The following is a 141,601-nucleotide window of genomic DNA, read 5'->3' as shown; positions in this document are numbered from 1 at the left end:
TCAAGTAATCCACACCCTGAGCAAAAGATTAATTTAGTAAACAAACCCAGCTATAAACATCCCAAAAAGTTAAGAAGTAACATTCTTAACACACTTTAGCAAACAGGCAACAGCCCAGCCCACCTTGGGGGCAGAGCAGGAGATCTTAATTGATATGATCCCAGAGGGAAACTGCTCTCCTTAGAAAAATCAGAACAGCAAATTTCTTCTACTCATCAAAAATGGGCATTCTACAAATCTGCACCCCTAGCCCTTTACCCCCATTCCTGAAAATCCTCAACTGACTATACAATCCCTAGACAACGAGCCAACCAAGGACTCTCTTGTCCCCTCCTGGCATGAGCCAGGAGTTCTGTCCTCTCACTTTATCCCTAAATAAAAGCCTCTACCTTGCTCTCCTACCTTGAGTGTTTGTGAAGTTCATTCTTCGGCTCTGTGAACAGGAATCCCGATATCAGCATCAGAATAGAATTGAGTTCTCCAACACTCTGCTGGTGGTCAAGAATTGTTTGGTGTGTGTGTGTGTGGAAAGACCCCCCCCCACACACACACACTGGAATTTGATCTGGGAGCCTGAAAGGAGTTATACTATTGTATACTGTTACTGCAGTGCAATCTACTATTGTTGTTGCATATATATGAAAGAACAAATCATAAATGTGCATTCTTTTCTTATTTATGACCATTTTTTCTTTCATTTATATTTTCATAATATTTTAATGGCTACATACAATTCTTCTGTATAATTTACTATATGTTATTCATTATTGGAATATATCACCATTATTGACAATGCTGTAATGAGAATCTTCATGTCATGCACAGAGCTTATTATTTTCCTTTTGAATCTCCAGGAAGCATCCTCAAGAGTGCAGCTGCTGCCCCATTGTGGGTAAAATTGTAATATTTCCAGAATATCTCACCTGGCTTTAGTACATCTGCATATCAATAGGCATTCAGAGGTGGAAAGAAGTATGACTTTAATGCATTTGCATATCCTCAGAGGTGGAGAGAAGTTCATCTCCATATCAGTGGAGCAATCTAGGGCTTATCTGAACCTGAGAGGTTAGAGGGAGTTCCTTGCTTGCTTCTGCTGGAGCAGGAGAGAGAGAAGGCCCCAGACTGCAGATTGTAAGCAATAAACAGATTTTAAACTTTATTTCTCCCTTTGACTGATTTCAGTTTTAGAGGTCTTTTGCCCTGGGATTTCCTCTCCCCAGACTTACACCCATATAAGTAAGGGCCTCTGGCGTCCATAAAGCAGGAGCTCTTCTAACAGTGTGAATGGCTGCACTTCAGTTTGCTAGTGCCTGAGACTTGGCCAGCAATAAAGATCCCAGCACATTTGTGGTCTTGAAGGTTCTAGGAAGACCACAGCAGTTCTGGCAACTCTCTCCTGGGAGTCAGCTGCAACATTGCAACCAGTCCTTGTGACAATTAAAAGTGCCACAGACTGTGAAAAATTCTACCTAGTTAGCCACTGTAATCGTCATTCTTTCTATGACTATTGCAGCTGTCCCCTCCTACATTCCCTATTACTGATCTAGTCCAGGCTTTCCTTTCCTTATCCCAAGATTTTTTATGTTTCCTAGTTGGCCTTTTTGGTTTGTTTTGCCTTTCTTCCAATTATCTTACACAGGGCTGTCAGACCTGTTTCTTAGGGAACGATCTTATAGCAGTGCTAACTGTCTGTTTTCACAGCATGGGACACATAGAAAATATTAAAAATAATTTGTTCAGCACCCTGGGATAAACAGTTTAGGCTGCTCCCTGCTGGAGATGCCTGGACCATCCCAGGCCCCACCCACCTGTCCTCTGAGGTTAGGGTAGTGGGGCTCAACCCTGGCTGGACCTTAAAATTACTCAGGAGTTAAAAAAAAACTCTTTTGCTTGGGATGCCCCTAGGGGTAATTACTATTGTATACTATTAAGGTTGAGAACCTTTGATAAAGGCATATTTCAGTTTATCCTCAGTTACCTCTATGGCTTAACTTTCTTTCACTACAGTGTCTTTCTTCTGAGAAATGGCTCTAGGATATTAGTTAACTGAGGTCAAGGCCCTGAACCAGGTGTGTGTGAGACTCAATGTCACATGATAAAATGTAACCTCACCATACCATCTAAGCCTAAATGAGTGTCTCTGGGCTGGGGATATCCAGGCTTTGTCACAGTGGGGAAGTGAAAAGTTCTGAGAAAGCTGGACAGGACGGCAGGTGGGTTTACACCTGTGTGAGTATGCTGGGGTGGTTAAAGGCAGAATCTAGTAGAGGCCTTGGGAATAGTTGTAGGAGGCCCAAATTCTAAGGCCAAGAGTGGTGTGGAGCAGCAAGTGGTGCTTGAGGGAACAGCTGGGAGATGAGCAAGCCAATGGAATAACTAGACTTCAGAAGAGAACGGAGGGTGCAAAACTGAAAAAGGCAGTGAAGATGCTTGCCCCACTGTAAGTCCGGGTATGACAGACTGTGGGCTTAGATAGAGTAGGGTGAGGGCCTCCAGAAAAAGACTCCTACCAAAACTCCATGTTAAACAATTAAGCAAAGTCAGAATCACATTACTTCTCTAAAGTAAAAATGCAAACTAGATTTTGAAGAGAGCGGTTCAAAATGGCAGTGTGAGAGGTTAGACAGAGAACTCCTCCCCAAACCAAATACATTATGAAAACATAGTTAATACAACTAATCCTAAAAGAGCAACAGGAAAGAAGGCTGCCCCAGACTGCATACACCTGGAGAACAGAGCAGACCTCATGAAATAGGGTAACATACCAAAGCCTTGATTAGATGGGACCCAAGCCCTTCCCCCACCCCAGTTCACTGGTAGGAGGAAGAGAAATGGAGCAGGAACTGGGTGGAAGCCTAGGACCACTGAACACCCACCCTGGAGATCTGCTATGGGAGCACAAACCTACATTGCATGGTGCTCTGGAGATTAGTGGGGTTGGAAAACTAAGACAGGTGGAATAGTTGGAGAGACTGGGATTCCAGCTGTTTGTGGAGGACAGGGATCCACATCCGGCTGCTCTGGGACAAAGTAAAGGCAGGTGATCTGAGAGGCTTCCTAGCAGCAAGAGGGCTACTGAAGGGGCAGGGTATGCATGGAGCTTGCTGTGTGCAGGAGAAGGGATAGGTGGACAAGGTTTTCTGGGTGCTCTCTGCCCAGCAAGTTGGGAACTTTCAGGAGCTTCAGGTGCTCCATCCCCCTGGCTGGTTACTCAGCTCTGAGACCCGCCCTCCGAGTGACACTCAGCCTGCTGCACCTTCTTCCTGGCCTGCCAGCACCAGCTTGCAAACTGGCAGTCAATGCCTTGGCATCAGGCTAGCCAGAAGGAGGCCCCACTTATGACAGCTACAGATGCAAAGCACAGAGGCTTATACCTGTGTGCTTGGCCCACTGGGTCTGACAGTGGAGACAGGCACTGCAGCCAGGAAGCAGGAAACAGCCCTTTCCACCACCCAGGCACCAGTGCCGCTACCCTGCGAACCCTGATCTCACTCCAGGGGGTAAGCAGTTCCAGAGACTAGAGCTTCTGGGCACTAGAGGGAACAACACAGAAATACGAAATGTCAAAGGAACCTAGCTTAGACAAAAATCTCACAAACCCCAGAAAATGGGCCAAATGAAACTGAACTCACCAGTCTTCCTAAAAGAAAGTTCAAAATAAAAATCTAAAACATGCACATGGAGGTACAGAAAAATATTCAAGAACTCAGGGATGAATTTAGGATGGTGATTAATCATTAAGAAATTCCATATCTGAAATGAAACATACAATGGAGGGATTTGAAAGCAGATTAGATGTAGTAGAGGAGATGGTAAATGGAGTAAAATTAGAGAAGAGGAATCAAAGAAGCTGAGGCACAGAGAAAAAAGGATCTCTAAGAATGAAAGAATATTGAGAGAACTGTGTGACCAATCCAAACAGAACAATATTTGGATTATGGGGGTACCAGAAGAAGAAGAGACAGAAAAAGGGATAGAAAGTGTCTTTGAGGAGGTAATTGCTGAAAACTTCCCCAATCTGGGGACGGAGATAGTCTCTCAGGCCAGATCTCCCAAAACAAGGGACTCGAGGAAGACAACATCAAGACATATACTAATTAAAATGGCAAAGATCAAGGATAAGGAAAGACTTTAAAAAGATTACTTACAAAGGAAAATCCATCAGGCTATCATCAGACTTCTCAACAGAAACCTTGCAGGCCAGAAGGGAGTGGCATGATATATTTAATGCAATGAAACAAAAGGGCCTAGAACCAAGAATACTTTACCTGGAAAGATTATCATTTGAATTTGAAAGAGGGATTAAACAGTTTTCAGATAAGCAAAAGCTGAGAGAATTTATCTTCCACAAACCACCTCTACAGTGCATTCTGGAGTGATTGCTCTAGCTGGAAGTGTTCCTAAGGCTAAATAGCTGTCACCAGGGGAAATAAAATGACAGCAAAGTAAAACAATTAATTACTAAGCAGATGCAAAATCAAATCAGCCACCCCCAAAGTCAATCAAGGGACAGACAAAGATTACAGAATATGATACCTAATATATAAAGAATGGAGGAGGAAGACAAAGGAGATGAAAAAAAAAAGACCCTTTAGGTTGTGTTTGTAAAAGCATACTAAGTGAGTTAAATTAGACTGCTATATAGTAAGGGAATTACCCTTGAACATTTGGTGACCACGAATCTAAAGCCTGCAATGGCAATAAGTACATATCTATTGAAAATCACCCTAAATGAAAATAGTCTGAATGCACCAATTAAAAGATATTTTTATCACTGAATGGATAGAAAAGCAAGACCTGTCTATACACTGCCTACAAGAGACTCACTTCAAACACAAAGACATGCACAGACTGAAAGTAAAGGGATGGAAAAAGATATTTCATGCAGCTAATAGGGAGAAAAAAGCAGGAGTTGCAGTACTTGTGTCAGACAAAATAGACTTCAAAACAAAGAAAGTAACAAGAGACAAAGAAGGACATTACATAATGATAAAGGGGTCAGTCCAACAAGAGGATATGACTATAATAAATATCTATGCACCCAACACAGGAGCACCTACATATGTGAAACAGTACTAACAGAATTAAAGGGGGAAATAGAATGTAATGCATTCATTTTAGGAGACTTCAACACATCACTCACTCCAAAGGACCGATCAACCAGACAGAAAATAAACAAGGAGACAGAGGCACTGAACAAGTATTAGAACAGATGGACCCAATGGATGTCTACAGAACACTCCATCCAAAAGCAACAGGATACACATTCTTCTCAAGGGCATACAAAACATTTTCAAGAATAGACCATATAGTAGGCCACAAAAAGATCCTCAGTGAGTTAAAAAAGATTGAAATTGTACTAACCAGCTTCTCAGACCACAAAGATATAAAACTAGAAATGAGTTATTCAAAGAAAATGAAAAAGCCCACAAACACCTGGAGGCTTAATAACATGTTCCTAAATAATCAATGGATCAATGACCAAATAAAAACAGAAATCAAGCAGTATATGGAGACAAATGACAACAAAAATTCAACACCACAAAAACCTGTGGTACACAGCAAAGGCCATGCTAAGAGGGAAGTATATTGCAACACAGGCCTATCTCAGGAAAGAAGAACAATACCATATGAACAGTCTAAACTCACAATTAACAAAGCTAGAAAAAGAACAAATGAGGCCCGAAGTCAATAAAAGGAGGGACATAATAAAGATTAAATGAAAAATAAATAAAATTGAGAAGAATAAAACAGTAGAAAGAATCAATACAAGCAGGAGCTAGTTCTTCAAGAAAATAAACAAAAATAGATAACCCCCTAGCCGGCCTTATCAAGAAAAAAAGAGTCTACACACATAAACAATCAGAAATGAGAAAGGAAAAATCACTACAGACACCACAGAAATACAAAGAATTATTAGAGAATATTATGAAAAATTATATGCTAACAAACTGGATAACCTAGAAGAAATGGACACCTTTCTAGAAAAATACAACCTTCCAAGGCTGACCCAGGAAGAAACAGAAAATCTGAATAGACCAATTACCAGCAAGGAAATTGAATTGGTAATAAAAAAACTACCTAAGAACAAAATGCCTGGACCAGATGGTTTCACTGCTGAATTTTATCATACATTTAGTGAAGACCTAATACCCATCCTCCTTAAAGTCGTCCAAAACGTAGAAGAGGAGGGAATACTCCCAAACTCATTCTACAAGACTAGCATCACTCTAATACCAAAACCAGGCAAAGACACCACAAAAAAAGGAAATTGCAGAGCAATATCCATGACCATAGATGCAAAAATACCCAACAAAATATTAGGAAACTGAATTAAAAAATATGTCAAAAAGATCATCCATCATGATAAATTAGGATTTATACCAGTGAATGAAGGATGCTACAACACTCAAAAACCCATCAACATCATCCACCACATCAACAAAAAGAAGGATAAAACCCACACAATCATCTCCATAGATGCTGAAAAGCATTCGGCAAAATTCAACATCCATTCATGACAAAAACTCTCAACAAAATGGGTATAGAGGGCAAGTACCTCCACATAATAAAGGCCATTTATGACAAACCCACAGCCAACATTTTACTTAACAGCAAGAAGCTGAAAGCTTTTCCTTTAAGATTGGAAACAAAACAAGGATGGCCACTAACCCCACTTTTAATCAACATAGTTCTGGAGGCCCTAGCCACAGCAATCAGACAACACAAAGAAATAAAAGGTATCCAGATTGGCAAGGAAGAAGTTAAACTTTCCCTGTTTGCAGGTGACATGATATTGTACATAAAAAACCTGAAAGAGGAGGGAGGAGCCAAGATGGCAGCATGAGTAGAGCAGTGGAAATCTCCTCCCAAAACCATATATAATTTTGAAAGTACAACAAATACAACTATTCCTAAAAAGAGACCAGAAGACACAGGACAACTGCCAGACTACATCTACACCTGCGAAAACCCAGCACCTCACAAAGGGGGTAAGATACAAGCCATGGCCTGGGTCACGTACCTTACCCCAGCTCCCAGCGGGAGGAGAGGAGTTGGAGCAGGCAGGGAGAGGGAGCCCAGGATTACTAAACACCCAGCCCTAACCATCCACACTGGGAGCACAGACACACAGTATGTGGTGTGCTGGATACCAGGGAAAAGGGACAGTAAAACCTGTGAGAGGGTCCCCGCAGCCAGCGCCTCTGGGACAAAGAAAAGTGAGTGCCCTTTGAAAGTCTTAAAGGGACAGGGACGCCACAGCTGGATGGAAGTGCCCCAGCACACTCAGCCCAGAAGATGGGAATCCCAGGGAACTGCGGCAGTGCAGCTCGGAGGCCCCTCAAGGTGATAAACAACCTCCAGCCCGTTCCCCCTCTGGTGCAGCTCTGCCATAGTGGAACAGCAGCCTGAGGCCAGCCATGCCCACAGCAGCAGGGCAGAACTTCTTTCACAGCAGCCGGGCAAGAATTAGAGATCCTGTCTGCACACACCTGCCCAGCACAAGCTGCTAGGGGTTGCTGTTCTCCAAGGAGAGGAAGGCCACATACTAGCAAGAAGGGACGTTCTCCCAGCTGACACAAATGCCAACTCCCTACAACTACCTCCTTTGCCATGAAAAGGCAGAAGAATTTGATCCAGACCAAAATCATGTAGACAACCTCTGAGAAAGAGCTTGGAGAGATAGACCTAACCAATCTTCCTCAATCACCATGCTGATGGAGCTGCACAGAAAAAAATAGGAGCTAACGGACAAAGTAGGGAGGGAGACTACAGAAATAAAACAATCTCTGGAAGGACTTAAAAGCAGAATGGATGAGATGCCAGAGGCCATTGATGGAATAGAAACCAGAGAACAGAAATGCATAGAAGCTGATTCAGAGAGAGATAAAAGGATCTCCAGGAATTAAACAATATTAAAAGAACTGTGTGACCAACCCAAAAGGAACAATATCCACATTATAGGGGTACCAGAGGAAAAAGACAGAGAAAAAAAGGGAGAGAAACTATATTTGAAGAAATAATTGCTGAAAGGTTCCCCAAATTGGGGGAGGAAATAGTCGATCAGACCATGGAAGCCCACAGAAGTCCCAACAGAAGGGATCCAATGAGGACAACACCAAGACATATAATAATTAAAATGGCAAAGATCAAGGATAAGGACAGAGTTTTAAAGGCAGCTAGAGAGAGGAAAAAGGTCACCTACAAAGGAAAACCGATCAGGCTATCATTAGACTTCTCAACAGAAACCTTACAGGGCAGAAGAGAATGGCATAATGTATTCAATGCAATGAAACAGAAGGGCCTTGAACAAAGAATACTGTAACCAGCATGATTATCATTTAAATATGAAGAAGGGATTAAACAATTCCCAGACAAGCAAAAGTTGAGGTAATATGCCTCCCACAAACCACCTCTACAGGGTATTTTAGAGGGACTGCTCTAGATGGGAGCACTCCTAAGGCTAAACAGATGTCACCAGAGAAAATAAAATAACAGCAAAGAAAGCAGACCAACCAAATACTAACTAAAGGTGAAAAATAAAATCAACTACCCACAAAAGCAGTCAAGGAAACACAAAAGAGCACAGAATAAAACACCCAACATATAAAGAATGGAGGAGGAGGAATGAGAGGGAGAGAAATAAAGAATCACCAGACAGTGTTTATAATAGCTCAATAAGAGAGGTACGTTGGACTGTAAGACAGTAAAAAAGCTAAGCTTGAACTTTGGTAACCATGAATCTAAAGCCTGCAATGACAATAAGTACATATCTTTCAATAATCACCCTAAATGTAAATGGACTGAATGCACCAATCAAAAGACACACAGTAACAGAATGGATAGAAAAGCAAGACCCATCTACATGCTGCTTACAAGAGACCCACCTCAAACCCAAAGACATGCACAGACTAAAAGTCAAGGGATGTAAAAAGATATTTATGCAAACAATAGGGACAAAAAAGAAGGTGTTGCAGTACTAGTATTAGACAAAATAGACTTCAAAACAAAGAAAGTAATGAGATAAAGAAGGACATTACATAATGATAAAGGGGTCAGTCCAACAAGAGGATATAACCATTATATATATGCACCCAACACAGGAGCACCAGTATATGTGAAACAAATACTAACAGAACTAAAGGGGGAAATAGAATGCAATGCATTCATTTAAGGAGACTTCAACACACCACTCACTTCAAAGAATAGATCTACCAGACAGAAAATAAGTAAGGACACAGAGGCACTGAACAACACACTAGAACAGATGGACCTAATAGACATCTATAGAACTCTACACCCAAAAACAACAGCATACACATTCTTCTCAAGTGCACATGGAACATGTTCCAGAATAGACCACATACTAGGCCACAAAAAGAGCCTCAGTAAATTTAAAAAGATTGAAGTTCTACCAACCAACTTCTCAGACCACAAAGGTATAAAACTAGAACTAAATTGTACAAAGAAAGCAAAAAGGCCCACAAACACATGGAGGCTTAACAACATGCTCCTACATAATCAATAGATCAATGACCAAATTAAAATAGAGATCAAACAGTATATGGAAACAAATGACAGCAACAACACAAAGCTCCAACTTCTGTGGGATGCAGCAAAAGCAATCTTAAGAGGAAAGCATATAGCAATCCAGGATATTTAAAGAAGGAAGAACAATCCCAAATGAATAGTCTAAAGTCACAATTATAGATACTGGAAAAAGAAGAACAAATGAGGCCTAGGGTCAGCAGAAGGAGGGACATAATAAAGATCAGAGAAGAAATAAATAAAATTGAGAAGAATAAAAGAATAGAAAAAGTCAATAAAACCAAGAGCTGGTTCCTTGAGAAAATAAACAAAATAGATAAGCCTCTAGCCAGACTTATTAAGAGAAAAAGAGAATCAGCACACATCAACAGAATCAGAAGCGAGAAATGAAAAATCATGATGGACCCCACAGAAATACAAAGAATCATTAGAGAATACTAGGAAAATCTATATGCTAAGAAGCTGGAAAACCTAGAAGAAATGGACAACTTCCTAGAAAAATACAACCTTCCAAAACTGACCCAGAAAGAAACAGAAAATCTAAACAGACTAATTACCAGCAACAAAATGGAATCAGTAATCAAAAAACTACCCAAGAACAAGACCCCTGGGCCAGATGGATTTGGAATTTTATCAGACATACAGAGAAGACATAACACCCATTCCCCTTAAAGTTTTCCAAAAAATAAAAGAGGAGGGAATACTCCCAAACTCATTCGATGAAGCCAACATCACCCTAATACCAAAACCAGGCAAAGACCCCACCAAAAAAGAAAACTACAGACCAATATTCCTGATGAACATAGATGCAAAAATACTCAACAAAATATTAGCAAACCGAATTCAAAAATACACCAAGAGGATCATACACTATGACCAAGTGGGATTCATCCCAGGGATTCAAGGATGGTACAACATTAGAAAATCCATCAACATCATCCACCACATCAACAAAAAGAAAGACAAAAACCACATGACCATCTCCAAAGATGCAGAAAAAGCATTCGACAAAATTCAACATCCATTCATGATAAAAATTCTCAACAAAATGGGTATAGAGGGCAAGTACCTCAACATAATAAAGACCATATATGATAAACCCAAAGCCAACATCATATTGAACAGCGAGAAGCTGAAAGCTTTTTCTCTAAGATTGGGTACAAGACAGGGATACCCACTCTCCCACTGTTATTTAACATAGTACTGGAGGTCCTAGCCATGGCAATTAGACAAAACAAAGAAATACAAGAAATCCACATTGGTAAAGAAGAAGTTAAAATGTCACTATTTGCAGATGACATGATATTGTACATAAAAAACCCTAAAGACTCCACTCCAAAACTACTAGAACTGATATCGGAATACAGCAAAATTGCAGGATACAAAATTAACACACAGAAATCTGTGACTTTCCTATACACTAACAATGAACTAATAGAAAGAGAAATCAGGAAAACAATTCCATTCACAATTGCATCAAAAAGAATAAAATACCTAGGCATAAACCTAACTAAGGAAGTGAAAGACCTATACTATGAAAACTATAAGACACTCTTAAGAGAAATTAAAGAGGACAGTAATAAATGGAAACTCATCGCATGCTCTTGGCTGGGAAGAATTAATATAATCAAAATGCCATCTTGCCCAAAGCAATATACAGATTTGATGCAATCCCTATCAAATTACCAACAACATGCTTCAAAAATTCACATGGAAACACCAAAGACCCCGAACAGACAAAGCAATGCTGAAAAGGAAGAATAAGCGGGGTGGGGGGGGGCGGGAATCTCACTCCCCAACTTCAAGCTCTGCTACAAAGCCACAGTAATCAAGACAATTTGGCACTGGCACAAGAACAGAGCCACAGAGCAGTAGAACAGAATAGAGACTCTAGACATTAACCCAAACATATAAGGTGAATTAATATATGATAAAGGAGCCATGGACATACAATGGGGAAATGACAGTCTCTTCAACAGATGGTGCTGGGAAAACTGGACAGCTACATGTAAGAGAATGAAACTGGATCACTGTCTAACCCCATACACAAAAATAAATTTGAAATGGATCAAAGACTTGAATGTAAGTTATGAAACCATAACACTCTTGGAAAAAAACATAGGCAAAAATCTCATGGACATAAACATGAGTGACTTCTTCATGAACATATCTCCCTGGGCAAGGGAAACAAAAGCAAAAATGAACAAGTGGGAGTATATCAAGCTGAGAAGCTTCTGTACAGCAAAGGACACCATCAATAGAACAAAAAAGTACCCTACAGTATGGGAGAATATATTCATTAGTGACAGATCCGATAAAGGGTTGAAATCCAAAATATATAAAGAACTCACGCACTTTAACAAACAAAAAGCCAACAACCCAATTAAAAAAAGGGCAGAGGAGCTGAACAGGCACTTATCCAAAGAAAAAATTCAGATGGCCAACAGACACATGAAAAGATACTCCACATCGCTAGTCATCAGAGAAATGCAAATTAAAACCACAATGAGATATCACTTCACACCAGTAAGGATTGTCACCATCCAAAAGACAAACAATAACAAATGTTGACAAGGTTATGGAGAAAGGGGAACCCTCCTACACTGCTGGTGAGAATGTAGATTAGTTCAACCATTGTGGAAAGCAGTACGGAGGTTCCTCAAGAAAGTCAAAATAAAAATACCATTTGAGCCAGGAATTCCACTCCTAGGAATTTACCCTAAGAATGCAGTAGCCCAGTTTGAAAAAGACAGATGCACCCCTATGTAGATCTAATATCTGAATTCAGCAACGTTGCAGGATACAAAATTAATACACAGAAATCTGTTGCATTCCTATACACTAATGATGAACTAGCAGAAAGATAAATCAGGAGAACAATGCCAGTCACAATTACATCAAAAAGAATAAAATACCTAGGAAAAAACCTAATAAAGGAAGCAAAAGACCTATACCCTGAAAACTATAAGACACTCATGAGAGAAATTAAAGAAGACACCAATAAATGGAAACACATCCTGTGCTCATGGATAGGAAGAATTAATATTGTCAAAATAGCCATCCTGTTTAAAGCAATCTACAGATTAAATGCAATCCCTATCAAAATACCAACAGCGTTGTTCAATGAACTAGAGCAAATAGTTCTAAAATTCATATGGAACCACAAAAGACCCCGAATAGTGAAAGCAATCCTGAGAAGGAAGAATAAAGCAGGAGGGATTACTTCCCAACTTCAAGCTCTACTACAAAGCCACAGTACTCAATGAAGACAATTTGGTAGTGGCACAAGAACAGACTTATAGACCAGTGGAACAGACTAGAGAGCCCAGATATTAACCCAACATATATGGTCAATTAATATACGATATTTGGATATACAATGGGGAAATGACAGTCTCTTCAACAACTGGTGTTGGCAAAACTGGACAGCTACATGTAAGAGAATGAAACTGAATTATTGTCTATCCCCATACACAAAAGTAAACTCAAAATGGATAAAAAACCTGAATGTAAGTCATGAAACCATAAAACTCTTAGAAAAAAACATAGGAGAAATCTCTTAAATATAAACCTGAGCAACTTTTTTGTGAACGCATCTCCTCAGGCAAGGGAAACAAAATAAAAAATGAACAAATGGACTACATCATGCTAAAAAGCCTCTGTACAGCAAAGGACACCATCAGCAGAACAAAAAGCCATCCTACAGTATGGGAAAACATATTTGTAAATGACATATCCAACAAGGGGTTAACATCCAAAATATATAAAGAACTCACATGCCTCAACACCCAAAAAGCAAACAACCTGATTAAGAAATGGCCACAGGGGGGGCGGAGCCAGGATGGCGGCATGAGTAGAGCAGTGGAAATCCCCTCTCAAAAACACATAGATCTATGAAAATATAACAAAGAAAACTCTTCTTAAAATAGAGACCAAAGGACACAGGACAACATCCAGACCACATCCACACCTGCAAGAACCCATTGCCTTGCAAAGGGGGTAAGATACAAGCCCCGGCTGGGCATGACCCGAGTGCCCCACCCCCCGGCTCCCGGCGGGTGGAAAGAAACCAGAGTGGGTTTTTTTTGGCGAGTGCTTTTAGGAAGCCTTAAAGGGACAGGGACCCCGGTGCTAGGGAGGCAGGGCAGCAGGACTGGTGAGCAGGTGCTTGGGACTGGCGCCTGAGGACAAAGAATATCACGTGTTTTTCCCTGCAGGACTGGTGGGTGGGTGCCTGAGACCGGCGCCTGAGGACAGAGGAAATCACGTGTTTCCCTCCCCTTTTTTTTTCTCTTTTTGGCAAGTGCTTTTTGGAAGCCTTAAAGGGATAGGGACCCCAATACCAGCGAAACAGGGCAGCAAGACTGGTGAGCGGGTGCCTGAGACCGGCGCCTGGGGACAAAGAAAATCGTGCATTTTTCCCAATACTAGGGAGGCAGGGTGGCAGGACTGGTGGGCGGGGGCCTGGGGCCAGTGCCTGAGGACAAAGAAAATCACGTGTTTCTCCCATTTTTTTCTCTTTGGCAAGTGCTTTTTGGAGGCCTTAGGGGGACAGGGACCCCAGTGCCAGGGAGACAGGGCGGCAGGGCGGCAGGGCCAGTGAGCAGGTGCCTGGGACCAGCGCCTGGGGATGGAGAGGGTCACGCGTTTTTCCATTTTTTTTTGGCGAGTGTGTTTTGGAGGCCTGGGAGGGATGGGGACCCCAGTGCTAGGGAAGCAGGGCGGCAGGACTAGTGAACGGGTGCCTGGGACCAGCACCTGAGGACAAACAATATGGCGTGTTTTTCCCTTTTTTTTTTTTTTGGCGGGTGCTTTTTGGAAGCCTTGAAGGGACAGAGACCCCGGTGCTAGGGAGGCAGGGCAGCAGGACCGGTGAGCGGGTGCCTGGGACCAGCGCATGAGGACAAAAAAATCGCGTGTTTTTTCCTTTTTTTTGTGTGTGTGTGTTTCCTCTTTCATTGTTGCTGTTGTTGTTTCAGTTTGGAGAGTGCTTTTTGGAAGTCTTAAAGGGGCAGGACAGGACACTTACACCACAGAGGCAGGGAATCTGGGGATCTCTGGGCACTCTGACCGCTGGGCAACAGGGAGCACAGAGGCCCCTTACTGAGATAAATAGCCTCCCGGCCGCTCCCCCTCCAACGGGGATCCACCATTTTGGAGGAGCAGCCCCAGCCAGGCCACGCCCACAGCAACAGTGGAGATAAACTCCATAGAAAATGGGCAGGTAGCAGAAGCCCTGTCTGTGCACAGCTGCCAAGCATAAGCCACTAGAGGTCGCTATTCTCCCAGGAGAGGAAGGCCACAAACCAAAAAGAAGAGAAGCTCTTCCAGCGGTCACTCATACCAGCTCTGCAAACTATCTCTATCACCATGAAAAGGCAAAACTACAGGCAGACAAAGATCACAGAGACAACACCTGAGAGGGAGACAGACCTAACCAGTCCTCCTGAAAAAGAATTCAAAATAAAAATCATGAACATGCTGACAGAGATGCAGAGAAAAATGCAAGAGCAATGGGATGAAGTCTGGAGGGAGATCACAGATGTCAGGAAGGAGATCACAGAAGTGAAACAATGCCTGGAAGGATTTATAAGCACAATGGATAAGATGCAAGAGGCCATTGAAGGAATAGAAGCCAGAGAACAGGAACGTATAGAAGCTGACATAGAGAGAGATAAGAGGACCTCCAGGAATGAAACAACACTAAGAGAACTATGTGACGAATCCAAAAGGAATAATATTTGTATCATAGGGATACCAGAAGATGAAGAAAGAGGAAAAGGGATAGAAAGTCTCTTTGAAGAAATAATTGCTGAAAACTTCCCCAAACTGGGGGAGGAAATAATCGAACAAACCATGGAATTACACAGAACCCCCAACAGAAAGGATCCAAGGAGGACAACACCAAGACACATAATAATTAAAATGGCAAGGATCAAGGACAAGGAAAGAGTTTTAAAGGCAGCTAGAGAGAAAAAGGTCACCTATAAAGGAAAACCCATCAGGCTAACATCATACTTCTCGACAGAAACCCTACAGGCCAGAAGAGAATGGCATGATATATTTAATGCAATGAAACAGAAGGTCCTTGAACCAAGGATACTGTATCCAGCATGACTATCATTTAAATATGATGGCTAGATTAAACAATTCCCAGACAAGCAAAAGCTGAGGGAATTTGCTTCCCACAAACCACCTCTACAGGGCATCCTACAGGGACTGCTCTAGATGGCAGCACTCCTAAAAAGAGCACAGAACAAAACACACAGCATATGAAGAATAGAGGAGGAGGAATAAGAAGGGAGAGAAGAAAAGAATCTCCAGACAGTGTATATAACAGCTCAATAAGCGAGCCAAGTTGGCAGTAAGATAGTAAAGAAGCTAACCTTGAACCTTTGGTAACCACGAATCTAAAGCCTGCAATGCCAATAAGTACATATCTCTCAATAGTCACCCTAAATGTAAATGGACTTAATGCACCAATCAAAAGACACAGAGAAATAGAATGGATGAAAAAGCAAGACCCATCTATATGCTGCTTACAAGAAACTCACCTCAAGTGCAAAGACATGCACAGACTAAAAGTCAAGGGATGGAAAAACATATTTCAGGCAAACAACAGTGAGAAGAAAGCAGGGGTTGTAGTACTAATATCAGACAAAATAGACTTCAAAACAAAGAAAGTAACAAGAGATAAAGAAGGATACTACATAATGATAAAGGGCTCAGTCCAACAAGAGGATAAAACCATTCTAAATATATATGCACCCAATACAGGAGCACCAGCATATGTGAAACAAATACGAACGGAACTAACGAGGGAAATAAACTGCAATGCATTCATTTTAGGATACTTCAACACACCACTCACCCCAAAGGATAGATCCACTGGGCAGAAAATAAGTAAGGACACACAGGCACTGAAAAACACACTAGAACAGATGGACCTAATAGACATCTATAGAACTCTACATCCAAAAGCAACAGGATATACATTCTTCTCAAGTGAACATGGAACATTCTCCAGAATAGATCACATACTAGCTCACAAAAAGAGCCTCACTAAATTCCAAAATATTGAAATTCTATCAACCAATTTTTCAGACCACCAAGGTATAAAAGTAGAAATAAATTCTACAAAGAAAACAAAAAGGCTCACAAACACATGGAGGCTTAACAACATGCTACTAAATAATCAATGGATCAATGAACAAATTAAAATAGAGATCAAGGAATATATAGAAACAAATGACAACAACAACAAAAAGCCCCAACTTCTGTGGGACGCAGTGAAAGCACTCTTAAGAGGAAAGTATATAGCAATCCAGGCACACTTGAAGAAGGAAGAACAATCCCAAATGAATAGTCTAACATCGCAATAATCGAAACTGGAAAAAGAAGAACAAATGAGGCCTAAAGTCAGCAGAAGGAGGGACATAATAAAGATCAGAGAAGAAATAAAATTGAGAAGAATAAAACAATAGCAAAAATCAACAAAACCAAGAGCTGGTTCTTTGAGAAAATAAACAAAATAGATAAGCCTCTAACCAAAATTATTAAGAGAAAAAGAGAATCAACACAAATCAACATAATCAGAAATGAGAATGGAAAAATCATGACAGGCTCCACAGAAATAGAAAGAATTATTAAAGACTACTATGAAAACCTATATGCCAAACAAGCTGGAAAACCTACAAGAAATGGACAACTTCCTAGAAAAATACAACCTCCCAAGACTGACCAAGGAAGAAACACAAAAGTTAAACAAACCAGTTACGAGCAAAGAAATTGAAATGGTAATCAAAAAACTACCCAAGAACAAAACCCTGGGGCCGGACGGATTTACCTCGGAATTTTATCAGACACACAGAGAAGACATAATACCCATTCATCTTAAAGTGTTCCAAAAAATAGAAGAAGAGGGAATACTCCCAAACTCATTCTATGAAGCCAACATCACCCTAATACCAAAACCAGGCAAAGACCCCACCAAAAAAGAAAATTACAGACCAATATCCCTGATGAATGTAGATGCAAAAATACTCAATAAAATTTAGCAAACAGAATTCAACAGTATATCAAAAGGATCATACACCATGACCAAGTGGGATTCATCCCAGGGATGCAAGGATGGTACAACATTCGAAAATCCATCAACATCATCCACCACATCAACAAAAAGAAAGACAAAAACCACATGATCATCTCCATACATGCTGAAAAAGCATTTGACAAAATTCAACATCCATTCATGATAAAAACTCTCAGCAAAATGGGAATAAAGGGCAAGTACCTCAACATAATAAAGGCCATATTTGTTAAACCCACAGCTAGCATTATACTGAGCAGCGAGAAGCTGAAAGCATTTCCTCTGAGATCAGGAACTAGACAGGGATGCCCACTCTCCCCACTGTTATTTAACATAGTACTGGAGGTCCTAGCCATGGCAATCAGACAAAACAAAGAAATACAAGGAATTCAGATAGGTAAAGAAGAAGTTAAACTGTCACTATTTGCATATGATATGATACTGTACATAAAAAACCCTAAATATCCACTCCAAAACTACTAGAACTGATATCAGAATACAGCAAAGTTGCAGGATACAAAATTAACACACAGAAATCTGTAGCTTTCCTATACACTAACAATGAATCAATAGAAAGAGAAATCAGGAAAACAATTCCATTCACCATTGCATCAAAAAGAATAAAATACCTAGGAATAAACCTAACCAAAGAAGTAAAAGACTTATACTCTGAAAACTACAAGTCACTCTTAAGAGAAATTAAAGGAGACACTTACAAATGGAAACTCATCCCATGCTCATGGCTAGGAAGAATTAATATCATCAAAATGGCCATCCTGCCCAAAGCAATATACAGATTTGATGCAATCCCTCTCAAATTACCAGCAACATTCTTCAATGAACTGGAACAAATAATACAAAAATTCATAAGGAAACACCAAAGAACCTGAATAGCCAAAGCAATCCTGAAAAAGAAGAATAAAGTAGGGGGGATCTCACTCCCCAACTTCAAGCTCTACTACAAAGCCATAGTAATCAAGACAATTTGGTACTGGCACAAGAACAGAGCCACAGACCAGTGGAACAGATTAGAGACTCCAGAAATTAACCCAAACATATATGGTCAATTAATATGTGATAAAGGAGCCATGGACATACAATGGCAAAATGACAGTCTCTTCAACAGATGGTGCTGGCAAAACTGGACAGCTACATGTAAGAGAATGAAACTGGATCACTGTCTAACCTCATACACAAAAGTAAATTCGAAATGGATCAAAGACTTGAATGTAAGTCATGAAACCATTAAACTCTTGGAAAAAAACATAGGCAAAACCTCTTAGACATAAACATGAGTGACCTCTTCTTGAACATATCTCCCCGGGCAAGAAAAACAACAGCAAAAATGAGCAAGTGGAACTACATTAAGCTGAAAAGCTTCTGTACAGTGAAAGACACCATCAATAGAACAAAAAGGAACCCTGCAGTATGGGAGAATATATTTGAAAATGACAGATCCGATAAAGGCTTGACATCCAGAATATAGAAAGAGCTCACATGCCTCAACAAACAAAAAACAAATAACCCAATTAAAAAATGGGCAGAGGAACTGAACAGACAGTTCTCCAAAAAAGAAATACAGATGGCCAACAGACACATGAAAAGATGCTCCACATCGCTAATTATCAGAGAAATGCCAATTAAAACTACAATGAGGTATCACCTCACACCAGTAAGGATAGCTGCCATCCAAAAGACAAACAACAACAAATGTTGGCGAGGCTGTGGAGAAAGGGGAACCCTCCTACACTGCTGGTGGGAATGTAAATTAGTTCAACCATTGTGGAAAGTAGTATGGAGGTTCATCAAAATGCTCAAAACAGACCTACCATTTGACCCAGGAATTCCACTCCTAGGAATTTACCCTAAAAACGCAGCAATCAAGTTTGAGAAAGACAGATGCACCCCTATGTTTATCACAGCACTATTTACAATAGCCAAGAATTGGAAGCAACCTAAATGTCCATCTGTAGATGAATGGATAAAGAAGATGTGGTACATATACACAATGGAATACTACTCAGCCATAAGAAGTGGAAAAATCCAACCATTTGCAGCAACATGGATGGAGCTGGAGAGTATTAGGCTCAGTGAAATAAGCCAAGTTGAGAAAGAGAAATACCAAATGATTTCACTCATCTGAGGAGTATAAGAACAAAGGAAAAACTGCAGGAACAAAACAGCAGTGGAATTACAGAACCCAAAAATGGACTAACAGGTACCAAAAGGAAAGGAACTGGGGAGGATGGGTGGGCAGGGAGGGATAAGTGGGGGGAAGAAGAATGGGGGTATGAAGATTAGCATGCATGGGGGGGGAGGGAGAAAGGGGAGGGTGGGCTGTACAACACAGAGAGGACAAGTAGTGATTCTACAACATTTTGCTAAGCTGATGGACAGTAACTGTAATGTGGTTTTAAGGGTGGACCTGATATAGGGGAGAGCATAGTAAACATAGTATTCTTCATGTAAGTGTAGATTAAAGATTAAAAAAAAAAGAAAGAAAGAAAGAAAAGGGGGATTACTCCTTTATAGGATAAAACTATTGGTAAATCAAAGAACAACGCATGCTTTAAATATCCTTAATGTTGATCACTTAAAGGGTGTCAAATAATCAGCTATGGAAGTACTCTTTTCTGATAATATTTCTTTCTCTTAATAAAAAAAAAAAGCAGTTCCTGTGTTCTGACCTCCAATGAGTTCTGCACAGTGGTATAGAGTGCATGTCAGAGTGTGGGCAAAGGGTCTGTTTGTTTCTATGCAGAAGATCAAGGCCAGCTTGGATACCCAGAAAAGGAACTAAGATACGATATGAGGAGGAGCTTCCGGCATCAGCACTCTCTGGAGGACTTGTGCCAGGGGATGATCATCAAAAAGCCTCCACAGGGATCCGGACGATGCTGCGGTTGTGGCTGCATCCACCCCACCATTTCCTGGACTTGCCATTGGAATGAGGAGGGAGATGTCTAGGCTGGCATGTGCATACAGTGAGACAACAAATTTGACCGGATCTGTACTGTTGGAACTCAACCAGGAGTTGGGAGGGGTGCAAGTTGTAGCACTCCAAAATCTTATGACTATAGACTATCTATGGTTAAAAGAACATATGGGATGTGAACAGATCCCAGAAATGGGTTGCTTTAATTTGTCTGATTTCTCTCAGCCTGTTCAAGTACAGTTGGACAATATCCATCATATCATAGAAAAATTTTCACAAATGTCTAGGGTGCCTAAATGGTTTTCTTGGCTTCACTGGAGATGGATGGTAATTATAGATTTGCTTTGTTTATGTCACTGTATTCCTATTATGTTAATATGTGAGCACAAGTTAGTTGGTAGTTTAAAACCTATACATGCTTAAGGTACTCTACAGGAAGATATGTCAAAGAAATAATCCTCCCATGTTTTCCTCCATATGCTACCTCTATAGCTTTTCTTCTTCCTTCCTAATTACAACCCTTAAATAGAATTCGTGCCTTATATCGAATTTACCGAGTATCATAATTCCTCCAGGTGGTAAAGATACCTCGAGACAAGTGCTGGGCATAGAAGCCACAGGGCATAAATCTGCAAAGAAGTAAAAAGCTAACCTTTTCAAACAATATGGCTTCTCTCTCACTTACCAACTTTACATTTCCCTGTATGGCCCCGGAAGATGACTGGTTAGCCAGAGACGGGTAAGATTCCTCAAGGGAGGAACAACCTAAGACAGGCACAGTCGCAGGGGGGCCATCAGGTGAGAATTTGGGGATCAACAGAGGTGAGGCTCAGAACCTCACCCCCCCTGCTTTGAGAGAAATCTTCTGCATCCGTGGATGTTTTGCTGCCCTTGTCTAGCCTGGATTAATACTTAGTCCATAGGCACACACCTGATCATCTGATCATCTACATTTGCCCTCTTACAGCACTAAACTATGTTTTCTACCTTTATCTTGCATCTACCTACCACTTTAGCATTTTATTAAAAATAAAAATAATAATAAAGGGAGAAATGTGGGATCAACATATAAATCAAGTACAAAAATCAAACGAATATTCATATTTGACCTGATTGTTTATAGTTCATAATGCGTGATCAAAACCGAAAATTTCTGTGATGAATGCCCTTGTACTGTTCACCATGTAAGAATTTATTCACTATGTAAGAATTCGTTCATCATGTAAGAACTTGTTCATTATGCTTCAGAAGATTGGAGACTGATGAGAATTAGGCTTGAGATGGATTAATGATTGTACATTGACCATTGACCCCCTATACAGAATTTTATTGTTGTTAACAACCTTTTGATCAATAAATATGAGAGATGCCCTCTCCAAAAAAAAAAAAAAAAAAAAAAAACGAAATGGGCACAGGATCTGAGCAGACACTTCTCCAAAGAAGAAATTCAGGTGGCCTACAGGCACATGAAAAGACACTGGACCTCTCTAATTATCAGGGAAATCCAAATAAAAACCACAATGAGGTATCACCTCACACCAGTTAGGATGCCCAACATAGAAAAGACTAGGAACTACTAATGTTGGCAAGGATTTGGAGAAAGGGGAACCCTCCTACACTACTTGTAGGAATGTGAACTAGTTCAACCATTGTGGAAAGCAGTATGGGGATTCCTCAAAAAACTAAAAACAGAAATACCATTTGAGCCAGGAATTCCACTCCTAGGAATTTACCCTAAGAATGCAGAATCCCAGTTTCAGAAAGACATATACCCCCCCTATGTTTATCACAGCACTATTTACAATAGCTAAGATATGGAAGCAACCTAAGTGTCCATCAGTAGACGAATGGATAAAGAAGAAGTTGTACATATACACAATGGAATATTATTCAGCCATAAGAAGAAAACAAATCCTATCACTTGCAACAACATGGATGTAGCTAGAGGGTATTATGCTCAGTGAAATAAGCTAGGTGGAGAAAAACAAGTACCAAATGATTTCACTCATCTGTGGAGCACAAGAACAAAGCAAAAACCAAAGGAACAAAACAGCAGCAGATTCACAAAAACCAAAGAATGAACTAACAGTTGCCAAAGGGAAAGGGACTGATGGGGGTGTGGGTGGGAAGGGAGGGAGAAGGGGAATAAGGGTCATTACGATGAGTACATATAATGTAGGGGTGGCACGGGGAAGGTAGAATAGCACATGAGAAGACAAGTAATGATTCTATAGCATCTTACTACACTGATGGACAGTGACTGTAATGGGGTATGTGGTAGGGACTTGATAATGGGGGGAATCTAGTAACTCAAATGTTGCTCATGTGATTGTATATTAATGACACCAAAATAAAAAAATATATCAAACATGAAATATAAGCATTCTTCACTGATATTAGTTGAGGCTAGAATGCCAAGTGCACCTTGACCTAGAAGTTTGAATATTCCCCAGATGAAGAAAAGTATCGCAGCATAGTCTATATTTTCAGTGTCTATTAAAATATACCATGGTAAGACTTACTGTAGCCTGTTCAAAGGCCCAGCTTATTTAGAAAAAGTTCTATCTTAAAGCTAAGATTTCATTTTAATCAAAGAAACAATAACTCAGCCCATCTTGGAAGCAAAGCAAGCATTCTTAATTGATATACTCCCAGATCAAATTCTATCCTGGGAAATAATCAAAGCAGTAGATTTCTTGTGTTAAACTAACTTTGAAGAATAACCCACTGAAAAGAAACTTAGTATCTTTTGAAAAATAAACATTTTGGGACCATCTGGCAGATCTGCATCCATAGCCCTTTGTGTCTCAACCACCTATAAATCCCCTAGACAACACACCACCCCAGCCTCTCTTGTGCCCTCCTGGCCGTGAACCAGGAGCTCTGTCCTCTCACTTTATTTCTAAATAAAAACCTCTCAGTGGCTTTCCTACCTTGATTGTTCACTCTTGATTCCGCAGACGAGAACCCTGGCATCAAGGGGAAAAGAAATCCTGGGGGAGGGGTGACAAAATACCTCTAAAAGGAAATCAGTGTAAGGGAGAAATAAAGTTTAAAATCCGTTTATTGCTTACAAACTGCAGTCCAGGGCCATTTCTCTTTCCTACTCTGGCAGAAGCAAAACCAGCATCCCTCCTCACCTCTCAGGTACAGATAAGCCCTCCATGGTAATTATCCATTGATATGGAGATGACTTCTCTCCACCCCTGAGGATATGCAAATGCACTAAAGCCATGCTTCTCTCCACCCCTGAATGCCTTTTGATATGCAGATGTACTAAAGCCAGGCGAGATATTCTGGAAATTTTTACAATTTTACCCACACCGGCCCCTTTCTCCCCTGGTAACACCAGTGTGCTTGGGAGGTGCGTTGGTGGGGGTGCAACTCCTGAAGTGACACAACAAAAGGGCTTGCTGATGGTACTGGGCTCAGAAATGCCCCCTGCTGGGCCGCTGCCCTTCGCTAGTTCTTACCTAGCGAGATCCCGTGCCCGCGTGTCTCCTGCACAGAATCCATGGGTGCAGTTAGTGAGGGGAAGCAGTCAGACCCCAGCTCCAGTAAGGCCATTGGCAGCTTTGCAGTGGGCCCCAGCTCTGTGAAGTCCATCCAGAGGAAGTGCTGCAGCTCTGAGGCCCAGTCCTCACACTCTAGGAAAGGGCTCTGCTGAGGTTTCCCTGCTGGCAGCGTCCACAGGACCTTCTGGGAAATGTAGACAGCTGGGGAGTCAGAGGTGTGCTGACTTCTGAGCCTGAAGCCATGAATGCGGGTGTGCCTCCAGATCCTGAGATCGAAGTGCCAAGGGTCCAGGGCATCCTTACCCAGCAGGCTCCTTTTGCTTCTCACTTCCCAAAAAACTGCCACCACCTGTCCCCTGGCATTCCCAAGAAAGAGCGAAATGGTCAGAGCAGAGCAGTGAGCACTCCATAAAGAGCCACGTGGGAATCACCATTCCAGTCCCTTACCAGTACTTGAGAGGAAGTTGCAAGCTACAGGCGGTCTTTCCTCAAAAGAGAGGTTTCAGGGTCCAGTGCACCTCGGCAAGTTAGGCTGTTAAGAAAGAGTATAAAACCTAAATGTGATTTATTCCTGAAGGGTCCCCACCAGTAAGATGGCAAACTTCTGGCTTCTCTTCGGGGTCCTCAGTTCCCGCCGGCGCCACCTGAAGCCCAATCACCTCTGGCCCCCCTCCCAATCCCAGCACCTAGCCAACAGCCACCAGCCCCGTAGAAGTGACACCTCAATCAATTCATGCCCCTTTCTATATAACCCAGCACCTTTCCCTAATAAAGGGGAACTCTCCGGTGAATTGCTGCTGTGTGTCGCTCCTTTCCTTTCATTGGTGCCGAAACACGGGAGATGGGACACCCCAACTGGGCCCCGTCTTCCCCCCGACACCAGCAGCAGCTTGCCCTCATCCTCTTTTTCTGGCGCTGGCTCATCACACTCACCACTCCTCTCTAGACTTTAGGTAAGTTTTCCCCCTGCAGTGGGCCACTCTTCCCCGAGCTATCACAGTGCCATTGACCGTGATCGACGGCAAGGCCCTGACGCTCGGGGATGAGGAGGGAACGCTCCCTGCCTCAGGCCTTCACGGCTGCGGCAGACCCTCAGGCCCCTCAGGCCACTCCTCCAACAGCCATAAATCCCCGCCGCAAGCCTTTACGGCTGCGGCGGACCCTCAGGCCCCTCCTCCAACAGTTATAAATGCATTCACCGTCCCTTCCATCAGTGCTGAAACTTTTTAAGCAAAATTTCCCCTGGGTGGGCTACTCTTCTCCGAGCTATCGCAGTGCCATTGATGTGATCGTCCGGCAAGGTCCTGACGCTCGGGGATGAGGAGGGAACTCTCCCCGCCTCAGGCCTTCACGGCTGCGGCGGACCCCCAGGCCCCTCCTCCAACAGCCATAAATCCCTGCCTCATGCCTTTATGGCTGCGGTGGACACTCAGGCCCCTCCTCCAACAGCCATAAACGAGGTGACTCCTTTGTGGATGAGAACGCTCCCTTTTCCCCCCCTCCTCCTTCTGTTCCATCCGCTGAAAACGCCTAGCGCTAGGTACCTCGTGACTCCGGCACTCTGCCTTCTTAGGGAAGTCTGGGTGATGACCCACACTTCCTAAGAAATTCCGACTCGTATACGAGTTTCCGCAGACCACCAAGGATCATCGGGGACGCCCTTTGTCACCTTGCGGTCTGCTTCCAGTCCGAGGATCTCTGTTCGTCTTCCCCTGTTTGTCTCCTTCTCTGTCCTTTAGCCATGGGAGCCTCCTCATCCCTCCCTGAAGGTTCACCTCTTGAATGCCTGCTTAAGCATCTGGCTACCCTCTCCCTGACGCCTGATATAAAACCAAACTTCTCCGTAAATATTGCTCCCAAGATTGGCCGACATACCCCCTAGACAATAACAACCAATGGCCCGCAGGGGGAACTCTTGATCCTAACATCACTCGTGATCTTTTTAACTACTGCCAGCGCCTGAAAAAATGGAAGGAGATTCCCTATATTGAAGCTTTCCGCCTCCTCCTCCCCCAACCCCCTCCCAAGTTCTCCTAGCCTGCAAGCCCCCGCCCCCGCAGAAGCCTTCCGTTCACTCCCTTCCCCTTCTTCTCCTACAACAGCCCTTCTCCCTTCCTCCCCCACCATCTCCTCCCCCATCTCACCTCCTCCGCCTTCGTCCCCCTGCAGATTAAGCCTGAGCCTTTCAGCCCCCCCTTTAATTAGGTCCCAGGGGCCTCCTCCGTCTTTGCCCTCATCACCTATTTCTCCCCTGTTAGGGACCGCCTTTGTCTTCTCACATGTTTGTAGAGAGAATGGGAAAGCACCTCCCCCCATGTCTGAACGCAGCATGGGAAAGCACAAGCTAAACAAAAACCAGTGCAGTCCTTAGAAGTTATCTGTCCACAAAAACATATCTTGCCAAGACTCCTCATTCTGAAAATAGGGAGACCTTGAAGATGTGTAGAAACACCGCCCCTGCTTCTAAATATGCCCTTTCCCCACTTGCGGATGTGGCAAGAATAGAGAACAAAGAACATTCTGTTTACACATTCCATAAGCAATTAACTGGAGCCCTGCTGTAGCTCAGTTAGTGGAGCATGGGACTCTTAACCTCAGAGTCATGAGTTCAAGCCCAACTAAAGCAACAGAGGCAAGCAGCTGGGCTGCTAGCTGGCGACACGTGGGTCTGATTCTATCTTTCTTTATTTTCTTTGCCCCCCTTCTGTATTTCAGGACCTGCTTGACTAGGCACGGCTAGACCACGTCACTCCCCCACAGACTGAGCCAGAACCCTTCAGTCCCCCTCAGACTCAGTCCCGAGAGCCTCCCAAAATTATCGCCCCCCTCCTGGAGGTAGCAGGATCCAAAGGCATCGTGCGCGTTCACGTCCCTTTCTCCTTAAGAGATTTAGCCCAACTGGAGAAACGCCTAAGTTCCTTTTCCACTGATCCCTTGACATACATCAGGGAGTTTCAATAGACCCTCCAGTCTTACAGCCTCACACATCATGACATTTTCATGCTCCTGGCCAATACTCTCCTCCCTGAAGAGCGTAGACGAGTCTGAGACTTTGCCCAAATGCAGGCTACCGAAACCCACAGGACTGACCCCACCTATCCCCCTGGCCCCACTGCTGTCCCCGAACAAGACCCACACTGAGATTATAACACCGCCATGAGACTCCGCTCTCGAGATATTTTTGCCTCCTGCTTAATAGCAGGTCTGAAAAAGGCAGCTTGTAAAGTAGTCAATTTTCAAAAGCTCCAAGACATAATGCAAAAGAGAGATGAAATCCCCTCCGAGTTCTTAGACAGACTCACTCAAGCCCTATTACAGTATACCAGCCTGGACCCAGAAACACCTAATGGAAGACATGTCCTTATGACATACTTCCTAGCTCAAGGCTACTCCGACATTAAAGCTAAACTCAAAAAGTTAGAACAGGGCCCCGCTACCCCACAGACTGAGATCCTAACAGTGGCTTTTAAGTCTTCCATAAGCGGGAGGAGGAGAAAGAACGCCGTAAACAAAAGGTTGATCTGGCCAATTTTAAAATGTTGGCCCAGCTGATAAAACCACAACCTGGGCGCCCCTCTACAAACAAGCCCCCACCCCCCAGGAGCTTGTTTCAAGTGTGGAAAAGAGGGACATTGGTCAAGGGCGTGCCCCTCCCCCAGATCTCCTACCACCCCATGCCCCAGATGCCACAAAAAGGGCCACTGGGGGTCTGATTGCCCAACCCCCCGAAGGGGAGGCTGGACGAACAACCCCCATCCTAAGCCTGCTGTAGTGGGGCTGGCAGAAGAAGACTGATGGGGCCCGGGGGCTTCTTGCCCGACCATTTCCATCAACAGGAGCCCAGGGTTACTTTAACAGTAGACGGTTGCCCCATCTCCTTCCTCCTAGACACAGGAGCCACCTTCTCAGTCTTGCGAGAATACCGGGGCCCTACCATGCCTGCCATTACTCCTATAGTCAGGGTAAGAGGTAAACAGATTTTCCCATTAAACCCCCCCCTTTTATGCACAATCCTAGACAGCTTTCTCCCATTCCTTCCTAGTTATGCCCCAGTGTCCCATCCCTTTACTAAGACGAGCCAACCTTTCCCTCCTCCACGTTTCCATAACTATATCCAATCCCACAGCCCCCAGTACTCCCTTTCTGATGGCCCTCATAGCTGACAACCCCCCTCTACCCAATGAAAGCTCCGGTTCTGCCCTCATACACCCTGTAAATCCCAAAGTTTGGGACATTACAAGCCCCTCCGTGGCCCTATGTCCCCCTGCCTCTATCAAATTACGTGACCCCTCTCAGTATATCTGTCAGGCCCAATACCCCCTAACCACTTCAGCCCTCATAGGCCTCCAACCCATCATTCAAGATCTCTTAAACAAAAATTACCTCAGACCCACTCACTACCCATTTAATACACCCATATTAGCTGTTAAAAAAACCAATGGATCTTTCCACCTAGTCCAAGACCTTCGCCTCATCAACATAGCCGTTGTCCCTATCCATCCCTTAGTTCCAAATCCATACAGCCTTTTATCGCAGATCCCTGCCTTGGCTTCCCACTTCTCAGTCCTAGATCTCAAAGACCCATTTTTCTATCCCTCTAAGCCCCTGCTCCCAAGATTTTTTCATCTTCACCTGGACGGACCCATACACAAGACATTCTGAACAACTCACTTGGACAGTTTTGCCACAAAGCTTCAGAGATAGTCCCCATATTTTTACACAGGTCCTAGCTCAGGACCTCAAACAGTTTCATCATGATCACTCCAAGTCCACCTTATTATAATACATGGACAATCTTCTACTCTGCAGTCTCTCGTGGGAACAGTCTCAACTTGACACTGACTCCCTACTTAACCTTCTAGCTTCCAGAAGTTACTGAGTATCCCCCGTCAAATCTCAAATCTCTTCCCCTTCTGCCACTTACCTCAGATTCCTTCTATCTCAACAAAGAAAGTCCATTACCTTAGACAGAAAATAGCTCCTCTCTAACCTGCCCATTCCCAAAACCAAGACAGAAATCCTTTCCTTTCTAAGCCTAGCTAGATATTTTAGAGCATAGATCCCTAACTTCTCCCTGCTCCCTGTTGGCAAGACCCTTATACGACCTCAGCAAGAGCCCCCCTAAAAAACCATTATCCTCCTCACCCCGACACTCCTTTATTAAGCTCCGTCAAGCCCTTGTGAAGCCACAGCTCTCCATCTTCCTGATTTGTCGAAGCCCTTCTCATTATACATTCATGAGAGGTCCAGTCAAGCTCTAGGAGTCCTAAGCCAATATTATGGCCCATCCTTTGCCCCAGTAGCTTATCTCTCCAAGCAATTAGACCCCACAGTTCAGGGATGGGCCCCCTGCCTACGAGCATTAGCCGCTAGACAGCTCTTGCAGAAAGAAGCTCATAAACTGACATTCAGGGCGCCCCTTACCATTCTGTCCCCACATCACCTAAAAGATCTCTTAACCTACAAAAGTTTACAGACTCTCCCTCCCTCCAGACTCCTAACCTTACTGTCCTCTTTCCTCCAAAATCCCGTTCACCCCCTTTGCCATCCATACCCGAATCATGACTTTTTCCTCCTTTACTGCTGTCTCACTTTTTTCCCTCATTCCTATTATCTTCCCCGCTCCCAGCCTCCTTTATATGGTGATTCAAAGTCAGAGAGACTTACACACAGCATCAAACAAAAGTTACTGCCCTCATTGCCACACCAGACTGCCCTCTGAAAAGCTGCTCTGATCCTTTATACCTCCACTTTCCTTCCCTCCACCGAAGTGTTCACTAGCAGCTACCCTTATTCTCCCTACCTCTGCTTCCTCTATGACCAAAAACAAGCCTATTGCAGGCGATAGCCAGACACCTACAAGAGATTTCCCTACTGGTCTTGTGCAATTCACTACATGAGTAACTTCCAGTACCCACAGTATTACTCCTCCAACCGTTTCATGAAATATCCCAACGGCTCATTCTCCTTATCAATCCCAGATCCCTGGGACTCTTGATGAGCTGCCAGAGTCACAGCCTCAGTTTACTATGGGGGGGGGGTCCTCGACCCCCACGGTACCCTTCATATCTCTCAAAAGTATTTTCCCTCTTATTCTCAGATCTCTCAAGTTGCATCAGGTAGGAGACATTCTGAAAAAGTCATTATCCAAACTCTTGACGGCGCCTCTTCATCTTCTTATCCCCGCCCCTCTTCTCATTTCTCCTACTCTTCATTACAGCTCATTCAAGACACCACCATCTTTCTCAACCACACCCTTAACACAGCGAATTGTTTCTTGTGCGCATCACTACAGCGCCCACTGCTGGCCGCCGTGCCCCTTAATATTTCCAACTACTCCTTCCATGCAGAAAGACAACCCCTCTGCCCTCTGGCAGGCATACCCCTATGGGAACCAGAATACGCAGATCTCACCATCCACCACTGTGTAGGCCCAACTCCACCCCCCTCCAGCGCACTTCACTGCCTCTCTATCTACACCCCTACCTCCGGCTCTAAGAGTTTTTACGCAACCGACACACTTCATTTAGTGTAATGGCAGTTTTTTCAACTCACTGCCTCTCAACTCCGATACACCCTGCATTCTCGTCACCCTAATCGCACAGTTAACACTTTACAGCATGGCAGAATATCTTGAGCTCCAACCTCCCTTGCCCTCACACACAAAAAGAGCTGCTTTCCTTCCCATCATGGTCAGTAGCTCTTTGATCACCTCAGCCATTGGGGCAGGGTTTTCGGGAGAAGCCTTGGGTCACTCTCTATGGGTAGTTAGAGATCTCAACGCCAAACTTGAGGAAGCCCTAACATCCACTGCTGATTCTCTAGCCTCTCTCCAAAGACAGGTCACTTCGCTAGCTAAAGTCACCCTTCAAAGCAGGCGGGCCCTAGAACTGCTTACAGCCGAGAAGGGCGGCACCTGCGTCTTTCTCCAAGAAGAGTGCTGCTATTACATCAACGAATCTGGCATTGTAGAAACTGACATTACCAAACTCACTGACCTTGCCTCTAGCCTCCACTCTGCTTCCAATTCCAACCCATTCTCTTCAGTACTAACAAATCCCCTCCTCACCTGGCTCTGGCCCATTGCAGGCCCCATAATAATCATTCTTCTCGCCTGTCTCTTCTTACTCTGTATAATAAAGTTCATCAAATCCCAAGTCAGAAAAATCTCTAATCAAGCTTTCAACCAGCTTTTACTCAGGAACTACCAGCTTCTGGCCACAGAAGATCCCTCACCCTCACGTGACCTCCTCACCACACGCTGAGATGGACCCCTCTCTCCACTGGAAACTGTTCCTGGAAACAATGGCTGCAGACGCCTGGCTCCTGACACCCATATCCTCTTAGCACCATTGGAATCAACAGGTCCTCAACCTATGGTTACAGGGAACCTTCATTGATTTCCAAACCTGAAGAAGTCCACATCTACTCGTCCTTACTGTGGGGAGTCCTATCAACCCTTTCCTCCCAATCCTCAAGCCCTCACTCCCTTCTCCACCCCTGTTCAGCAGGAAGCAGCCAGAGAGAAAGCAACGTCCACAAACCCACAGAGGAGAAAAGGGGGAATGAAGGGTCCCCACCAGTAAGATGGCAAACTTCTGGCTTCTCTTCGGGGTTCTCAGTTCCTGCCGGCGCCACCTGAAGCCCAATCACCTCTCGTCCCCGTCCCAATCCCAGCACCTAGCCAACAGCCACCAGCCCCGTAGAAGTGACACCTCAATGAATTCATGCCCCTTCCTATATAACCCAGCAACTTTCCCTAATAAAGCGGAACTCTCCGGTGAATTGCTGCTATGTGTCGCTCCTTTCCTGTCAATTCCCAGTAGGATGTTTAAACATTTTAACAGTAAGGTATTAACAAGGGGCCATGTGGTGGAAGCTGCTCAGGCTGAGTGGGGGTGGGGGAATTGATAAGGGCCTGGCATACCTGTTTGAGTTTTTTTAAAACCTACCAATAAGATTAAGAGAAATGTAAAGATATAACTGGCTTAGGCGAGTCCGGGGAAGAATATGAGCCCTGTAGTACTTAGCCAATAAGGAACTAGGGGAGGGACTTGGCGCACTAGCAGATAAATTACTGGTGCCAAACTCCCCAGGTGTTCCTGCCCACCAGACACCCGATCTTGCAAGATCATCATTAAAGTCTCGCTCTGCTGTTTTCTTGAACTCCGTGTCCACTTATTGAATATGGACCAGTGAGTGTGTTTCTCACAATTTGGGAGCTCGTCTGGGATCCTCTTGCCTGTGTGAGGTGGGGGCCCAAGCAGAGTGGCAAGATGCATCCTGCCTGGCTTTGGGCAGCTCACTCTGTCTGGGCATCTCACCTTCACACAGAAGCTGAAGGGAGACCTGAGACTGTTGTGTGGAGACAGTGTGACTGACGCAGGGGAGAAAAGACAGGCACCGTGGCAACCAGGTAACTCATGCATGAGCCAAGGTAGGAAAATTGGGCTGTAAGTACTGCCTTGGTGGTTGGGCATTTTTCAGGGTCTAGTGTGTGTGGCTGAGACGTGTAATCTCGGGGTGTGTGCAAGAAACTTCCATTATGGGGGGACCTCGGACACAGGGACCTCGGACACAGGGACCTCTTGAAGGATGGGAAATACAAATTCTAGGACTAGGGAAGCAGAGAAAGGGAACCAGATGAGCTCCCTTGGAATTCCCCCAGATAGCCTGCTGGGGTGAAGGTTACGGTACTGGGGGGACACCTCCTGTACCAGGTTAAGGACAAACAGAAGATAATCAAATTTTGCTGTTGTGTCTGGATTAAAGTTAGATCAGATGAGAACTGGCTTTGCCAGGTGTAAGTTATTTTTTTGATAGTAATAAAGCCTCCAGTTCACCTGAGGAATCTGTTGGTTACCAAGGGCGCTTCCCCTATTTCCCCTCAATATCAGAGAAAGGAAAGTGAAGGAAGAGGAACTACAAGAGACTTCACAGGACAAGCCCTGATATTGTGTGTTTTCCTTGGTCCCTGTCCCCGCCGCAGCCGCAATGGAGAGTTGAGGGGCAGGGACACAGCAGTGAGGCAGATTGAGAGTTTTGGTTAGAGTTACTCTGGGAGACAGAAAGTGCAGGCCACCTCAGGAGGGAGGGGCACCCCGGGAGGTTGGAGAAAGTTTTAAGTTAAAAGGTTGTGCACTTCGTGGATGCCAGCGGCCTCAGAGAGAGGAGTGCCCCAGGGGTTGGGGGTTTCCCTTTTTAAAGATTCTTTAGGAGTGTGGCCAGCACCTGGAGGTGTAGACTTGTTAGGTGGTCTCAAGTATCTTTGATGAGACATTATATTTCTTATCAGTCCTCTGGGTAATTCTGCAAAATTAGCGTAACAAAAAATTTACTGCTTTAGTCCCCTCCCAGGTTAGCAGCTTACTGGTTTGGGAGCATATCAGGACTGGCTGCCCTTTTTCCAAGGGGGCAGAGTTATTGTCTGTTTGCTAATGAGTAAGTTGAGAGTCTTGCTTCTTGACCTCCTGGGTATTAAAATTCAATATTTGGAATGAAATCCTTCCTGCTTTTTGCTATGTTGTTTACAGCTGCACCTGCATGCTGAATTGATTGCCTTGGTTATAGACTATTTGATTGGGGTCAGAGAGAAAAGAAAAAATAGCATATAGGTAAAGTTAGAAAAGAAGAAGCTGGTCCTGTATGATTAACGTAATAAAGACAGGTTATGCTGAGGTACCCTCCTTTATCTGAGGAATATTCAAACATTCCAGGCCAAGTTGCTCCTATTTGAGCTTTAATTAATTAACTCTGGGTTTTTTAGTGGACTTTCCTGGCCTTTTTCTCTTTCCACCCCACTCATATCTATTTAACATCGGGACCCACTTTCTTGTCCCCCTCCCTGTGGGTAAAATTGTAATATTTCCAGAATATCTCACCTGGCTTTAGTACGTCTGCATATCAACAGGCATTCAGAGGTGGAAAGAAGTATGGCTTTAGTTCATTTGCATCTTTCCTCAGGGGTGGAGAGAAGTTTATCTCCATATTAATGGGTAATTACCTGGGCAACAGAGGGCTATTCCATATCTGAGAGGTGAGGGGAAGAGCCAGTTTTTGGCTGATGCTAGAGCCTGAAAGAGAAATGGCCTCAGACTGCAGCTTGTGAGCAATGAATAGATTTTAAACTTTATTTCTCCCTTTGACTGATTTCAGTTTTTAGAGGTATTTTGCCCCAGGATTTCCTCTCCCTGGACTTAATGTAAGAAGGACTTTGTTAGGGTCCAGGAACTCAGGGTTTTCCCAAGAGAACAAAGCACACAGGCATGGAGATGTAAGTACAGGCAAAGTCTTTATTCAGCCAGCAAGCTGGGGTCGACAGCACCTCCCCTGACACGCAGGCCGAGTCCGAGCTGCCAACCCCCAGGCAACTTTAGGTATTGCTTATATAGGATTTTCACAGCCGTTACACCGAAGCCCGCGCATTTCTACAACCAATAATTTTAGAACATATTCTATATTGTAACCTTTTAGGGAACACTCCAGTTGCCTGACCGCTTCAATTGTTATCTCTTGCTTACCCAAGCATGTCTATGTGACTTATCACAGATCACGCCCCCAGGCTGTTGCCCACTTCTAGTTATCTAACTTAAAGCAGGCGCATTTCTAAGCTTAGCCTCGGGTTGTTTATTTAAAACTGGGTGGCCCATGCTTTAGGCAGTTAGGTTAAATGTTATTAGACCTTTTTCCTGACTCTTGATGCCCTCTGCCCTCCTTTACAGACTTAAAGTTTCCCCTTGCCTTCTGGGGAGTCCACCAGGAATCCCAAGATGTTTTCATTTGAAAGAGGTCCCACTAGGACAAGGGGAAATTTGTTAATGCTCCCCTCATGGGGACTGAGGTGAGAAATTGTAAGCATTGTTAGAGGATCTCCTTGGCCTAGTGAACCAACTAGATCAATTCCTGGGACCTAATATATATACTTAGGTTGAACACATGTCCATCATGAATATCCTATTCCCTGGTAGTGTGAGGGGGGTGATCAGGAGAGCTGCTGTGTCCATTTGGGAACAAAAACACCCACTGGGCCAGGGTGTCCAGGCAGTGGAACAAAAGTTCCCAAATGTAGATCCTAGATGGGATAATAATAATCCTGGAGATAGAACTAAAATGCAGGATCTTCGAGGGCTAATTATAAAGGGAATTGGAGAATCAGCCCCAAGATCTCAAAATGTTTCTAAGGTGTTTGAAGTCCAACAGAAAAGAAAGAGACCCCAACTCCATTTTCACAGAGACTCAGGGACCAGATGAGAAAGTATTCAGGACTTCGCCCAGAAGCTCAGGTAGGACAAGATCTTTAAAAGTCAATTATGTAACCAAAAGTTGGCCAGACATATCTAAGAAATTACATAATTTAGATGGATGGAATGAGAAACCTATAGAGGAATTACTGAGAGAAGCACAAAAAGTGTTTGTTAGAAGAGAGGCTAGAAGCTTATATTTCAAATTGCCAGAGGAAGAGCAAGATCCTCTCCAGTGGACCCAGGGGAACTGCAAATTCTAGAGGAATTTAAAGCAATCTTTAGACACCGCCCCAGTCCTGGCACCCCCATCATTAGAGAAGCCATTTCACTGGTTTGTTACTGTTGAACAAGGTTCCCTGTAGTGGTTTGGACCCAAGCCTGGGGAGGAAAGAAACAACCAGTGGCCTTTATATCTAAACTATTGGACCCTGTCTCTTGAGGATGGACTGAATGTGTTCAGGCCATTGCAGCAATGGCCTTACTGGTTGAAGAGAGCAGGAAGTTAACTTGGAGGAACCCTCACAGTCGTATTCCTCATCAGGTTCAGGTCATGCTTACTTAATCAGTGGGCTGGGCACTGGCTAATAGATTCTCAAATTTTAAAATATGAAGCAAGTTTACTTGAAAAAGATGACCTGGTCTTAACCACAAACACCTGTCTCAATCCAACCAGCTGCTTATGTGCAGAGGAAGCTGAAGGCCAATCAGAATTGATCCAAAGTTACATAGACCTCATAGAATGTCAGACTTGGAGTAGTCCATACCTTTGGAAAAATTTGGACAGAAAGAGGCCTCATAAACAGTAAAGGAAAGGAATTCATTCATGGGGAATTAATTAAGGAGGTTCTGGAGAATCTTGTACTTCCAGCTGAGATTTCTATAATGCATGTGAATGGTCACCAGAAAGGAAGTTCTTATGAAGCAATGGGTAATAGGATTGCTGACGTAGCTGCTAAAGATGAAATCTGAAGATGAAATTAGATTTTTGAACCTCACTCCAAATATCCCTAAAATTTCATAGATCCCTAAGTTTTCTGAGAAGGAGATTAAGAAGCTACAGGAGGTGGGGGCATCTCGAGATGAGAAAGGGGGGTAGACTTTACCAGATGGGAGAGAAATGATCAGCCAGCCTATTATGAGAGAGCTGATGAACATGTTACATAGAGGGAGCCATTGGGGTCCTTGGGCGATGTGTGATGCTTATCTAAAGGTTTATGGGTGTATTAGCATTTAAACTGTTGCTAAACAGGTTTGTAGGAGCTGCATAATGTGCCAAAGAATTACCAAGAAGTGTATGTGAAAGCCAGTATCTGGAGGGAGACTTCCAGGAATAAGACCTCCAAATTCCAAAGTATTCACATTGACTTTACTGAAATGCTGAAAGTGGGAAAGCGTAAATATTTAGTAGTGATTGTTGGCCATCTCACAGGATGGGTGGAGGCCTACCCATTAACAACTGCAATGGCAGGATCAGTGATAAAGGTACTTTTAGAGCAAGTTATTCCTAGGTTTGGGTTAATAGAAAATGTTGATTCAGATCACTGGAATCATTTTACTTCAAAAGTACTACAGGGAATAATGATTATTATGTGAGCTACCATATCTGGATATCTGGGAAGGGCAACAAAGTTGCCCACTATGGAAACAAAAGATCAATTTTTAAGGGAATGTGTGCTGGCCATGTCTTCTAACTTATCTTCCCTCAAGCTGAAAGGACTCCTCACCCAGACTCCCCCACTTGAGTTCTTCACTCACTGCTTCCAGCCTAGAGACCTGGTGTTAGTAAAATCCTGGAAAGAAGATGGACTCCAGCCCAGCTGGGAAGGCCCCGCCCAAGTGCTCCTGATCATGGAGACCGCAGTGAGGATGCCTGAAAAGGGTTGGACTCATTACACCAGAGTAAAGAAACTGACTGGGGAATCTGGGGGCAAAACAGAATTGGCAGGTGTTCCAGGTGGCTAACCAACCCTTAAGGCTGAAACGAAAAAGAACCTAAAATGTTAACTTTTATCCTTCTAACTGTACTTCATGGGAAAGTCACAGGGAGCCCTAGAATGGGAAGGAACTCCTGGTTATCCTGTCAAACTGATAATCAATATTACTAAAACATCAAGCTTCCAAACCATTAGGTTTGATGCTTGTCAGGTTCTCTCTTGTGGTGACCTAAATAACCAAAGACAGCTTTCTGGAGATAATAAGTATCTTTGTCCTGAATGGACAAATCTTAATAGAATAAAAAAGCAAGTAGGCCCCCATGTTCAAGGTAGAGCAGTGTTTGGTGGACTACCCAGTTTCAAGGGTGGATAGCCCCTCATGCAGCAGAAAAATCTTTAAAAAGAAAGCTCCACTTAGCTAAAGGAATTCCTACTGGTAATTGCCAGGACAGACAGTATAAACCCCTTTTATTAACTGTACATAAACCTCAAGACTTAGACTCAGACCCTGTAATTCCCTCACGTTTACAGACTCAGTGCAGCTGTCATTAGAGTAGATCCTGTGGGAAGGTTTGGTCTTAATTTAATTGAAGGCAAGACTTCACCCATAGCAGCCACCCCCAATCCTGAGGGAAATAACAAGCCAGAGCTCACCCATAATGACCCTAGACTAGTTACTGTAACAGAGATAAAAGATCTAAAACAGACTCTTGAAATAGAGATAGGTTATGGAGACACCAATGCCTGAGTAGAGTGGGTTAAATTTTCAGTACTCACTTTGAATAAAAGCGATTGTACACATGTGCTGATGGACAGCCACAGGTGCAGGTGGTCCCGTTTCCTCTCTGCTGGGACACAGACCCCACTGGGATGAAGTACATGTTGGCCCTGTACCAGGACAAGGACGCTTGGGGAAATGAGACTTGCAAGGGCTTATCTTTACTCAAGCAGATTGCACTAAAGAAGTCAGACCCGTGGGCAATCCCCTCTTTTTCCATAGAGAAGATGAATCACTCCTCATGCCTCTCTAGGCAAGGGGAAGGTTTCACAACTCCTGTGGGGAACATACTGACTTGTACCCATGTTCTAAAAGTCTCTAAAGAGGGCAACTTCTCGAAATTACGCATCCCCTGAGTGGATGTTTGGTGGTACTATGCAAAGGGGCACCTGTGCTACTCATTGCCACCCACCTGGACTAGGACTTGTGCTTTAGCCTAATTGGCCATTCCATTTACCCTGCAATTTCTCTCCATACCCAATGAAAGAAATTTTCATAGAAGTTGCAGATCATTACAAGGCACCACTTTAGCTAATGAATTAGCTGAAAACTCTGGAATCAGTGATGCTTTTACAGACTGGTTGGAAAGATGGTTTAGAAAGTAGAAAGGTATGGTTGCCTCTGTTTTTTTTTGTCATTAATCTACAATTACATGAAGAACATTGTGTTTACTAGGGTTCCCCCTTCACCAAGTCCCCACCACAAACCCCATTACAGTACTGTCCATCAGTGTAGTAAGATGTTGTAGAATCACTACTTGTCTTCTCTGTTGCCCAGCCCTCCCTATGCCACACCCACATTATACATGCTAATCGTAATACCTCCTTTCCTTTCCCCCACCCTTATCCCTCCTTTCCCTTCCATTCTCTGCAGTCCCTTTCCCTTTGGTATCTGTTAGTTCTTAGGTTCTGTGATTCTGCTGCTGTTTTGTTCCTTCAGTCTTTCTTTGTTCCTATACTCCATATATGAGTGAAATCATTTTGTGTTTGTCTTTCTCCACCTTGCTTAATTATACCCTCTAGCTCTACCCATGTTGTTGCAAATGGTAGGAATTGTTTTCTTATGGCTGAATAATATTTCATTGTGTATATGTATCACATCTTCTTTATCCATTCATCTACTGATGGACACTTAGGTTGCTTCCATTTCTTGGCTATTGTAAATAGTGGCTTTTGGATGTAGAGTTCTATAGATGTCTATTAGGTCCATCTGCTCTAGTGCGTTGTTCAGTGCCGCTGTGTCCTTACTTATTTTCTGTCCGGTGGATCTATCCTTTGGAGTGAGTGGCGTGTTGAAGTCTCCTAAAATGAATGTATTGCATTCTCTTTCCTCCTTTAGTTCTGTTAGTATTTGTTTCACATATGTTGGTGCTCCTGTGTTGGGTGCATATATATTTATAATAGTTATATCCTCTTGTTGGACTGAGCCCTTTATTATTATGTAATGTCCTTCTTTATCTTGTGTTACTTTCTTTGTTTTGAGGTTTATTTTGTCTGATACTACTGCAACACCTGCTTTTTCCTCCCTGTTGTTTGCATGAAACATCTTTTTCCATCCCTTGGCTTTTAGTCTATGTATGTCTTTGGGTTTGAGGTGAGTCTCTTGTAAGCTGCATAGAGATGGATCTTGCTTTTTTCATTCATTCTGTTACTCTGTGTCTTTTGATTGGTGCATTCAGTCCGTTTACATTTAGGGTGATTACTGAAAGATATGTACATATTGCCATTGTAGGCTTTAGATTTGTCATTACTAAAGGTTCAAGGTTATATTTTTTAGTATCTTACTAACTGAACTCTCTTATTGAGCTATTTTAAACACTGTCTGGTGATTCTTTATTTTTCTCCCTTATTCCTCCTCCTCCGCTCTTTATATGTTGGTTGTTTTATTCTGTGCTCTTTTGTGTTTCCTTTAACTGCTTTTGTGGGTAGTTGATTTTATTTTTTGACTTTAGTTAGTATTTGGTTGGTCTCCTTTCTTTGTTGTGATTTTATTTTCTCTGGTGACATCTGTTTAGCCTTAGGAGTGTTCCCATCTAGAGCAGTCCCTCTCAAATACCCTGTAGAGATGGTCTGTGGGAGGCAAATTACCTCAACTTTTGCTTGTCTGGGAATTGTTTAATCCCTCCTTCATATTTAAATGATAATCGTGTTGGTTACAGTATTCTTGGTTCAAGGCCCTTCTGTTTCATTGCATTAAATACATTATGCCATTCTCTTCTGCCCTGTAAGGTTTCTGTTGAGAAGTCTGTTGATAGCCTGATGGGTTTTCCTTTGTAGGTGACTTTTTTCCCCTCTGTAGCTGCCTTTAAAACTCTGTCCTTGTCCTTGATCTTTGTCATTTTAATTATTATATGTCTTGTTGTTGTCCTCCTTGGGTCCCTTCTGTTGGGGGTTTTGTGTTCTTCATTGGTCTGATTGATTATTTCCTTCCCCAGTTTGGGGAAGTTTTCAGCAATTATTTCTTCAAACACACTTTCTATCCCTTTTTCTCTCTCTTCTTCTTCTGGTACCCCTATAATGTGGATATTGTTCCCTTTGGATTGGTCACACAGTTCTCTTAATATTGTTTCATTCCTGGAGATCATTTTGTCTCTCTCTGTGTCAGCTTCTATGCGTTACTGTTCTCTGGTTTCTATTCCATCAATGGCCTCTTGCATCTTATCCATTCTGCTTATAAATCCTTCCAGAGATTGTTTCATTTCTGTAATCTCCTTCCAGACATCATCCCTTAGCTCTTGCATATTTCTCTGCAGCTCCATCAGCATGGTTATGAGCTTTATTTTTAATTCTTTTTCAGGGAGATTGGTTAGGTCTATCTCCTTCTCAGGGTTTGCCTCTGTGATCTTGGTCTGTATCAAATTCTTCTGCCTTTTCATGGTGATAGAGGTATTTGTTGGGAGCTAGTGGTGTGTTGGGTAAGAGAAAGTCCCTTCTTGCTGGTTTGTGGCCTTCCTCTCCTCGGAGAACAGCGACCCCTAGCAGCTTGTGCTGGCTAGCTTTGGCAGACAGGGTTTCTAATTCTTGCCTGGCTGTTGTGGAGCTCCGCGGTTGCTGTGGGCATGGCCAGCCTCAGGCTGCTTCTCTAATATGGTGGAGCCGCATCATAGGGGGAATGGGCAGGGGGCTGTTTATTGCCTTGAAGGGCCTCCAAGCTGTGCTGCCTCCTAGGGGGTTAGGGCACCCGGAGTTCCCTGGGATTCCCAGCTGCTGGGGTAAGTGTCCCAGGATGCTTCCATCCAGTTGTGGTATCCCTGTCCCTTTAAGACTTTTAAAAAGAACTTGCTTTTCTTTGTCCTGGGTGAGCTGGCTGCAGGGACCCGCTCACAGGTCTTACTCTCCTGTTTCCCTAGTTTCCAGCACCCCATGCATGCACTGTGTGTCTGTGATCTGGTGCAGATGCCTAGGGCTGGGTGTTTAGCAATCCTGGGCTCCCTCCCTTCACGTTCTGACTCCTGTCCTCCTGCTGGGAGCTGGGGTGAGGGGCACTCGGGTCCCAGCAGGCTGCAGCTTGTATCTTACCCCCTTCATGAGGTGCTGGGTTCTCGCAGGTGTAGATGTAGCCTGGCTGTTTTCCTGTGTCTTCTGGTGTCTCTTTTAGGAACAGTTGTATTTGTTGTATTTTCAAAAATATGTATGGTTTTGGGAGGAGATTGCTGCTGTTCTACTCACACCACCATCTTGGTTCTCCCTCCTGGTTGCCTCTGTTTTAACATCCCTTGTTATAATTGCAGGACTTTTAACTGCTGTAGGATGCTGTATCATCCCTTGTGTGAGAGGCTTGATGCAAAGGTTACAAAGGCAGCCATACACAAACAAATACCTATGACCTACACCAAAAATAATCTTAATATTATTAGAAGAAAAATTGAACTACAAGGAAGAGAGTAAAATGCTATTAGAGAAATTTGAGAAAGGACCAAGTGTAAATTAAAATACATTCCTGGGAATAAAATCAGAAATTCTTAAATAAAAAGGGGGGAACTGTTAGGAAAGAGTATAAAACATAAATGTGATTTATTCCCACTAGGATGTTTAAACATTTTAACAGTAAGGTATTTATAAAGGGCCACGTAGTTGAAGCTGCTCGGGCTGAGAGTGGGGGTGGGGGAATTGATAAGTGCCTGGCAATACCTGTTTGAGTTTTTTTAAAACCTACCAATAAGATTAAGACAAATGTAAAGGAAAGATATAACTGGCTTAGGCGATGTCCGGGGAAGAATGTGAACCCTGTAGTACTCAGCCAATGAGGAACCAGGGGAGGGACTTACGCACTAGGAAATAAATTATTGGCGCCAAACTCCCCAGGTGTGTCTGCCCACCAGACACCCAATCTTGCAAGACCGTCATTAAAGCCTAGCTCTGTTGTTCTCTTGATCTCCGTGTCCACTTATTGAATATGGACCAGTGAGTGTGTTTCTCACAAGGGCACCCAGCTAGGTATGGCCCACCTTCTCTGCTTGCCCACCCTGTGGGTATGGGCTGCGCATGCTGGCACCCCCATCCCTGACCCCGAGCGTGCTCCTGCCCACCCCCCTGAATAACCCTGCCAGGGAATGCTTCCTGCAGGGAGCACCAAGCCCAGGGCAGGATGACCATGACCCCTAGGGGCAGGAGGCAATGGGGTGGAGCTGTGCTGGAAAGCCTTGGAGATCTAGGGGGGCCAGGTTGAAGAGGAGAGCTGGGTCTCAAGGCTGGGATTAGGGTGAGGCCTTTGGCACAGAATTTAAGGGGTACCCAAAAACTTAGTAATCAAGATATACATTTTAACACAACATATCAAAAATGATAATTAATATGAAAAATCCATGGTAAACAAAACACCACAAGTTTAAACAAAGAAAGGATATGAGTCTATACTTTTACAGCCCTATCTCACTTGCTTCATCCTAATCATGGCCCTGGTTCCAAATAAAACTTATTTACAAAAACAGGTGGCTGGCACAGGCTCTCTGCTGACTTAAAAATATGCATTCAAATATTATTTATCTTGATTGCCAATACCTTCATGCCCACTTAAATTTCACAGTAGAAGCTAGTGACTCACTCATCCTAATACTGCCTCTGCCAAGTCCCCTCAGCTTTGGGAGGCACATATCTGCCCAGGCACCTGAAAGTGGATACATCTGGAAAAGACCTTTATTATGGTCTGAGTTCTGCTACCAGTTGCCTGAGTGACCTTGGGCCACTCACGGCTGCCCATTGGCCTCAGTTAACCCTTGTAAAATTTGGAACAGTCCAACTGCATGATTGAGGAGAGTCCTGGTAGTTCTGAAAAGCAGTAATTCTTACAGAGTTAAACAAAAGTGAAGACTCAGAAGTTTCAGTAGAAACTCATGTACCTTTATATGAGTACCAAATGGTCCTAGAAGCACTGTTCTTAGAGCCAAGAACTGAAAACAATCTGTTCATCAACAGTTAACAGATACCTATGTAAATTAATGGTATTTAAAACATGGGAATACTATACAACAACAAAAATGAACAGCTACAACTATGTGCAACTACAGGGATAAGCCTTGGAAATACATAGGATAAAAGAAAGGACAGAATACATACAGTCCAATTCCATTTCACTAAGATTCAAAATTAGGTAAAATCACATATTTAGAAATCCGTATATGAATGAGAAACTGAAGACAAACAAGAAATTATCACAAATATCAGCATAGTGCTTATAGCCTTAGAAGAGAGGAAAAGGTTGTGAGGAGGGTGCTCTGGGGTACAACACTTCTTGCTCAGGTAGTGACTAAAAGGATATTGCCTTTCAATTATTAAAATGTACACATAAGATTTTATGCACTCTTCTGTATGCAGAACATTTTTTAAATGGTGGAAAAGATAGGAAAGTATCTATAACAGTGTCTGACATATGGTAAGTGCTTAATACTTGCAAAATGAATGAAATAATCTAGTGCTGTAGCAGACCCTTGCTCATGCAGTAAGTTGGCAGAATCAGGATAGCCCTGGTTGTTGTTTAGAAGTCTGGATCAGAAGCTTGGTGAAAATGAAAACCTCACAGCAGTGAGACTTTACTACACTAAGTATAAAGAGAAAGGGTTCTCCAGTCCTTGACAGAGATATGTGAAGGTTGGTGTCCAGATGAGGTCCTACCAAGTCTTGGGAATCCTCAAAGTGGGGAAGTAGGGAATTATTAAATCTCTTACCCCCAACCACATGATCTTGAAATTCTGGCTCAACTACTTTACATGGTCTTGGTGCAATTCTTTACTCCACCATCAGTGAGTGCCTTTTTCACGTTTTCCATACATTATATTATAATGACTCTCCCTGCCAAGTCCTCTGGGGTTGATGACCTTTTAGTGAACATGGATAATTAGTTGAAGGCCAGAAAAGGACTGAACATAATGGGCCAATTAGGATCTACAGTCCTGTTCAGAAATATCTCCTGACTGCCTCTCACTTGCACCAAGTCCTGGGGATGCTAAAGAATCAGGCCCTTCCTTGGAGAAGATTACACTTTAGTTAGCTTTTTCAAAACGCAAATCCTCTTGAAAGCTTACCCAGTAAATTAATAAGGTAACAGTCTGTTATCAGCTATTTGCTTTTATTGGAAGGTTCATATTTTTAAGAAGTTTCTGTCATCAGATAATAATGACAATGCAGTAACTAAGGGGTATCAGCTACATTGTCTTCTCTTTGAGAAAGTGCAGAACCAGCAAGCCTGGAGGGAGATGTTGGAAGGTGGGAGGGTGTGTGTAGACCTTGTGGGGGTGGGTGGGTAATTCAAGACACTCATCCTATATCCTTGACGCCCCTATTGCACTGTGCATGCCCCTCTAAGAGAGTCGGTGTCCACTCAAGGTCCCAAAGCAGCCTTGTCATTGTGTGGAAGGCAAAAGTGGTGTTAATTTTTGGGCCAACAAAGATATGAAAGTATGGGTAAGATTATTCTTGGACAGATTCAAGAAAACTCCTTCAGTAAATTGATTCTGGGAGTTGTTTACCTGTCAGGAGAACTTGTTGAGCTGATATAGGGAAAGTGTTTTGGATGTCAGCTTCAAAAAGGCCTGTAAGTGAGAAATGCCTTAATCGGGCTGAGTGGGTCAGCCTGGGTTGTTGGTCCCCTGCTCTAAACCCCTCATCCTTACTGACCTCAGTGCACATCACCTGATTTCTAACTGCCAACACATGTTTGCTTTGACTGAGGATTCTCTCTCGACTCCAGAGTCAGTTTTGCCTGCTGTTGGCAGGTTAGAGTGTGTGGTGAGAAAACAGCTATTTTAAGTTATCACTGTGGCATTTTACTGTGTGACAACCCTGTATGCTAATGTGTAGAATCTAGACACTTAGATGAAGAGTGAGCTTGGTATTCCCATTCCAAGTTCCAACTTTGGTTTTCCTGGGTACTTCTTAAAATAACCACTTAAGAGTCGAGCACTTGAAAAATTAGACCTCATCCCCAACCACCTTACATGTGATATATGCTACCCTACTCTGTATCTCCTGCTCATTCATGACCAGGGACAGAGAACTGCCCTTCCCCCAAGTCACTGTGCCATCTCCCTCCATTTATGGGACCTTTAAGTAACAAATTTTGTGACTTTACTTCCTTTGTGTGAATATACTGAAACTGTCTTCAATCAAAATGACCCTGGATGCTAAGGGAGCTACCTGCCAACGTGGGTGGCTTGTGCCTCCTCACTCATTATCTGCATATTCTTTAATTAATACAACAGCTACAGGCCCCCTAACACAAGAGCATACAATATAGTATGTAGATACTTGATATCCACAAGCAAAAGAATGAATTTGGGCTCCTACCTCAAAACCATATGCAAAGATTAACTCAAAATAGATCATAGGCATAAATGTAAAAATGAAAACTGTAAAACTCTTAGAATCTTCATGACCTTAGATTACACTGTGTTTTGGTCATTAATCTATTGATTATTTAGGAACATGTTGTTAAGCCTCCATGTGTTTGTGGACTTTTTTGTTTTCTTTGCATAATTTATTTCTAGTTTCATACCTTTGTGGTCTGAGAAGCTGGTTGGTACAAATTCAATTCTCAATCCTTCTGAATTTACTGAGCCTCTTTTTGTGGCCTAGTATATGATCTATTCTTGAGAAGAATGTGTATCCTGCTGCTTTTGGGTGGAGAGATCTGTACATGTCTGTTAGGTCCATCTGTTGTATTATGTTGTTCAATGCCTCTGTCTCCTTACTTATTTTCTGTCTGGTTGATCTGTCCTTTGGAGTGAGTGGTGTGTTGAAGTCTTCTAAAACAAATGAATTACATTCTGTTTCCCCCTTTATTTCTGTTAGTACTTGTTTCACATATGTAGGTGCTCCTGTGTTGGGTACATATACATTTATAATGGTTATATATTCTTATTGGACTGATCTGTTTATCATTATGTAATGTCCTTCTTTGTCTCTTGTTACTTTCTTTGTTTTGAAGTCTATTTTGTCTGATACAAGTACTGCAACTCCTGCTTTTTTCTCCCTATTATCTGCATGAAATATCTTTTTCCATCCCTTCACTTTTAGTCCATGTATGTCTTTGGGTTTGAAGTGAATCTCTTGTAGGCAGCATATAGATGGGTCTTGTTTTTTTTATCCATTCAGTGACTCTTATGTATTTTGATTGGTGCAGTACATTTACATTTACAGTGATTATTGATAGGTATGTTCTTATTGCCATTGCAGGCTTTAGATTCGTGGTTAGCAGAAGTTCAAGGGTAGCTTTTTAAATATCTAACAGTCTAACTTAACTCACTTAGTATGCTATTACAAACACAATCTAAAGGTTCTTTTTTCCCCTCCTTTTTCTTCCTCCTCCATTCTTTACATATTAGGTATAATATTCTGTACTCTTTGTGTATCCCTTGACTGACTTTGGAGGTAGTTGGTTTAATTTTACATTGCTGTCTGTGGGGGTCTCTTTTTGCTTATCTGGAAATTGTTTAATCTCTTCTTCAAATATAAATGATAATTTTACTGGGTGGAGTATTCTTGGTTGAGAACTTTCTGTTTCATTGCATTAAATATATCATCATATCACTCCCTTCTGGCCTATAAGGTTTCTGTTGAGAAGTCTGATGAAAGCCTAATAGCCTTTCTTCTGTATGTGATCTTTTTTCTCTCTCTGGCTGCTTTTAAATGTCTGTCCTTATCCTTGATCTTTGCCATTTTAATTATTATATGTCTTGGTGTTGTCTTCCTTGGGTCCCTTGTGTTGGGAGATCTGTGCACCTCCATGGCCTGGATAGACTGTCTCCTTCCCCAGATTGGGGAAGTTTTCAGCAATTACCTTCTCAAAGACACTTTCTATCCCTTTTCATCTCTTCTTCTGGTACCCCTGTCATACAAATATTGTTCTATTTGGATTGGTCACACATTTATCTTAATATTCTTTCATTCCTAGAGGTCCCTTTTTCTCTCAGCTTCTTTGTATTCCTGTTCTCTAATTCCTATTTCATTAACCCTCTCCTCTATTTCATCTAACCTATTTTTAAAACCCTCCATTGCATGTTTCAGTTTGGATGCTGTATTTTTCAAAGTTTCTTTCTCTTTCTTGAATTCCTCCCTGAGGTCTTGAATATTTTTCTATAGCTCTGTGAGCATGTTTATGATTTTTATTTTGAAATCTTTTTCTGGAAGTTTGGGGGGTTCAGTTTCACTTGGCACTCTTTCTGGTGTTTGTGGGATTTTGGTTTGTACAAGGTTCTTTTTTCATTTCGTATTTGTAATAACTTGGTGTAGGTGGCACTCTCTACTGTGCAGAAGCTCTACTCTCTGGAGCCCCTGGAGCAATCATAGGGGTCGCAGACAGGCAGCACTGGTGCTTACTAGGAGGAAAGAGCTCTTTCCTGCTTCCCAGCTGTGGTGCCTGCCTCCACTGCCAGGGCCAGTGGGCCAAGTGTGCAGGGAGAAGTCTCTGTGCTATGCCCTTGTAGCTGCCATAGGCGGAGCCACCCTCTGGCTGGCCTGGCACAATGGTGGGAGCAGCAGTTTTGCAAGCCAGTGCCAGCTGGGAGGAAGGAGTGGCAGGCTGCGTATTGCAGTGGGGGAGCTCAGGGCTGTATTGCCAGCCAGGGGGATGGAGCACCTGAAGCTCCTGAAAGTTCCCAACCTGCTGGGCTGAGTATGCTGGGACAATTTTATCCACCTGTCCTTTCTCCTGAGCAGCAAGCTCTGGCAATCCTTGCCCCTTTAGCAGCCTTCTCACTGTTGGGAGGTCTCTCAGAGTGCCCACCTTTCTTTTGCCCCAGAGCGGCCTGTTGTGGGTACCTGTTTTCCACAAGCAGCTGGAATCTCTGTCTTTCTGAATATTCCACCTGTCTTAGCTTTCCAACCCCAGTAATCTCCAGAGCACCATGTAATGTAGGTTCATGCTCCCAGGGCATATCTCCAGGGCTGGGTGTTCAGCAGTCCTAGGCCTCTACCTCCTCTCCATTCCATTTCTCTTCCTCTTGCTGGTGAGCTGCAGTGGGGGAAGGGCTTGGGTCCTGTCAGATCACAGCTTTGGTACTTTACCCTTTTCTTGTGAGGTCTGCTCTTTTTCCAAACATAGGCAGTCTGTCTCAGACTTCTTTCCTCTTGCTCTTTCTGGATTAGTTGTATTTGCTATATTTTCATACTATATGTGGTTCAGGAGGAAGTTCTGTCTCACCTCTCCCACTGCCATCTTTAAGTCAATCTCCTCTTCTTTCTTTTATAAGGATAATTAGCATTGGATTTAAGGCCCATTGGGTAATCCAGAATAATTTAATCTCAAGATTCTTAATTTAAATACATCTGCAAAGACCTTTTGTCCAAATAATGAATCATATCCACTACTGGAGGCAAATTGACTTTGCTCAAATTCCAGCTGTAATATTTTCTAGCTGGGTGACCCTGAGCAAGTCATTCTCCTTCTCTGAGACTTAGTTTCTTAAAAGACTGACAACTGTACCTATTCTGTGGGGATGTTGTAAGAAATGCCTCACATATAAGAAAGAGCTCAACAAAGGTGGCTACTTGGAGGCAGCTGGGACAGTTCCCTGTTCTGAAGTTCTCTGGAGTACTGGCATTCTGTCCCACTCCTTTGTCCTTCATTATCCATTGCCCTGCCCATTGTTTCATGCCAGTCTTATCTTTCCAATTAGTTTTCACTTCTGGTGGACAGGGCCAGTCTATATTTCATATTTTGCTTCTTTATGTTACCTAGAATTACAATAGTGATAATACCATCACTGAGACCCTGTATGTGCCAGGTACTTAGCATTATCTCATTCACAGTAGGCATTTTCTTACCCATTGCACAGTTGAGTTCACTGAAGCTTAAATAAATTGCCATACTCTGTGAATGACACTGTTAGGGCAGGAAACCAAAGCTACTTTAGGTATTTTAAGTTCTGAACTAGTTGATTACAAAACTGTTGGCTAGGCTATAAGGATGGCTCCATTAACTCTACCAAGTTGATTCACTACAGGAACCTCTGCTACAATCATGAAAGTGAGGAACAAGAGGCTGTCCTTGGAACTACTAAGTTGAAAAACCACTAGTCAAGGCCATTTGTATAGATGTACAGGTGTACACTGCACAGAGATTCTTGATTGAAGGGTAAATTGGGATTGAGTTTGGTATACAGAGTATACATAAAGCCAAGCCATGTACTTTGATGTGTCTCCTCCAGAAGAAAGGTGCTGCCTTTTCATTGCACAGCTGTATTTTTGACTCCCTAAATGATTCACACTCAGGGCTGTGTCTCCCAAGAGGGGTCACCTTCTTCTTCATACAATGTCATATAAGTTAGAGGAGTCTTGGATCATAGCTGCAAAGCAGGGATTAGGAAGCTGCTTCATTGCCTCTAGACACACACAAGGCTGGAGATTAGACACTGCAACAACAGCTTCAAAAAAACCCCCTTGATTCCTGTACCATACTGGTCATCAGGAAACAACTAATAGCAGTAAGAAAAGGACCCCTGTTTCATTTCTACCTTCTAAATCTCATTCAAGGACATCTAGATGGAAGAACCTAATATGCAAAGGAATCTAGGAAATATAGTGTTTAGTTTTCCAACATTTGCAGTCCAGAGAGACTCATTAGAAGATGAGAATAGGTTATGGGTGTCAAATGACATCCAAAACATGCAAAAGCCAAGTTTTAATACAGGTTGAACCCATGCTTACGAGCACACACCCTACATATAATAGAATTGTAAACTCATCGAATATCTCTGGAAGGGACCTTGAAGACCATCTCATCCTATCTGGCTCATGTTACAGATGAAGAAACTGAGGCTCAGAGAGGGTTGGAGGTAAAGAGTGGCATAAATACTTTGTGGTGGACTGGAAGAAAATTATGCAGGAAACTTCTTGTTTAAAGAGTTTCTGATTTTGCAAAGATGGAGTGTGTTGAACCTAACATAGGTCCAAAAGGGTGCTGGCTGTTAAGAGATGCAAGCATTTTGACTGGGGAGGAGATGAGATAGTGGCAAATTAACCAATTTAGGTTTCAGGATTTTTTGTTATTTTTTATTTTTATTTATTTTTAAAAAATTTTGGGGGGCCTTACTCAGGGCCTGAGCTACAGCCAGGTCAAGTGCTCGCTTTATTCAGATCAGAATTGCTGAAGTAGGGCTTAGCCTCAGCCTTTGAAGTCAACTGGGAGCCAGGCAGGAATCTAGAAAAATAATGCTTAGATCCAGACAAGAAAGACCACACCAAATGAGCTTAAAGCAAAGACTGGCCAGGGGAGAGAAGAGAAGAGGAATGTTGTTGTTTTTTAAGTTTTGAGGGGAAAATGTTGAAGTAATAGAAAAATAAATGTAGGAAAATATATGAAGTGATATTCGTACTTAAAAAAAATCCTCTTCAATGTGCTGACAAAGCTCAAAATATCTGGGTTGCAAATGTTTCAATATCTTCTTGTATGTGAGACTCTAATGATTTGTGCCCAAGGGTGTAAAAAACACAAGCATCTGCTATCCAGAGCAACTGTGCCCTCAGGTGTGAGAATGAAGCCTCTGGAAGCAGTTATCTGGGCTCTGCCCTTGTCTCTTTCTGACTTCTTCCACACCCCAAACTCCTCATGCTTCCCAAAGCTTTCCTCAAAACTCATTTGGAATTTTTAGCCCAGGAGAACGTTACCACCACCCTAGGATGCCCCACCCTGAAAACTAAGGTGGGAACTAGAAAACGTTACATGTGACAGAGACAGTTCACAAGGCATGTGCATGTCAATATCAGTTCAATGGGAGTGTGGGAGGCAATCTCCAACTTGGTGCCAGTGATGCCCACCTCCTAGGAGTCACGCCTTTGTGTATAATTCCCTCCCATTAAGTGTGAACTGGATTTAGTGACTCCCTCTTAGCTAACAGAGTGTGGTAGAAATGACAGGATGGTCACTTACAAGATTAGGTTATAGAAAGACTGTGGCTTCCACTTGGGAGTCCTCTTTCACTCTCTTGGTTGCTTGGTCTATGGAAGCCAGCTGCCATGTTGTAAACTGCTCTAAGAATTGACTCACATGTCAAAGAGCTGATGTCTCCAGGAAAAGCGAGGGAGGACCTGGGGCCTGCCACTAGTTATGAGAATGACCTTAGGGGTGGAACATCCTGCAGTTGAGCCTTGATATTACTGGCCTAACCTACACCTGGATTGCAGCCAAAGGCACCCAATAAGCAAAGCCCAAATTCCTGACCCATAGAAACTGTGAGACAATAAATGTTTGTTGTTTTAAGCCTCTTAGGGGAAATGAGGGAGGGACCATTTTCTTGCTGCTGTTGGCTGCTTTCTGGTGACCAGTAAGATAGAGAAGACATGGAGTTTCCTATGGCAATGTTGCAGTGATAGATAACTAATAAAGGAAGAAAATAATCTATTAATTCCTTATATGCCATTGAACCATGATTCTATTTCCATGTTGAGGTCTCAGCTGAAGTTGACAAAGGGGCTGGTTCTCTGGAATTGGGTTAGACTGATATTTTCAAAGCAATGTGGACCACTTACCTAAGGCCAGCCATCCCCATACACCTCCTAGTCTTTATGCTGATAACTGCCTCAGTTCCTAGTCCCCTACATTTGTCTTTCTGAGGTGAACAAGACCCTTAACTCTGGCACTTTGTTCTGCCCAATATGCAGAACAGTGAATACAGAAGAGTGAGTGTCAAGTTTCCAAAGTCCATCCCTTGGCTTGCATCTGGGTGAATCCACTCTAGACACTTGTAACTATTACACTGGCTCTGGGCCTCCCATTTCCAAGTTTGCCCGTGTAGCCCAAGATGAGAAGGATGGAATGAGGGACACAGAACAATCCCATCTTCACACAATGCAGCAAAAACTTGGGCTTCTTGCAGCCCTTGGGGAGCTAAGTTTTGTCTGAAGAAAGGTTTTCCCCTCTCAGATCTAAACCTCCAACTCATTTGGCTTACTGACTTCCCTGTCTTCTTAAATGGAAAAAAAGAAAAAGAAAAACAAAATAGAAAAGAAAAAGCCCTAGATGAAAAACACTTCCTCTGGGAAGTCTGCCATGTCTTCTGGAGCGATCCCTCCTCTGCATTCTCAGAGGCTAGAATAAAGTGGACTGTGAGCTCCTTGAGGGTAGGGATCATAATTTATTCCTTAGACTGAAAAGCAAGGAGAGCTGAGACCACATCTGTCATGTTTATGCTATATTCCCAGAACCTAGAACTTAACAAGCATTCAATGAATGATTATGAATGAATGAAGTTACTTAATACAATGCAAACTTCTGTGATGATTCAGGGACACCAATACAGACATCAGTTTTCTTACCAACCTTTAAAACAGTGGCAATATTTTTTGGTGTAAACCTAAGCATCCTTAAACTAAACATTCCAGTACTACCATACTCTTTGCGTATTTAGATTTATTTTTCTAAAATTCTTTTTGAAACAGAAAACTTATAGAAAAGTTGCAAAACCAGCAAAAGGAACATCTCCCCCCTGAACAATTTGCGAATAAAATGCCGCCTTGATGCATTATCACTTCTGAACACTTCAATATTTCCTTTTTCAAGGCCATTCTCCTGTATACAACAATCAAAATCAGTAAATTGCCATTGAAACCTCAGACATTACTCAATGAATCCCAGATGTCCTTTATAGCAAAACAATATCCATTTCAGAAACACACCTTGCATTCAATTTTCATGTCTCTTTTTAGTCTCCATTATTCCAGAACATTAGTTTTAAAACTTTTATTACTAGGCTGACACTGCTCCAAGGCCCTTCAGAACTAGAAGATATATAGACATGCACATTTTTTGTGAAAATTAATAAAGGGAACCTCACTAAAACGGAGTTGAGAGGCCTGCGGGGGGCTTTCACACCCTACCACTTGTAGTCAATTGCAGACCCAACCAGAAAAGACTTGCAAGATGGATACTGCTTCAGCTACTACTGTATTAACCCTGTAGGAAGAGGAAAGATTTTTCTCCTCCCTGACAACAGCCCAGCCAATGAGAGACTGTCACACCTCAGCCAGTGAAAAGCCTCTCTACTTCAAACTTCCAGTTTACTCCAATGGACTTTTTGCTTAAAACAGCCCCTTCCAAATCACCCCTTTCTTCTATAAAAGAATGGTCCTCTGCTCTGCTTTGTTCTCTAGACTTGACTCTGGTTTTGTTGTGGCTTTCTTATTCTGAATTGCAATTCTCTGCTGTTCCTGAATAAATCTATTTTTGCTGATACAATAAAATGGATAATTTTATTTTTAAGGTTAACTGTGTACATACACACACATCTATATTTACATTTATATTTATTTCTATATCAATCTACACATTTGTTATTATCATAAATCCACTCTAACAGCTCCAGTTCCAACCAAGCACCATAAGGGATGCCTGAACTTGCTCCCTTTCCTGATCATAACAACTATTTATTGAATATATACTATGTATGTGCTGGGCTCAGGCCTCCAACTTAGGCACTGGCTTGTGCTCTTTGAAGTAGCATTGATGGAGAACATAGCAAGAACCCTTTCCTTCATCACTGACTCTATGCCCACGGGTATTTGTTGCTCCCAGCTTGAGAAGACAAATGGTATTCAGTAGATGTCACCTTGGTGAAGCCTCACAGACTTGCTCCGGGTGAGTCCCCTTCTCCACTGCCACCATCTGCACTGTGTTATTTGTTCTGAGTCCATCTTCTTTACAACAGCAAGCTACCCCAGTACCAGGGCTGTCTCCATTTCTGTAACCTCAGGGAGGGGCTAGTACATGAGCTTACATGATACTTGTTGACTGACTCCACCAGCAAAAGGGCTCTTGACTTGAGGCAGGAAGAGAGGAACCGAGGTTTACATTCATTCCCTTGATCCTATGGAACCCTCCTCACAACCTTGTGAGGTAGCCATCATCCATTCTACAGATGAAGAAACTGAAGCTCAAAAGAGGTGGACCAGTCGAAGGTTATGCAGCTGGGAAGAGACAAGACTGGACACTCTGTGCTAGAAGCTGAGAGAATGGTTCCTTCATATTCCTATTCTAGTGGGTACAGTTCTAGATGCAGCACGCCTAATATAAGAAGGCAAAATTTGGGTAAAGGGTGCTAGATGCATGGAACTAATAGTAAGTAGAAGGACAGTCTTACAAGTGTGGTCATGAGGCCTCCCCCAACCTCATAAGGGCTACAGTCTGTGCCTCTCCTAGGCACACAGGCAGCTATGGGAAGGAAAGAAAAGGGCCTCACAGCTTGGACTCTGTTCTGGACACAGATTATATACCGCTTTAGGAAGCCTCCCTCTGGCTCCTATATTCTCTAAACTTTATCAATAGAAATACATTTGTTTGGGCAGCCCTCCCCTACGCACAGGCAAAGGGGCCATGATCAGTCCCCAGTGACTAGGCACAAGTGAATCTTCATTTTTTCCTCTGTTGAGAAAAAGAGTCCAGGGAACCTGTAAGGGAAGAGGCTAAAGAAGGGGGACAGATAACAGACTGTGGGCATTTTGCCCCCACCTGGAAATGCCACAAAGCACCCCCTGGACTCAACAGACAGGTCTCCTAATCCTTTGCTTTGGCCTGGGGCCCCACCAGCCCTACCTTCATCGTAGTTTTCTTTCTAAGGGGTCACATCCCAGGGCTCACATAGTGGTCTCAAGTTCAAATTCTCTGGTTCTTCTGCCAGAACACAGCCTTCCTTATCCCATTGGGGATTATGGCACACTGCCCCCCAGCCCTGCATTTCTCACAGGGACGTGACCTGGCATCTGATCCCCTGGGGTTCCCCTGGCATGAGGTAGTTGTTCTTGGTGTGATTAACCCCATCCACCACTCTGTAGGCCTGTAAGGGATCCGGTCAGCAACTGCCAAAAGTGTCCTAATTCTGGAAGCAGCTGGGCCAGTGCTGGATAGCTCCTGCCATCCAAAAATTCCCCTTCCAGCAGGCATTCTGTCTCTGGAGCCTCACAGAACAGGCCTAAGCCCTCTTTGGAGGGTTTTTTTGAAGGCAGTGATCCCCACTCCACTGCTCTGACTCTTCCAGCCTGGAGTTCCCTGTTTCAGCCCATGAATCAACAGCCCTAGAGGAGGAGAGAGGAGGTTTGCTTAGAGATGCTGGTTCCTTCAGATGCAGTCCTTGAGGAATGCAAAATCAGAGCTGAATTTGGACTGAAACTGAAGCCAGGAATATTGTCCCGGGCTACCATCCTGGTGTCTACTGGTGCTGGCCTAGGTTGAAGCTGTGGTCAAAGGTCTTGCCACACTTTAGGCAGACATAGGGCTTCTCACCACTGCAGGCCACCTGGTGGCTAAGCAGTTGGGAGCTTTTGCTAAAGCGTTGTCACATTTGCTGCAAGTGTAAGGCTTCTAGTTTATTTGAGTGTGTCACAGCAGATTTGAAGTCTAAAAACCTTTTTGCAGTTGGGGCATGTATGGGGCTTCTTGCCTCTGTGTGACAGTTAATGTTTAAAAAGAAGAGCCTGGAGCTGTGGCAGAAGGTTTTGCCACAATCTGGATGGGCAAGGGCCATGCACCTGAGCACATGTGCTGGTGCTCAGTGAACTGGGTTTGCTCATTAAAGCCATAGCCACACTCAGGATACTTGAAGAGATGCTCCCCTTTATGGGTACACTGGTGCCATGGGCAATCCAAGCTGTTGGTGAAATTCTTGGCACACAGCAATTGTGGGGCTTCTCTCCAGTGTTGCTTGAGCAGACTTAGCCCTGTACAAGTGCTGGTGTTCTAACAGGTTGGAGCTAAGGCTAAAGCTCTTGCCACAATCCCTACAGCTGTAGGGCTTCTCTTCTCACTTGTGCACTGGTACTGGATCAGGTTGGAGCTAATTCTGAAGGTCTTACCACACTTGGTAGGGTGTTGGGCTTTCTCACCCATATGCACCCATTGGTGTTTAACCAGGCCTGAGCTGCAGCCAAATACCTTCCTACACTCCAGGCACTATGGGGCTGGAGGCTTGAGTGGGAGCGATGGTGCTGGATGAGGTGGTTGGTGATGAGGCCAAAACAATGGCCACACCAGGGCAGCGGTATGGTTTCTCACCAGTGTTTATTTACCCGATGGTGCTTAATCAGATCTGAGCCACGTTGGAAGATTTTGCCACACTCTGGACGGCACCAGGGCCTGTTACCCACGTGGCTGCTTTGATGGTGAAGGAGATCAGGGAAGTAAGCTGCAATCAGTCCACACTCCTGGGTTTTGGGAATTGCAGGGCAGTTAGTCCTGGCAGGGCTTCTTCCTCTCCAGGGCCGGAACCTGACCTATATAGGTATTGCAGGCCCAGCAGCATTTCCCAGGAAGCCGGCCGTCCCGGCCACACCAGGAAAGGCCGCTCAGGTGGAAGATTCCGAAATCGAGGGCGGACCTCGGCTTCCTGGGATCCTGACGCCCGGTTCTCACGCCGCTCCACCCCTTACGAGTTCTCGCCACTTCTGGAGCCGCCAACTCCACCAGCGTGAAGGGTGCTCCGTTTCCTAGAGAGCAGCTACTCAGTTCACAAGCACAGCCAGAACGAGAGACACTGGGGACCCAAGGGTCCAGCACCGTAAACGGAAATGTCCACCAGCCCCGTGCTGCTCTAAGAAGTGGTAGTGAAAAGTCTCGGTAGGTTTAAACTTCTTTCACCTAGTCTAGCAATTGCTCCCCATCTGCAACGGCTGTCGGAAACTTTGGCCTGGCTGCGGCTCTGCGTCCTTCAGCGCAAACATCGGTGCCTTGGCTATTGCCGGGGGACAGCGAAGAGAGCCTGAAGGAAAAGTCGGTGGCTGCGGAGGACACGGGGGTGGAGTAGCCAAGGCACCTGGAGCAACACATGGTCGAATGTCTGGATTCTCCGAGTACCCCTGAGAGCTTCCCCTCCATCCTTTGCTAGGCGTGTTGAAACTTGGCATGGACTACATATTCCAGCATGCACCGCACGCGCCTCTTGGGCTCTTACGACGATTAGATAACCACTACTCTCGAGTGCCTTCTGCGGCTGTGCAAGAGTCACATTCCCGGGATCAAGAACTACAAATTCCGACTTGCAGAATAATTGCGGGGACGCTATTTAAGAAGCGTCAGTGAGGAGTTGACCAGTCACACCCCTCTCTTCCAGTTCCGCTCCCTCGGATGAAGGGCGAAGAGGGGGGCGGAGCCTAAGGCCTGAGCCAAGATGGCGGCTGGGAAGCCAACCCGCACGGACTCTCTCTCGTTCTGCCTCGTGCAGCTCACGGCGGCGGCCGGGGAGGGTCTAGGTGGGGGGAAGGTCACAGCTACCAACGAGACACCCTTGGGCCGTGCGCTTTTAGCCCTCCGCACGCGCCACGTCAAGGCATCAGGGGGAATCGAGCGCTTCCGGGCACGCGGCGGGCTCCGCCCCCTCCTTGCACTGCTACGGCGAGCGGCGGCAGCGGGCCCCGCCCCATCCCAGGCTGGCCCCGGCTCCGCCCCCTCGTCGGTCGAGTCAGCGGCTGCTGCTGGCTCCACCCTTTCGTCGGGCCCCGCCCCCACCAATTCGGCGGCGGCGCTCTCGCCGCCAGCGCGCCTGCGCAAGACCCTGGACTTGGCGCTCAGCATCCTTGCCAATTGTTGTACGGAAGGGGCGTGCCGGGCTGAAGTGCGCAGACTCGGAGGTATCCTCTCTTTGGGTAAGTGCTCCGCCCTCATTACTCCGAAGGATTCTATGCACACCTCTGTCTCAGTCTGTGTTGGGGTGGAGTTTCGAGTTTGTGCTGTAGCCTGAAGAATGCGTTTCTGGACGGCGCAGCGACCCCAAGCTTAAGCTGTCACGTTGCGTGACGTAACGGCTCTGTTTATAGATTATACCGGAGCCCGCCGACATGAGATAATTACAGCCATTACCTGGATATTGGAGGTGGGCACCTTCCTCGCATCTGGGCTGGTGAAGGCCAAAGGGTTATTTGGCGACTTTCAGATGATTCTTACTCTCCATTTACGAGGTTTATAGGATTCAGTGTCTACAAAGAGTCCGGCCCTGAGTTGGAGTTCAGAAAGTGTGTTAGAAAGTAGACTCTGCAGTCATCTAGACCCCTCCGAGGCTAGGATTCTTGTAAAATGTGCTAGTAATAGCTGCCTCGCAAAATTAAAATAGGGAAAAGGCGAAATCACAGAACGCAGATACTCTAAGGATGGACTGGGTAACTTATTTTAAAAACTAGCAAGTCACAAATCTAACAAAAGATAAACTTTTCTGTTTACCAGCTAAATTGGCTCCTCCTAGTGTCAACGTGTGGTGAACATAGTTTACACATCATTGCCTGCCAGCTATGAGATTATTCCAGTTTTGACGAATGTCAATTTTAATTTGAATGCATCTGCCCCATAATGTGTTATGGACAAGAGGCCTGGCACATTAATAAATCCTCATTTAAGTTACAGATTTTGTTATTAGTGTTTAACCCCCATTATTCAGTCACTATTCTGCTTTTTAAATATCTTCTGAATTCAACCACTTCTGCCCTTCCTTCTGTCATGTGCCCAGAGACTAGTACCCATGTACTGGGCTATGCCAATAACTTACTTGGTTTAAACCATTGCCCTTTCTTGCCTGGACTATTGGAACAGCCTCCTTGCTGCTGCCCATGCCTTTCTCTTTTCCCCTGTAATTCATTCTCTTCATGGCTGCAGGACTATCATGTCACTCCTGTTCTTGAAATCTTGTGTGGCTTTCTTGAAATCTTGTGTGGTTCCCAGTGCCCTCACATTTAAGTCCTGATCCCTTGGCCTGGAATTTGAGTCCCTTTATAAATATGTGTGCAGTCACTGGGTCTTACCTCTGGGCCTTTGCAAAAGCTGCTTCCAAACCTGAAATAACCACCCTGTAGCACTCCCATGTACCATCCTCCCAGCTGATTCCTACCTATTTAACCTTCCAGTCCCAGCAAGTGTTAGCCTCTTCTGGAGGCCTTCCCTGATCTTCTCAGGTAACATTCTTGAGGTGACTAATGAGAGAGACAAGATAGGGTAGAACCCTCAAGAGGCCAAACTCTCTTGCAGTGACTATTCTTCAGTCCATAAAGACAGACAGCATCCAAAATCGAACAGCCCGTGCTCTGGGGAACTTAGCCATGGAACCTGAAAGCTGTGGGGACATCCATTCTGCTGGTGAGCAGGTTATGAGGGTGGAGTTAGGTAGGGTATAGGGTGGGAGGGGAGCTTCAATGTCTGTCATCACTCACCCTCTGTCCTCCCCTTCCATCTATAGGTGCTGTTCCCCTGCTTGTTGAGAGCCTCACGGCCTGCCAGGACTCACAGTGCCTGCAGAGTGTGGTTCGTGCCCTACGCAACCTGGCTGACTCACCCCAGCACCGCCTGGCCTTGGCACAGCAGGGAGCAGTGCGTCCCCTGGCTGAGCTTCTGGCCTCTGCCCCAGACCCTGCACTGACCTTGGCCCTTGTTCGTGCCCTTCTGGAGCTGAGTAGAGGCTGCTCCCGGGCCTGTGCTGAGCAGCTAAGTCTGGGTGGGGGACTAGGCCCACTCGTCAGCCTGGCATCGCACCCCAAAAGGGTGGTACGGGAGGCAACTATCCTGATCCTTGCCAACCTGTGTGCCCAGGGCTTGGTACGGCCTGCACTGGGCAATGCTGGTGGCGTGGAGGTGCTGCTGAGTGAGCTCCGGTGGCGCCGGGGCCCCAGTGGGTCTGGTCCAGCCTCCCAGCAGCCTTTGGTTCGGGCTGTGTGCCTGCTGTGCCGAGAGGCCATCAACCGGGCTCGATTGCGGGATGCAGGTGGTTTGGAGTTGCTGATGGGCCTGCTGCAGGACCCTCGTTCCAGTGCCTGGCACCCTCATGTTGTGGCTGCCCTCGTAGGCTTCCTCTATGATACTGGGGCCCTGGGCCGGCTACAGGCTCTAGGACTTGTACCTCTCTTGGCTGGGCAGCTGTGTGGTGAGGCTGGTGATGAGGAAGAAGAAGGAAGAGAAGCTGCTTCCTGGGATTTCCCAGAGGAGCGGACTCCTGAACGGACAGAGACTGGAAGCTTCCGAAGCCTGAGGTGAGTCCTCACCTGATGCTTGTAGGGTGAGGGCTTGTGTTTGCTCTGGTGCTCCTCACTGCCTCACCCCCTACTCTAAGTAGGACTTTAATCGACTGACTTGTGACTCCTTGTTCTCCTCAGACATTGCCACTTTCCAGTCACCATTAAATACACCTCCTCTCCTCTGGGTCTGCCTTTGACCTTGTCTCTTAGGAATATAGGGCCCTTAGGAACTTTGGGGCCCAGCACTTAGGAACTTTGGGGCCCAGACAGGTTCACTGGGTCTTTTTTTGTTGTTGTTGTCTGTTTCCCTTTATTAGAATATAAGTGCTAGTAGGATGGAAACTTTTGTATTATTGGTTGCTCCTCCCCAGCACCTATAATGGGGGTTGGCATATAATAGCCATTGATAACTACTAAATGAAATAGGTTTTTTCCCCAACCTGGTTTTCTTCCTTATCTCCCCTCCAGCCCACCTCCTTTCCCTGCCTTCAGTCTCTTCCTATTGCATGACCACTCTTTTGGCCCTATTTCCTTCCTTGGCTCTGGGTTCAGTCTCCTGTTTCTCCCCTCTGCAGGTCGTGGCTGATCTCTGAGGGCTATGCCGCAGGCCCAGGAGACATCTCTCCTGACTGGTCCCCTGAGCGCTGTCCTTCACTGCAGTCGGAGCTGTCAGAACCAGCGGAGCCAGCCAGCCCTGCACCCTGCCCAACCTCACAGCGGACACCCCGCACACTGCGCACTCCAGGCCGTAGCCCTTCCACTGAGGAGCCTTGGGGCCGTGAGGGGCCAGCACTCCTGCTGCTGTCACGCTTCTCCCAGGCTCCTGACCCGAGTGGGGCATTGGTGACCAGCCCAGCTCTGTGTGGTCTACTGGCCTATGTGACAGGTGCACCAGGTCCACCATGTCCACGTGCGCTGCGCATCCTGGCACGCCTCACCTGCAACCCTGCCTGCCTTGAGGCCTTTGTACGCAGCTATGGTGCTGCATTGTTGCGTGCCTGGCTCGTGCTTGGTGTTGCCCCGGATGACTGGCCTGCATTGCGTGCCAGGCCTGCTCAATGCAGCCAGCACCGGGAACTGGGTATGTCCCCACACTTCACCAACATGAGAGGCCGCATCCCCCTTTGATGCCTTCCATGGGCCTAGAACCTTGCCCTACTGCTCACCTGCTCTCTCACTGTCCTCCCCAACCCACTACCCAAGTAACCTCAGCCACCAGGTGGGAAGAGGGGAGGGATTTCCTTCTGTCCCATTGTCCAAGCTTTGGGGCCCTGATACCCCAGACTTCGCTCCAACAACTTAGAATGGTGCCTGTCTGCATTTCTTTCCCCTGTCTACTCTTGGATTGCATTGTCCTGACTGCTTCCCCACTAGGTACTCTGACTTGTGAACCCAGGCTCAAGTAGCATGTCCTCCCAGACCCCACTACCCTTTCCTGCCCTGTCTTCTATGCTGTGATTGCAAACTGTCTCAGTTCTTGAGGGCCCAGACTCATTCCTTGACCGTCTAACTGCCCTTGACTTATTGCCCTTGACCTCCAGTTCCTAGTGTCTGGACCCCATCCCAGTAGGGCCTACAATCATCCCCCTATTGTGTGCTCTGAGGTTTTACCTTCCTTCCTTTCAAGGACCCAGATGCCCATCCCACCCCAGTCGCTTCCAGCCTGATCTGCTCTGCCCACCCCTGCAGGTGAGATGCTGCTGCAGAACCTGACCGTGCAGGCTGAATCACCTTTTGGAGTTGGTGCCCTCACTCACTTGCTGCTCTCTGGGAGCCCTGAGGACCGCGTGGCCTGCGCACTGACCCTGCCCTTCATCTGTCGGTGAGAGGGATGTGGGTGCCTTGCAGAGGTCAGGAGCAGGATTGCTGTTCCCCCGTGCCACTCTTTAATGCTCTCTGAAAGTTTCCCTTTCTCCCCAAAGGAAACCTTCTCTGTGGCGCCGCCTACTACTGGACCAGGGTGGCCTCCGTCTCCTCCTCTCAGCATTAACTCGACCAGCTCCACATCCACTCTTCCTTTTCTTTGCTGCAGACTCCCTTTCCTGCCTCCAAGGCCTTGTTTCTCCTGCTGCAAGCCTTGCCCTCCCACCTGCAATACCCTTGAAACTAGACCCACCCTCGCCTTGCCTCTATGAACATCTGCTGGGCCCAGCCCCCATCCCAGCCCCCGACCTGCATTTCTTACTGGACTCAGGCCTACAGCTTCCTGCCCAGCGAGCTGCCTCTGCTACTGCCTCCCCTTTCTTCCGGGCCCTGCTAGCTGGCAGCTTTGCCGAGGCCCAGATGGACTTGGTGCCACTTCGAGGCCTGTCACCTAGTGCAGCCTGGCCTATCCTGCATCACTTGCATGGCTGCCGAGGCTGTGGGGCTGCCTTGGGGCCTGTTCCCCCACCAGGCCAGCCCTTGCTGGGTTCAGAGGCTGAGGAGGCACTCGAGGCTGCTGGCCGTTTCCTGCTGCCTGGGCTGGAAGAGGAGCTTGAAGAGGCTGTGGGCTATATCCACCTGGGACCCCAGGGTGGCCCAGAGTCAGTGAGTGAAGTATTTCGCCTGGGCCGGCCTCGGCTGGCTGTGCACTGTGCCCGCTGGACACTGGGACCAGGGCAGTGCCCACGGAAGCGGGCCTTGGCCCTCATGGGGCTTGTGGAGGCTGCAGGCGAGGAAGCAGGACCCCTGACTGAGGCTTTATTGGCTGTGGTGACAGGTTGAATTGGGAAGCAAGGGTCCCAGCCTAGACTGTTGATGTACCCTGGGAGGGGACCCAAGGACAAGTTGACTATGAAGGAGGCCTCCCTCAGAGCATCACAAGAGGAGGTGAGCAGAAAGAGTCACCATCAAGGACCAACAAGAGAATGAAACTAGACCCCAGGACGGTGGTCTAAAGTTCCAGGAGTGAGAAGCCAAAACTGGAGTCTGAACATGGGGCTCATAAGATGGAGAACAGCCCAAGGCCTGACCCAGCCTTCTGGAGTTGAGATTAAAAAACCCTGGAGTTGGCTACTCCTATTGTGTGGTGTCTCTGCTTACTTCCCTGTAGGAGTCCCCCCATTCCTTCACTCTTCAAGCAGAGTCTTGTGCTCAAGTCTCTGTGTCTCAATACAGGCCACCACTGGTAGCAGTGGTTCCCACAGCCTTGGGATAGGGTGGAGCTCCCAAGCTTCTCCCTAGGATGTGGTTTTGGGTCCCAGGGGAAACCCCTTTTTCTGCTCATCGATTTCATTGCTCAGACAGCTACCCAGTTGGATGCATAGTCCTTGGTCAGGGCTGAGAGGGTTGTGTTGAGGAAGCAGGGCCCCTGACTGAGGCTTTATTGGCTGTGGTGACAGGTTGAATTGGGAAGCAAGGGTCCCAGCCTAGACTGTTGATGTACCCTGGGAGGGGACCCAAGGACAAGTTGACTATGAAGGAGGCCTCCCTCAGAGCATCACAAGAGGAGGTGAGCAGAAAGAGTCACCATCAAGGACCAACAAGAGAATGGAACTAGACCCCAGGACGGTGGTCTAAAGTTCCAGGAGTGAGAAGCCAAAACTGGAGTCTGAGCATGGGACTCATAAGATGGGGCGTGCTGCAGAGTATGGGATGAATGTCCAAGGTCTCAGCATTACTGTTTTCTTAGTGTCCACCTATCTTGGGCCTTCAGTCTCTGGGTTTGTTTCATCTCTTGGGGCAAACGTCCTCCTGTTGTTTGCATGAGAGAAGACCTGCTGTGTTCCTGAAGTCCTTGAGTCCTTGAGGCTCTTTCTTAGTCATGCCCAAAGAAAGCCAAAGCCTTGGGTTTGTATTCAGGTGATAGAACGGCTCATGTTGCTTTGTCTCCCATGTGGTGTCTCACCTGCTTCAGATCACTGACCACTCAGGTGGCAACTTGACTTTGCAAAGAGTGGCTGGACTGGGCCTGTCAGTTTCTGGAGAGCTAAGATTGATACTTGCTCTCTCTCTGCCTCTGTATGTGTTTGTCCAGGTCTGTGTTCTCAGGCTATGCCTTAGAACCACCGACAGAGCTTTCAAACAGTATTGATGCCTGGGCCCTTTTTGACTGAATTGGACTGAAGTGATGGTGCCCTGGATATCAGTATTTTTAAAAAGCTTCCCAGGTTCTGATTTGCTGCTGGGGTTGAGACCCACAATCCAGTGGCTGCTGCAGCTGCAGCACTATTGTGTCTGTCCATACCCTTTCCTAGAATGTCTCGTTTCCACCTTGATTTCTCAGAATCTCAGTCCAGGGAAGGCCTTATGTTCCTTTGTAGGTGGGGTCTGTCTGTCTTGCTTCTCTATTCATCAGTAACTTGGGGGTGAGCTCCTTTGGAATAGGTCTGGGTTACCTTAATGTTGAAGGGTTTTGCCTGGGAGTGTTTTCCCTGAGTCTGTGGGGAGGGGTTGGGCCTGGGTTTCAATTTACCTGTGTTCATATGTCTGTTTCCAAGTCTTGGAGGAAAGGTCCTGGCTTAGAAGTCTGTGGGTGGTTTCATTCTATCTGTCTCTGTCTCTGAGGGATTTTTTTGTGTCTGGTATGTGTGCCTTTTGGGATCTCGGTTCATGTCTTTGTCTCTCAGGATCTCTGAGGGAAGGTCTCCGAACTTGGAGTCTGACTGATCTTTAGAACATCACTCCTGCCCCTAACGCACGAATTCTGTCTGGAGCAAGTCTCTCAGGAATGGCCTGAGTGGGAGAGGGGTTCCGTCTAGTACTCAGGATGTAACCTTGGGGAAGTGTCCGCTTGGGGCCTCAGTCTGTGTCTACAGAGTATCACTGGTCAGAGTATCCTGGGCTTGGTCTGGGAAAGTCACTTCTCTGACTTTGGCTCTGGCATTCAGCGGCTCCCTGCAGCTGAGGCCAAGGCTAGGGTGTGGCCGCTTACACTGGCAGGCAGGGGGGATTGGTGACTGGGCCTGGAGGGCCGGCCTCCCTCACAGCCCCCACTCCAGGTTCGAGTTCTCTAGTTCATTGCCGTCCCCCTCCCCCAGCCCCATTCCAGCGGGTCCTAGCTTCCTTACATGGTCATGACCGGGCCTCCAGCTCCCGGACGTCCCCCACCCTCGCACCCCCCGCCCCAACCGGACACGGCCCCCGCCCTGCTCGCCCCGCGCGGTCAGCCTGCGCCCCGCCATGGAGGACCTGGGTGAGTTGGGCCCGTATCCCTGTCTCCAGCCCCTCACTGCCGCCTGGACACGCTTCCCCATCCTGGAGCCCCTTGCACCCCTGCATCTCAGCCTCCCTCCTGTCTTCTCGCTTCTGGTCTCTGCCAGCGCGCGCCTTCTTTCCGACTCCACGTCCCCCTTCCTGCCTCTCCCTTCTGCCATTCCCGTGTCGGCCGCTCCCTCCCTTCTTCCTTCCCTCGGCTCCGACAGCACTGGCTGCGGACTGAAGGGCAGGGAGGTGCACAGCACTCCTAACGGCACCTGGGCCCCGGGGCTCTGGGAAGAGAAGGGTTAAAGGAGCCTTGCGTTCGGGAGCTGGAGGAGTAGGGAAGGGAGACTATGCCATCAAATTCTGGAGAAGAAAACGGGCCTGTCCCAGGGATTGGGGGAAAAAAGTGTTAAGGCTCCAAGACATGGTAGGGATCAGGTTTTTGAGGGTAGAAAAAGAGTAACAGAGGAGTGCCAAAATGCCAGGGGGAGGTTGAGGGTTCCACTGTGATGCTCAGACATGATGAGTAAAGGGACAGGAACCTCTAGGTACTGGAAGGGAGAGGAGGGTTCAAAGGATTTAGATCTGGGGATGGGAGTGGGGGTACCTTGGGGCAGGAGGGAGGGAGGACTTGGGCATCTTTCCTCCCTGTCTGTTGAAATTGGGGTTTGAAGGCTGTGTCCTCCATGCAAGAGAAGGGGTTCCAGCAACCTGCAGTAGGGGGTACTCCTCAGTAGGGGTATCAGGACCTGGTACTGTGGAGAATAAATCAATCAGAAAGCAGGTCCAAGAAGACTCGCCAAATAAGAGCATAGGGTGGGAGGACCCAATGGGGCCTGGAAGTGGACCAGTCCTGTTTAGGTTAGGGGCAGGAATTAGTGGGTTTGGCGGAAAGAGCATCCAATCAGAAAGATGGGTGCCAGACATACAACAAATTAAGCAATTTGGGGTGAAGCCAAATTTGGCTCCAGTAAAGAGCTAACTTCTATCAGGGAGGATGCAGAGAATAAAAGAATCAGGTGGCCAGTTTCATGCGTGACTCCCAGGATGAGCCATTTGGGTTGTTCTGGTCATAAACATTCCTTGCTGCCCTTCCACTTCTTTCCCTTGTTCTGGCTTTGTGTTTTGTTCTGATTCTTGACTGCTGCTCTTAACATTGGCTTCTTTTCTCAACTACTGCCCAGTTGGAACCCTTATCCTCTGAACTCTTAAGACCCTGTCTTTGTCCTAATCTTGACCTCTTAACCTCTTACCCAATGGCTTCTCTCTATAGATGCCCTGCTATCTGACTTGGAGACCACCACCTCACACATGCCAAGGTCAGGGGCCCCAAAAGAGAGATCCCCAGAGCCCCTCACATCTCCCCTGCCCTATGGCCACCAGCCACAGGTGAGATCAGATTGGGGACTGGTGCAACCATTGGGGCCAGGCTTGGTTAGGGCTAGGGGAATCTGGGCCTGAATGGGGCAAACTACAGGCTTATCATCCCACACATGTGTCCTTCTCTCTATAGATGGGGTCTGGGGAATCTTCAGAATCCTCTGGAGAAAAAGACCATCTGTACAGGTGAGGGGCCTGGGAACTAGGGGATGGGGAAGTGAACTGAATTTGGGTGAGGAGGTTTGGATTCCCCAGTGCTGAACCCTGGCTCCCACTCTGTTTCCCAGCACGGTATGTAAGCCCCGGTCCCCGAAGTCTGCAACCCCTGTGGCCCCTCCATTCTCCTCTTCCAGTGGTGTCCTGGGCACAGGGCTCTGTGAGCTAGACCGGTTGCTTCAGGAACTTAATGCTACTCAGTTCAACATCACAGGTACCAGGGCCATTGAGACAGGCCTTGACAGATTTGGGACAGGACAGGGCAGGGTAGAGTCTAAGGGGTATAGACTTCCCAGAGTAGCAGCTAAAGGGACATAATTCTTAACTGGGAGGATGGGTAGAACATGGCTCCATGTCCAGTGCCCTTCTTTCCTCTGCAGATGAAATAATGTCTCAGTTCCCATCTAGCAAGGAGACTGCAGAAGAGCAGAAGGAGGACCAATCTGAGGACAAGAAAAGGCCCAGCCTGTGAGTTTGACATAGTTGGAACAACTGGGATAGAGGTGATGGGTCCTGGGTGTCTTAGTTACTGGAGGGAGCATTACTTTGGGGAGTTCTGAGACATGAGTTGTGTTCTTCACAGCCCTCCCAGCCCATCCCCTACTCTCCCAAAGCCTTCAGCCACCTCGGCCACCCTAGAGCTGGATAGACTGATGGCATCACTCTCTGACTTCCGCGTCCAGAACCATGTGAGTCAAGCAAGGGATAGGCCTGTGTATTTCTGGCTCCCTAACCCATTTCAGACCCTTCTACATCTACTACACTGCTGACTCAGTTCTCATGCCCTCCCTACTGCAGCTTCCAGCCTCTGGGCCAACCCAGCCACCAGCCCCAAGCTCCGTGACTGAGGGCTCCCTTTCCCCACCAGGGCTGACTAGCAAAGGCAGCCTAGACACCATGCTGGGGCTGCTGCAGTCTGACCTCAGCCGCCGTGGCGTTCCCACCCAGGCCAAGGGCCTCTGTGGCTCCTGCAATAAACCCATTGCTGGGCAAGTAAGTGGAACCCTGAGAGTAGAGAGGTAGAGACCCACAGACCCATCTTTATTGAGAGCCAGACTTTGTGCTGTTCCCATTTAGTAAATCAATCTAGGAAGCGTGTATTACTGTTATTCATATTTGATGGATGAGAAAACTGAAGCTCCGAGTCACACCGCAAGTAAGTTGCAGGGTAAGCATTCCAACCCAGTTACCATTTATTGCGGTCCTATTATGTGCAGGCACTGTGCCAGCAACTTTACAAACCCTCGCCTCACTTGATTTTTTATAAAAGCCTCGTTGGCTCCACCCACCATCTCTTAGGCACCTACAAAGGCTGTTTGTCCTCTACCGGAGTCTGATCGGGGAGCTCTGGTTCTGGGCCTAATGACTGAGCAGATATTACTGACAACAACTGTGGCCAGTGGTTGACCTATTTCCTCCTGCTAGATAAAGTGCCTGCTGACATTGCAGAATTAGCAATCTCAGCAAAGCAGGCATGACTTGTGTGGGTCTTAGGCACTTTCACCTTAGTGGGTCCCTTCCCCCATTAAAACATTAAAAGGTGTGTTTTATGACTGTTATTGGTATAAAGATAGATACATTAATATTATATACCATTTTCTTCTAGCTCACTTTTTTCTTCTGATTTAAAAAGAAATTACAGTTTTTTTGCAGGCTCCCCAGAATATTGTGGGCCCTAGGCACTATGCTGGGAGATGTAGGTTGAATCTCCATCACTTACAGACTGACTTGAATATTAGATTCTTCATTCTGATTTCTCAGAGATAAGACTTGGGTGGTGGGTGGAAGAAATGGGTGGAGAGAGTCAAAGGTAAAAAGAAAAAAAGTAAAAAGAAAAATTACATGAAATGGACCACGTAAACCTTAGCTCACTGGGCACATGGCAGCCCTGCAGTCACTCTGACGTGGGCTCTATCCCCTCAACTCACAGGTGGTGACGGCTCTGGGTCGCGCTTGGCACCCTGAGCACTTCGTTTGTGGTGGCTGTACCACTGCCCTGGGAGGCAGCAGTTTCTTCGAGAAGGATGGGGCCCCTTTCTGTCCCGAGTGCTACTTTGAGCGCTTCTCCCCACGATGTGGCCTCTGCAATCAACCCATCCGACACGTGAGCCTCACCTGTTTCACCCAGGCGCCTGTGGGTTGGGGATGGGTCCCTCTCCGCGCACTTCCAGTCTCCCCACCCCTACCCTAGCCCTGCCCCTTTGGACTCAGTCTCTCTCTTTGACTCTCAAGCTCCTTGTTAGGTCTCCAGCGCTTCAAACTCATGTAACTTCAACCCATTCACCTAGGTTCAGGTTGGGAGAAGAGGGTAAGAAGGAATGGAGGGCTAAGTGCAACCTTTCATTCCCTGCAGAAGATGGTTACTGCCTTGGGCACCCACTGGCACCCGGAACATTTCTGCTGCGTCAGTTGCGGGGAGCCCATTGGAGATGAGGGTGAGAGAGCTTGGCTCCTTTCTCTTGACTGCTCAACATTACGCCCAGTTCTCTACCATCTCCAAAGTCCTCAGGCCATGAATTTTCTCCTGCTCTTTTCTCACCTGTGGGTTCCCATCCGATCCCCTCCGGCTCTGCCCCGACCTCAGACCCCGTCCCTCTGACCGCCCCTCTTCTGGCCCCCAGTCTTCGATCTTGTAGGTCCCCATTGCGGATCCGCACCCTTATCTTTCCGCCCACTGGGTTCCGCCCCTAGGTTTCCACGAGCGCGAGGGCCGCCCCTACTGCCGCCGGGACTTCTTGCAGCTGTTCGCCCCACGCTGCAAGGGCTGCCAAGGCCCCATTCTGGATAACTACATCTCAGCGTTGAGCGCGCTCTGGCACCCAGACTGCTTCGTCTGCAGGGTGCGCTGTTGTTGGGGCGGGGCCTGGGGAATGGATGAGCCAACGCCGGGCGGGACCAGGAGCTTGGGGCCGAGTGATTGTCAAGGGAAGGGAGCTCTCAGAGGCGGGGCTTCCGGTCTGGGGAGTGGCTTGGGGGGTCACAGCGGATTATTCAGTTCACAGACCCAGTTGTCTCTTTGGGGTGTGGTGGCTAATTTATCTTTCCGTGGCCGCCCTTCCCTAGGAATGCTTCGCTCCCTTCTCAGGAGGCAGCTTTTTTGAGCACGACGGCCGCCCGCTGTGCGAGAACCATTTCCATGCAAGGCGCGGTTCGCTGTGCGCCACGTGTGGCCTCCCGGTGACCGGCCGTTGTGTGTCAGCCCTGGGCCGCCGCTTCCACCCGGACCACTTCACCTGCACTTTCTGCCTGCGCCCTCTCACCAAGGGCTCCTTCCAGGAGCGTGCTGGCAAGCCCTACTGCCAGCCCTGCTTCTTCAAGCTCTTCGGCTGATGGCCTGCCTGGCCAGTCCAGGGAGACTACATCCCCAAGACCTCGCCCTTCCCGAAGAGACCTTGCTCACCCAAGGCCTTGCTCCTAGCACTTGGGACTCTCCCTAGTCCCTCCCAGTGAGACCCCACCCACTGGAGAGACCCGCCCTTAAGGTACTGTACTATAAGTTCTTCGCTGTCAAGTTCAGAAAAGTCCCGGCCAATTTCAAGGCCACGTGCCACAGAGTGGGTTATGCACTGACGAACAATCCCGCGTGAGCTCTCCACTTAATTCCCACCCTTTATGGAGCCCACTGACTGACAAGGGCCCTTGTAAATCAGACTAATCAGAGGCCGGGCCAGGACATCTCTGCTCCCTGCTCCTTCACTGTTTTGTGCACTTTTTTTTTAACCTATATAAACACAAGTTCCGCCTCACACTGGTACTGTGTCTCAGCCCAGGAAAGCCTTGCGTCATCATGTCCTGCCCCTTGTGCTTTTGGCCGGAGCAGAACCTGCAGCCTCAGCCCTTGCAGGCTGTCCTCCTGTCAGAGGAACCTGAGACTGGAAAGGGTGGTGACTTGCATAGGATTGTACAGATAGTGGCAACCAGGATAGGAGCCCAAACTGGGCCCCATAGAACCTTCCTGCCCCTGTATCCTTGAAACAAGCACTTAATCTATTTGCTCCCCACCATTCACTCCCACCCAAGGCCACCTTGCTGATTTCCAGATTTTTTTCCACCTCCTTAAAGACCCTCAGGGACAGAGCTTCTTCCAGAAGTGCCAATTTATGCCCACCCTTTGGATCTGGGCACTAAGGCACAGCTTTCCTCCTACCTAGTATTGGACTCCTAACATCTCCCCTTGGCAGAGGATGACACTTGGGGTGGTGAGGTCAATGACTGAGGGAAGCACTGTGGGCTGTAAAGCCAGAAGGCGGTTTCTAACTCAGACTGGGTGCCAAGGAAGTCCTGGAGGAGGTGACGCTAGACCCCAGCAATGCAGGGTGCCGCCAGAGGTTTAGGTGTGCAGAAGTTCAGGCTCCATCTGAATCCTCAATCCCCAGGGCCCTTTCTGAGCCCCAGAACCTGCACCTTGGACCCTGCAGTTCCCTAGGGAGAGTCTTGGCTTCTCATATAGTCCAGACTATAGGAGCATTTGAGGCTGGAAATGATGGATTCTTAGAACCCATTCCAGCCTGAGGAGGAGCTAGCAGCCAAGGAGAGAGCATGTATGGGCAAGAGACAAAGGTGAGTTGATCTCTGCCCTTGCCTCTGGCAGACCCTTGACCCTTTCCTCTCTGAGGCACCTCTCCCTGGGTCTTGCCAAGTCTCCTACTCTTCTCTGTCCACTTACTCTCTCTCTCTCTGGGGATTGGTGTTTATCCCCTGACTTGTAACAAACTCCCAGTCTTGAGGATGTCCAAATTGGCTATTTCTAGTCTCTGTTCATTCACCAAGTGATTGTTGAGCATACACTGTGCTGGGGAGACCACAGGGAACCAGGCTGATATGCTCCTTGCCCTAATAGCGCTGGTCTAGTAGGGGAGACAGATGACAAGTAGTGTGATGAAGTAATGGGGACTTCCATGACAGTCTGGGTAAAGTCGGCTCTTCCCCCTTGTTCCTGCCCACAGCACTTACCTACTAGTCCTTCATAGCACTTGCCACTGCTGCAAATAGGTGTTCTATTTGTTGCTCATTTATATCTTTCTGAAATTGGAGTGCAAGCTCTCGAGAGCCTGTTTGTCAGATGACATGTCTGTTTGCTCACCACTGTCTCTCTAGTGTCTAGAATGGTGTATGCCACATGGTAGGTGCTCAGTAAATGTTTGTTTATGAAGGAAGCAATGAGGAAAAAAGGAAAGGAGGGAATGTGAGATGGAAAATAAAATAGAGAAGTATGTTGGAGAAGGTGGGAAAGGGATTCCTCTAAATAATAGTCAGAGAAGGCCTGTATGTGTATGTAAGGTCTAAGTTGAGACTTTGAAGGTTGAGTAAGAACCATCCAGGCAAAGAACCTGAGGAGAGCATTCCAGACAGAGGAAACTGCAAGTGCAAAGGCCAGGTAGGAAAGAGATTGGCATATTGGGAGAAAGGAAAGAAGGCCAGCATGGCTATATTAGAGTCGGCAAGGGAAAGAGTAGTAGATGAGGTAAAAGAGGAAACAGGTGCTACATCAAGAAGGGCCTTGTGACCCCAATGCGTCCTCTGATAGTTGCCCCTGGATTTCTCTCAGGCACTTCAAATTCATCAGTCCCTGAAGCAGACACTGAGTACCCCTGCCTGTACCAACTTGGTCCACCTGGAAAATCATACATAGACAGTTTCCAGACACCCAGTCTCCCTAGCTGCTCTCTGAGATTCTATCTGTGGGTGCTCTCTGGAGGAAGGAGTGTGCTCCTGAACCTGGCAGGCCTGTAGTGGGTGACAGATATTCTGTAACCTTCAACAATTAGAGACAGGAACTGGTGAATAAATACCCCTGCTTCCTGGTCAATTTTGAGGTATATCCACCACAGTGTCTTAGAGGGTCTCCATTGGGGTTGTTCACAGTGGTAACCTTTCAACTGGCACACTCTTTAGTGGTCTTTCTCCTTCCTTTGTCTCACTTCCCCACTCCTTCAAGTCCTTCTGAGGTTATCTCCCCAATAACAGCTTCCTCTATCCTGACTGCCACTATCCGTGCACCCAATTCTCATCTGAGGGTATGTTTTTGAAGGGACCACAACACTAAGGCATTCCTTAAACATAACTCATCATATTCCCCAAATATTATTCTCTATGTCCCATCTCAGTCATGAACCCAGTTGCCATAATCAGATATCCTAGTCTGGTCAGTTCTTCTAGAAAGGCAGAGGTATTTACCAACCCCACCTCACTGTGCCCCTTCTTGTATGCAGCCCCTGTCCTGAGAAGTGGGCTCCAGGGATGAATCAGGTCATTTCCTGCTCTTGGGGAGTCTCTAATCTGTTGCGGAGACAGACCTGGACCCAGACAAAAACCACACAACCTCAAACCTGTATCAGAAAAGTCAGAGAAGTGCTTCCTGAAGAGATGACATGGGCTGGGGACTGAAGGCTGAGTGGGGTTGGCCATTTAGGAGACCCTCTCTGTCTGCCTCTCTTTCTCTCAAGGCAGAAGGCACAATTTATACAAAAGTTTCAGGGTATAAAAACACATGGACTGGGCAGGGAAAGGGAGTGGGAAGTAAATGTGATTTCATTGTAGGTTTGGCACTGAGGAGCAAGGGGCAAGGTGGGCAAGAGCCGAAGGCTTTGAACATCAGGCTGAGGAGCTTCTACCTCCTCCCAAATATAGGGAGCAGTGGGGAGTTTCTGAGCAGGGGAGTGACACTGTCAGGTTTGGATATGAAAACAATCCCTCTGGATTACTCAGAACCAGTGGGCAGGCTCAGCAAGTCTCCCTAGGTCAAGACTAAAGGGTAGGCATTGTAGGCATTTTTAGGGGATGAAAGAAGTGATTTTGAGCCTAGGAGATGGGGGAAGGGATGGAAGCTATGGCCCAGGAAGGAGTACTCCTGAACTTGAAAGGGTCCAGCTCCCCAGAACCAGCCTTCGGCCTTGATGTGACCTGATTCAGCTAAACAAAGCCGGGGAGGGGGAACAAGTCCTGGGGGACTTGTCGGCTCACTGCCTCTGAGGTAACCATTAATCCTTCCCCTGGGGGAATCCAGTGGCTCATTCCTTGAGGGGCAGATCCTGGGCAGAATGGAGGAACACACAGAGCCAGGCTTGGTACCAGGGCTGGGGGACCAGAGGGTCCTAATCGACAACCCTGCTGACATTCTGGTTATTGCTGCTTATTTCCTGCTGGTCATTGGTGTCGGCTTGTGGGTGAGAAGTTGGGGTCAGGGGAGGTGCTGCTGGGAGCCAGGCTTCTGGGGCCTTCAGGAAAATGTCTCCAGGAGACTTCATGTGCAGAAGGAGCAGGATGCCTGGATATTTGATAGAAACTTGGGGCTGGGGACAATAATGTCCCTTGGTAGCTTCAGGGTGGCCCAGCCAACACTCATTCCTTGTCCTCCCATCTTTGGATTGGGCTAGTTGAGGGGGTCAGTTGATTTTCATCAGGGACAGCCTTCTAAATGAGGCCTCTGTTCTTCTGTCTACATAATGGCTGACCCATAACTAAAGCTCCCAGGAGAAATATCCAGGCACCCAGAGAGGCCCAGTCCCTGATCTTGTATCCAGTTACCTAAGCCTAAATGTGGCTAGAGGTTGGGGGATGGGGTGTGAACCATTGGGGAGCTGAATGCTGGTTAATCTTCAGCCTGAAACAAGCCTGAGGAATTTGTTGAGGAGGCTAATGAAGTCCAAAGACATGCCCTGAACCCAGGTCTCCCCCAATTCCTGCCCTCCAGTCCATGTGCAAAACCAACAGAGGCACCGTTGGCGGCTATTTCCTGGCAGGACGAAACATGGTGTGGTGGCCGGTAAGAGAGGCTGGGCTGTGGAGTGGGAGGAGGCCTAAGGAAGCAGCCTGGCTCACTCTCACCTCTGGCCACCCAGGTTGGAGCCTCTCTCTTTGCCAGCAACATCGGCAGTGGCCACTTTGTGGGTCTGGCAGGGACTGGTGCTGCAAGCGGCTTGGCTGTGGCTGGATTTGAGTGGAATGTGAGGTCCTCTTTTTGCCAATAACCTCTGTCCACAGTGGGAACTTGGGTGGTCATACTTGGGGAGGCTCCAGGTGGATGTGTGTGTGTGTGTGTGAAACTGGAGGTGAGAATTCCCAATTATGTGTGTGGGGTGTGGTTGGGCTTCAAGTGAGGGTCGCACATCCAGATGGAAGGCAAGGGGATGTAGGAGGTGACCACTTTTAGGGCAGGGGTGGTTCCTGCTCCCAACATGTGGTTTGAGCCTGGACCAGTCATTACCCTCTGTGGCCTTGATTTATTCTTCTCTGAAGTGGGGTGAACAGCCTCAGAGATAGGTGCTTGTTCTGATGCTCTCTGAAGCTGTGTCCTGTGAGAATCTCTGGACCAAATTAAAAGTTTTGCAGAAGTGGGAAGAAGACAAAGCTCTGGGACTGAGGCTCACCTCTGAGGGTTGGGGAGATAAGGGCTTTGAGCTCAGGGCTTCCTGAAGGAGCAGGCCTCTGAGCTGAGCCTTGAGGGACAGTTTTGGGTGGGTGGAGAGGAGAGGAGAGGGGAGGCAGCCCTTCCTGGCAGAGGCTGGAGTCAGGCTGAGGGGGTCTTTGCTTGAATTCATGGGATGGTAGGGAGGATGGGGAGTGGGACCATCTTGGGACGGACTGGTCCATGGATCATGGCCAGGGAGAGAAAGGAGGGTGCTAGTTAAGGGCCCAGGAAGGTGTCAAGACCTTGTCCCTTGATGTCTAGGGCCCAGGACATCATCTGAAGTTTTGTCCTGTAGGCCCCAGGCATGACCTTCCCTCGGAGTAGTGCGTGCATGAAGAGAAGATCTCAGACCCTTCAGAGATCTCATACAGGGAGTTACTCAGCTGTCAACCCTGTGCCCTCAGGCGCTGTTCGTGGTTCTGCTACTGGGCTGGCTCTTCGCACCAGTGTACCTGACCGCGGGAGTAATTACGATGCCACAGTACCTGCGCAAGCGCTTCGGCGGCCATCGTATCCGCCTCTACCTGTCTGTGCTCTCGCTTTTTCTGTACATCTTCACCAAGATTTCGGTGCGCGGTCATAGTGGGCGGGGCAGGACTCTGGAAGGGTGGGACCATCTGTGGAGGTCTCTAGAAGGTCCTGGAAGGGGGCTCTAAAAATCATGATGGAAGCAGGGTCTGAAAGGAATAGGTTTCTGGGGCCACGGCCACACTGGGTGGGACCTGGGAAGGCTAAAATGAGAACTTTTGAGGCATGGCCACATAGTCTGGGGCAAGAGGTGGACCTAGTTCCTGACCTGCTCACTTGCTTCTTCCCCCAAGGTGGACATGTTCTCCGGCGCGGTATTCATTCAACAGGCTCTGGGCTGGAACATCTATGCCTCTGTCATTGCACTCTTGGGCATCACCATGATCTACACTGTGACAGGTGGTTATGGCAGGGGCTTAGGGAAGGACCCTGGGCTTGGGAGTTGTGTTAGGGGCATCACTCAGCCACACGCTGCTCACCAAGCCCTGCCTTCTGATGCCCAAGTGTATGAACCCAGAGAATGGGCCATCTTGTCGAAATCTGTCCTCCTGAAGGGGGCACCTTTTTCAAATTGGCACAAAGACATCGTGTGTACTAGGGGCAGCCTGTCTGGGTTGGCCCCACTGACCCAGACTTGTTGCAGGAGGGCTGGCAGCACTGATGTACACGGATACTGTGCAGACCTTCGTCATTCTCGGGGGGGCCTTCATCCTCATGGGTTACGGTATGGGGCTTAACCAGTCGGGGAGGAGCTCTGAGGTTGTGAGTCACAAAGCTCTCAACCTGGGAGCAGGGACATCGCACATGTCCAGCATGGGTGTCCTAGGGTGAGCCTGGGGTCCCCTGACGGCCTTACCCTCACAGCCTTCCACGAGGTGGGCGGGTATTCAGGGCTTTTCGACAAATACTTGAGGGCAATGACGTCACTGACCGTGTCGGAGGATCCAGCTGTGGGCAACATCTCCAGCTCCTGCTACCGACCCCGACCCGACTCCTACCACTTGCTCCGGGACCCCGTGACGGGGGACCTGCCGTGGCCCGCGTTGCTCCTGGGGCTTACCATCGTCTCCAGCTGGTACTGGTGCAGCGACCAGGTGTGGGTCAGGGCTTTGGTGGGGAGCTAGAAACACGACTGCTGAGCCTGAACCTATCGGGCTCCTCGGTGGAAGGCTTGGTCTAGGGGTTGGAACCCGGCCAGGGTGGATGGAACTCACCCAGATGGAGTGGGATCCAAAGAGGCCAGGTCTGCACGTGGAGCTGAATTGCCCTCATTGCTGAGCCAGAGGTGGGCCTGAATTAGAGCGGCGAGTTGAGGCAAGGCCTGAGGGAGCGGGGTATCCGGAACTGGATGCAGGTAGTTGAAAGCCCCTGCTCACAGGTCATTGTGCAGCGCTGCTTGGCCGGGAAGAACCTGACTCACATCAAGGCAGGCTGCATCCTGTGTGGCTACTTGAAGCTGATGCCCATGTTCCTCATGGTCATGCCGGGCATGATCAGCCGTATTCTCTACCCTGGTAACTGCAACACCCTCCAGATCAGAATTCCTGCACCCCATCCATCCCGTTTCTTGTGCCAGGATGCTGGTGTGTGTCTCCCATTTCTGTTACAGTCGTAGAATTTGGGAATCTAGTTACCCAATCCACCCCACGAGTGGTCCCACTGTCCTTCACTAGGATACCCACCCCCACTCCAGGGATATAAGTTCCCAGACCAGATTCCGGTCCTAGCCCTCATGCCCTTTTTCCCTCAGATGAGGTGGCTTGCGTGGTGCCTGAGGTGTGTAGGCGCATTTGTGGAACTGAGGTGGGCTGCTCCAACATTGCCTACCCGAGGCTCGTGGTGAAGCTCATGCCCAGTGGTGAGGGCGGACACCTGAGTTGCCTCCTGCCCACAGGCGCAGGCATACTGGGGAGGATGCTGCGGGGAGGAGTCAGCCCCTTATCGAGCTCGCACCTTCCAGGACACCCTTAAGTCCTGGGGCTCATGGCTCCCATCGGTCCATAGGTCTGCGTGGACTTATGCTGGCAGTTATGCTGGCTGCGCTCATGTCCTCACTGGCCTCAATCTTTAACAGCAGCAGCACCCTTTTCACCATGGACATCTACACGCGCCTGCGTCCCCATGCGGGCAACCGTGAGCTGCTACTAGTAGGACGGTGCGGCCTGGGTTTCCTCCATCTCTTGCCCTCTGAATCAGCCCAGGGTGGGGGCAGGGAACACTCACATGGTTAGGGTGGACAGAGTCCTGGGTAAAATCTCATCTTCCCACCTCAGGGTCTGGGTGGTGTTCATTGTGGCTGTGTCGGTGGCCTGGCTACCTGTGGTACAAGCAGCGCAGGGCGGGCAGCTCTTTGATTATATCCAGGCAGTCTCCAGCTACCTGGCGCCACCTGTGTCCGCTGTCTTTGTGCTGGCACTTTTCGTGCCCCGCATCAATGAAAAGGTAAGCATGTGTGTATGTCATGAGCTTGGGGCAGAACTTGGCCATCCTGAAGCAGCTGACACTCTTTCCCCTGACAGGGCGCCTTTTGGGGACTGATTGGGGGTCTGCTGATGGGTCTAGCACGCCTAATTCCCGAGTTCTCCTTCGGCTCGGGTAACTGTGTGCGACCCTCAGTGTGCCCCGCACTCCTCTGCCGTGTGCACTACCTCTACTTTGCCATCATGCTCTTCATCTGCTCTGGCCTCCTCACCCTTGTAGTCTCACTGTGCACAGCACCCATCCCACACAAACATGTAAGTGCCAGCCTCCGGAGGGACACCAAACATGCACCAGGTGGACCAGTGCAGCCCTGTACTCTGACAGCCAGTCCACTTCCAGGAACCTCAGTTGGGGGGACCCAAATTTCTATCCTGAAGGCTGGGATGAAGGCTCAGAGTCCAGTTTGAAGTTGTATTGGCAAAACAAGCAGTTCTATTTAAATGACATTTATTTGAATGGTTTAGGGGGAGGCGCCTTGAAGACACCCCCCAAAATCCTCAGCATGGCCTTTAAGGCTCAAAACACAGGATCTGATTGGTGACTCAGATGGACAGAGCGCAATCTTGAAAGCCCATAAAAGGGTTCAGTCTTGTGCTGCTGCAGGGCAAGGGCAAGTGTCCCAGGGTATGGCTGATTGGGGAACAGGACAAAGGAGCTGGGCCTGGAAGGATTTTACAGGTAGAGAAGAGGGGAAAGGCAGTAGGAAGAAACTGAGCAAATACCCTCAGGAAGGAACACTGTGCTAACAGAACTGTAAGACTAAAGTACTACAATATTGAGTATAGAGAGGGGACTGGGGGCAATGAAGCAGGGGGTGAGCCGGGCCAAGAACTTTAACCACCCTGCCAAAAAGCTTGGGTTTAGTCTCAGGGCAAAGGGCTGTTATGGTCAGGTTTGAGTGAGCCTGGGCCAGATCTACAGGTTGGACAGCGAGCTTGGGGAATGCCAGTATGGACAAGAGACCTCAGGATCTGGGGTGGGGGAACTGTGCTCCCACCTGGTCCTTGCTTCTGCCCTTCCCCAGCTCCACCGCCTGGTTTTCAGTCTCCGGCACAGCAAGGAGAAGAGGGAGGACCTGGATGCTGATGAGCTGGAAGGCCTAACCTCATGTGTTGTTCAGAATGGGTGCCCTGAGCATGCAGTGAGCATGGAGGGTAAGGCATTGCCTCAGGAGGTGGGGCTGGGGATCTGGGGCAGCCAAGTTCTCTCAAACTAACCACAGGACCTCAATTGTTTCTAGAGCCCCAGTCCCCAGCACCAGGCCTATTCCACCAGTGCCTGCTCTGGTTCTGTGGAATAAGTAGGGGTGAGGCAGGCGGCCACCAACTGCCTACACAGGAGGAGGTGGCTGCAGTAGCCAGGCGACTGGAGGACATCAGTGAGGACCCAAGCTGGGCCCGTGTTGTCAACCTCAATGCATTGCTCATGATGGCTGTGGCCATGTTCCTCTGGGGCTTTTATGCCTGAGGCCAAGTATGCTGGACCCCATGAGCCACAGCCAGGGCAGGGCTCAGCTTCACAATGAATGGTGGTGGGGAGCCTGTAGTAGTGAGAAGGGAATGGGGCAGGAGGGGAGGGGGAAGCCTTGGTTCCCTTCTTTTTATCTTGTCTCCGCCTGGGGCCCAGTCTATCTTGATTGGCAGTCATGAGGCCTTGGCCAACCACTACGGAAGTTTCCTTAAGCAAAAATAAAGCAAGTTCCCGTGTCCTGCTGTGGCCAAAGTGTCCTTGCTCCAGGCCCTGTCCTGGGACCTGGGCTTCCATGTGAGCTGTTTATAAGACCTTCTTTGCTGGAGACAGGAGCCATGTGGCCCTCCACTCATCCACCTCTAGCTGGTACTTCTTCGTCTTCCAGCCTGCATCCTGCAGTCCTGGGGAGAAGTCATGGGGGTGCTGCTGAGACTGATGGGAAGCAGACTCTGGGCTGACCCTGGGAGAGGGGCAAGGAGCAGCACAGGCTGGGCGCATGCTTTGGGCACTACTCAGGCTCCTCTGCATCTGCTGGGTATCTCTGGCATAAAGAGGCTAAAACCTCATCTGGGTGCAGCAAGAGTTCACTGAGTTAGCACATGGAGAAGGGCTGGAATGGAGTAGGTGCCAAATGAAAGATCATTGTAATCTGTAAGCTTCTCCTGCCCTCGTTTCTTCAATGCCAACTGGGATTACACAGACTGTCAACACTGACACAGCCTCAGGGACCATCCTGACTTCCCCATCCTGCAGAGAGGGAAGTTGAGGCCCAGACTTAAGGTCACAGAAAGAAACCAGATCTGGGGATGGGTGTAGCAGCATCTGGGGGGAAGGCCTCAGAAGCCAACGAGCCATGGTGCTGAAGGATGTTACCTTTCAGGAACTTTGGGAACAGCTTGTCCAACACTTGGTGTATCTCCCTGACAATGACCCAGCTCTCTTTCTCAGGACCTGTAGAGGGGTGCAGAACCAGAGCTCTTGGGTCCCCAAGTCAAACAGAGTCCTTCTCTCCATCCCCTTTTGAATCATCAGCAGTCTAGATTGTGAGGTGCTTACCTGCCTGTGCTCGGGTCCTCAATTCCTCCAGCTCGGCTGGGAGGGGCTCATTTTCCTGCAAGGCTCCAAGCACCAGCCCATGCGTGGCAGCCCTTAGGATGGTCTCAGGGCCTGCCATCTGGCTCAGAACGACCTGCACCTGGTCTGGAGAGACCCAGGGACAGACCGGTAGCAGGGAAGGGCCACTTCCCCAAACACCTTCAACCCTAAAATCCTGCTTCATCCTCGTCTGCCCAGAGGCCCTGGCCTGGCAATGGAAGGCCATCTCTCACCCTTTCCTTTCCAACTTTACCTCCTATTGCTCCCCAATGCTCTGGACAAACAGAAATGCTCAATTTCCAAGCACAACTACATAGCAGTTCACTGAGGTGGGCTTATTTCACGTGTTTTTAATGGCTAGTGAGAATAAGCACCTTTTAACACATGACTAGCAGACCAGTAAACTCTAGTACTTGTTTCCTCAAGAAGTGACCCAGGATGGGAGAGAAAAGTGGCTCTCCAGGGATAAGCAGAAGTCATAATCTTATTTGAGTAAGTGTATTGCAATGTACGAAGTGCTTTTACATAATCGCCTTGTTTGATCCTCTAAAAACATTTTAGGTAATAAGGCAGGTATTAGATCCATTTCACAGAGAAGTAAAGTGAATTTCATTGGGGCACACAGCTGTAATTTGAATATACCTAGAGCTCCCTCTAGGACATAAGGCAGCCTCCAAAGTGTCCAGGGACTGGGGCCTTGGAGCTGGAGGAATGAGACGCTGACCCCAGGAGGGTGAGTCTAAGGCAGGGGGACTGCAGCACACTTACTTTGTGACTGGTCCCAGCGAAGGAGGTAGGGTTCCTGGTGCCCCTCTACCAGCTGTTGCAGCTCAAAGACACTGATGGGGAGAAGACAGTGCAGTGGAGGAGAAAGCAAAGGCAGGAGGAACCATCCAGCTAGCTGAACAGATACCTTTTAATCCTAACTGTCCATACTTCATCTTTAATTCACTTCTCATCTATCCCTCAGCCATTGCCCAGGCATCCTAATCCACCCCTTCTTCCTTCCTGCATCCATTAACTATAACCCTGACATCTACTCTTACTACTCCCTGCTGCTCTTCAGCACCCATGCTGACCCCTAAGTCTGTTCAGTGGAAATAAAGAACCAAGAAGAGAGAGGTGGGGCCTGCTCAGGGGAGGCCATTGTGTAATCAGAGCAAGAAGCATGTGTGAGGAGCAGGCAGAAGTGTCAGGTGGGAGACCCTAAGCTACTCACCTGGTGGTCAAGTGGTGTAGGGGGACCCCCAGGGATAAAGACAGAGACGGCCACAAACCTGTGAGAAACTGGAGTCAGGATGCCCAGTAGGGAAGAGATTGGGAGACACAGGATTTAAGACCAAGGGGTTGGGTCACCTGTCCACAGTGGCTCCATCTGATTGGCTGAGGTAGGACTAAGAATCTCTCCCCTCTGAAGGAAGTGCTTCAGGACCAGCCACAGTCGGTGTTCGTTCAAGGTCTCTATCACAAGGGCTCGGACTGCCCGATAGTTGGCATAGATATGGAGGGAAGTGAGGAGGAAGAAACAACCGAGGCTAAAGCTGGGGTGAGAGTGAGGTAGTCAATGTGGGCAGAAGCCTGGCTGGGCACCTCCTTCCCACCTTTGATCCTGGCTTACCTAGGGCAACTGGACACCAGGGGAAGCATCAAGAGGCTAGCCAAGAGCCCTACCAGGTTTACTAGTGTCTCCTGGAAAATGGTAGAGGGGTTGGGAGTTAGAGGGCTCCCCTCCAGCACTGAATATCCTTCATTGCTGTTCACCACATTCGTCCCCACCCCAGAATCTGCTAGGGCTTCCTATAGTGATGAGAGTTCCTAATAGATTTTTAACGATTTTGGTGAGTGAGCTGTCAGTTAAGATACTAGCTGCTTCTCTGCCCAAGTAGACACAATGCTCTTGGAACATGTCTTCTTTGTTATACAAGTTGCCCGAGTAGCCCTACACTCAGGCAAGTACATGCAGGGTGTAGGTGTACTGAGTGGGGAAGTACTTCTATTTGGTGGTTTAAAAAGGTGGATTCCCTTACTCCTACCCCCAAGCAAAAACTGGCAGACATATTTGCAAAGGGTTCAAGGAATTCAAGGAACCAATCAGGAAGAAAGGCACAAGATCTAAACCTCTTCCCTTGACAATTGATATTATTAGAATCCTCTCATGGCCCAAAATGGCCTGACTGAGCTCACTTTAAGGGAAAAGTCCCCAGGCTGCCTGCGCCAACTCATCATGAAAGAAGAGGAGTCGGGATGGTGTCCCTGACTACTGGGTTCCCTGGGAGAGCTGGCATAGGTGGATCCCAAGACTGAAGAGCTCTTCCTACCCAGCCATCCTGGCAAGGGGATGGGCCATGGAAAATAAAGGTGGTGGGTGTGACAGATATTGGCGACTAGAAGTCTTGGGAGCTCAGGAGTAGAGGGACCTCCTCTCCCCGAGACAGGATGGTCGATGCTAGCAGCACAGCAGAAAGCAAGAGGCCTGCTGTGGGACTATGCATGTACCCTGTGCTGCCCAGAATGCTTCACTGCCTCTGGGAACTGAGGAAGCCTTGTGGCCTTGGAAAATACAGCTTTGGGGTCATGGGGGGCACTGGGGGTTGGAAAGAGAACAGGCATGAAGCTTTACCATGAAGCTGGGAGACCCTAAAGAGCAGGGCCTGGGTTGTACTTATTCTTCCTTTCCTAACAACCAATAAAGAGAAAATGGGGAAGAACTAGTCCAACAATTTCCTGAGAGAAGGGACGTGCCTCAGGATACCCAGGTGGACTGAACCCCTCTAAGCCTTACTCCCTTATCTGTTGCCTAAGTCAGCACAGGCAGCACCAACATTTCCTCCTGCATGCCTCCCACTTCTACCCCCAGGAGCACTCAGGTGCTTCTCTCCGTACTCCCAAACTGGGCCCAGCCTGCTCCACCCCCAGTCCCTCTAATTCTGGCTGCTCACCTGGCTGCTATCTTTGGCTGACACGTCAGCCATGTTGTTTCTTCGGGCCTGGTGCATGGTCAGTGCAGCCCGAGTGGCTCCACCAGCCACGCTCACAATGCACTGGGTAGAGAAATGGAAGAGGGAAGGTCAAAGTGGCTCGATGCTATGGCAATACAGGTGCTTCTGTGGCTGAGCCAAGTAAACGGCTCAACCAGCTTGAGAAAATCAGGCCTCAGGTGACAACAGCTAACTGAATGCTGTCCTTGGTATCTTATTTTCAACTTGCATGTCCACTAGGCCCACCTCCCCTGTCCTGTACCAAGAGAAAACTAAAGTTCTGCCTGCCACACCACGCTGTGGACCAGGCCTTAGAAAATTCAATTTCCTTCCCCAAGGTGGAGGCCCAAAGACCATTCTTAGTCTAGAACCTCTCTAGCTTCCAACTTCTGCTTTGGCTGCATCCTCACCCTTGTTGAACTCCAGGCCTAGTCTGGTGTCCAAATGTATGCCTATATTCTGCCTGCTTATAACTAACTCCACTCTCTTCCTGACCCAGTTAAGGCCTATCCAGGTCTTCTAGGCCAAACCAAAACCACACTAGTGGCACTGACCTCCCAGGACACCTGCATCTCTCCTTCTTGCAGCCCCCTATACTTCTCATCTGGACCCTCTTACAGCCCCTACACTTCTCATCTGAAATATCTATAGCTATAATTCTTAAAGCATTTATTTAATTATGTGTGGCTTTTTTTCAAAGATGGGAGAGCTCATATTCGTGCCAAACATGCAACAGGCATTCAATAAATACTTAATGGAAAGAATGAAAGGTAGCTTGGAGCAGGTTCCAAATGCTGACTTTAGATCACCCCTTCTATCTCTCAGCTCAGAGCTAGTTTACTCACCAGTCCTGTGGCTTCAGACACTGCATAGACTGACTATTAAGCACTAGAGGCTGTCTGGCTAGAGGAAGATAAAAAAAAATATGGTCCAAGTAGAAACATCTGAATTTTTTTACTCTTCTAGAGGTGCCTTGAATACAGGACCCAGGACCTCACCTATGAGCCCCAACTGAAGCTACACCCAGCACCAAAAAGGTAGATATCTCGGGTAGAGTGCCCCAGAAGTGGCTACCTTGGCCAGGTTGCTGGTGCATATGGTCATGGTGAAACACACTGGGTATATGGGAGCCATAATCTCAAGGAACATGGCTACATCATTGAGGATGTCAGCAAAAAGCCTGGGGAAAAGAATCAGAGGTTCCAAGTCAGAGTTAAGAGACCTTCATAATAGAAGATGCTCCTCCCCTGTTCCAGCTCTCCTTACCTCCACTGCTTGGCATTACAGTCCAGTTTGCTCCTGTTGGGGAGGAGAGGTTGGATTGTAATTTGGATTAAGGAGAAAACACATCCTGTGGGCAATGCAGGCCATCCTTTAGGCTGAGGTAGGGTCCAAAAGGCTCAGCAAAACTCACACCCCAGCCAGACATCTGTCCCAACACCCTGTCACTGCTGCCTGAAATGCCACCATTAGCTGTGAGTACCTTCGGTGGTCACTCAGTGTTTCCTCCTTACTAACGAATGATCCACCAAAGAAAAAATTTTCTTTTGGGTGCTCCCTGCCCTCCAGCTCTCCTTTAGGAAAGGTTATCCTGGGTTCCTCTACCATCTCCCCTCCCCTTCCTCCTGCTTTATCCAGGGTATCCAGCAAGGCGTCACATACTTTGGACTGGTAAATACTACATTTAGTGTAACCCCTGCATGTTACAGATAACCAGCCCTAAAAGGGAATGTGACTTCAATCACATGGAAAGTGGGGGAAAAAGGCCAGAAGAACCAGGCTCTGACATCCAGGCCTAGGAAATTTCTATTCTGTAAGAAGATGGCTGCCTCTTTTGCTAGGCAGAGTGACTTCTGGCCCATGCACAAACACCTGGGGATCACTTCTCCAACAGTCCAATGTCAGGAGATGTTGCAGCCCCAGCCCAGCTCAGAATTTGCAGAAAACCCTTAATCTAAAGTCTCCTGGAGGTAAAGGGGGCATTCCTACGTGGGATATGGGACACACATGGGCAGCTCCTGAGGGTATATTTGGCAAAGGCAGGACTAGAACATATGGGCCTGGTCTAGGGCTCTGCCTAGTAAAGCAGCCTGATACTGTAGAAAGAGTACAGGCTTTAGGTTCAAATCCCATCTCACTAGTTAGAAGCTGTGTGACTAATTTCCCTCTTTTAAGTCTGCTTCATACCTGTAAAATGTTCACATTCAATCCTACTCTACAAGTTCTTCTAAGGATTAGAGATGATATACAGACAGCTTGTGAGGCACAAAGCTGTTAACAGCAGTGAGTGTTTACTGAACACTTATTATGTACCACACAACATGCTAAGCACTTTGCATAAACTCTTTCACTGAACCTCACAACCCAAATAATAGCAGATACTAAATCACGCCTGAGGTCCTAATCACTCAATACTGACTTGAGGAGGAAGTAGGCAGCATGAGATCCTTACTGTCTTCTAGATAAATGGTAATGCTGATTCCACGTGGGACAGACACCTGAGGGCCCAAGCCCACTCCTCACATCAGGTCAACAAAACCCAACCTAGTGTCTAAGCCACCCAAGTAGCCTCTGGAATAAGCCATTCCTTTTGACTTAGGCACTGTCTTGTTCATGCTTCTCTTTCAACAAGAAAACAGAGGTCACTTGGAGCTTGTGGCTGTTTTCCCATGATGGGCAGCAGAGCAGCAAATCAGTGCTTTTGAAGGCAAATCAGATCATGGCAACAGCTCTGTGGCTTCACTCCTAGGAGACCCTGGGCAAGCCGCCTGGACTGGGTAATCACTAAAGACTCCTTAGCCCTGATGACGTTAAATGCTAAATTTCCCGTCTGCAGACTGGTAGGAAGGGGAGCTAAAATACAGCCAGGTCTGAGACAGACTTGATCCCTGTCTGGAGAGGGTGGCCAAGTCTAATGACCAAGAAGACAAACTCACCCCTTCCACCAAGCGAAGATGATGCGGCCCAACATGCCAGTTGAATCTGAGGAGAGAGGCACTGGTGAGAACAAGGAAGAGCCTAGGGGTAAATGGAAGGGGGCTTTAGATCTGGGCTCTAGATGATTTAGGGGCTCTGAACAATATGCATGGGGAATAGAGTGAGGTTGCAAAGCTGGTGCACGGGATGAGGGTATTCCAGTGATGGGCAACTAATTAATTACTGCATAATGCCAATAAAAATCTTTAAAATTTACTGACTTGAATTCTGCATTTTTTAAAAAAAGGGTACAAGGTACTGTTCTTGGCACTAGGGAAACTTGGGTCCCGGACCTAATCAGGCACGAGTCCACACACACATCACAGACCAGAGATAGAGACCAGGACACTGGGAGAAGGAGAAAGGAAGTGCTGGGCTTCCAAGTCACAAGAAAATGATGGGGCCAGAGGGATGGCAGCGTTAAGTGAGGCTTCAGGGCTCAGCTCACCTTTCACCAACCAGGTGGCCGTGGCAGCTGAAACAGAGGCTTTTGCGTCCCCCACCCCTATACCCACCAAGACTGCGTGGGTGGCAAGGGAGCCGGAAAGGCTGGAAGCAAAGGCCTGGAAAAGAAAATAAGTGGAGTGAGGAGTAGGTGCAGGAGCACGGAGGTTTAAGCTCTATAGTCGGCTCTCCTAGGTGTGTCACTTGGTATGTATCATAACTCCGCTCCTAGACCTCCGTTTCCAGTCTGTAAAGTGGGGAGAGGTGGCCCACATTGTCTCCCTTATCATCGGTTATATGCCGCCCCCTCCCCAAGCCAGCCGGGCTGACCTGCACAGAATCCCACAGCTGGTAGGGCAGATAGTCTGTGCTGACGCTATCGGGGTAACCCTGCGGCAGGAACACAGCCAGGAGACCAGATAGAAGTGGTGAGGCGGCCTCGGGAGCGGTTCCCTCAACCCCATCTTGTTTTTCGGGTTTCACTGTGAAGGCCCCGGAGAGCCCCCACTTGCACCACCCCCAGGCCTCCCACTGCAGGCTCCCGTCGGCGGCGGCGTGGCAGCTCCGGGCCGCCCCGGAGCCGAACTGCTCAGAGCACAACGGTTCCTCAACACTTGTGAGTTCAGCCATGCCAGATCTCTTCCGTCTCTTCCGACGAGAAAAACGGCCCGACTACGTTTCCGGCTTGGCTACGGCGGCTGCAGAGAGGCAATATTCCTCGCCAAAGGGCAGCCGGCCTCTGCTTCCTCCCCTGTCAATCCCAGCACCTATACTCTTCCTCTCCGAGACCTCCTGCCCGGCTTTCGACACCACACCTGGGCAGGTCCCGGCCATTGTTTATAGCATTTTGTAGTGGGGCGGGGGCGGGGGCGGGGGGGTGGCAATGAGGGCCCTATGACCCGCCGAGTCCTGGAAATGCCGGTGTTCCTAGGACCTGGAACTTCCAGTTATGCGGAGAAGAAAAGAGGGCGTCCCTAGGGAACTGTTGATCGCACACTTAATAGACTACAGTATAGTGTAAACATAACTTTTAGGTATACCGGGAAACCAGAAAATTTATTTGACTCGCTACTGGAATATTTGTCTTACTTCGGTGGTCTGGAACTGAACCCACAATATCTCTGAGGTATGCCTGTACTGTCTCCAAAATAGAAAGTTGCCAAAAGCTTTCCCTTTTTATTGAAAAATAAAATATCCTGCATCTTTAGCCTGGCATTCTTGGATTCCCAACAGTGTGACTCCATGCTGGAAACTTCTAATTCTCCCAAACTATCACCTTCCTCTTGGATGTCAACCTGGAAAGCCCTTTTGCTCCACCTCACCTTATCTGAGACCTTTACAGAGTCTCTGTGAGGCTGAGATAGACCCGGGCACTTCAGTTTTTAAAAATTTTGAGTTTCCCATTGAAAGGAAAGGAGCGACACACAGCAGCAATTCACCGGAGAGTTCCCTTTATTAGGGAAAGGTGCTGGGTTATATAGGAAGGGGCATGAATTGATTGAGGTGTCACTTCTACGGGGCTGGTGGCTGTTGGCTAGGTGCTGGGATTGGGAGGGGGGCGAGAGGTGATTGGGCTTCAGGTGGCGCCGGCGGGAACTGAGGATCCCCCCCCCCGGAAGAGAAGCCGGAGGTTTGCCATCTTACTGGTGGGGGCCCTTCATTCCCCCCTTTCTCCTCTATGGGCTTGTGGACGTTGCTTTCTCTCTGGCTGCTTCCTGCTGAACAGGGGCGGAGAAGGGAGTGAGGGCTTGAGGATTGGGAGGAAAGGGTTGCTAGGACTCCCCGCAGTAAGGACGAGTAGATGTGGACTTCTTCAGGTTTGGAAATCAATGAAGGTTCCCTGTAACCATAGGTTGAGGACCTGTTGATTCCAATGGTGCCAAGAGGATATGGGTGTCAGGAGCCAGGCGTCTGCGGCCATTGTTTCCAGTAACAGTTTCCAGTGGAGAGAGGGGTCCATCTCAGCGTGTGGTGAGGAGGTCACGTGAGGGTGAGGGATCTTCTGTGGCCAGAAGCTGGTAGTTCTTGAGTAAAAGCTGGTTGAAAGCTTGATTAGAGATTTTTCCAACTTGGGATTTGATGAACTTTATTATACAGGGTAAGAAGAGACAGGCGAGAAGAATGATTATTATGGAGCGTGCAATGGGCCAGAGCTAGGTGAGGAGGGGGTTTGTTAGTATTGAAGAGAATGGGTTGGAATTGGAAGCAGAGTGGAGGCTGGAGGCAAGGTCGGTGAGTTTGGTAATGTTAGTTTCTACAATGCCGGAATAGCAGAACTCTTCTCAGAGGAAGACGCAGGTGCCGCCCTTCTCGGCTGTAAGCAGTTCTAGGGCCCGCTGGTTTTGAAGGGTGACTTTAGCTAGCGAAGTGACCTGTCTTTGGAGAGAATCGGCAGTGGATGTCAGGGCTCCCTCAAGTTTGGCGTTGAGATTTCTAACTGCCTATAGAGAGTGACTCAAGGCTTCTCCTGAAAACCCTGCCCCAAAGGCTGAGGTGATCAAAGAGCTACTGACCATGATGGGAAGGAAAGCAGCTCTTTTTGTGTGCGAGGGCAAGGGAGGTTGGAGCTCAAGAAATTCTGCCATGCTGTAAAGTGTAAACTGTGGGATTAGGGTGATGAGAATTCAGGGTGTATCGCAGTTGAGAGGCACTGAGTTGAAAAGACTGCTATTACACCAAAAGAAGTGTCCCGGTTGCGTAAAAGTCTTAGAGCCGGAGGTAGAGGTGTAGATAGAGAGGCAGTGAAGTGCTCTGGAGGGGGGTGGAGTTGGGCTTACACAGTGGTGGATGGTGAGATTATCTGCGTATTCTGGTTCCCATAGGGGTACGTCTGCCAGAGGGCAGAGGGGTTGTCTTTCTGCATGGAAGGAGTAGTTGGAAATATTAAGGGGCATGGCGGCCAGCAGTGGGCGCTGTGGTGATGCACACAAGAAACAATTGGCTGTGTAAAGGGTGTGGTTGAGAAAGATGGTGGTGTCCTGAATGAGCTGTAATGAAGAGTAGGAGAAATGGGAAGAGGGGTGGGGATAAGAAGATGAAGAGGCGCTATCAAGAGTTTGGATAATGACTTTTTCGGAATGTCTGCTATCTGATGCAACTTGAGAGATCTGGGAATGAGAGGGAACATACTTTCGAGAGATATGAAGGGTACCGTGGGGGGTCGAGGACCCCTGTAGTAAACTGAGGCTGTGACTCTGGCAGCCCATCGAGAATCCCAGGGATCTGGGATTGATAAGGAGAATGAACCGTTGGGATATTTCATGAAATGGTTGGAGGAGTAATACTGTGGGTACTGAAAGTTACTCATGTAGTGAATGGCGCAAGACCAGTAGGGACATCTCCTGTAGGTGTCTGGCCATCGCCTGCAATAGGTTTGTTTTTGGTCATAGAGGAAGCATAGGTAGGGAGAATAAGGGTAGCTGCTAGTGAACACTTTGGTGGAGGGAGGAAAGTGGAGGTATAAAGGCTCAGAGCAGCTTTTCAGAGGGCAGTCTGGTGTGGCAATGAGGGCAGTAACTTTTGTTTGATGCTGTGTGTAAGTCTCTCTGACTTTGAATCACCATACAAAGGAGGCTGGGAGTGGGGAAGATAATAGGAATGAGGGAAAAAAGTGAGACAGCAGTAAAGGAGGAAAAAGTCATGATTCGGGTATGGATGGCAAAGGGGGTGAACGGGATTTTGGAGGAAAGAGGACAGTAAGGTTAGGAGTCTGGAGGGAGGGAGAGTCTGTAAACTTTTGTAGGTTAAGAGATCTTTTAGGTGATGTGGGGACAGAATGGTAAGGGGCGCCCTGAATGTCAGTTTATGAGCTTCTTTCTGCAAGAGCTGTCTAGCGGCTAATGCTCATAGGCAGGGGGCCCATCCCTGAACTGTGGGGTCTAATTGCTTGGAGAGATAAGCTACTGGGGCAAAGGATGGGCCATAATATTGGCTTAGGACTCCTAGAGCTTGACTGGACCTCTCATGAATGTATAATGAGAAGGGCTTCGACAAATCAGGAAGATGGAGAGCTGGGGCTTCCACAACGGGTTGACGGAGCTTAATGAAGGAGTGTCGGGGTGAGGAGGATAATGGTTTTTTAGGGGGGCTCTTGCTGAGGTCGTATAAGGGTCTTGCCAACAGGGAGCAGGGAGAAGTTAGGGATCTATGCTCTAAAATATCTAGCTAGGCTTAGAAAGGAAAGGATTTCTGTCTTGGTTTTGGGAATGGGCAGGTCAGAGAGGAGCTATTTTCTGTCTAAGGTAATGGACTTTCTTTGTTGAGATAGAAGGAATGTGAGGTAAGTGACAGAAAGGAAGAGATTTGAGCTTTGACGGGGGATACTCGGTAACTTCTGGAAGCTAGAAGGTTAAGTAGGGAGGCAGTGTCAAGTTGAGACTGTTCCCATGAGAGACTGCAGAGTAGAAGATTGTCCATGTATTGTAATAAGGTGGACTTGGAGTGATCATGATGAAACTGTTTGAGGTCCTGAGCTAGGACCTGTCTAAAAATATGGGGACTATCTCGGAAGCTTTGTGGCAAAACTGTCCAAGTGAGTTGTTCAGAATGTCTTGTGTATGGGTCCATCCAGGTGAAGATGAAAAAATCTTGGGAGCAGGGGTCTAGAGGGATAGAAAAATGGGTCTTTGAGATCTAGGACTGAGAAGTGGGATGCTGAGGCAGGGATCTGCGATAAAAGGCTGTATGGATTTGGAACTAAGGGATTGATAGGGAAAATGGCCATGTTGATGAGGTGAAGGTCTTGGACAAGGTGGAAAGATCCGTTGGTTTTTTTAACAGCTAATATGGGTGTATTAAATGGGGAGTGAGTGGGTCTGAGGTAATTTATGTTTAAGAGATCTTGAATGATGGGTTGGAGGCCTATGAGGGCTGAAGTGGTTAGGGGGTATTGGGCCTGACAGATATACTGAGAGGGGTCACGTAATTTGATAGAGGCAGGGGGACATAGGGCCACGGAGGGGCTTGTAATGTCCCAAACTTTGGGATTTACAGGGTGTATGAGGACAGAACAGGAGCTTTCATTGGGTAGAGGAGGGTCGTCGGCTATGAGGGCCAACAGAAAGGGAGTACTGGGGGCTGTAGGAGTGGATATAGTTATGGAAATGTGGAGGAGAGAAAGGATGTTCCGTCCTAGTAAAGGGATGGGACACTAGGGCATAACCAGGAAGGAGTGGGAGAAAGGTATGGGATTATCTAGGATTGTGCATAAAAGGGGGGGGGGATTTAATGGGAAAATCTGTTTACCTCCTACCCCGACTATAGGAGTAATGGCTGGCATGGTAGGGCCCCGGTATTCTCGCAAGACTGAGAAGGTGGCTCTTGTATCTAGGAGGAAGGAGATGGGGCAACCGTCTACTGATAAAGTAACCCTGGGCTCCTGTTTGGTGATGGAAATGGTCGGGCGAGAAGCCCCTGGGCCTCGTCAATCTTCTTCTGCCAGCCCCACTACGGCGGGCTTAGGATGGGGGTTGTTCATCCAGCCTCTCCTTCAGGTAGTTGGGCAATCAGACCCCCAGTGGCCCTTTTTGTGGCATCTGGGGCATGGGGTGGTAGGAGATCTGGGGGAGCGACACGCCCTTGACCAATGTCCCTCTTTTCCGCACTTGAAACAAGCTCCTGGGGGGGGGGGGCTTGTTTGTAGAGGGGCGCCCAGGTTGTGGTTTTATCAGCTGGGCCAACATCTGGAAATTGGCCTGATCAGCCTTTTGTTTACAGCGTTCTTTCTCCTCCTCCCGGTTATGGAAGACTTTAAAGGCCACTGTTAGGATCTCTGTGGGGTAGCGGGGCCCTGTTCTAACTTTTTGAGTTTAGCTTTAATGTCGGGGTAGCTTTGAGCTAGGAAGTATGTCATAAGGACATGTCTTCCTTTAGGTGTTTCTGGGTCCAGGCTGGTATACTGTAATAGGGCTTGAGTAAGTCTGTCTAAGAACTCAGAGGGGGTTTCATCTCTCTTTTGAATTATGTCTTGGAGTTTTTGAAAATTGACTACTTTACGAGCTGCTTTTTTTAGACCTGCTATTAAGCAGGAGTCAAAAATATCTCGAGAGCTGAGACCCATGGTGGTGTTATAATCTCAGTGTGGGTCTTGTTCAGGTACAGCAGTGGGGCCAGGGAGATAGGTGGGGTCAGTCTTGTGGGTTTCGGTAGCGTGCATTTGGGCAAAGTCCCAAACTTGTCTACGCTCTTCAGGGAGGAGAGTATTGGCCAGGAGCATGAAAATGTCATGATGTGTGAGGCTGTAAGACTGGAGGGTCCATTGAAACTCCCTGATGTATGTCGTGGAATCAGTGGAAAAGGAACTTAGGCGTTTCTCTAGTTGGGCTAAATCTCCTAAGGAGAAAGGGATGTGAACGCGCACAATGCCTTTGGATTTTGCTACCTCCCGGAGGGGGGCGATAATTTTGGGAGGCTCTCGGGACTGAGTCTGAGGGGGACTGAAGGGTTCTGGCTCAGTCTGTGGGGGAGTGACGTGGTCTAGCTGCACCTATTCAAGCAGGTCCTGAAGTGCGGAAGGGGGGCAAAGAAAATAAAGAAAGATAGAATTAGACTCACGTGTTGCCAGCCTGCAGCCCAGCTACTTGCCTCTGCTGCTCTAGTTGCGCTTGAATTCATGACTCTGAGGTTAAGAGTCTCATGCTCTACTAATTGAGCTACAGCAGGGCTCCAGTTAATTGCTTATGGAATGCGTTGTTTTCTATTCTTGCCACATCGGCAAGTGGGGGAGGGGCATAGCTAGAAGCAGGGGCGGTGTTTCTACACATCTTTAAGGTCTCCCTATTTTCAGAGTGAGGAGTCTTGGCAAGATATGTTTTTGTGGATAGATAACTTCTAAGGACTGCACCAGTTTTTGTTTAGCTTGTGCTTTCCCATGCTGCGTTCAGACATGGGGGAGGGTGCTTTCCCATTCTCTCTACAAACATGTGAGAAGACAAAGGCGGTCCCTAACAGGGGAGAAATAGGTGATGAGGGCAAAGACGGAGGAGGCCTCTGGGACCTAGTTAAAGGGGGGGCTGAAAGGCTCAGGCTTAATCTGTGGGGGACGAAGACGGAGGAGGTGAGATGGGGGAGGAGATGGTGGGGGAGGAAGGGAGAAGGGCTGTTGTAGGAGAAGAAGGGGAAGGGAGTGAACGGGAGGCTTCTGCGGGGGCGGGGGCTTGCAGGCTAGGAGAACTTGGGAGGGGGCGGGGGAGGAGGAGGCGGAAAGCTTCAATATAGGGAATCTCCTTCCATTTTTTCAGGCACTGGCAGTAGTTAAAAAGATCGCGAGTGATGTTAGGATCAAGAGTTCCCCCTGCGGGCCATTGGTTGTTATTGTCTAGGGGGTATGTTGGCCAATCTTGGGAGCAATATTTACGGAGAAGTTTTGGTTTTATATCAGGCGTCAGGGAGAGGGTAGCCAGATGCTTAAGCAGGCATTCAAGAGGTGAACCTTCAGGGAGGGATGAGGAGGCTCCCATGGCTAAAGGACAGAGAAGGAGACAAACGGGGAAGACGAACGGAGATCCTCGGACTGGAAGCAGACCGCAAGGAGACAAAGGGCGTCCCTGATGATCCTTGGTGGTCTGCGGAAACTCGTATATGAGTCGGAATTTCTTAAGAAGTGTGGGTCGTCACCCAGACTTCCCTAAGAAGGCAGAGTGCCGGAGTCTCGAGGTACCTAGCGCTAGGCATTTTCGGCGGATGGAGCAGAAGGAGGAGGGGGGGAAAAGGGAGCGTTCTCATCCATAAAGGAGTCACCTCGTTTATGGCTGTTGGAGGGGGGTGCTTGAGAGTCTGCCCCAGCCGTAAAGGCCTGACGCGGGGATTTATGGCTGTTGCAGGAGGGGCCTGAGGGTCCACCGCAGTTGTGAAGGCCTGAGGCAGGGAGAGTTCCCTCCTCATCCCCGAGCGTCAGGGCCTTGCCGGAAGATCACGGTCAATGGCACTGCGATAGCTCGGAGAAGAGTGGCCCACTCCAGGGGGAAAACTTACCTAAAGGCCAGAGAGGAGTGGTGAGTGTGATGAGCCAGCGCCGGAAAAAGAAGACGAGGGCAAGCTGCTGCTGGTGTCGGGGGGAAGACGGGGCCCAGTTGGGGTGTCCCGTCTCCCGGGTTTCGGCACCAATGAAAGGAAAGGAGCGACACACAGCAGCAATTCACCGGAGAGTTCCCTTTATTAGGGAAAGTTGCTGGGTTATATAGGAAGGGGCATGAATTGGTTGAGGTGTCACTTCTACGGGGCTGGTGGCTGTTGGCTAGGTGCTGGGATTGGGAGGGGGGCGAGAGGTGATTGGGCTTCAGGTGGCGCCGGCGGGAACTGAGGACCCCCGAAGAGAAGCCGGAAGTTTGCCATCTTACTGGTGGGGACCCTTCACCCATTACAGTGAAAAGTTGAAGGGTTACCAGTGTGTAATATTTTTTTTTTTTTTTTTTTTTTTGAGAGGGTATCTCTCATATTTATTGATCAAATGGTTGTTAACAACAATAAAATTCAGTACAGGGGGGTCAATGCTCAATGTACAATCATTAATCCATCTCAAGCCTAATTCTCGTCAGTCTCCAATCTTCTGAAGCATAACGAACAAGTTCTTACATGGTGAACGAATTCTTACAGAGTGAATAAATTCTTACATGGTGAACAGTACAAGGTCATTCATCACAGAAACTTTCGGTTTTGATCATGCAATATGACCTATAAACCATCAGGTCAAATATGAATATTCATTTGATTTTTGTACTTGATTTATATGTTGATCCCACATTTCTCCTATTATTATTATTATTTTTATTTTTAATAAAATGCTGAAGTGGTAGGTAGATGCAAGATAAAGGTAGAAAACATAGTTTAGTGCTGTAAGAAAGCAAATATAGATGATCAGATGATCAGGTGTGTGCCTATGGACTAAGTATTAATCCAGGCTAGACAAGGGCAGCAAGACATCCACGGATGCAGAAGATTTCTCTCAAAGCAGGGGGGGTGAGGTTCTGAGCCTCACCTCTGTTGATCCCCAAATTCTCACCTGATGGCCCCCCTGCGACTGTGCCTGTCTTAGGTTGTTCCTCCCTTGAGGAATCTTACCCGTCTCTGGCTAACCAGTCATCTTCCGGGGCCATACAGGGAAATGTAAAGTTGGTAAGTGAGAGAGAAGCCATATTGTTTGCAAAGGTTAGCTTTTTACTTCTTTGCAGATTTATGCCCTGTGGCTTCTATGCCCAGCACTTGTCTCGAGGTATCTTTACCACCTGGAGGAATTATGATACTCGGTAAATTCGATATGAGGCACGAATTCTATTTAAGGTTTGTAATTAGGAAGGAAGAAGAAAAGCTATAGATGTAGCATATGAAGGAAACTTGGGAGGATTGATTATTTCTTTGACATATCTTCTTGTATAGTACCTTAATTATGTATAGGTTTTAAACTACTAACTAATTTGCACACACATATTAACATAATAGGAATACGGTGACATAAACAAAGCAAATCTATAATTACCAGCCATCTCCAGTGAAGCCAAGAAAACCATTTAGGCACCCTAGGCATTTGTGAAAATTTATCTATGATATGATGGATATTGTCCAACTGTACTTGAACCATCAGACAAATTAAAGCAGCCCATTTCTGGGATCTGTTCACATCCCATATGTTCTTTTAACCATAGATAGTCTATAGTCATGAGATTTTGGGGTGCTACAACTTGCACCCCTCCCAACTCCTGGTTGAGTTCCAACAGTACAGATCCAGTCAAATTCGTTGTCTCACTGTATGCACATGCCAGCCTAGACATCTCCCTCCTCCTTCTTATGGCAAGTCCAGGAGACGGTGGGCTAGATGCAGCCACAACCGCAGCATTGTCCGGATCCCTGTGGAGGCTTTTTGATGATCATCCCCCGGCACGAGTCCTCCAGAGAGTGCTGATGCCGGAAGCTCCTCCTCATATCGTATCTTAGTTCATTTTCTGGGTATCCAAGCTAGGCCTTGATCTTCTGCGTAGAAACAAACAGACCCTTTGCCCACACTTTGACATGCCCTCTATACCACTGTGCAGAACTCATTGGAGGTCAGCACACAGTAACTGCTTTTTTTTTTTTTTTTTAATTAAGAGAAAGGAATATTATCAGAAAAGAGTATCTCCATAGCTGATCATCTGACACCCTTTAAGTGATCAACATTAAGGATATTTAAAGCATGCGTTGATCTTTGATTTACCAATAGTTTTATCCTGTTAAGGAGTAATCCCCCTTTTCTTTCTTTCTTTCTTTTTTTTTTAAATTTTTAATCTACACTTACCTGAAGAATACTATGTTTACTTTGCTCTCCCCTATATCAGGTCCCCCCTAACAACCACATTACGGTTACTGTCCATCAGCTTAGCAAAATGTGGTAGAGTCACTACTTGTCCTCTCTGTGTTGTGCAGCCCACCCTCCCCTTTCTCCCTCCCCCCCATGCATGCTAATCTTAATACCCCCCTTCTTCTTCCCCCCCCTTATCCCTCCCTGCCCACCCATCCTCCCCAGTTCCTTTCCCTTTGGTACCTGTTAGTCCATTTTTGGGTTCTGTAATTCTGCTGCTGTTTTGTTCCTTCAGTTTTTCCTTTGTTCCTATACTCCTCAGATGAGTGAAATCATTTGGTATTTCTCTTTCTCCGCTTGGCTTATTTCACTGAGCATAATACTCTCCAGCTCCATCCATGTTGCTGCAAATGGTTGGATTTTTCCACTTCTTATGGCTGAGTAGTATTCCATTGTGTATATGTACCACATCTTCTTTATCCATTCATCTACAGATGGACATTTAGGTTGCTTCCAATTCTTGGCTATTGTAAATAGTGCTGCGATAAACATAGGAGTGCATCTGTCTTTCTCAAACTTGATTGCTGCGTTCTTAGGGTAAATTCCTAGGAGTGGAATTCCTGGGTCAAATGGTAGGTCTGTTTTGAGCATTTTGATGAACCTCCATACTGCTTTCCACAATGGTTGAACTAATTTACATTCCCACCAGCAGTGTAGGAGGGTTCCCCTTTCTCCACAGCCTCGCCAACATTTGTTGTTGTTTGTCTTTTGGATGGCAGCTATCCTTACTGGTGTGAGGTGATACCTCATTGTAGTTTTAATTTGCATTTCTCTGATAATTAGCGTTGTGGAGCATCTTTTCATGTGTCTCTTGGCCATCTGTATTTCTTTTTTGGAGAACTGTCTGTTCAGTTCCTCTGCCCATTTTTTAATTGGGTTATTTGTTTTTTGTTTGTTGAGGCGTGTGAGCTCTTTATATATTCTGGACATCAAGCCTTTATCGGATCTGTCATTTTCAAATATATTCTCCCATACTGTAGGGTTCCTTTTTGTTCTATTGATGGTGTCTTTCGCTGTACAGAAGCTTTTCAGCTTAATGTAGTCCCACTTGCTCATTTTTGCTGTTGTTTTCCTTGCCCGGGGAGATATGTTCAAGAAGAGATCACTCATGTTTATATCTAAGAGGTTTTTGCCTATGTTTTTTTCCAAGAGTTTAATGGTTTCATGACTTACATTCAGGTCTTTGATCCATTTTGAGTTTACCTTTGTATATGGGGTTAGACAATGGTCCAGTTTCATTCTCCTACATGTAGCTGTCCAGTTTTGCCAGCACCATCTGTTGAAGAGACTGTCATTTTGCCATTGTATGTCCATGGCTCCTTTATCAAATATTAATTGACCATATATGTTTGGGTTAATTTCTGGGGTCTCTAATCTGTTCCACTGGTCTGTGGCTCTGTTCTTGTGCCAGTACCAAATTGTCTTGATTACTATGGCTTTGTAGTAGAGCTTGAAGTTGGGGAGTGAGATCCCCCCTACTTTATTCTTCTTTTTCAGGATTGCTTTGGCTATTCGGGGTCTTTGGTGTTTCCATATGAATTTTTGAATTATTTGTTCCAATTCATTGAAGAATGTTGCTGGTAATTTGAGAGGGATTGCATCAAATTTGTATATTGCTTTCGGCAGGATGGCCATTTTGACGATATTAATTCTTCCTAGCCATGAGCATGGGATGAGTTTCCATTTATTAGTGTCCCCTTTAATTTCTCTTAAGAGTGACTTGTAGTTTTCAGAGTATAAGTCTTTCACTTCCTTGGTTAGGTTTATTCCTAGGTATTTTATTCTTTTTGATGCAATGGTGAATGGAATTGTTTTCCTGATTTCTCTTTCTATTGATTCGTTGTTAGTGTATAGGAAAGCTACAGATTTCTGTGTGTTGATTTTGTATCCTGCAACTTTGCTGTATTCCGATATCAGTTCTAGTAGTTTTGGAGTGGAGTCTTTAGGGTTTTTTATGTACAGTATCATATCATCTGCAAATAGTGACAGTTTAACTTCTTCTTTACCAATCTGGATTCCTTGTATTTCTTTGTTTTGTCTGATTGCCGTGGCTAGGACCTCCAGTACTATGTTAAATAACAGTGGGGAGAGTGGGCATCCCTGTCTGGTTCCCGATCTCAGTGGAAATGCTTTCAGCTTCTCGCTGTTCAGTATAATGCTGGCTGTGGGTTTATCATATATGGCCTTTATTAAGTTGAGGTACTTGCCCTCTATTCCCATTTTGCTGAGAGTTTTTATCATGAATGGATGTTGAATTTTGTCAAATGCTTTTTCAGCATCTATGGAGATGATCATGTGGTTTTTGTCTTTCTTTTTGTTGATGTGGTGGATGATGTTGATGGATTTTCGAATGTTGTACCATCCTTGCATCCCTGGGATGAACCCCACTTGGTCATGGTGTATGATCCTTTTGATATACTGTTGAATTCTGTTTGCTAATATTTTATTGAGTATTTTTGCATCTACATTCATCAGGGATATTGGTCTGTAATTTTCTTTTTTGGTGGGGTCTTTTCCTGGTTTTGGTATTAGGGTGATGTTGGCTTCATAGAATGAGTTTGGGAGTATTCCCTCTTCATCTATTTTGTGGAACACTTTAAGGGAATGGGTATTATGTCTTCTCTGTGTGTCTAATAAAATTCCGAGGTAAATCCGTCTGGCCCCGGGGTTTTGTTCTTGGGTAGTTTTTTGATTACTGTTTCAATTTCTTTGCTTGTAATTGGTTTGTTTAACTTTTGTGTTTCTTCCTTGGTCAGTCTTGGGAGGTTGTATTTTTCTAGGAAGTTGTCCATTTCTTCTAGGTTTTCCAGCTTGTTGGCATATAGGTTTTCATAGTAGTCTTTAATAATTCTTTGTATTTCTGTGGAGTCTGTCGTGATTTTTCCATTCTCATTTCTGATTATGTTGATTTGTGTTGACTCTCTTTTTCTCTTAATAAGTTGGGCTAGAGGCTTATCTATTTTGTTTATTTTCTCGAAGAACCAGCTCTTGGTTTCGTTGATTTTTGCTATTGTTTTATTCTTCTCAATTTTATTTATTTCTTCTCTGATCTTTATTATGTCCCTCCTTCTGCTGACTTTAGGCCTCATTTGTTCTTCTTTTTCCAGTTTTAATAGTTGTGATGTTAGACTATTCATTTGGGATTGTTCTTCCTTCTTCAAGTGTGCCTGGATTGCTATATACTTTCCTCTTAAGACTGCTTTCGCTGCATCCCACAGAAGTTGGGGCTTAGTGTTGTTGTTGTCATTTGTTTCTATATATTCCTTGATCTCTATTTTGATTTGTTCATTGATCCATTGATTATTTAGTAGCATGTTGTTAAGCCTCCATGTGTTTGTGAGCCTTTTTGTTTTCTTTGTAGAATTTATTTCTACTTTCATACCTTTGTGGTCTGAAAAATTGGTTGGTAGAATTTCAATATTGTGGAATTTACTGAGGCTCTTTTTGTGAGCTAGTATGTGGTCTATTCTGGAGAATGTTCCATGTGCACTTGAGAAGAATGTATATCCTGTTGCTTTTGGATGTAAAGTTCTATAGATGTCTATTAGGTCCATCTGTTCTAGTGTGTTGTTCAGTGCCTGTGTGTCTTTACTTATTTTCTGCCCGGTGGATCTATCCTTTGGGGTGAGTGGTGTGTTGAAGTCTCCTACAATGAATGCATTGCAGTCTATTTCCCTCTTTAGTTCTGTTAGTATTTGCTTCACATATGCTGGTGCTCCTGTATTGGGTGCATATATATTTAGAATGGTTATATCCTCTTGTTGGACTAAGCCCTTTATCATTATGTAGTGGCCTTCTTTATCTCTTGTTACTTTCTTTGTTTTGAAGTCTATTTTGTCTGATATTAGTACTGCAACCCCTGCTTTCTTCTCACTGTTGTTTGCCTGAAATATGTTTTTCCATCCCTTGACTTTTAGTCTATGCTTATCTTTGGGTTTAAGGTGAGTTTCTTGTAAGCAGCATATAGATGGGTCTTGCTTTTTTATCCATTCTATTACTCTATGTCTTTTGATTGGTGCATTAAGTCCATTTACATTTAGGGTGACTATTGAAAGATATGTACTTATTGCCATTGCAGGCTTTAGATTCGTGGTTACCAAAGGTTCAAGGTTAGCTTCTTTAGTATCTTACTGCCTAACTTAGCTCGCTTATTGAGCTGTTATATACACTGTCTGGAGAGTCTTTTCTTCTCTCCCTTCTTATTCCTCCTCCTCCCTTCTTCATATGTTGTGTGTTTTGTTCTGTGCTCTTTTTAGGGGTGCTCCCATCTAGAGCAGTCCCTGTAGGATGCCCTGTAGAGGTGGTTTGTGGGAAGCAAATTCCCTCAGCTTTTGCTTGTCTGGGAATTGTTTGATCCCACCATCATATTTAAATGATAGTCGTGCTGGATACAGTATCCTTGGTTCAAGGCCCTTCTGTTTCATTGCATTAAGTATATCATGCCATTCTCTTCTGGCCTGTAGGGTTTCTGTTGAGAAGTCTGATGTTAGCCTGATTGGTTTTCCTTTATAGGTGACCTTTTTCTCTCTAGCTGCCTTTAAAACTCTTTCCTTGTCCTTGATCCTTGCCATTTTAATTATTATGTGTCTTGGTGTTGTCCTCCTTGGATCCTTTCTGTTGGGGGTTCTGTATAATTCCATGGTCTGTTCGATTATTTCCTCCCTCAGTTTGGGGAAGTTTTCAGCAATTATTTCTTCAAAGACACTTTCTATCCCTTTTCCTCTTTCTTCCTCTTCTGGTATCCCTATAATACGAATGTTTTTCCTTTTGTATTGGTCACATATTTCTCTTAGTGTTGTTTCATTCCTGGAGATCCTTTTATCTCTCTCTATGTCAGCTTCTATACGTTCCTGTTCTCTGGCTTCTATTCCTTCAATGGCCTCTTGCATCTTATCCATTCTGCTTATAAATCCTTCCAGGGATTGTTTCACTTCTGTGATCTCTTTCCTGACATCTGTGATCTCCTTCCGGACTTCATCCCACTGCTCTTGCATTTTTCTCTGCATCTCATCCCATTGCTCTTGCATTTTTTTCTGCATCTCTGTCAGCATGTTCATGATTTTTATTTTGAATTCTTTTTCAGGAAGACTAGTTAGGTCTGTCTCCTTCTCAGGTGTTGTCTCTGTGATCTTTGTCTGCCTGTAGTTTTGCCTTTTCATGGTGATAGAGATAGTTTGCAGAGCTGGTACAAGTGACCGCTGGAAGAGCTTCCCTTCTTGTTGGTTTGTAGCCTTTTCCTGGGAGAATAGCGACCTCTAGTGGCTTATGCTGGGCAGCTGTGCGCAGACAGGGCTTCTGCTTCCTGCCCAGTTGCTTTGGGGTTTATCTCCGCTGTTGCTGTGGGCTTGGCCTGGCTGGGGCTGTTCCTCCAAAATGGTGGAGCCCCGTTGGAGGGGGAGCAGCCAGGAGACTATTTATCTCCGTAAGGGGCCTCTGTGCTCCCTGCTGCCCAGGGGGTTAGAGTGCCCAGAGATCCCCAGATTCCCTGCTTCTGGTCTAAGTGACCTGTCCTGCCCCTTTAAGATTTCCAAAAAGCACTCTCCAAACCAAAACAACAGCAGCAACAATGAGAGAGGGAACAGAAACAAAGAGAAAAAAAAAAGGAAAAAAAAGGAAAAAACAAGCGATTTTTTTTTTTTTTTGTTTTGTCCTCAGGTGCCGGTCCCAGGCACCCGCTCACTGGTCCTGCTGCCCTGTCTCCCTAGCACCAGGGTCCCTGTCCTTTCAAGGCTTCCAAAAAGCACCCACCCACCGGTCCCGCAGGGAAGGAACGCTCAATATTCTTTGTCCTCAGGCACTGGTCCCACGCACCCGCTCACCAGTCCCGCCGCCCTGCCTCCCTAGCACCGGGGTCCCTGTCCCTTCAAGGCTTCCAAAAAGCACTCGGCAAAAAGAGAGAAAAAAAAAGGGGAAAAACGCGCGATTTCTTCCGTCCTCAGGTGCTGGTCTCAGGCACCCACCCACCGGTCCCACAGGGAAAAATGCGGGATATTCTTTGTCCTCAGGTGCCGGTCCCAGGCACCCGCTCACCAGTCCCGCCGCCCTGCCTCCCTTGCACCGGGGTCCCTGTCCCTTTTAGGCTTCCAAAAAGCACTCGCAGAAAAGAGAAAAAAAAAAAGGGGAAAAACGTGCGATTTCCTCTGTCCTCAAGTGCCGGTCTCAGGCACCCGCCCACCGGTCCCGCAGGGAAAAACGGGGGATATTCTTTGTCCTCAGGCGCCGGTCCCAGCCACCCGCTCACCAGTCCCGCCACCGTGCCTCCCTAGCACTGGGGTCCCCGTCCCTTCAAGGCTTCCAAAAAGCGCTCGCCAAAAAGAGAAAAAAAAAAAAAAAGGGGAAAAACGCGCGACCTCCTCCGTCCTCAGGCACCGGTCTCAGGCACCTGCCCCCAGGTCTCGCAGGGAGAAACGCGGGATATTCTTTGTCCTCCGGCGCCGTTCCCAGGCACCTCCTCACCGGTCCCGCCACCCTGCCTCCCCAGCAACGGGGGCCCGTCCCTCTAAGGCTTCCAAAAAGCGCTCGCCAAAAAAAAAAAAAAAAAAAAAACCGCTCCGGTTTCTCTCCACCCGCCGGGAGCCGGGGGGAGGGGCGCTCGGGTCCCGCCGGGCTGGGGCTTGTATCTTACCCCCTTCACAAGGCGCTGGGTTCTTGCAGGTGTGGATGTGGTCTGGATGTTGTCCTGTGTCCTGTGGTCTCTATTTTAGAAAGATTTTTCTTTGTTATATTTTCATAGCTCTATGTGTTTTTGGGAGGAGATTTCCATTGCTCTACTCACGCCGCCATCTTGGCTCCCTCTTCCATGAGTGCTGTTCAGTGTGTAATATTTTATACGTTAGCTTCTGTGAGTGTATTGAACTTTGAGTGCAACCTCTATGAATGAATTCAGTCAGAGGGCCTCAGTTTGAATCCAGGTTCTATCACTTAGTATCTGAGATCTTGGGAAATTTCTTATGTCTCTGTCCTTTAGTTTCTTCATCTGTAAAATGGGAATAATATAACAGGGTTGGAATGAGGATTAAGTAAGTCATATGTGTAAAGCTCTCAAACCATATTCTACAGATAATACTTGCTACTTAAGTGTTGACCATTACGTGGAGTTAATGTATTCAAATGTGAGGCCCTTTGCTCCATATGAGCCAGGTCAAATGGCCATCATGACTAGCATCACCATATAATTTATTGTGCAAATCAGGATTTTTGAGAGTTTCATTAAAGGAGGCACTATTAATAATTACATTGGGATAATAGATTGGAGCTCTCCTGAGTAAATTGGAGATAAATGGTCGTGCTATTTATGGACCCTCTCAGCTTTACTGATCACCATTGCCCGAATTGAGCTCCCTGCTCAGAGATCATGGCCACCCTTGTTTATTGCAGCACTTACTTAGCCCTTAACATATGCTTTCTGGAGGCAGTTTGTATTTGTTTTTACTAGATACCTTTGTCTTTTTTGTTTATTTTTGTTTTTGTTTATTGAAGTATAGTTGATATACAATCTTATATTGGTTTTAAGTATACATCACAGTGGTTCGACACTTACCCATATTATTAAGTCCTTACCCCAAGTGGTGCAATTACTATCTGTCAACTCAGGAAGATGTTACAGAATCCTTGGCTGTATTCTCCATGCTGCACTTCCATCTCCATGACCAACTCATATTATGATTGAGGATTTTTGTGCCCCTTTATTCCCCTCACTTTCCTACCCATGCACTGCAACTCATTCACCATGGTACACTAGTCACTTCTTAGTGTCTATGAGACTCCTGCTATTTTGCTCATTTTGTTTTGTTTTTAGATTCCACAAATAAGTGAAATCCTATGGCATTTATCTGTCTCCACCTGGCTTATTTCACTCAGCATAATACCCTCAAGGTCCATCCATGTTGTCACAAATAGCAGGATTTATTTCTTTTTTATGGCTTAATAACATTCCATTGTGTATGTGAACCACATCATCTTTTTCTATTCATCTATTGATGGACACTTTGGTATTTCCATATCTTGGTTAACATAAATAACACAGCAATAAACATAGGGGTACATATATCTTTTTGAATCAGGGATTTTGTTCTTTTCAGGTAAATTCTTAGAATAGGACTTACTGTGCCCTATGGTATTTCTATTTTTAGTGTCTTTTTTTTTTTTGAGAGGGCATCTCTCATATTTATTGATCAAATGGTTGTTAACAATAATAAAATTCAGTATAGGGGGGTCAATGCTCAATGTACAATCATTAATCCATCTCAAGTCTAATTCTCGTCAGTCTCCAATCTTCTGAAGCATAACGGACAAGTTCTTACATGATGAACGAATTCTTACATAGTGAATAAATTCTTACATGGTGAACAGTACAAGGGCATTCATCACAGAAACTTTCGGTTTTGATCACGCATTATGAACTATAAACAATCAGGTCAAATATGAATATTCGTTTGATTTTTGTACTTGATTTATATGTTGATCCCACATTTCTCCCTTTATTATTATTTTTATTTTTAATAAAATGCTAAAGTGGTAGGTAGATGCAAGATAAAGGTAGAAAACATAGTTTAGTGCTGTAAGAGGGCAAATGTAGATGATCAGATGATCAGGTGTGTGCCTATGGACTAAGTATTAATCCAGGCTAGACAAGGGCAGCAAAACATCCACGGATGCAGAAGATTTCTCTCAAAGCAGGGGGGGTGAGGTTCTGAGCCTCACCTCTGTTGATCCCCAAATTCTCACCTGATGGCTCCCCTGCGACTGTGCCTGTCTTAGGTTGTTCCTCCCTTGAGGAATCTTACCCGTCTCTGGCTAACCAGTCATCTTCCGGGGCTATACAGGGAAATGTAAAGTTGGTAAGTGAGAGAGAAGCCATATTGTTTGCAAAGGTTAGCTTTTTACTTCTTTGCAGATTTATGCCCTGTGGCTTCTATGCCCAGCACTTGTCTCGAGGTATCTTTACCACCTGGAGGAATTATGATACTCGGTAAATTCGATATGAGGCACGAATTCTATTTAAGGGTTGTAATTAGGAAGAGAGAAGAAAAGCTACAGATGTAGCATATGGAAGGAAACATGGGAGGATTGATTATTTCTTTGACATATCTTCTTGTAGAGTAGTGTTTTTGTTTTATTTTATTAAGGTATTATTGGAGGTATCTTATGAAGTTTCACATGAAAAAACAATGTGGTTATTACAATCACCCCTGTTATCATGTCCCCCCCATATCCCATTGCAGTCACTGCCCATCAGTGTAGTAAGATGCCACAGAGTCACTATTTGCCTTCTCTGTGCTACACTCTTTCCCCTGATCCCCTCACACCATGTGTGCCAATCATAATGCCCCTGAATCTCCTTTCTCCCTACTCACCCTCCTCTCCCCTTCCCCTTTGGTTACCGCTAGCCCTTTCTTGGAGTCTGTGAGTCTATTGCTGCTTTGTTCCTTCAGTTTTGCTTTGTTGTTATACTCCACAAATGAGGGAAATCTTTTGATACTTGTCTTTCTCCGCCCAGCTAATTTCACTAAGCATAATATCTTCCAGCTCCATCCATGTTCTTGCAAATTGTAGAATTTGTTTCTTTCTTATGGCTGAGTAGGATTCCATTGTGTATAAGTACCACATCTTCTTTATACATTCATGTACTGATGGACACTTAGCTTGCTTTCATATCTTAGCTATTATAAATAGTGCTGCAATAAACATAGGGGTGCATATATCTTTTTGAATCTGAGAAATTATATTCTTTGGGTAAATTCCTAGGAGTGGAATTCCCAGGTCAAATGGTATTTCTATTTTTAGTTTTTTGAGGAACCTCCATATTGCTATCCACAATGGTTGAATTAGCTTACATTCCCACCAGCAGCGTAGGAGGGTTCCCCTTTTTCCATATCCTCGCCAGCATTTGTTTTTCTTAGTCTTTTCTATACTGGCCATCCTAACTGGTGTGAAGTGATATCTCATTGTGGTTTTTATTTGCATTTCCCTGATAATTAGTGATGTGGAACACCTTTTCATGTGCCTGTTAGCCATCTGAATTTCTTCTTTGGAGAATTGTCTGTTCATATCCCCTGCCCATTTTTTTGTTATTATTAATCTACAATTAAACGATGAACATTATGTTTATTAGGCTCCTCCCTTCACCAAGTTCCCCACCCCACACCCCATTACAGTCCTTGTCCAGCAGCATAGTAAGATGCTGTAGAATCACTATTTGTCTTCACTGTGTTGCACAGCCCTCCGCATGCTCCCCCCATACATTATACATGCTAATCGTAATGCCCCCTTTCTTTTCCCCCACCCTTTCCCTCCCTTCCCACCTATCCCCCCAGTCCCTTTCCCTTTGGTAACTGTTAGTCCATTCTTGGGTTCTGTGATTCTGCTGCTGTTTTGTTCCTTCCATTTTTCTTTGTTCTTATACTCCACATATGAGTGAAATCATTTGATACTTGTCTTTCTCCATCTGGCTTATTTCACTGAGCATAATACCCTCTAGCTCAATCATTGTTGTTGCAAATGGTAGGATTGTTTTCTTCTTATAGCTGAATAATATTACATTCTGTATATGTACCACATCTTCTTTATCCATTCATCTACTGATGGACATTTAGGTTGCTTCCATTTCTTGGCTATTGTATATAGTGCTGCCATAAACATAGGGGTGCATATGCCTTTTTCAAACTTGGGTGTGGCATTCTTAGGGTAAATTCCTAGAAGTGGAATTTCTGGGTCAAATGGTATGTCTATTTTGAGCATTTTGAGGAGCCTCCATACTTCTTTCCACAATGGTTGAACTAATTTACATTCCCACCAGCAGTGTAGGAGGGTTCTCCTTTCTTCACAACCTCGCCAACATTTGTTGTTGTTTGTCTTTTGGATGGTGGCCGTCCTTACTGGTGTGAGGTGATATATCATTGTGGTTTTAATTTGCATTTCTCTGATGACTAGTTATGTGGAGCATCTTTTCATGTGTCTGTTGGCCATCTGAATATCTTTTTTGGAGAAGTGTCTGTTCAGATCCTGGACCCATTTTTTAATTGGATTACTTGTTTTTTGTTTGTTGATCCTCTGCCCATTTTTAAATTGGATTATTTGCTATTTGGGTGTTGAGGCATGTGAGTTCTTTATATATTTTGGATGTTAACCCCTTGTCAGATATGTCATTTACAAATATATTCTCCCATACTGTAGGATGCCTTTTTGTTCTGCTGATGGTGTTCTTTACTGTACAGAAGCTTTTAAGTTTAATGTAGTCCAATGTGTTCATTTTTACTTTTGTTTCCCTTTCTTAAGGACATGCATTCAGAAAAAAGTTGCTTATGTTTATATTCAGGAGTTTTTGCTTATGTTATCTTCTAAGAGTTTTATGGTTTCATGACTTACATTCAGGTCTTTGATCCATTTCAAGTTTACTTTTGTGTATGGGGATAGAAAATAATCCATTTCATTCTCTTGCATGTAGCTGTCCATTTTTGCCAACACCAGCTGTTGAAGAGGCTGTCATTTTCCCATTGTATGTCCATGGCTCCTGTATCATATATTAATTGACCATTTATACTTGGGTTTATATCTGAGCTCTCTAGTCTGTTCCATTGGTCTATGGGTCTGTTCGTGTGCCAAGTACCAAACTGTCTTGATTAATGTGGCTTTGTAGTAGAGCTTGAAGTCAAGAAGTGTAATATCCCAACACTTTATTCTTTCTTCTCAGGATTGCTTTGGCTATTTGGGGTCTTTTGTGGTTCCATGTAAATTTTAGAATTATTTTCTCTAGCTCGTTGAAGAATGCTGTTGGTATTTTAATAGGGATTGCATTGAATCTGTAGATTTCTCTAGGCAGGATGGCCATTTTGAGAATATTAATTCTTCCTATCCATGAGCATGGGATGTGTTTCCATTTATTGGTATCTTCTTTAATTTCTCTCATGAGTGTGTTGTAGTTTCCAGAGTATAGGTCTTTCACTTCTTTGGTTAGGTTTATTCCTAGGTATTTTATTCTTTTTAATGCAATTGTGAGTGGAATTGTTTTCCTGATTTCTCTTTCTGTTAGTTCATCATTAGTGCATAGGAGTGCAACAGATTTCTGTGTATTAACTTTGTATCCTGCAACGTTGCTGAATTCAGATATTAGATCTAATAGTTTTGGAGTGGATTCTTTAGGGTTTTTTTAATGTACAATGTCATGTCATCTGCAAACAGTGACTGTTTAACTTATTTACCAATCTGGATGCTTTTTATTTCTTTGTGTTGTTTGATTGCCATGGCGAGGACCTCCAGTACTACGTTTAATAAAAGTGGAGAAAGTGGGCATCCTCATCTTGTTCTCAATCTTAAAGGAAAGGCTTTCAGCTTCTCACTGTTAAGTATGATGTTGGCTGTGGGTTGGCATATATGGCTTTTATTATGTTGAGGTGCTAGCTCTCTATACCCATTTTGTTGTGAGTTTTTATCATGAATGGATGTTGAATTTTGTCCAATGCTTTTTTGGCATCTATGGAGATGATCATGTGATTTTTGTCCTTCTTTTTGTTGATGTGGTGGATGATGTTGATGGATTTTCTAATATTCTACCATCCTTGCATCCCTAGAGTAAATCCTACATGATTATGCCGGATGATCTTTTTGAGTTATTTTTGCCTTCGGGTTGCTAATATTTTGTGGAATATTTTTGCATCTATGTTCGTCAGGGATATTGGTCTGTAATTTTCTTTTTTTGTGGTGTCTTTGCCTGGTTTTGATATTAGGGTGATGCTGACCTCACAGAATGAGTTTGGAAGTATTCCTTCGTCTTCTACTTTTTGAAATACTTTAAAGAAGATGGCTATTAGATCTTCACTAAATGTTTGATAAAATTCAACAGTGAAGCCATCTGGTCCAGGAATTTTGTTCTTATGTAGTTTTTTTATTATCAAATCAATTTCATTGCTGGTAATTGGTCTGTTCAGATTTTCTGTTTCTTTCTGGGTCAGCCTTGGAAGATTGTATTTTTCTAGAAAGTTGTCCATTTCTTCTAGGTTATTCAGTTTGTTAGCATATAAATTTTCATAGTATTCTCTAATAATTCTTTGTATTTCTGTAGTGTCTGTAGTGATTTTTCCTTTCTCATTTCTGATTCTGTTTATGGGTGTAGACTCTATTTTTTTTGGATAAGTCTGGCTAGGGGTTTATCTATTTTGTTTATTTTCTCAAAGAACCAGCTCCTGCTTGCATTTATTCTTTCTATTGTTTTATTCTTCTCAATTTTATTTACTTCTGCTCTAATCTTTATTATGTTCCTCCTTCTACTAACATTGGGCCTCATTTGTTTTTCTTTTTCTAGTTTCATTAATTGTGAGTTAAGACTATTCATATGGGATTGTTCTTCTTTCCTGAGGTAGGCCTGCATTGCAGTATACTTCCCTCTTAGCACCACCTTCACTGCATCCCACAGGTTTTTTGCATTGTTGAATTATTGTTATCATTTGTCTCCATATATTGCTTGATCTCTGTTTTTATTTGGTCATTGATCCATTGGTTATTTAGAAGCATGTTGTTAAGCCTTCATGTGTCTGTGGGCTTTTTTGTTTTCTTTACATAATTTATTTCTAGTGTCATACCTTTGTGGTCTGAGAATTGGGTTGGTACAATTTCAATCTGTTTGAATTTACTGAGTCTCTTTTTGTGGCCTAGGATATGATCTATTCTTGAAAATGTTCTATGTGCACTTGAGAAGAATGTGTATCCTGCTGCTTTGGGGTGGAGAGTTCTGTACAAGTCTGTTAGGTCCCTCTGTTCTAATGTGTTGTTCAATGCCTCTGTCTCCTTATTTTCTTTCTGGTTGATCTGTCCTTTGGAGTGGGTGCAGTGTTGAAATCTCCTAGGATGAATGCATTGCATTCTATTTCCCCTTTTAATTCTGTTAGTATTTGTTTCACATATGTTGGTGCTCCTGTGTTGGGTGCACAGATATTTATAATGGTTATATCCTCTTCTTGGATTGACCCTTTTATCATTATGTAATGCCCTTCTTTGTCTCTTGTGACTTTCTTTGTTTTAAAGTCTATTAGGTTTGATACTAGTACTACAACACCTGCTTTTTCTCCCTATTAGTTGCATGAAATATCTTTTTCCATCCCTTCACATTTAGTCTGTCTATGTCTTTGGGTTGGAAGTGAGTCTCTTATAGGCAGCATATAGTTGGGTCTTGTTTTTTTATCCATTCAGTGACTCTGTGTCTTTTGACTGGTGCATTCAGACTATTTACATTTAGGGTGATTATCAATAGGTATGTACTTATTGCCATTGCAGGCTTTGGATTCGTGGTTACCAAAGGTTCAAGGGTAACTTCCTTACTATCTAAGAGTCTAACTTAACTCATTTAGGTCTGTATGCCATTACAAACACAATCTAAAGGTTCTTTTTTTTCCCTCCTTTTTTTCATCCTCCATTCTTTATATATTAGGTATAATTTTCTGTACTCTTTGTCTGCCCCTTTTTATTACCCTTGGTGACAGCTATTAAACCTTAGGAACACTTCCGTCTATAGCAGTCCCTCCAAAATACACTGTAGAGATGGTTTGTGGAAGGTAAATTCTCTCAGCTTTTGCTTATCTGAAAATTGTTTAATCCCTCCTTCAAATTTAAATGATAAGCTTGCTGGATAAAGAATTCTTAGTTTGAGGCCCTTCTGTTGCATTGCATTAAATATATCATGTCCCTCCCTTCTGGCCTGTAAGGTTTCTGCTGAGAAGTCTGATGATAGCCTGATGGGTTTTCCTTTGTATGTGTTCTTACTTCTCTCTCTCGCTGCTTTTAATAGTCTGTCCTTATCCTTGATATTTGCCATTTTAATTACCATATGTCTTGGTGTTGTCTTCCTTAGGTCTCTTGTGTTGGGAGTTCTGTGCATCTCCATTGCCTGAGAGACTATCTCCTTCCCCATATTGGGGAAGTTTTCAGCAATTACTTCCTCAATGACACTTTCTATCCCTTTTTCTCTTCTTCTTCTGGTACTCCTATAATACGAATATTGTTCTATTTGTATTGGTCACACAGTTCTTTCATTCCTAGAGATCCTTTTTCTCTCTGTACCTGAGCTTCTTTGTATTCCTCTTCTCTAGTTTCTATTTCATTTATCATCTCCTCCACCAAGTTTAATCTGCTTTTAATACCTTCCATTGTGCAACAATTGTATCTCCATCCTAAATTCATTCCTGAGTTCTTGATTATATTTCTGTACCTCCATGAGCATGTTTATGATATTTATTTTGAAATCTCTTTTAGGAAGATTTATTAATGCAGTCTCACTCAGTCCTTTCTCTGGTGTTGAGATTTTGCTTTGAACCAGGTTTATTTGACATTTCATATTTGTATGTGGTGCCTTCTAGTGCCCAGAAGCTCTACTCTCTGGAGCTGCTCAGTCCCTGGAGTGATGTCGGGGGGTCGCAGGGGAGTGGTGCTGGTGCCTGGGGTGAGGAAAGAGCTGTTTCCTGTTTCCTGGCTATTATGCCTGTCTCCACTGCCAGAACCAGTGGGCTGAACACACAGGTGTAAGCCTCTATGCTTTGTGTTTATAGCTGCCGTAGGTGGGGCTACCCTCTGGCTGTCCTGACACCAGGCAGGGGCTGCCATTTTTGAGCCAGGTACAGGCTAGCTGGGAGGAAGACACAGCAGGCTTCATATCATGAAGGGGGGCCTTGGAGCTGTGTAGCCAGCCAGGGGGATGGGGCTCCTGAAGATTGTTTAAGTTCCCAACCTGCAGGGCAGAGAATTGGGGAAGTTTTCAACAATTACTTCCTCAATGACACTTTCTATCCCCTTTTCTTTCTCTTCTTCTTCTGGTACTCCTATAATACGAATATTGTTCCATTTGGAGACAATTTTGTCTACCTGTCCTTTCTCCTGAGCAGTAAGCTCTGTGAAATCCTTACCCCCTTAGCAACCCTCTTGCTTTAGGAAGTCTCTCAGACTGCCCACCCAGATCAGCTGGATGTCAATCCCTGTTTTCCACAAGCAGCTGGAATCTCTCCATCTCTCCAGGTGTTCCACCTGTCTTAGTTTCCCAACTGCACTAAATCACCAGAGCACCATGCAATGCAGGTTCATGCTCCCAGAGCAGATCTCCAGGGCTCAGTGTTCAGCAGTCCCAGGCCTCCACTCCCTCCCTGCTCTGTTTCTCTTCATCCTGGTGGTGAGCTGGGGTGGGGGAAGGGCTTGAGTCCCACTGGGTCACAGCTTTGGTACTTTACCCTGCTCTTTTCTCCAGGTGTATGCAGTCTGGTGCAGCCTTCTTTCCTGTTGCTCTTTCAGGATTAGTTGTATTAATTATATTTTCATTTTATATGTGGTTTTAGGAGGAGGTCTCTGTTTCACCTCTCATGTCGCCATCTTTAATCCACCATTTTTAGTTTTTTGAGGAAACTCCATAATGCTTTCCATAGTGGCTGCACCAATTGACATTCCCACCAAAAGTGTAGGTGGGTTCATAATCCACATTCTCACCAACACTTGTTATTTCTTGTCTTTTGTATAGTGGCCATTCAAACTGTTGTGAGGTGATATCTCATTATGATTTTGATGTGCATTTTCCTGATGATTGGTGATGTGGAGCATCTTTTCATGTGCCTGTTGGCTGTTTATATTTCTTCTTTGGAAAAATGTCTGTCTGTCCATATTTTAATTGGGTTATTTCTTTTCTCTTGGTGTTGAGTTGTATGACTTCATTATATATTGGGAATGTTAACTGTTATTGGATAAATTATTTATGAATATATTCTTCCATGTTGTAGGTTGCCTTTTTGTTTTGTTGATGTTGTCCTTTGCTGTATAGTTTTTTTTTGTTTAATGTAGTCCCACTTGTTCATTTTTTATTTTGTTTCCTTTGCCTGAGGCGATGTGTCCAGGAAAAAATGGTTCATGCTTATGTTCAAAAGATTTTTGCCTATGTTTCCTTCTAAGAGTTTTATGGTTTCTTGTCTCAATTTGTGTCTTTAATCCACGTTGATTTTACTTTTCTATATGCAATTAGACAGTAATCCAGTTATATTCTCTTTCATGTAACTGTCTAGTTTTCCCAACACCAGTTATTGAAGAGACTTTCTCCCATTGTATATTCCTGGATCCTTTATCATATATTCATTGACCATATATGCAAGAGTTTATATTTGGGCTCTCTATTCTGTTTCATTGATCTATGGATCTGTCCGTATGCCAGTACTGATTACTGGAGCTTTGTAGTAGAGCTTGAAGTCAGGGAGACTAATTCCCCGAGCTTAATTATTCTTTCTCAGGATTGCTTTGGCTATTTGGTGTCTTTCATGGTTTCATATGAATTTTAGGATTATTTGATCTAATTTATTGAACAACATTGCTGATAGGGATTTTGAAAGGGATTTCACTGAATCTGTAAATTGCCTTGGGCAGGATGGCAATTTTGACAATATTAATTCTTCCTATCCATGAGCACAGGATGTGTTTCCATTTATTGGTACCTTCTTTAATGTCTCTCATGAGTATCTTGTAGTTTTCAGAGTCTAGGTCTTTCACTTCCTTGGTTAGATTTATTCCTAGGTATTTTATTCTTTTTGATGCAATTGTGGATAGAATTGTTTTCCTGATTTCTCTTTCTGCTAGTTCATCATTAGTGTATAGGAATGCAGCAGATTTCTGTGTATTAATTTTGTATCCTGCAACTTTGCTGAATTCAGATATTAGATCTAGGAGTTTTGGAGTGGATTCTTTAGGGTTTTTTAAGTACAATATCATGTCATCTGCAAACAGGGACAGTTTAACCTCTTCCTTGTCAATCTGGATGCCTTTTATTTTTTTCTGTTGCCTGATTGCCATGGCTAGGACCTCCAGAACTATGTTGAATAAAAGTGGGGAGAATGTGCATCCTTGGCTTGTTACTGCTCTTTAAGGAAAGGCCTTCAGCTTCTTGCTGTTAAGTATGATGTTGACTGTGGGTTTGTCATATATGATCTTTATTATGTTGAGTTACATCTATACCCATTTTGTTGAGAGTTTTTATCATGAACAGATATTGAATTTTGTCGACTGCTTTTTTAGCATCTATGGACATGATGATGTGGTGTTTGTCCTTTTTATTGATGTGGTGGATGATGTTTATGGGTTTTTGAGTGTTGTACCATCCTTCATTCACTGGAATAAATCCTACTTGATCATGATGGTTGATCTTTTTGAGGTATTTTTGAATTTGGTTTGTTAAAATTTTGTTGAGTATTTTTGCTTTTATGTTCATCATGGATATTGGTTTGTAATTTTCTTTTTTGTGGTGTCTTTGCCTGGCTTTGGTAATAGAATGTTGCTGGCCTCATATAATGAGTTTGGGAGTATTCCCTCCTCTTCTACTTTTTGGCAAACTTTAAGGAGGATTGGCATTAGGTCTTCACTAAATGTTAGATAAAATTCAGCAGTGGAACTACCTGGTCCAGGAGTTTTGTTCTTGGGTAGTTCTTTTCTATAATTAATCTACAATTACATGAGCAACATTATGTTTACTAGACTCCCCCTTCACCAAGTCCTGCCCCACATACCCCATTATAGTCACTATCCATCAGCATAGTGAGATGCTATAGAGTAACTACTTGTCTTCTCTCTGTTGTACAGCCCTCCCCAGTACTCCCCCTACAATATGACTGCTAATAGTAATGCCCCCCTTTTCCCCTTTATCCCTCCCTCCCACATATCCTCCCCAGTCCCTTTCCCTTTGGTAACGGGTTAGTCCATTCTTAGGTTCTGTGATTCTGCTGCGGTTTTGTTACTTCAATTTTTTTCTTTGTTCTTATACTCCACAGATGAGTGAAATCATTTGATACTTGTCTTTTTCCACCTGGCTTATTTCACTGAGCATAATGCACTCTACTCCATCTATGTTGCTACAAATGGTAGGATTTGTTTTCTTCCTATGGCTGAATAATATTCTATTATGTATATATGTACCACATTTTCTTTATCCATTCATGTACTGATGGACACTTAGGTTGCCTCCATTTCTTGGCTATTGTAAGTGGTGCTGCAATAAGCATAGGGGTGCATATGTCTTTTTCAAACTGGGCTTCTGCATTCTTAGGGTAAATTCATAGAAGGGGAATTCCTGGGTCAAATGGTATTTCTATTTTTAGTTTTTTGAGGAACCCTCCATACTGCTTTCCACAGTGGTTGAACTAATTTACATTTCCACCAGTAGTGTATGAGGGTTCCCCTTTCTCCACATCTACACCAACATTTGTTGTTTTTCTTTTGGATGGTGGCCATCCTAACTGGTGTGAGATAATATCTCATTGTGGTTTTAATTTGCATTTCTATGATGACTAGCGATGTGGAGCATCTTTTCATATGCCTGTTGGACATCTGAATTTCTTCTTTGGAGAAGTGTCTGTTCAGATCCTGGACCCATTTTTTAAAATTGGATTATTTGCTTTTTGTTTGTTGGGGTGCATGAGCTCATTATATATTTTGGATGTCAACCCTTTATTGGATTTGTCATTTATGAATATATTCGCCCATACTATAGGATGCCTTTTTGTTCTATTGATGGTGTCCTTTGCTGTACAGTAGCTTCTCAGCTTGATATAGTCCCACTTATTCATTTTTCCTTTTTGTTTCCCTTGCCCAGGGAGATATGTCATGAAGATGTTGCTCATGTTTATGTCTAAGAGATTTTTGCCTATGTTCTTTCCTAAGAATTTTATGGTTTCATGACTTACATTCAGGTCTTTGGTCCATTTCGAATTTAATTTAGTGTATGGGGTTAGACAATGGCCCAGTTTCATTTTCTTACATGTACCTGTCCAGTTTTGCCAACACCAGCTGTTGAAGAGGCTATTTCCCCATTGTATGTCCATGGCTCCTTTATTGTATATTTATTGACCATATATGTTTGGGTTAATATCTGGAGTCTCTATTCTGTTCCACTGGTCTGTGGGTCTGTTCTTGTGCCAGTATCAAATTGTCTTGATTACTGTGGCTTTGTAGTAGAGTTTAAAGTTGGCAAGCAACATCCCCCCTGCTTTGGTTTTCCTTCTCAGGATTGGTTTGGTTATTTGGGGTCTTTTGTGGTTCCATATGAATTTTAGAACTATTGGTTACAATTCATTGAAGAATGCTGTTGGTATTTTGATAGGGATTGCATTGAATCTGTAGGTTGCTTTAGGCAGGATGGCCATTTTGACAATATTAATTCTTCCTAGCCAAGAGTATGGGATGACTTTCTATTTGTTAGTGTCCTCTTTAATTTCTCTTAAGAGTGTCTTGTAGTTTTCAGGGTATAGGTCTTTCACTTGCTTGGTTAGGTTTATTTCTAGGTATTTTATTATTTTTGATGCAATTGTGAATGGAATTGTTTTCCTGATTTCTCTTTCTGCTAGTTCATCATTAGTGTATAGGAATGCAACAGATTTCTGTGTATTAATTTTGTATCCTGCAACTTTGCTGAATTCAGATATTAGTTCTAGTAGTTTTGGAGTCGAGTCTTTAGGGTTTTTTATGTACAGTATCATGTCATCTGCAAATAGTGTTGGTTTGACTTCTTCTTTACCAATCTGGATGCCTTGTATTTCTTTGTTTTGTCTGATTGCCATGGCTAGGACTTCCAGTACTATGTTGAGTAACAGTGGGGAGAGTGGGCATCCCTGTCTTGTTCCCAATCTTAGGTGAAAAGCTTTCAGCTTCTTGCTGTTCAGTATGATGTTGGCTGTGGGTTTGTCAAATATGGCCTTTATTATGTTGAGGTACTTGCCCTCTATACCCATTTTCTTGAGAGTTTTTATCATGAATGCATGTTGAATTTTATCAAATGCTTTTTCAGTGTCTATGGAGATGATCATGTGGTTTTTGTCTTTCTTTTTGTTGATGTGGTGGATGATGTTGATGGATTTTCGAATGTTGTACCATCCTTGCATGACTGAGATGAATCCCACATGATTGTGGTGTATGACCGTCTTGATGTATTTTTTAATTCATTTTTTCTAATATTTTGTTGAGTGTTTTTGCATCTATGTTCATCAGGGATATTGGTCTGTAATTTTCTTTTTTTTTTGTGGGGTCTTTGTCTGGTTTTGGTATTAAGGTGGTGCTGGCTTCATAGAATGAGTTTGGAAGTATTCCCTCCTCTTCTACGTTTTGGGAAACTTTAAGGACAATGGGTATTATGTCTTCTCTATATGTCTGATAAAATTCAGCAGCGAATCCATCTTGCCCAGGGGTTTTGTTCTTGGGTATTTTTTGATTACTGATTCAATTTCATTGCTGGTAATTGGTCTGTTTAGATTTTCTGTTTCTTCCTGGTTCAGTCTTAGAAGATTGTATTTTTCTAGGAAGTCGTCCATTTCTTCTTGGTTATCCAGTTTGTTAGCATGTAAATTTTAATAGTATTCTCTAATAATTCTTTGTATTTCTGTGGGGTCTGTTGTGATTTTTCCTTTCTCATTTCTGATTCTGTTTATGTGTGTAGATTCTGGCTAGGGTTTTATCTATTTTTTTTATTTTCTCAAAGAACCAGCTCTTGGTTTCATTGATTTTTTCTATTGTTTTATTCTTCCCAATTTTATTTCTTCTCTGATCTTTATTATGTTCCTCCTTCTGCTGTCTTTGGGCCTCATTTGTTCTTCTTTTTCTGGTTTCAATAATTGTAACTTTAGACTATTCATTTGGGATTGTTCTTTCTTCTTTAAACAGGCCCAGATTGCTATATTGTGGGTTGCCATCCATAGATCATTCTTTTTCTGTGGGAATTGTTTGCCTTCCTTGTTATCTGTGGTGCATGGCGCAGCTCACTAAATATGAACTGAGATCTGTTTCTTGTTATCTCTACCCCCTCATTGCCTGGCACCAGGGACGTCTTGCCCTAGCGACCTGGAGGCAATTACATTCCTGTAGTAAAGCATGTTAATCATTGTGTCTAGAAACTTGTTAACCCACTCAAGAATGTGATGCCTGATCAATAAATATGAGAGGTGCCTTTCCAGCAACACTCTTGAGCTGGTATGCCTTGAGTCCCCTGGCTGGCCTACTCAGGTCTTTGATATCTCATCACATCGCCTCCTCTATCTGCGGGCTGGACACAGGGAGGAGGCCGACAAGTGGCGCCCCAACAGGGACCTGAAAGATGGTCAAAACTCAGGGCAGAGAACCTCCACTTGGCGGCACTTGCAATTCAAGGGCAGGAAAAAGCTCCAAAGATCGTTGATCTGGTAAGATTCCCAGAAAAGCATATGTAGGGAACAAGAAAGATGTCAGGGACACTATAATAGGCCAATATGAAACTAAAGCAGATAAACTGGAGGATTACTTAAAATTACTCCGTGCCCTCCTGAAAACACTAGGAGTGAAAACTTGTAAAAAGAACTTTGGTCAACCTCATAAATATATTAAAAAGTATTGTTATCAGTTGACTCCACAGGGAACCCTCAGACAAGCTGATGGGAATAATGCATTAAGAGATTTCAAAGAGGCTCACAGACAGGGAAACATTATCCCTGTGCCTGTTTGGGTGGATCAATAGCCCCTTAATAAGGAAAAGGTGGCATCCTTACACAAGTTAAAGAACAGCTTCAGCTAAATAGATTAGAATTTTCCACGAGCCCGTGGAATTCCCCTGTATTTGTTATAAAAAAGAAGTCAGGAAATTAGAGACTCTTACATGACTTAAGGCAAATTAATGCGGCTCTTAAACCTTACAACAAGGCCTCCCTTTTCTGGCTATGATTCCAAAAGACTGGAATATGGCTATCATTGACCTTAAAGATTGCTTTTTTACCTTGCTCCCCATTCAAAGCAGTCCTCTTAGGCCTGTGTTACTTTCTCCTGTGTAATGTAAATAGAGTCTGTAAAGTAATCAAGCTGAACCCTCAGATCAATATGTAAATAGCTCTGCTCTATTAACTGCTTTCCTTAGAGGCAGTCATCCTGGAGCTAAGCATTTCCTTGTCTGCAGCCCCAGGGAAGCAAAACAAGTTTGTGACTCAGATCAAGGCTCTAGTAGCAAAAAGTCACACAGTCCCTGCATTTATCAGACAGGCAGGGGCCTCTCAAGGAATGACTAAAGCTCAGGCAGAAAAAACTAGGAAAACTAACTGGGAGCAATTTGATCCCTAAACTCTAAAAAAGATGTATCTTATCTTTTATGCACACAAACCTGGCCCCAGTACAAACTCTCTGATTAGAGAGGCTTGGCCCCTGAAAGAAGTATGCAATATAAAGTTATGCAGCTAAATATATTTTGCCACAAGGGAAGAAAATATTCAGAAGTCCCATAGACTACTACAATATGGTATTCATTTTCTAATTTTTTTTTTTGGTGAAAATCTATTCTTATTGGGTTCATTATTATCTTCAAAAATTGGGAGATTTTTAAACTAGACTCCCTGAAATGGAAGAAATTTATCTTTTGCAATACAGTCTGATTTTAAATAACTGGTGCTAGAATTGTACTTGCATTTTATTTCCAGCCCCCTGGACACACACAATCCCTATCAGTTCAGAGCCTTTATTGGCCCTTTTAGTCTGGGGCCATCTAAACCTTAACCCAGTGATATAAACTGCGCACCCTTAGAGTGTATTCTTGAAAACTGAAGTACTTTTAATCAAGTAAGCTGAAAAGAAAGAAGGCAATTAAATATTAGTAACTCAAATCTTTATATCAGTTTGTCTGTGTATATGTTTTTATATGAAAAGTGTTGCTAACTGTAGTCATTACATCTCTATTTGTATGTGTGTGTCTAAGTGTGTAAATGAAAAATATTTTCCTGCCTCTGGATGGTATTAATAAAAGTTGATTTAAAAAACAAGCACTTGTGAAAATTGGGCATTCTAAAACTTCCAGAAAATCTAATAAAAAATATTAAGCATTAATGCTAATTTAAGTTTAACTGAAATGGACATGTCCTTATAGTTATCAGCTGCCAAAGTTTACTTAAAGTCATTTAAGTTGATGTTACCTGTTAAACATTTCAAGAAGATGCTTAAAGAAAAGCTTGACTTTGTCTAATGTTTGGTAAAAGTTTTGTAAGTAATCTAGCATGGTTGCTAAAAATAAGTAAACAAGTGTAGCAAGTAAACATCTTAATAATAATGCTGTATTAATGTATAACAGTGTATATATATATGCAAACAGCCTGAGAATTTTTGTGGTAACCAAAATTCTTAAAGTTTGCTAAGTTATATAGACATATTTTGTGCCTAATGAGAAATTGTGCTGTAAAGCACATTTCCAAAAATGATAATATAATACATTCATAGATGTATCAATCTGAAGAATGCTAGTGTAACAGTTTACAGTAGCCTGTTTTTCAGTGTTCACTGAAGGTTAAAGTATCTAATGGTTTTAAATTCTAATGAAAACACTTAATATAATAAGGAAAATATTTCGGTATGCTGAAGATGTGTATAAAGTATAAAGTATAAAGAATGGAAATTTGTTTTGTTGAGGGTAAAAGAAGGTAATTGTGGTGGGAATTAGTTCAACCATTGTGGAAAGCAGTATGGAGGTTCCTCAAAATGCTCAAAATAGACTTACCATTTGACCCAGGAATTCCACTTCTAGGAATTTACCATAAGAATGCAGCACTCCAGTTTGAAAAAGACAGATGCACCCCTATGTTTATTGCAGCACTATTTACAATAGCCAAGAAATGGAAGCAATCTAAGTGTCCATCAGTAGATGAATGGATAAAGAAGATGTGGTACATATACACAATGGAATATTATTCAGCCATAAGAAGAAAACAAATCCTACAATTTGCAACAACATGGATGGAGCTAGAGGGTATTATGCTCAGTGAAATAAGCCAAGTGGAGAAAGAGAAATACCAAATGATTTCACTCATGTGTGGAGTATAAGAACAAAGGAAAAACTGAAGGAACAAAACAGCAGCAGAATGACAGAACCCAAGAATGGACTAACAGTTACCAAAGGGAAAGGGACTGGGGAGAATGGTAGGGTAGGGAGGGATAAGGACAGGGAAGAAGAAAGGGGGTATTATGATTAGCATGTATAATGTGGGGGTGTGGGGGAAAGGGGAGGGCTGTGCAACACAGAGAAGACAAGTAGTGTTTCTACAATATCTTATTATGCTGATGGACAGTGACTGTAATGGTGTTTGTGGGAGGGACTTGTGGTAGGGGAGAGCCTAGTAAACATAATGTTCTTCATGTAATTGTAGATTAATGATAACAAAATTAAAAAAAAGAAAGTAATTGTTCCAAAGTACAGCTATTTACTTAAAGGGGGACAACACTGAATGTAAAAAGAAAGTTGTAGAAAGCTTGTGGAAAAATTGATATAGTCATGCTATGAGAAATTAAAGCAAGTGAGTCTGGATATCAAGTACACAGCAAAATTAGAATTTTGCTTTCAGTTAAAAAGACAAAGTTTTCTTAAAAATGTTAGTCTGCTCTTTATGTTGAAAGATTGCAAAAGGTTTTCTAATTGTTTTATCAAAACAGTTTCTCATGCTTAAAGTCTCAATGAATATTTTGAGTATTTAAGAAAATGAGATCTTAATATTAAACGACTAAAAGTTAAACTTTGCTAACAACTGTGTAAACTTCTGTATCTGCCTTTGAAGTATTTTGTTGACACTCTAGTTAAATAGATAAATATTGCTTCATGGCAACCTATACTCTTATTTAAGCAAATGCCAAAGAAACTTTCTTTTGACAACTTTCCAAAATCAAATTCAAAAAGCTACCTTTACCTCTAGTTAACTCTGATATTTTCCAGAGGGCCCCTGGAACATGTCAGAAGAATTTTTTCTCCTCATAGGGAAATATATTTGGCTAATTTGGCCTATTTATCTGATACATATTTACCTAGAAGGAACTGTCAAAAGGAATGATTCTAAACTTTGTTACTGAATGTGGTACTGAAATATCCAAATTTTCATGTCAATTATCTTATGTAAGCTCTCATCAAGTCTTTAACCATTGTAATTTGTAAGTCTTTTGTCATTTAAAGTCACTGTTTTATTACTCCTAAACTAGTGAAGAACTAGATTTCAGCAGAACAAGTATTGGTTATATAAGATTGAGTAAACTAAAGAAGGTGATTTTGTAGCTTTTTGTTTCAAATGTTGCCGACAAAATGTTTTAAGCTTTTTCTCTTAAGCTGACTGACAATGCTCCAGTTTACCTCTTCTCTATGCTAAAAAATTTTTTTCAGCTATATAATATCACTCATAAAACAGGTATTTCATACAATTCTACAGGCCAAGCTCCAGTTGAACATTGCCATCTTATTCTTAAGCATTATTTATTAAAACAAAAAGGGGGATTACTGCCCGATATGATAAAATTAACTGCAAATCAATGATTAATACATGCTTTACATATCCTTAATTTTGGTCTTTTAAAGGGTGACAGACAATCAGCTATGGAAGTGCATTTTTCTGACAATATTTCTTTTTCTAAAACAACAGCAGTTCCTGTATGGTGGTTTCCAATAGGTTCTTCACAATGGTATAAAGGTCATATTAAGGTGTGGGGAAAAGGGTTTGTTTGTGTCATTACAGAGGACCAATGCTTGATTTGGCTGCCTAGAAAGCGGATCAAGATATGCTATAAAGAGGAACGCCCAGCAACATCGCCATCTGAGGTGGCTGTCCCAGGTGATGTCCCTCAACCGGTTCCATCACTGCAGTGAGGATCCCTACATGATAATGAAGTTTTTGATTCTAATCTCTATACACATATACATAACCCAGGCCTGTACTATTACTGCTAGTATTAGCAGTCCTCCACACTTCAGCCAGGGAGTAGTACTTCATTGTATCTCCACTTGCTCAATTCCTGTAGGCCCAGTGATTTGGAGAAAGGATGGTAATGAAATATATAGACAGAAAGATGAAGGAAAACTTGGTCGGGATAATGCTACTGATCAGTCTAAAAGAGACAATACCCACTATGATATTTATAAAACAGTTTTAACTCGGAATGATATTGGCAATTATTCTTGTGAAAAATTCCAGAAGGGAAGCCCTGATCAAATATATAAAAGTAGTTATGTTTATTTGGATATTTCACTAACCCCAGAGAATGAGTATTCTTCACCCAATATGTGGTTTCAATTGGCTAATCAAGGGCTTAACAAGATATCTTTTTGTGTAGCAGTTGATTCCTCTATTAGTGGAATCTTAAGGAAGAATTTGATAGGCATAGGACTCCCTTTTTCAGTGTTTACCAATATTTCTGGAATAAATATTACTTTAGCCCCCAAGATTCTTACTTGAGAAATTCAATTGAATTTACCAGTTAGCACCACTATAGTTTCTAGTTGTATATGTATCAATTGCACTAATATACCTTCTTACTGTAATTCTACTATTCATGTAAAATGACTATATGGATATAGACTCCCAAATGGCTGGGTGTTTTTGTGTGATAACAAAACCTATCAAGCCTTTTCCTCATATTATCAAGGCATTTGTGGTATAGGACATATTCTCCCAGCCCTTATAGATCATCCTGGATTTAAACACTAAAGAGTGACCTGAGCCCTGCCTCCAGATTGTGATGACAACTTGAAATTGTTGGACCCCACTGCCATTGCAGTCGCAGCTGAGTTTGTATTGCCTGTACCAGGACTCATTGTAAGAATGCAGAAAGAAATGTCTAAGCTGGCCTGTGCCTACAGCAAGACTACAAATCTGTCTGCTTCCATACTGTCAGAACTTAATCAGTAACTTGGAAAAGGTCAAGTATCAGTGCTCCAGAATCGTGCTACCATAGACTATTTCTTGCTGAAAGAACATTTAGGCTGTGAACAATTTCCTGGAATGTGTTATTTTAATATATCTGATTTTTCACAGACAATTCAAAACCAGTTGGATGATGTCCACCATATTGTTGATAAGTTTTCACAATTACCTGGATTACCTGATTGGTTCTGTTGGTTTTACTGGCTATAGCCAATACTTGTAGGCCTACTTCTTTTATGCATTTGCCTTCCTATTTTAGTAACATGGGTGCACCATCTAATTGCTGACTTAATAAAGCCAATTCATGCATATGCTATATTTCAAGAAGTCATGGCAAAAAATTAATAATTGCATGTTATTTTCTTGAGAGTCCATGTGACAGATCACTGTATATTTTAAAATTCCACAGCAATTAAGGGGATGATGAAGTGTTTGCATAAATCTTTTGTATGTCTCTTTGCTCTAATGCATTTACTCCCTGTACGGCCCCAAGAGATGGCTGACTAGCCAGAGATAGGTAAGATTCCTCATGGGAGGAACAACCTAAGACAGGCACAGTTGCGGGGGCCAACAGGTCAAGAGATGAGGGGGTTAACTGACACATGGCTTAGCACCTCGCCCCCCCCCCACCGATGAGGCATTTCTTGTTGCCCCTTTTCTTTACCAAGCAGTGGTGGAATAACAGACTTCTCTTCCTTTTTTGATTTAAAAATGGGGGAAGTGTGGGTTGCCATCCATAGATCATTCTGTTTCTGTGGGAATTGTTTGCCTTCCTGTTATCTGTGGTGCATGCTGCAGCTCACTAAATCTAAACCAAGGTCTGTTTCTTGTTATCTCTACCCCCTCATTGCCTGGCACCAGGAATGACTTGTCCCAGTGACCTGGAGGCAATTACATTCCTGTAGTAAAGCATGTTAATCATTGTGTCTAGAAACTTGTTAACCCACTCAAGAATGTGATGCCTGATCAATAAATATGAGAGGTACCTTTCCAGCACCACTCTTGAGCTCATATGCCTTGAGTCCCCTAGCTGGCCTACTCAGGTCTTCGATATCTCATCATGTCACCTCCTTTATCTGCGGGTCCGAGATGGGGAGGAGGCCGACACTATATACTTTCCTCTTAGAACTGCCTTCACTGCATCCCACAGAAGTTGGGGCTTTGTTTTGTTGTTGTCATTTGTCTCCAGGTATTGTTTGATCTCTGTTTTAATTTGCTCATTGATCCATTCATTATTTAGGAGCATGTTGTTAAGCCTCCATGTGTTTGTGAGCCTTTTTGTTTTCTTTGTACAATTTATTTCTAGTTTTATACCTTTGTGATCTGAGAATTGGTTGGTAGAATTTCAATCCTTTTGAATTTACTGAGGCTCTTTTTGTGGCCTAGTATGTGGTTTATTCTGTAAAATGTTCCATGTGCACTTGAGAAGAATGTATATCCTGCTGCTTTTGGGTGTAGAGTTCTGTAGATGTCTATTAGGTCCATCTGTTCTAGTGTGTAGTTCAGTGCCTTTGTGTCCTTACTTATTTTCTGTCTGGTGGATCTGTCCTTTGGAGTGGGTGGAGTGTTGTAATATAGAATGAATGCATTGCATTCTATTTCCCCTTTTAATTCTGTTAGTATTTGGTTCACATATGTTGGTGCTCCTGTGTTGGGTGAATATATATTTATAATGGTTATATCCTCTTGTTGGACTGCCCCCTTTATCATTATGTAATGTCCTTCTTTATCTCTTGTTACTTTCTTTGTTTTGAAGTCTATTTTGTCTGATACAAATACTGCAACACCTGCTTTTTTCTCCCTATTGTTTGCATGGAATTTCTTTTTCCATCCCTTCACTTTTAGTCTGTGTATGTCTTTGGGTTTGAGGTGAGTTTCTTATAAGCAGCATATAGATGGGTCTTCCTTTTTTATGGATTCTATTACTCTGTGTCTTTTGATTGGTACATTCTGCCATTTGCATTTAGGGTGATTATCAAAAGATATGTACTTATTGCCTTTGCAGGCTTTGGACTCGTGGTTACCAAAGGTTCAAGGGTAGCTTCTTTTCTGTCTAACCATCTATCTTAACTCTTTTATTAAGCTATTATAAACATAGTCTGATGATTCTTTATTTATCTCCCTTCTTATTCTTCCTCCTTCACTCTTTGTATGTTAGGTATTTTATTCTGTACTCTTTTGCATTTCCTTTCAGTGCTTTTATGAATAATTTATTTTATTTTCTGTCTTTGGTTAGTATTTGGTTGGTTTGATTTCTTTGTTGTGATTTTATTTTCTCTGGTGACATCTATTTAGCCTTAGGAGTGCTTCCATCTAGAGCAGTCCCTTTAAAATATCCTGTAGAGGTGGTTTGTGGGGGCAAATTCCCTCAACTCCTGCTTATTTGGGAATTGTTTATTTATACTAGAAAGCCCAGATACAAACCCAAGCATACATGGTCAATTAGTATATGATAAAGGAGCCATGGACATAAAATTGAGAAATGACAGCATCTTCAACAGCTGGTGTTGGCAAAACTGGACAGATACATGCAAGAGAATGAAACTGGATTATTATCTATCCCCATACACAAAAGTAAACTCAAAATGGATCAAAGACCTGAATGTAAATCATGAAACCACAGAACTCTTAGAAGAAAACATAGGCAAAAATCTCTTGACTATAAACATGAGCAACTTTTTCCTGAACCTATCCCCTTGGGCAAGGGAAACAAAAGCAAAAATGAAGAAATGGGACTGCATCAAGCTAAAAAGCTTCTGTACTGTAAAGTGCACCATCAGCAGAACAAAAAGGCATCCTACAGTATGGGAAAATATATTTGTAAAGACATATCCAACAAGGAGTTATCATCCAAAATATATAAAGAACCCACATGCCTCAACACCCAAAAAGCAAATAACCCTATTAAAAAATGGGCAGCAGATATGAACAGACAGTTCTCCAAAGAAGAAATTCTGATGGCCTGAACAGGCACATGAAAAGATGCTCCACATCACTAATTATCAGGGAAATGCAAATTAAAACCACAGTGTGATGACACTTCACACCAGTTAGGATGGTCAACATAGAAAAGAGTAGGAACAACAAATGTTGGCAAGGATTTGGAGAAAGGGGAACCCTCCTATGCTGCTGTTAGGAATGTAAACTAGTTCAACCATTGTGGAAAGCAGTATGGAGGTTCCTCAAAAACCTAAAAATAGAAATACCATTTGACCCAGGAATCCCACTTCTAGGAATTTACCCAAATTAAACAACTTCTCAGATTCATAAAGACATATGCACCCCTGTGTTTATCACAGCACTATTTACAATAGCCAAGATATGGAAGCAAACTAAGTGTCCATCATTAGATGAATGGATAAAGATGTGGTACATATACACAATGGAATACTATTCATCCATAAGAAAGAAACGAATCCTACCATTTGCAACAGCATGGATGGAGCTAGATGGTATGCTCAGTGAAGTAAGTCAGGCAGATAAAGACAAGTACCAAATGATTTCCCTCATTTGTGGAGTATAACAACGAAGCAAAACAGAGGGATCAAAATAGCAGCAGACTCCCAGACTCCAAGAAGGGATTTGTGGTGGGAATGTAAACTAGTTCAACTATTGTGGAAAGCAGTATGGAGAGGAGGGGTGGTGGAGAGGGAGGGAGGCGGGTAACTGGGGAGGGAGGGAGAAGGGGATTGTGGGGTGTCATGGTTGGTGCACATGATGTGTGTGGGGTCACTGGGAAGGCAGCGTAGCTCAGAGAAGATAAATATGGACTTTGTGGCATCTTACTACAGTGATGGACAGTGACTGCAATGGGGTATGGGGGAAACTCAATAATAAGGGTGAATGTAATAACCACATTGTTATTCTTGTGAAACCTTAATAAGAGTGTATGTCAATGATACCTTAATAAAAATAAATAAATAAACACACAATCTTCTTGTCATTGCCCACAAAACTCTGTAGATTGGGCCCCACCCTATCTCTCAGACTTCACCCCTAATATTCACCCTCTCACTCCCCCAACTAGAACCTAAGCTCCAGGAGGAAAAAAACTTTTTCTTCTTTTCTTTTTTTTGGGCACTGATATATTCCCAGTGCCATATACCAGTGCCTGGCACTAGGTAGTTGCCAGACAGCTATTTGTGGAATGAATGAATTTATTTTCCCAATAGCCCTTGTAAGATAGTGTTTTTATTTCTCCTTCATGAGAAGGAAACAGGCTTATATATGTGAAGTGACTTTACCAAGGTTACAGAGCTGAAATGTGAAAATTTATACATTCATTTATTCATTCAACAAATAGTAAGCAGCTGCTACTGTTCTAGCACTGAGGCAGGACTCAAATTTGATGCTAATGATTTTAGAACTACACCATCTTTTCTATTTTTTTAAAGTAATTATAAAAATAATAGAAAGATACATTCTCCCTGTAAAATAATTCATCAAACAACAGTACATATAGATAAGGTCAAAGTCTCCTTTGATATCACTTTCCATTTTCGAACAAATACTAACAAATCTCCAGAAGTAAACATTGCTTAGCATTCTACACACACACACACACACACACACACACACACTCACACAGAGAGAAATATATGATTTTATATTTAATCTTCATTTCCATAGTCCCATACTCACAACCTCTAGTAGCCTGCTCTAATTATAGTTCATTTAACTTGTGTTAGAGAGCTTTTGTCTTAGAGAGTTTTTCATATTGGCATATATGTATCTACCTCATTTACTTTAATAGCTGCATGTCATGAATTTCCCACAATTTCTTCTATATTAACTCAAGTTTGGGTTATTTCGCCTTTTTATTAGTACAAACTGGTATAACTTCCCTTGTACAGAACTTTCTGTGTATTGAATAAGAATATTTCTTTAAAATAGAGTCTGGAACAGAATTGTAGGGTTGAAATGTATGTATTTTAAGTTGAACAAGTATTGTCAAATTATCTGTCTAAAAACTGTACCAGTTTACACTCCAACAGTGTATGAAAATGCTTATCATAATCAAGATATGTATTTCCATTATTTAAAAAAGTTCTATTAGGCACTATTGCATTTTAATCTCCTCTCTTGTATTCTGATTCCAGGTAACCACTGATCTGCTTTCTGTCATTATAGATTATTTTTGCCTATTCTAGAATCTTATAGAAATGGAATTACACTGTATATAATATTTCATGTCTGGCTTCTTTTGCTCAGTGTAATGATTTTGAGATTCATCTATGTTGTCATAAATACCATTTATCTGTTCCTTTTACTGCTTGAGTAGTATTCTATTATATGAATACACCACAATTCATATAGCCATTCACTGGTTATTACACATTTGTTTCTAATTTTTGGTTATTGTGAATAAAGTTGCTATGGACATTTGCATTTGCATGTAAGTATTTTTGTAGACATGTATGTGCATTTCTCATGAATACCTAGGAGTGCATTTGCTGTGTCATGTGGTAAGTGTATGTTGAACTTTATAGGAAATTGCCAAGTTGTTTTCCAAAGTGGTTGTACCATTTTACATTCCCACTAGCAATGTATGGGAATTCTAGTTGTCTCCTATCTTCACCAACTGCAGTCTTCCAAAATTTTAGTCATTGTAGTAGACATGTAGTAATATCATGTTGCCACTTGAATGTGCATTTCCTTTAAAGTTGAATATATTTTCATATGCTTATTGGCTATTTGTGTTATCTTCTTTGTGAAGTACATGTTCCAATCTTTTGGCCATTGAAAAAACTGAGTTGTCATATTAGTGAACTATAAGAGTTTATTATAAAGTCTGTATACATGTTCTTTGTCAGGTTATATTTCAATTTTTTCTCCTAGTGGCAACAAATATTTCCTACCCTAGATAAATGAAAACCTCTTCACACAAACATCTGTTCACAAATATTTATAATAGCTCTATTCATGCTTGCCAAAAACTACAAACAATCCTTATGTCCTTCAGTGGTGAATGAATAAACAAACTACAGTGCATCCATGTGATGCAAACTCAGCAATGAAAATGAAGAATTTACTGCTACTTGCAACAACTTGGATGAACCTTAAGTCATTCTCAGTGGTAAACAGTACATGATTACATTATGGGACATCCTCAAAAATACCAAACTGCAGTGAACAGATCAGTGGTTGGCAGGGTTTAGGGATGGGAGTGGAGGTGACTACAGAGGAGTATCATGAAGGGGTTTTTTGAGGTGATGGAAGTGTTCCATATCCTGATTGTGGTGGCAGTTACATGAATTTAAATATTAAAACGAATAAATTGTATACCAGAAAGAAGTCAGTTTTCCTGTATGTTAATTAAGAAAATGCTATAAACAAACAAACAAAAAACAATCAACAAAGCCTCTGTGAGTGTATAGATTTCCTATAATTGTTAGTTTTTGAATGGAGAAAGATGTGATAGGAAATACATCTTAAAGTTGTTTACTCTGTTGGGGGGGAAATGATAATTTTGTTTCACTTATTTCAATTAATATGTGGATTTTAAAATTTGAAAATAATCTATTAAAAATAGAAAACAGTAGAAAAATATTTAAAAAGAAGAAAAAATGTATTTTCACTTTGTTGGGTACCTGATGATAAGGTAGAGAACAAGACAAATGTGTCTCCATTCTTGTAGAGTGCAGCCTGGTAGAGTTCAGTGACTACTCTATTATATGAGATGGCTGGCTCATCTGAAAAAATGTGGCTATTATTAGTACCTGCCTAATAGGATTTTTTAATAAGGATAAATACCTTAATACATGCTTGAAACAGTGCCTGGCACAAATGCTAATTGTAATGTAAGCTGCTATTAGTATGTCATATGTGAATTGGGAGAATAATTACCACAATATTTTTGTGATGAGTTGAAAGTGCTTGTTATGCAGAGAAAGACAAATACCTTATGATTTCACTTATATGTGGAATTTAAAAAACAAAACATGTGAACAAACAAAAACAGAGAGAGACATAAACTCAGAAACCAGACTAGTGGTTGCCATAGGGGAGGAGGGTGATGAGATGAATGAAACAGGTGAAGGGGATAAAGAGGTACAAATTTTTAATTGTAAAATAAATTAGTCACAGGGATTAAAGTATAGCATAGGGAATATAGTCAGTAATATTCTAATATCTTTATATATTGACAGATGGCAACTACACTTACCATGGTATTTAGTAATGTAGGTAATTGTTGAATCACTTTGTTTACACCTGACATCAGTATAATGTATATCAACAATATTTCAATTTAAAAAGTGCTTGTCATGTAATGGGGTCAGTTAATGTTAGTTTTGTTAGCATTTGGAGCCTGGACACTGGGATATGGGGCAGAGAGCAAAGATCTGTACTTGGTTTGGTTTTCTGGGACCCCTGCTTATCTCTTTTTCTTGAACTTGTTATCTTTTAACTTCAGGGAAACCTCTCCTTCCTTCCCCTCCCCTGGTTGATGTATCTCCCTCCCTCAGAACCTAATGCAGGGCGTTTTCCCTCTTAGGCTGACGCTTGACTCCACACCTACATCTAGCTTGGCACAGAGGGACAAATATACCCTGAAAACTGTGGGTGAGACATCCACAGAACTGTTGGACCTGAAGGTGAGCCAACCTGGGAGAAACATCTCAGAGCAAGGCAGGCTTTGAAAGGTATTCAAGGGGAGGTGGTCTTGTAGAGCATCAAGGATCTTTAAGGGGAGTGAGGGAGTTGGGGAAAATACCAAGAGATGAGGGAAAAGGATACTTAAATTCTACCTCTTTCTCTAACCAGGCAGATGGCCCTTCTGCAGACCAATAAAGATCTCATTTCCACAGGAATGAAAAAATTTAATGTTCTGCTGAATCAGCAGGTAAGCCCAGGCCCTATGTTTCAAATGACATGTCTAGAGGATTGGGGGGCAGTGGGTGAGGGCACTGGAGCTGGGAGAGAAATGGAGGAGCTGATGGAAACAGCTAGAGACAGGGAATGCAAATTAGAGAAAAGAGGAAGTTGGAGTTTGTGGGTTACTCTTGAATCATATTGTTGATGATATTTCCTATCCCCCAGGTTTTTTCTGATCCTCCTGTCCCTGAAGAAGCTATGGTGACTATGGTGGATGATTGGGTGAACTTCTACATCAACTATTACAGGCAGCAGGTAGTGGGGGAGCAGCAAGAGCAGGACAGGGCTCTGCAGGAACTTCAACAAGAGCTAAATACTCTGTCTTCCCCTTTCCTGGCCAAATACAGGGCCTTCCTGCAGTCCTTGTGAGCACCCAAATCACTGACTTTCTCCTAGCCAAGAGACCTAGGCCTGCAACTCTAAGAAATCCTTAAATAATGTTCTGTGTTCTTCAGGTCCTCAGCCTCTTCTCCTTCATGGTGTTATTCTACCTTGACACCTCAATAAAGACCAATGTTGGTTTTGCTGGTATTCTTGGCTCTTTTGCTCTTCTTTCATTGTTTCCTGACTTGTGGAGGACTTGATTCCTTTTCCTTTAACCTTGCTTCCTAGATGTGATCTTGGAAATTTAATTCCTTAGAGCAGAGGTTAACAGTATCACTGTTGAAGTATCACTGTGATTTAGAGTTGGAAGCGATCTTGTGAATGATTCAGCACATCCCTTGTTTTCCAGACAGGAAAACCTTTCCTTCCCTCCTCCTTCAGACCCAGTTCCCAAGATTAGGAAACAAGAGATTCCTGGCCACTTTGCTGTTGCCCCTACCTGTCATTCCCACACTAGACCCCATTTCTCTTCTTCCTCTAGACTGTAACTCTCCTTGTTTTAGGACTCTGGAATGGAAACAGGGCTGGTCCAGGCTCACGAGTTTTTAAAAATTGAAATGAAAGTGTTAGAATGAGGAGGGGCCATCTGGCTGCACATCTCTACCTAAAGCCTTGGGTCACAGGGGAAGTCTCCCAGGGCAGGAGTGGTGGGCCTGAGAGGAGGGGCTCTGAAAAGATGCTGCAGGTGTGGTGTGTAAACCCTGTTTAATCTGGGTCCTGCACCTGTGCTGTACTGAAGCCATATTCCCCGTAAAACAGGGGCTCTAGGAAGAATGCCAAATGGCAGCTCTCTCAGCCCAGCAGTACCCCTGGAAACATGGGTATGGGAATGGTTGACCTGAAGAGTACTCCTCACCCTCACCATAAAGATCAGCATTCACCCTTCACCCTAAGCCTCACCCACTACTCACTGATGACATAGGTCCAAATGGAACACTCACACTAACTCTATCCCCTTAAGCTAAATCCAAGGAAAGCTACAATTTGATGCTACACTTAACCCAAAGCTTTGCCCTAATCCCTAACTTTGCCCTCATTTCATCTTCACAGTTAACTGAAAGTCTCAACTGATCCCTCACATAAACCACTATCCTAGCTCTAACTACAATAGAGGTCCACACTAAATCTAACCACATATCAAACACTAATTCAAGGTCACCTTAACCATGACCCACAAGTGACCTGTTTGGTTTCCTATGGCTCAGAGGATTCCATGTTGTAATTTAGTCTCACTGACAATATCATGCATGTTACCTTGCAGAGAGTCTCCCCATTAAAACTGGTACCCCTCATTCTAAAACTGTGACTAACTCTATCCCTAATCCTAACTCTTACCCTATCCCAGACACCAACCCTCACCCACATGTCACTTTAGCCCTAACCCTCACACACACACACACACACACACACACACAAAATGCTTAACACCCTAAAACAGCCCAAACTGTCAGCCTAACAATCAAAACTATGTTGAATATTAACTTTAGTCCTAAACCTTAACCATTACCTGAACCCTGTCACCATAACCCTAGCACAGAAAACCTGAACCGACAAGACTGAAACCTAAGCCCTTAGCTTCAAACCTGATTCCATACCATGACACCCTAGATTGAAACCCAAAACCTAATAACCACTGCAACCAAACCCAACCCCAGGTCTGACTCCCCTAAGTGAGAAACTCATACATGAACCTCAACATAAATCCCTGAGCAAATCCAAAACATTAACCCAGAACATTAGAACCCTGAGATTCAAGCCCTTGAATTTCATCCAGATCCCTGAACAGGATCCAGGGGAATAGAGGTCTGTGAGGCTGGTTGAATGCAGGAGGTGTGGGTGGAACTCGTGTGGAGGGCTCACACAATTGGGCATACTGTGCAAGAGCTCTCCATATATATGACTGGACCCCTAATGTCTGCTGTCTAATATGATGCAGCTTCACATGGTTGGGAAGTGCATGCCCTCTAGTCAAGGACTTTGCAAGAGCAGCAGTTTTGCTTGCACATTCCATGACATCACAATGGCAACTGTTTTCTAAAGACAACAATGTGCTTGGTGAGGGGAGAAGGTTCCTCCTTCAGGGCCAGTACTTCAGCCATGGGTGGGATTTTGGTGAGGTGGGAGCTGATCACCTTGGCTGTATTAGTGAAAATGGAACCCAGATCCAAGATGTGTGCTTATTTCTGGGATATGGTAATAACCCACATGGCTGCTAGAGAAAGCCATTCATGTTCTTTCCAATCCTGATAAACATGGGTCCTGCTCTTGTGCTGTACTGTGGCCACATTCCTAGAAAAGCAATGTCTCTGGGAAAAATGACAAATAGCAGCTCTCGGAGCCCAGCAATACCCGCGGAAAATGAGTATAGGTATGGTTGACCTAAAGACTACTCCTCACCCTCACCCTAAACATCACCATTCACCCCACACCCTAATCCTCACCCACACCTCTGTTTGGACATAGATTCAAACAGAACCCTGATGCTAACCCTATCCCCTTAAGATAACTCCAAGCAAAGCCAAAATTTGATGCTATACCTAAGCCAAAGCTTTGCCCTAATCCAAAAATCACCCTCATTTGATCTTCACTGTTAGCTGAAAGACTCAACCCATCCCTCACATAAACCACAATCCTAGCTCTAACCAAAACATAAATCCACACTAATCCTAACCAGTTATCAAACACGAATTCAAGATCTAGCCATAACCCAGCACACATGATCACATTAGGCATGACCCACAGGTGATATGTTTGTTTTCCTATGGCTCAGAGAATTCCACATTGTAATTTAGTCTCACTGACAATATCATGCATAAGTTACCATGGAGAGTGGCTTCCCAATTAAAATTGATTCCCCTCATTCTAAAACTGTGCCTAACTCTACCCCAATCCTAAGTCTTACCTTATCCCAGACACTAAACCTCCACTCTAACCCTAACCATAACACACACACACACACACACACAAATTTCCTAACCCTTACCTTAAACCTTAGCACTAACCCTCAGCCTAACAATCAAAACTACATTGAATGTTAACTTAAACCATGACCTTTAACCATTGCCTGTACCTTGTCACCATAACCCTAACCCATAAACCATGAACCCACAAGACTTAACCCTAATCTCTGAGCTTGTAACCTGATTCTGCAACATGAAGCCATGGAGGGAAACCCAAAACCTAATAACCACTGCTATCGAACCCAAACCCAGCTTAGTGGTTAGGGTCCAGGCTTCCGAGGCTTCTCCAGAGAACAAACTACACAGGCATAGAGATGTAAATTCAAGCAAAGTCTTTATTCAGCCAGCTAGCTGGGGTCCAATGTCAGCCCGACGCAGCGGGTCTCAACAAGGACCCCGAGCACTCAGAGCCAAGGGTTTATATAGCATTTTCAAAGCACTTAACTCATAGTAATTTTCCACAACTATAAATTATTCTTGCAAGACATACATCCTGGGGTTAAGCAAGGGCAGGATAAGACTACTCCTCAATGGTTAGGGAGGTTCTGCATGATAAGCTTGGTATGTAAGATTAACTGACCAAGGGTCACAGCTGCCCACCACCCGGTGCTCATGATTAACTTGTTTTTCAAGGCCTTACCCAGTTCCAGTTTTTCTTTCTAAGTCACATACTCAGAAAATGGCTTCTAGGCCTTTAAGATGGTTATGCTTATGCTAACCTATTTCTATTCTTACATTCCCCTCTTCTTCTTGTATCTATTTCAATCATGAAATTAGGGGTCATCTGTTTGGTTAACACTCTGATAGTTCTGTCTCAGCACTATGATTTGCATGGTGCTAATGCATTCTTTGATAAAGGTAACACATGGAGTGACTCCGGTTTGGCAGGCCTACTACTTGTTAGAATAAGCTGGGGCGGTGCTGATTACTTCTGTCCTGTTGCAGAGGGAGGTGTAAGTTTTAGGAACTCTCTCAATGCAGGTTCTTTGCTTACTTACAGAGGATAAAGTGAGTCTTGGTCTTTGTCTCATTCTCTCTTCTACAGATAGGGACTCTAGCTGCTGCTAGGGAAAAGGGGCGATGACTGCTCTGGCTGCTTCGTGCTGAGAAGGGGGCACAGTAAAGGGTGCAGCTAGGTCTCCATCACTGGTCAGTTGAGAGGGCCTCAGAAGGCTGGCGCTTCTATTCTGGGTTTCATTTCTATTACTATTTGCAGTTTTGTGGCTTCTAGGCAAGATAAAACAAATTGTGTTATTAGGTTATGTAGCAACATCTGGAGTTGGATTTTCTATTCTGGAAGGAGGCTGCCGTTATTGAAACAATACTTTTCTCTAAAATCACCCTCATTTTTATTAGAAGTAACCAGGTTAAGAAAACAATTAACAGCTGGCTTGATCATTTGCACAAGTGCAGCAAGAAGAGCAATTGATTACACAGGCTCTTTTAAATATGCTTTGCTGGAACTTTTTGTAAGGAATTTCAGATTGAACTTTTAAAGGCCTCTTGAGGCCAGACAGCCAAGCTAGACTTGCCATCAGGCTTTGCCTGCAGTACCTGTAGATTTGGATGAATTCTTCTCTTCTCGAGGTCTCTGCACCTGCCAGGAAGTGACCTTCTTTACTCACCTGGTAAGGCTACTGGGAACTCTGTAAGCAAGGTACCAGGCCAGTTCTTCCAAGGGGCTTTGTTGGCTTTATAAAGTCAATCTTAGTTCCTTAAAGTTGTTCACATCTGAGTCCATGCACATGTCTCTCAGGTATGACATTCCAGTCAAAGCCCTGGCAGTATAACCAGTGTTCTTAAGTAGTCTTCTCACAAGGAAAGCAGATTCTTATTGAACTCGTGCAAATAAACATACTGCCATGGAATACAAAAACAGTCACTGAAAGTTTTTAAACTCTGGAGGGATCAGGTAGAGAGAAGGATGTTTCAATTCTGCTCATAAAGATAGTCATTTACTAAACTGTTGTCAGTTTAAGAGAACAAGGTTAAAACACTTTATCAGCAACATTTGAAACAAAAAGACACAAAATCATTTTCTTTAGTTTATGTAATCTTATGTAACTAATACCTGTTCTGCTGAAATCCAGTTCTTTACCAGTTTAGGGATAATACTATAAATGACAAAAGACTTACAAATGACAATGGTTAAAGATCTGATGAGAGCTTACTGTAAGATAGTTGACATAAGGAACTTCTGATATTTCTGTAATACAAAACATTCAGTAACAAAGTTTAGCATCATTCTCTTTGACAGTGCTGTCCTGGTAAATATATATATATATATCAGATAAATAAGCCAAATTAGTCAAATACTTTCTCTAATGAGAAAAAATTCTTCTGACATGTTCCAGGGGCCCTCTGGAAAATATCAGAGTTTACTAGAGGTAAAAGCACTTTTTTGAACTTAGCATAAGTGTCCAAGACCAGATACAAAAAAAAGCAGAGAAAGTGCTTAAGTCTACAGGTCTTCCCTGAAAGCTTCAAGAATGTTTTATTCTTTAATAGTAGATATAAACTGCTATGCAAATTCTATTAAAAGCTCTAAGATCATTTGCATTAAAAAATATGGAGAGTCCCCTATGTTTTTTAAAACATACAGCATGTAAATTAAACAAGAAGACCTGGTGGTTGTCAAAAAAAAAAAAATCTATTACAACCTTTCTCAAAAGTGGTCACACGTTTGTCCATTTAAACTTTTACAGTGAAACCTGTTTTTTTGGGAGAAACATAGTCTTGTCCAGATTCTACAGTTTAATTTTTAAGAATAAATTTTGGTTTGTTAACTAAGTGCATTTAATCAGCTGAAAAAAGCTTTGTTACCATTCTGCTTAGGAGGATAAATTAAGAAAACAAATAATCAGTAACAACTTTAATCATTTGTTAGAGATTTTTCCACTTATAAAAACATATGGAATAAATAATTCAATTTCTCAGGCCATGCAATCGTTTTCAATAACAAAATATTTCAAGGGCAAATAAAGGTTATACAGTTGTTAACAAACTTTAGCTTTTAGTCTTTTTAATATTACGATTTCTTTTTTTTTTTTAATATTCTGGCAACTCACAGACATTAAGCATGAGAAACTGCTTTGATCTTTTAACATTAAGAGCAGACTAACAGTTAAAGAAAACTGTTTAACTGGAAACGAGATTCTAATTTTGCTGTGCACTTGATATCAAGACTCACTTGCTTTAATTTCACTAGACACAACTATATCTGTAAGAATATAGTAATTTATTCTTCATTTGCCCCATGGTCCCAAGCACATAAACCGGTGAGAATTATGCCTGGGCTTGCCTGCGGCTTGACTGGGTTTATCTCACCTTATCTCTAAACATCCTGACCCCTCCCCCCAAAGCAACAGGCTGAGCGGATCTTCCACAACAAAAGGCACCACGCTGTTTTCTCTCTTTAAATCAATAGCTGTACTTTAGAACAAAGCTACTTTCTTTTATCACAAAACACATTCTTTAGCATGCAGAAGACTTTTCATTCTTTATACTTTTTCTTATTAAAACATACATCTTTTAGCATAGAGAAATGTTTTCTTAATTACTTTAAGTAGTTTTAATTAAAACTTAAAACCATTAGAAACTTTAATTTCCAGTGAACACTGAGAAGTAGGCTATTGTAAATTGTTAAACTAACATTCTTTAGATTGACAAATTTATGAACACATTTTATAATTTCTGTAACCATGAGCTTTACAGCACAATCTCTCACTAAACATAGAGTATATCTTCTTAACTTAGCAAAACTTTAAGGTTTTAGGTTACTACAAAGATTCTCAGGCAGTAGGTAGGTATACACACTGTAACACACAATTAAAAAAGTGTTCACTTGTCACACTCATTTAGTTCACTCATTCGTAACAACTATTCTAGATTACTTACAAGACCTTTACTGAATATTAGACAAAGCCAAGCCTTTAAGCATTTTGATTCTTAAAAGATTTAGCAGATAACATGACTTAAATAACCACAGGTAAATTTAGGCAGCTGATAACCACAAGGACATGCCCGCCTCAGGCAAACTCAAATTAGCATTAATGCTTAACACTTTTTATCAGATTTTCTGGAAGTTTTAGAATACCCAATTTTCACAAGCTCTTGTCTTTAAATCAATTTCATTAATATCATCCGGAGGTAGAAAGATATATTCATTTACACACTTAGGGGGTCGTCTGAGTCTGTCCCATGGTGAGAAAGAAGAAGGAAAAAGAATATGAGGGAGACAAAGGCGAAGGATGAAGATGCCACTTCAAACAAGATGACTGTTGTATGTGCTTGTGAACAAGTGCCTGTCGTTGCACAGTTTTCCTTCCACGGGGGACGCGAATTTATCTCTCAGCAAAACGGGAATAGAGGTCAAGTACCACAACATAATAAGGGCCATATATGATAAACTCACAGCCAACATCATACTGAACAGTGAGAAACTGCAAGCTTTTCCTCTGAGAGTGGGAATCAGACAGGGATGCCCACTCTCCCCACTGTTATTTAACATAGTACTGGAGGTCCTAGCCATGGCAATCAGACAAAACAAAGAAACACAAGGAATCCAAATTGGTAAAGAAGAAGTTAAACTGTCACTATTTGCAGATGACATGATATTGTACATAAAAAACCCTAAAGACTCCACTCCAAAACTACTAGAACTGATATCGGAATACAGCAAAGTTGCAGGATACAAAATTAACACACAGAAATCTTTGGCTTTCCTATACACTAACAATGAACCAATAGAAAGAGAAATCAGAAAAACAATTCCATTCACAATTGCATCAAAAAGAATAAAATACCTAGGAATAAACCTAACCA

The 141,601-nt window shown here is 44.4% G+C and overlaps 5 protein-coding genes across 25 annotated transcripts; 4 read left to right on the top strand and 1 right to left on the bottom strand.

Annotated features, from left to right (window-relative positions):
* Nucleotides 1-57,091: 57,091 nt before the first annotated feature.
* On the top strand, nt 57,092-63,449 carry ARMC5 (armadillo repeat containing 5). 4 transcript variants are annotated; one of them, XM_017648697.3, is made up of 6 exons: nt 57,092-58,103; nt 59,473-59,580; nt 59,681-60,467; nt 61,028-61,533; nt 62,142-62,274; nt 62,356-62,799. In XM_017648697.3, the coding sequence occupies exons 1-6, from the start codon at nt 57,629-57,631 to the stop codon at nt 62,585-62,587; spliced, it is 2,241 nt and encodes a 746-aa protein (XP_017504186.1). In that variant the 5' UTR covers nt 57,092-57,628; the 3' UTR covers nt 62,588-62,799. The 4 variants fall into 4 exon arrangements, with proteins under 4 accessions (XP_017504186.1, XP_073071356.1, XP_036860290.1 ...); XM_037004395.2 differs by having other exon boundaries at nt 57,585-58,103; nt 62,375-63,449; XM_037004396.2 differs by lacking the exon at nt 57,092-58,103 and adding an exon at nt 58,129-58,330 and having other exon boundaries at nt 62,375-63,449.
* A 2,001-nt stretch (nt 63,450-65,450) lies between these two features.
* TGFB1I1 (transforming growth factor beta 1 induced transcript 1) lies at nt 65,451-70,920 on the top strand. Of its 5 annotated transcripts, XM_017648702.3 has the most exons (11): nt 65,451-65,568; nt 66,850-66,965; nt 67,090-67,142; nt 67,244-67,386; nt 67,553-67,640; nt 67,756-67,861; nt 67,971-68,165; nt 69,103-69,276; nt 69,526-69,607; nt 69,864-70,012; nt 70,236-70,920. In XM_017648702.3, exons 1-11 carry the CDS (start codon nt 65,556-65,558, stop codon nt 70,500-70,502), a joined length of 1,386 nt encoding a protein of 461 aa, XP_017504191.1. In that variant the 5' UTR covers nt 65,451-65,555; the 3' UTR covers nt 70,503-70,920. The 5 variants fall into 5 exon arrangements, with proteins under 5 accessions (XP_017504191.1, XP_073071363.1, XP_036860302.1 ...); XM_073215262.1 differs by lacking the exon at nt 67,244-67,386; XM_037004407.2 differs by lacking the exon at nt 67,971-68,165.
* Nucleotides 70,921-74,180: 3,260 nt separating this feature from the next.
* SLC5A2 (solute carrier family 5 member 2) lies at nt 74,181-80,058 on the top strand. 7 transcript variants are annotated; one of them, XM_073215257.1, is made up of 14 exons: nt 74,182-74,338; nt 74,866-74,937; nt 75,014-75,118; nt 75,987-76,151; nt 76,404-76,509; nt 76,754-76,834; nt 77,059-77,204; nt 77,489-77,624; nt 77,861-77,968; nt 78,115-78,265; nt 78,384-78,552; nt 78,630-78,845; nt 79,616-79,745; nt 79,832-80,058. In XM_073215257.1, the coding sequence occupies exons 1-14, from the start codon at nt 74,213-74,215 to the stop codon at nt 80,056-80,058; spliced, it is 1,938 nt and encodes a 645-aa protein (XP_073071358.1). In that variant the 5' UTR covers nt 74,182-74,212. The 7 variants fall into 7 exon arrangements, with proteins under 7 accessions (XP_073071361.1, XP_073071359.1, XP_073071357.1 ...); XM_017648698.3 differs by having other exon boundaries at nt 76,975-77,204; XM_073215260.1 differs by lacking the exon at nt 78,630-78,845 and having other exon boundaries at nt 74,181-74,338; nt 76,975-77,204.
* RUSF1 (RUS family member 1) lies at nt 79,022-88,184 on the bottom strand. 2 transcript variants are annotated; one of them, XM_017648699.3, is made up of 13 exons: nt 87,885-88,184; nt 87,559-87,673; nt 87,071-87,116; nt 85,401-85,433; nt 85,209-85,314; nt 84,096-84,197; nt 82,775-82,845; nt 82,513-82,697; nt 82,376-82,433; nt 81,925-81,995; nt 81,118-81,261; nt 80,935-81,012; nt 79,022-80,462 (listed from the first exon to the last, which is right to left on the bottom strand). In XM_017648699.3, the coding sequence occupies exons 1-13, from the start codon at nt 88,182-88,184 to the stop codon at nt 80,365-80,367; spliced, it is 1,407 nt and encodes a 468-aa protein (XP_017504188.1). In that variant the 3' UTR covers nt 79,022-80,364. The 2 variants fall into 2 exon arrangements, with proteins under 2 accessions (XP_017504188.1, XP_017504189.1); XM_017648700.3 differs by having other exon boundaries at nt 82,513-82,691.
* Nucleotides 88,185-88,249: 65 nt separating this feature from the next.
* On the top strand, nt 88,250-133,958 carry AHSP (alpha hemoglobin stabilizing protein). Of its 7 annotated transcripts, none has more exons than XM_037004411.2 (5): nt 88,289-88,377; nt 88,589-88,680; nt 133,054-133,153; nt 133,323-133,401; nt 133,599-133,958. In XM_037004411.2, the coding sequence occupies exons 4-5, from the start codon at nt 133,327-133,329 to the stop codon at nt 133,800-133,802; spliced, it is 279 nt and encodes a 92-aa protein (XP_036860306.1). In that variant the 5' UTR covers nt 88,289-88,377; nt 88,589-88,680; nt 133,054-133,153; nt 133,323-133,326; the 3' UTR covers nt 133,803-133,958. The 7 variants fall into 7 exon arrangements, with proteins under 7 accessions (XP_036860305.1, XP_073071367.1, XP_036860306.1 ...); XM_073215264.1 differs by lacking the exon at nt 88,289-88,377 and adding an exon at nt 89,407-89,525 and having other exon boundaries at nt 88,439-88,680; XM_037004410.2 differs by lacking the exon at nt 88,589-88,680 and having other exon boundaries at nt 88,250-88,377.
* Nucleotides 133,959-141,601: the final 7,643 nt, after the last annotated feature.

This window comes from Manis javanica, chromosome 10 (genome assembly GCF_040802235.1).
Source record: "Manis javanica isolate MJ-LG chromosome 10, MJ_LKY, whole genome shotgun sequence".
NCBI lineage: Eukaryota > Metazoa > Chordata > Mammalia > Pholidota > Manidae > Manis > Manis javanica.
The sequence above is the reverse complement of the archived record's forward strand: the minus strand, read 5'-3'. Positions and strand labels throughout refer to the sequence as shown.

What these genes read in the sequence shown, in the direction of transcription:
- TGFB1I1 (XM_017648702.3), top strand. An exon ending in GACAAGAAAAGGCCCAGCCT is followed by an intron (nt 67,641 to 67,755) that starts GTGAGTTTGACA and finishes TGTTCTTCACAG; the next exon opens with CCCTCCCAGCCCATCCCCTA. An exon ending in CAGACTGCTTCGTCTGCAGG is followed by an intron (nt 70,013 to 70,235) that starts GTGCGCTGTTGT and finishes GCCCTTCCCTAG; the next exon opens with GAATGCTTCGCTCCCTTCTC.
- SLC5A2 (XM_017648698.3), top strand. Translation starts at nt 74,213, where the DNA reads ATGGAGGAACACACAGAGCCAGGCTTGGTACCAGGGCTGGGGGACCAG. An exon ending in GGTGAAGCTCATGCCCAGTG is followed by an intron (nt 77,969 to 78,114) that starts GTGAGGGCGGAC and finishes ATCGGTCCATAG; the next exon opens with GTCTGCGTGGACTTATGCTG. An exon ending in GCATGCAGTGAGCATGGAGG is followed by an intron (nt 79,746 to 79,831) that starts GTAAGGCATTGC and finishes AATTGTTTCTAG; the next exon opens with AGCCCCAGTCCCCAGCACCA.
- RUSF1 (XM_017648699.3), bottom strand. Translation starts at nt 88,184, where the DNA reads ATGGCTGAACTCACAAGTGTTGAGGAACCGTTGTGCTCTGAGCAGTTC. An exon ending in TCGCTGGGACCAGTCACAAA is followed by an intron (nt 81,262 to 81,924) that starts GTAAGTGTGCTG and finishes GGGTCTCTCCAG; the next exon opens with ACCAGGTGCAGGTCGTTCTG. An exon ending in GAGGACCCGAGCACAGGCAG is followed by an intron (nt 81,013 to 81,117) that starts GTAAGCACCTCA and finishes ACCCCTCTACAG; the next exon opens with GTCCTGAGAAAGAGAGCTGG.
- AHSP (XM_037004410.2), top strand. Translation starts at nt 133,327, where the DNA reads ATGGCCCTTCTGCAGACCAATAAAGATCTCATTTCCACAGGAATGAAA. An exon ending in ATGTTCTGCTGAATCAGCAG is followed by an intron (nt 133,402 to 133,598) that starts GTAAGCCCAGGC and finishes CCTATCCCCCAG; the next exon opens with GTTTTTTCTGATCCTCCTGT.
- ARMC5 (XM_037004395.2), top strand. Translation starts at nt 57,629, where the DNA reads ATGGCGGCTGGGAAGCCAACCCGCACGGACTCTCTCTCGTTCTGCCTC. An exon ending in CGGAGGTATCCTCTCTTTGG is followed by an intron (nt 58,104 to 59,472) that starts GTAAGTGCTCCG and finishes ACTCTCTTGCAG; the next exon opens with TGACTATTCTTCAGTCCATA. An exon ending in TGGGGACATCCATTCTGCTG is followed by an intron (nt 59,581 to 59,680) that starts GTGAGCAGGTTA and finishes TTCCATCTATAG; the next exon opens with GTGCTGTTCCCCTGCTTGTT.